A 144,179-nucleotide genomic window follows, 5' to 3' on the forward strand; every position below is an offset into this window, starting at 1 on the left:
TTTGGCCTCCATCTTTGACACCTTTCTTGAAAGTGTTAGCAGCCTTCTTGGCCTTTGTCTTGCACCTTCTACTGTTCTCCTTCTGCAGGTCCTCTGTGCCCCTAATCATTTGCCTAGTCTTTGTTTGCCTTCATCCCAGACAAAATTTATCTTTTTTGAACCCAAAGAATGAGAAATGTCCCTAGTGGTACAGGTGAATTCTTAACAGGGCTTTGCACAATGTTGCCTTTCCCATGAAAGGGCTTATAGCACTTCAGATTGCATTTTTTAGGAGGTGTTTAGAAATTTGCTGGTGTCTAGTTTGAGGGCTTAGCTGTCGTATTATTACTTTTGATCTCAAATGCAACACTTTATTGATTTTTGCTTAATTTCATGTTGTTGACAGATCAATAAAGTGCTTGGATCCCAATTTTCTTTAAGTTGCATGGACTGAGCAGGTTTTCCCTGTAACATTCAGGAAAAACAAGTAACTGACGCAGTTGTGTAGTCAATTTAAAAAACCTCAGCTCAATATCACTCAAGGAAAGGGTGCTGTATAGAGGGTAGAGATTGAGAGCTTGACAACAAAACACCCCAGCAAGTTTGTTCACATCCCTGAAATGCAGAAGGAATGGTGGTCTCTCTCCCATGAGGGTTATTTTTGAGTGGTCTATCAGGGGAAAAAGGAAAGCCACTGAGTTTGTTATTGGAGCTGTTGCTGGAAGCCAAAGAAGACAGCCTCATCTGGGTTCCTATCTGAAATGAGGAAATGTTTGTGTCTTTCTGTGCAAACTGTCATTTTAAGCAGAAAACCCCTTTATTCACACTGAAAACAACAGCCAAAAATGCTACTGTCTCTGCCTACTCCTGGTACAAAACAAGCATAATCACCTCTTAGAAACAACCAGGAGAAAATAATACACACACAGAGCACACACATACCTGTATCTACGTCTATATCTATACCTATCTCCTGGGTTAGTGCAAACCAACCCTCACATCACAGCAGTACTGGTAAGTCCAGCGGAGGCATGTGCTGAGGACACCAGTCAGCATCAGCAGAGCTGCAGCCCGGGCAAGGGGAGACAAGCTGGAGGGAACTGCAGCAGCGATGCTCTGGCAAGAGCTGTTCATAAGCCAAGGCAGGAAACAGAAGATGCGAAGGAACATCTTGTTGCTGAATCATGCGATGCCCTGAGTTGGTACCGAAAAGGAAGGGTGGGCTCTAGAAGTAAAGGATCAAGAAATAGTGACCTCCCTAGCCGGGAGAAGAGCCAGGCCTTGGGAAAAGGAGGCAATGGATTGAAATCTCTTCTCTGTGTTAGAGAAACGCACTGCGTGCTCAATAAAGGGCAGTACTGATGAGCTTTGCTCTGCTGGGTGAAGGACTGGCGTCCTTCGGCACTGGCTGGCATGTCCGCCCATGGATCCCGATGTCAGCCCCATGCCAACGGCTCCTGGCTCTGTCATAGTTACCCATGAACTCACATCACACAAATGCCAAAAGCAGGGGCTTGCAGCGGTTTCTGGGGCATAGGCTAAGTTTCAGAGAGCTTTTCAGGCTGTAGGAGGGACCTCGTATGGAGGGCGAGACCGGAGTTAGACCTCACACCGAAGCGGTGAAAGTCGTACTCAATTTATTTACCCAAATAGCCCCAAGATATACAGAGCCAGATGGTCAGCACTCTATGCTTTACAATCTATCAGCTAATGGCACTTATCACGCCCCCGGGAGTGCTGTGATAGGTCTGCATTGTTAGTACACGTGTACAAACTAAATCTACTTTGTGGTTAGTGTATCCAGGCATTCAAACAGGAATGAAGCACTCGCTTGACTTCCTCCTTCTTGCCCTTCCAGGTGACCTCAAGGGCAGGATTACCACGGGGCAGTTTTCTGCTCTGAGACCCAGCCTGGATTGTCCAAACCCTGTAGGATCAGTGCATGACCCTGATCCCAAAAAAATCCTACCACATCAGGTATCTTCTGTTTTCCTGACCATGTAAACCACCTCGCTTAACATTCCTGCCAACACCTGTGTTGCACTGATGCCATGCACTGGTATATGCAGATAATGCATTAAATTACTACAAATCATCCCCTTTCTGAGTGTTATAATTCACTGGTTTTACCTGTCAAGCTGGTGAGAAGCTGGGATACAAATATTTCCTCCACCTATATTCTTCTGTCAAAAAACCTCTACAGCGAGACCTAAGCCGTAAGCTTTAAGCATGTAAACTCTGAAGTGTCACAGCACTGAAGGAAAATCACAAGTTTGTCAGCATTTAAATACATTATGAACAATCTCCTGTGATGTTACTTATTAGATACCTTCCTGCTTGAAGGAATTCTGCATGCAGTGGTTAAACCCAGTACTGATCAGAGAGAAACTAATTCCCCTACAAGAGAATGTGTCCTGTGAAGCATGTAAAAAGGATCAAACCAAGGAAAGCGAGCCTTGGAAGGTCTGAAGTTTCACCCTCAGTAAGCATGCAGGAAGGATAAACTCTTGTCTTGAATCTGCTGAGTGCAAAAAGCTGAGCTGTGACTTTCAGGAGAAGCGTGCTCCTGTGAGACTTCTCTTCCTTGTTCTCCTCCCTTCAGGTAGAAATATTGTAAGAAAAAAAATCACAAGTTAAGCCTGAAGAGCAGTGTTTCAGTATGAAAAATGCTCATGCAGAGCATCAATTTGCTTCAATATACACATTGTGTCTGTGAACAGTTGCCTCTATATACATCATCACAAAACACTAAACCACTGCAGAAAACAAACAAACAAACAAACAAACAAAAGGAATACATCTTTTACTATGCATCAATGAAGCTTATAGTTCTGCTTCATTAGGAATAGATTATCTGGTACCTAAAATAAAAATAGAAATAATAAGAAGCATAACCAAGGTTGTCTTTCAGTCTGCAAAAACTCCTACAAAGAAAGAGCTCTAACAAGTTAAACCAGTTCTGAATCTTGGATCTCAGGCCTCATAGAAACCTTCAGCCCAATGAAGAAGATAGAAAAAGAAAAGGCAGTATCTCAGTGAGTGATTTGCCACAATACACAGCAGAGGCATTAGGAGAAAGAGACCGTTTCTGACTGAAAACATTTCATCTAGAAATGACTGAGAAGGAGGAGAAAAAAATTACCACCGTCTTCTTTTCATTATAGATTCCCAGAGCAGATGTGCCTTTAGATGTGCAAACAAGTATTCTCAGTTCTGGAATTTAAAATACCTTAAAGTTGGGAACACGGTAGAGATTTGCTCATCTTCTACCCACTGACGTAATTCGTCTGCTCTGGATGGGCAGCAGTGCCCCACTTACCATCTTGTGATACTGTGTTTCATCTCCACATCCTTACCTTGAGATTAGAACGATTAGAAGTGGTCAGGCAGTTGGACTAGATGATAGGTCCCTCCTAACTCAACTCAACTCCTGTTCTAGTCTAGTCTAGTCTATTGTAATGCTGGAACTCACTCTGCGGCAAACCTGAGAAGCAATCATTCAGGTGACAGACAGGTGGCAGAGAAGAGCAAAATCAGAAGTCTTGAGAAGAGCTAGTCCTGTGTCATTCTTGGCAATGCAGCCAGCAAGAGTGCTTGATAGGATTAACACTGGCCTATGGCCATAAAACTAGCAGCAGATTAACGAAAGGTTATTGTATTTGTGCAGCATTCTTAGACTGCCTTTTTACTCAATATATGGATCTGGCACTGCCTGTCTTCCACATGCAGAGGTTGGTTTTCTTTGTGAAGAACAATGTGATCTCTGCAATAAAGAGAACATTTTACCTTCCAGCAAATGTTCACAGCACAAGAAGCAGTAGAGCACTGGAGTATCATCTGCCACTGATAGATTCTTTCAGGTACCTTTGCATTTGGAAGCACATGTGATTTCTTTTCTCAGTTATACAACCATTCATGATAGATAGACTGATTTACTAGCAATGACAGACAATCCTGAAACCCAAATTTTCCACTCAACAGAAATGCTGTAGAAATTGGTAGCCTCTTTGCAGTACGTTCAAATACTGGACACACCCATATATCCCTTTCCCAAACACTTGGTTTTATATTTCCTGTATCTTAGTGTGCATCCCGCAAAAAGGGAACAGTAAGGCCAAAACCACACCTGCTGCCTCTCACTAGTTCAAGCAACAGAGGTTCTCAGAGCTAGGGAGCAAACTGCGCTCAGCTCAAAAGCAGGAACAAAGCCTTAAAATGGGGAACCCTCACTTACAAGCTTAGCCAAACACTCCTCACTAAAACACTGGGGAAAATGGGTCTGCCAGAAAAAGTAAGAGATGTTCAATACAGCCATGCAACCATTACCAAATACAAGTATTAGCAGTGCAATACAGTATCATACAGGAACATCTGGGCATTACTAGCTGTAACTGTTTTGCTCCCTTAAATCTGTGCTGTCAAAGTGGCCAATAGTTGACAGACTTGATGCTGCTCATTAGGACCAGCAAACCAGTACAGAAGTAGCTGATACCACTTAAGCAGTTGATCTGTTTTGCTTTGAGACTCTCTATCTGACATTAGGCATGGAAATTGAAAGACATAAGAGGAGAACATTTTGTGGTTCTGGAGAAGTAAAGCATATGAATAATAAAGATTACAGCCAGTCTGTATTCCTTATGTCAGCCTTTGTAACGCTGTTTTCTCTTAGCACTCATGACAATCCTTGCTGCTTTTGGCAAATACATTAGCTGGAAAACAAACAAACAAACAAGCAAAAAAAAAAAAAGACAGCTGTACCTTAGTAATCTCAAACTATTAGCAAATTCGAACCTACAGGCATGAGGTCCCACCTCCCAGCTGAAAGGCATAATAGCTCCCCACTCTTTTTCACTTCTTCAAAGCACAGTAAAGCTCATGCTAGTACAACTAAAGGCTAATGCTATGTGGGAAGAGCACTATCCTGTTAAGTGATGCAAATTTATAGATCCCCTTAGAGAAAGAAAAAAATGAAGACAATGCTCTCACTCTCATAGAAAAGAAAACAGAACTTAGTTTCTAGTACTTGTAGACAAACTTTCCTTTCAGGTCAAATGAAATGCTTTGTGTCAAGCCAACAAGATTTAGGAGGGGAAGGGGAACAGGAAGGGGAAGGAAAGGACACAGAGAGTTCTTTCAGCTGGAAAAAAACCAGTGAAAATTTGCATCTGCCATGATCTGTAATAATTTCTATAAAATTATCCACACAGACCTTCTCCTGGAAAAGAAAATTACTAGTAAGAATTTAATCAAAATTGGTCAAGGCCAGATTCAAATACAAAACCCTTGGAGGGCCTAGAGAGAATAAGGCTTCTGAGAAGCAGTTTGGTTAGGTAAAGGATAAAACTTTGTCCTATTTCACAGGGAATAGAGGATAGTTTTCACTGGCTTCTAGTGGTAAGTTTGATGACATTAGATATAAAAGAAAGCTTAGAAATACCATTTTATGGACAAAACCAGGAGGAAAACATTTTAAGCTGCTTCCTAGGGGTAGAAGAATATCACTGTGATAATTCAGTTTACAAGAATGTACGAGATACATTGAAAATCTCTTCTGGTATATGCTTTTGATACACAAAGACTGAAAGTTGGCCTCTGAATGTCCCAAATATTTGGAAAGAGTATCTGCCATTGGGACTTGAAGATGTATGACTGAGTACCCAGTATTCTAGCTATGAAGGAAAATCAAAACCCCATGCATTAAGGGGTCCTTATCCACTGTGTAAATGAAGAGTATCCAGAAAACTCTGTGCCTCTTTACCAGGCTGCAAGATGAATTTCAAACACATTGTTCTGGCTCGTAGCAAGAAAAATCTTTACTCAAGCATGCACCCAACATATATCACACAACCTCACTAGAAGTTTGTCTGATCACCTTTTGCTGAACCTCATTATTTTCATTCAGCCATTCTCACGCTTTGGAATAGATTTATGTGTGTGAGAGGTACACAACATATATACAGTCATTACAGTTTAAATCCGTTGTAATCATGCACAGCTTGCTTCCCAGGACAAAAAAATTCAGAGCTGACGCTACCTCTCAGATATAGCCATACTTTGTAAAAATGTTACCTGTAAAATTTTGGCTTTCAGGTTCCAAAAATAGATTTAAGAGTAAATCTAATAGCATTTGGCTCTGTTAAATTTCTGAGGAACCTTCATCAGTTCTCAAGCAAGGACAGTGAGGAAGGTGTACTGCGTTCACCACAACAGGTTGGAATCAAGTGCAAAACAGGCTTCCAGACATCCACTTTTCCTCATGGCAGATTCAGGTGTGTGAGACAGAGTTGCTGGTGCTGCCTGCTCCTGAACAGAACTAAAATCACTTTTGGACTATGGGAATTCTTTATTTAGCTGTCTGAGTATTTCAGTTATACCACTGACAGGGTCTCTCACAGTCAGGTGTGTGATAACTTCCACCCTGGTGCTCAGGGAGTTCCTTTCCACAAAGAAGGGAAATACTGTAACGTGCTGGCATCAAATCTGATGAAAACCCCTAGGCTTAAAGCAGATGCTAGCAGGCCCACCTTCACAACATCAAATCCCTAACTCTATCAGTCTGTATCTATCCAGCATGCTGTTGCAGAAAAACAAAACAAACCAAACCCTCTGAGTTTAGGAAATGCTACTCAAACTTTTTTTTGTGTGTCTACTAGGACATTGATCAGGCTCAGGAGGAGAACTGCAGTCCCCTGTCCACCAGCACTGCCAAATGTGATGGGAATGCTCTGGTCGCACATCTCCAACTCACATGCACAGCAAAGTCTGTGCCACCAGCTTAGCGCTAAGCCTGCTCTCAAGTGACTTTTTCAGACTGGTAGCTTGCTAAATCTCTTCCTTCCCTCCTCCACCTAGCTTGTATATCCCGATAACCTCTTTCAAATTTAGAAGATCCCATTTAACAAATTCATTTTAGTTCCTCAAGCCCTCCCCTCAGAGTACCATTTTCCCAGATCTTTCAAAGCACAAGATTATTAGTTAAAGCTGTACCTATCTGGTGATTTTCTGTATCCAGATGTATTCTGAAGGCCAAGTTATCCATCAATAACTTATTTTTACAGCTCTATTATATTATTGTCCCAAACAAATCATATTAATGTTTTCTTAGTCCCCACAGCATCTGAAGAATCTTCCTGGAAGAAAGTAAATAGCGGTCTCCCTTTATCACTTTCACTGACTGGTTGCATACTTATAAATAAGAAGCATTGGACTAAGTAACCTGGATATAAATAACATTATTTAATGTTCTTATACCTTTAAGGAGTCAAATGCATAAATCAGACTTTTACTTCAAATACAAATTTGTTAAACACATTGAGGATTGAAAACATTTGGTAGTTACATTTTGTAATATAACTTTAAAACTCTGCTGTAATTCAACTCAATGTATTGGTTAGTGAAAAGCACATTGATCAGTGTAAGCAGAACTCCTGTACTTTAACAGAAGTTGTAGTACAGAATTTTGTATCTAGAATAGTTTTGGAAGAGGTCTTTGAGTGAGATTTTAAGAAGTCATTCTCATTTTATGAGCCTGCTGAGTGTTACTGATGGAGTTCAAAAAACTAAGTACCGTACTGCTCATCAGTAAGTATGAATAGACCTGGTTATCTCTGTAGCATAGACTTTACACTAACTTTTAGGACAGAGACAAGTCTAGCAGTGACCTCTCTGCTGTTATCTGGCTTCTCATCATATATTCTTTATGAACAGTAATAACAATCTCGGCATCTCAGAGAACTTGGCATCCAGGTTAGCTACTGTCATACCAGAATTTTATCTAGTTCTTCAAAACTATTATTTACAAGTTGGAGTCTAATACAGTGGTGTGGTTTTGGTTTGATGCTTTTTGGGTTTTTATTTCTTTTGGGTCAGTATCATAATCAAAGAAATATTTATTTATATTCAAGATGGCTGTAGTTTATGTAAGACATCATCATGTGGTGCATTTGACCTCATTCATTACTTCTGCATATTTTACAGAGTCAGTAAATTCCAAAAATCAGATTTGTCATGTTTCATGTTGTCTGCTTAAACACTTTTGCAATATTGACTCACTTTTTCACTCTTTTTTTTTTTTTTTTTGCTTTGCCAGCCTGAGTCACTGGTGCACTGGCAGCATAACAGAACTACAGAACTCATATTTGATAAGAATGTGGCAAAAAAATCTGGTTATCTACCCTTAGCCCATCCTCCTGGCTGTACTGAGAGGGTGATATTATTACTGTTTTCAGACAATCACTGTAGATATAACTAGCAGGGAAAGTATCCCATCCCATCCATCCAGTCTCCTGACAGTAGTAATAAACTAGCAGCCACTGCTAGTGTAGCTCTGTGTCTTTGAATGACTCAGGCTTTTCCTCTTTGCCAAGGGAGCATCCATAGCAAACACTGTAATGATAATTTTCTTGCTTGATGTGTGCTGATTCATTGCTGATGCAACAAGTGCGAAACCTGCAAGTTCCTTTCAAAACAGACCCCTCTCAGCAGCACTACAAACTCACTTCAATAAAAATTGAGTGGATTTCTCTCATGAAGTCTGTGCTTGAAATTTTGGCTGCTTCAATCTCTAGAAGCTTCTCTCCTTTCATGCAAAGTACACCAATTCCATTGGACAATTTAAAATGCATTAGCCACCCTGCTACGAGTAATTTGGTAATATTTATTTTGGCATTCAATCCCCTTTTCTCTCTGTGACCACTTATCCTGATACTGGAATATTTCCAATGGATGTATGAATGAGCCATGTTACGCACCATGTCTAAATTGTCTTGTGAGGATTTTTTTATGGCCTACCGTTTCAGAGTGCCACCCAAGCTACCACCATCGTCAATAAAATCAAAGCACTGTGCCTTGTCTCTTTAAAGTGTAAGCCAATCATAAAGCAACCCTAGGGGAAAAAAAAAAAACCACCAAAACAACTTCAAAAACCGTCAGATCTCAAGCTTGCACTGAAGTTAATCACAAAAGCAAAGCCAAAAAAAAAAAAAAATTGTAGTGCAAGATGGTGCTAATTCGGACCTTCCTTCTCCATATATTTTCTCCTCTTCCTGTCACTTCTCTTCCACTTCCCTTGCTTATCCATGGCTCTATTGTCCCCTCACTTCAGGACTTCAAAACAATGATGGCTTTACATGTGTGTAAATACAACTGTTGTAAAATATGGCATTAAAACTTACTTTCCAAAACTGAAAAATCAGTCCTTATTTTTTATGATCAGTCCACCCTCTTTTGGATTTTGTTCCTGCCTCCCAGACTATTCGGTTTGCCCTCACTCTCCCCAGTCTTTAACACACCATGCAGAACTGGCCACGCTGATGCAACATCCAGCATATTGAACACAAGCTCTCCTCTACTACAACTCATGTACATTAGCAAGCCAGAAATTTAGTCATACCTAGGAACAGTATTTACAAAGTATGTCTACATGGGCAAAATTAATATAAGCGTTGTGATGCCACCCAGCTGACTGAGACAGTATCCCTGCTACACACTAAACCAGTTCCTCAGACAGTGCTTCTTGGGTGCTTAACCAGCGCTGTTTCATTAAAAGAGCTGTGTCCACTTCAGCAGGCTGTGCTGTAGTAATGCATTACTATATACAGGGAAATAATTTTTCAAGCACTTAAGTGACTAAGGGCCATTAGCTCTGACAAAGTCAATTTTCAAAATAGTGTACATCAAGGTGCAAGTGAAGCATTTTGCAGAGCAAAGAAATCTTGTGTTTCTTCCCATTGCTTCCCTGTTTCTCTTTCCTATGAAGCTACTGCATTTTCTGGAACTCTTTATACTAGTGTAAAGGATAAGAAATTTTTATGACCTCATCTGAGTTGTTTTAAATGTCTTCTGGTATAATTCGGATCAGAACCTGAGTTCATCTCAACTGGGAAAATCAGCATGGCTTGTGGGAGTACAGTACAGAGAACCTCAACACAGCAGAGTACCAATGATATGCAAACCTTGTTCTCTTCCTTTGCAGCACAGCTCCAGCAATATAATTCCACAGTCCTCATGAATAAATAGGAGAGGGCTCACTCCAAAACACTACTTTTCTGAAACCTGTCTTACTTTTGGTATGATTCTGTATCACTGATTTCATGCTGTTACAAAGAAAAATTAACTGCTTCACTTGTAATCCACATAAAAGTGATGCAAATACGCTAGGAAGTTTATATTTTATCATAGACTAGGTATTTTTGCTTAAATCTGTTCACAGATTGCAAGCAGGTTCATATAACTACTTATCCCTGAATCAGTCAGACCAAATACTTTCACACATCTTCCAACCAGCTCACAGCTGAACAACAAAACTCCCATTTTTTTCAATTTCTACTCCATTCTTCTCTCTGCAGCGTTGTTTTCCACGTCGTTTTATTAATCTGAAATTCACAATTAGTGAAGGATTTCCAACAATGTTCTTAAGACAGCAGCACTTTTATTGCCGTCTAAGTTTTTTAGTGCAACGTTCACCTCGAAGTAATGACTGTTGATGCGAGTGCCTGAGGAGAGGGAGAGGGAGAGCAGAGGGAGGGGAGAGGGAGAGCAGAGGCAGAGGGAGAGCAGAGGCAGAGGGAGAGCAGAGGGAGAGCAGAGGGAGAGCCTCCCCGCGTGGTTGAAGGCTCGCCGGGCAAGGCCGAGCTGTGAGGGCGCAGCCGGGCCCTGCGCTCGGGCTCCAGGCGGAGTGCGGGCCCGCTCAGCTCGCCCAGGACACGCCACAAGCCCACCCCTCTCCTAAAACACAAAAGCGCCTGCTTAGCTATGGACGGAGAAAAGTCTTATCGCGTCTAAATGGCGTCATCCTCAAACACACCCGGCAGCTCTTCAGGCGCTGGCACGAACTCGGGAGGTGGGGGGGGGGGGGTGTCGGAGCGACGGCCCCTCGGGCCGGGCAGGGGCCCAGCGGCCGAGGAGATGGCGGCCGGCCGCCGGCGGGCAGGGCCAAGCCCCCCGGCCCCGCCGATCCCCGCCGTAGCCGCGGCCGCGCCGCGCCCCGACCTGCCCCGGCTGCTCTCCCGGGGGGTCACGGCCAGCAGCGCGGGGGGCGGGGAGAGAGGCCCCCGCCACCTCTCCCCTTCCCCCTCCGCGCGCTTCAGGGGAGGGAGCGGGCGGCACCTCCCGCCGCTGGCACCCCCGGACACCCCCCCCCCCCCCCCCCCCGCGCCGTGGGCCGGGCCGGAGCGGGGCGGGCGGCGAGGGGCGGTACCACCGCGCTCCGCGGGCCGCGCGGGGGGGAGGCAGCGGCGGCAGATCCGGGCCCGGCGGAGGCGGAAGGGGCGGGCGGACGTGGCCTGACTCTGCGGGACGCGCGATGCTGGTGAGTGCGGGGAGGCCGCGGTGTGTGTCGCAGCGAGGCCCGGCGCGGCGCGGGAGGAGGCGGCGGCGGCGGCCCCGCGGGGCTGGGGCCGGTGCGGGCCTGGCGGAGCGGCGCCCGGCACTGAGTCACGCCGCGGGAAGCGGGAGCGGGGGAAGGGAGGCCGGGCCCGGCCCGCCCGCCTTTCTTGTGTCGGGCGCGCACCGGAGCGAGGGGGGCGGCGGGAGCTGCTGGCCGGGCCCCTCGTAGAGCCGCGGGCCGAGAGGCCGCTAACTGCGCACCCCGGCCGCCTCGCCCTCCCGGGGGCGCGGAAGCCCGGCCCCGCCGGATCTGTCCGCCGGCCGGCCTGTCCGATCCCTTCCGCCTCCCTGCTCTCCCCTGCGGCCGCCGCGCTGGCTGCCCGCGCCTCTCCCCCCCCGCCCCGCGGGCTCTCGGACCTCGGGCCCGTCCCCCGACCTGCCTCCCTCCTCCAGCCATCACAGGCCCTGTCCGTCCCAGGCCTCTGCCCTCTTCTCCCCGTCAGCTTTTTTTTTTCCCCGTAGCCTCACTGGGCACTGTTTCCGTGTGTTCACCTGCCTTCTGTCCTGCCCGCCCTTCTCTATGCTGCTTCCTTTCACCCTTGTGTATCGCGGCTATCCCCGAGGCCCTAGTGACACTCAAGTCCACCGAGGAGCTGTTTGGTCGTACCCAGAGAAATTCCCCTGCGTCCCAGGTATCCTCGTGGCTGCTGGGGGATATGCCCCGCAGCTCCTCCTCGTCACCTTCTCCAGGTTTCTCTCACTGCCAAGGACTGTGCACCAGCCTTCCCCTTGTTGCCACCTACTGTTGTGGCCTTACCAGAGAAGGTGCCCTCTCTAACCTTTTATCTGTCTGTTTGTTTGTGCATTTATTGCCTGCTTCCAGATGACTAGTCCTGCAGCTCTTTGTCATTGCAAATAATCATCTTATTTGTTTCCCAGTAACTTCACCACTGAAAGCTAACTGTGTCCTTACGGGGATCCTTTTTCCACCTTTCTTGTTTCCTCTTCAAGTTATACTCCATCATCCCCCTATTACCTTTACCCTTTACAGCTTTCTTCCACCCAGTAACTGTTTCCTTCACCATGTTTTTTTGCCCTTCTGATTTTATTTTTCTGTCATTGAAACCTTCCTTGAGATCTCACCTAATACTCTTTCCTTTCCACATACTCCTTTCCTTTGTAGACTCCAATGCTGTCTCCCCCACTTTGTATTTGAATTTTCCAGCTGTGCCTTTGAGGAGATGGGAATTTAACCCTAGACTATCTGTATACTTGTTAGTCAGCACTAAGAGGACACAGATCACTTGCTTGTTTTACCTTATTTTGTTTTCATTTGTTTTGTTACTGACTTCCTCAACAACCTTTCCCCCAGTATATGTGTTCATATATAATCATATACCTCCCCTCTAATACACACTCATGCCATGATGCTAGTCTGGGAAAAAGAAGTCTGTCTTGGAAATCCTTTCGGCAGGACTAGGAGGAATGGTCTGTGGGGACCAGAAACACCTAGTGGCTATGTAACTTAAATTAGGTCGAATACTGTTTGTAATACCATATTGTGAATTGGTACTTAGTTAATATGGAGTGTGTTTAGGATGCATCCTCTCTGGGGAGGTAGTGGGATAATTCATAGGTACCATGGTATGTAGTTTTTACTCCAGAGATGCTCACGGTGAACTGCTGTAAGGTGTATTGATGGTTAGACGTCTGTGTTGCATCGATACTTTGTGTCTCTGCTGGTGACTCTACTTGGAAAGAAGTCTTTTCCCTCTGCTATGCAACTTATCTTGTTTCTCACTATTTGTTGCCCAACTTCTTATTTTACATCTGTCTTAGTTGCTTTGGTTCTTAAGACTGGCTACATTTCACAGTCATACCATCATCATATATTTGAGGTGCAATTGAAACACTGGACATAGTTGTCCCATGGAGGCATGTGGAGCACATTGGGTCTCTGGAGTAATTTATACACCTAACGCTAGAATCCAGGTTCGGTGCCTACCATTAACAGCTTCTTATTTTCTCAGCTGAGTACACGCAGATGCTAGTAACTTGACAGCAGTTCAGAGCAGCTGAGCTAGGCTTCTGATCTGAATTACCCCTCTGGAAGAAACTTTACATTGCCTATCCAGGCATCATATAGAAAACTGTTCCTTAGTTTAGGAATTAGGCATATGCACCCCACTCCTTGGCTGACAAAATAGTTGTGCTGGTTTAACTAAATGATTCTTCCACCTTAGTCCTTTTTACACTGGTTTGAACTTGCCTTATAACATGGGCCTGTTACTTAGACTGTCGGCATGAGAAAATTGCATTGCTTTAAATAATTTAAATTAGTTTAAGCTAAATTGATGCACACCCTTATTTGGATACTGATTTGGGGGTGGCTTTTTTGAATTTAGCTCAATATTAGACTTGGTGCAAGGTCTTACATTCTAGCTGTATTGTTATGAAAACAGTACTGAGTCCTTTGAGAAAGTTATCTCAGATGTTCAGCTTAAAACAGTGTTTTCTTACAATTTATATGTTAAGATGTCAGAGTACTGCTTTTTATCTGTTGCATTTCTCAAGTAGTGCTTAGTTTTGCATAGTCACAATTATTTCAGTAGGGCCCAGCTTAATAATGAGTCACATCTTGAGTGTCAGTGGTTGCATGAATTGGGTATACCTAGAGTCTTCTGTCTTGGCACTAAAGTTGTTTGTTTGTTTGTTTGTTTGTTTTAAAAATCCTAGTGGAGGAAACAGCTTTAAAGTTGTCCCACTTGCACTTATACCTCTCAACATCAAAAATTTGTATCATGAATGTGAAGTGAAGAGGTTGTCCTAGTAAAAGGCTGTCAGTGTGTCACACGTAGAGACCGATGTCACATGTAACTACACTTTTCAACCAGGATTTTCTCATTTGCCGAGGGCGGAATCAGGTTAAAGTGTAAGGTGACGGGATCAGTGCTGCTGTTCAACAGCATGGTTATGCTGTTGTACTTGATGTGCTGTCCAACAAGGTCTGTTTGCGGGCATCAGGAGGGAAACAGGGTGAGTGTCCCCCTTGGATGGGCATGTCAGGAGGAGGTGTGGAGGCGGTCCCAGCAGCCTGCAGGTTGATAGAGTCTTCCTGCTGCACAGAGCTGGAAGAAAGAAGCGTGGGAAATTTGGTCATGGAAGTTCTGCATGTGCTTTAGGAGTGCATGAGCTTGCTTTAAATGGACTACTTAGGTGCTAGCATTGGGGTTTTTCGCAAGAGTAAACTAATAGAAACTTCTTAATTACCATATTTTTCAAGATAATCTCCATGTAAAGAAGTGGTTGTTGGAACCAATTTTTAGAGGCCTAGGTAAAAGTTGTACCCTATACAGCATGCAAACTTAAACTACTTTTTTTTTTTTTTTTTTAATTTGTCAGAGACCACTGAGTTTCCCTTACTTGTTAAAGGCGAATTTTCAGTAAGGAAAAGGCAAGAAAACATAATGGTTGTAAAATTATAGAGAGCTGTTGAGCCTGTCTGCATAAATAACTTGCTATTTTATTATAAGACTTGTAGGTTTTTCAGTGGAAGAACACCCACAGATTCACTATAGATGTTTCTACAATATGGCAGTTCAGACCTGTTACAAACGTGACTTGGTAATAACATTGTCCTGAGCTGACATGTCCTGCTGTAGTGTTGTAACTTGTAGTCTTAACGTAACTACAGAGATGGAACATTGTCAGATTTAAACACTCTTCAGTTATCCAACATGAGGTTAAATCAGGCAACGGTTGCAGTACAGCTGCTGGGAAAAGCACTGGTTTACGAAACAATGTATCCTCCAGTAGCTAATTTTCTCACAGTTTTCTTTTTACCCACAGAATCTTTTTTACCCACAGAATATCTGGATGCCACAGAAGTGAACTGCTTCATGTTGCTAACTCACCTCTTCTTATAATGATACAGGTCAAAATAAATTATATATATATATATTTTTTTTTTGAATAAGGCAAACATTTATTACATTCCACTTCATTTAATGTAACATTTTGCAAATCCCTCTTCACCTGTGAGCCCTGAAAAAAAATGAATGAAGGCGACTGTGAAAATAGGAAAATATGAATTCCATTTTGCACTTCAAGAAACTGGTATAGAGTTGTATGTAAATTTTTGCCAGAGTTGGGATCTTTTGTAGTTTATCCTCAAAATTGCCCTGCCTTCTTTGCCAGTTGTATCCTGGACGTATAAAAAGAAGCATGACCAGAAGATGGAGGGACGTGATTCTCACCCTCTGTTCTGCTCTCATGAGACCCCCCCTTGCAGTGCTGTGTCCAGATGTGGGGCCCCCAGCACAAGACAGGTGTGGACCTGCTCAAGCAGGTCCAGAGGAGGCCACAAAAATGATCAGAGGACTGGAACAACCTCTCCTATGACGAAAGGCTGGGAGACTTGAGGTTGTTCAGCCTGGAAAAGAGAAAGCTTCGAGGAGACCTTATTGCAGCCTTTCAAAATATGAAGGGAGCTTATAAAAAAGATGGTGAGAGACTTTTTATCAGGGCATGTGGTGACAGTACAAGGGGCAAAGGTTTCAAACTGAAAGAGGGTAGATTTAGGTTGTACTTAAGGAAGACATTCTTCCCTGTGCAGGGGGGTGAGGCGCTGGCCCAGGGTGCCCAGAGCAGCTGTGGGTGCCCCCTCCCTGGAAGGGTTCAAGGCCAGGTTGGACGGGGCTGGGAGCCCCCTGGGCTGGGGGAAGGGGGCCCTGCCCGGGGCAGGGGGTGGGACTGGGGGGGCTGTAAGGTCCCTTCCAACCCAAACCAGTCTGTGATTCTTGAATAAACAGTATAACTTTGTTGTGATGTTCTTCTGAAAACTCAGGAAAAAAAGTTATCTCCTTTTCTTCCCCTTTTGATTGTTCCGGTTTTGGAGTCAGAAAGTTCACTGCTATAGCTTGGTCTAGCAGATATGAAGCATTGCTTGACATCAGTAATAAGAGTAAAGGATCAAATGCATTTTATCTGAGGTCTTTGTATGCACTAGAGTTGAATATCAGTTCAATACTATTGATTTCTGGTTTTCTTTAAACAGACATATGTGAAGGTGATATAAAATGCTGCCTGTCTTTGGATTTAAATAGATTTTCTCTAGTTAATGTTGCTGTATGTCTAAGCTTGGAGTTACTAAGAAGGAGAAAGGAAAACTTTATTCACATGTAAATGAAGAGGATCGTGATGATTGAAAGTTTTTGCAATGTGGACAACTTCTCACTCTGCTCTGGTACTGTACTGATCTTTTGAAGACAAGCACATCTCCTCTCCCATTTTCCTGGAGATACCTGGTGGTTTTGCTCTGCAACCCAGATGTATTAGATTCATTAATATACAAGATGGTCAAAAGTTAATTTTGTTAATTTAAAGCAGGGAGCTACAAGAGTTTGGATTATTAGGAATGCAATTTCAGCCATAGCTGAATTTAGGAACTTGTTTGTATTTTTAATTTGCTTCTGATGTAACTTGGCTTTTTGTTGCTCTGTGTGTTTAAGGTTGGACAATATCTTAATGTGGATTCGAGTTCAGAAGTAAGGCTGCTGGTGTGACCTTAGTTCACCCTATTTTGCTCTGTAATTTAAACTTAATTTCATATGTAAATTTGCAAGCTCCTCTGGTCTCAGCAGTGGAGACTGTCACCTGGAAGTTTTCTATAAAGTTGGGAGGACTGAAATGAGGGGAAAAAAGAGGGTTATAGGAAATCATTCTTGTTTTGTTAGCTGTTAGGCGTTGCATCTTGCTTTTCATGGTAATAATGTCATCTGCTTGCTTCTGGGTAGGCAAAGAAGAAACTTTTCACTGTACAATTGAAAACTTTTTTTTTTTAAATTTCTGCATTTTCTTAAGGAAAGAGACTGTTCTTGTACCATGCTTTTTTCAGAGATAACTTTGGAAAAGTTTTGTTGTCTCCAAAAGTGTGCCTTTGCTAGAGTGCCATCAGTAATAGTAGTATAAAATCAAAATGTATAAGCTTAAGTAATTAAATTGATTTTGTTAGGTTCTAATGCAGGCTTAGCTTTAAAACTTAATGGTGCAAGCTAAATCAGCAAGAAGCAGGATTTAAGTGTGGATGTTAGGGATGTGTGTTAAATTAACTTTTACAAAATCAAGTTAAACTGTTTCACTTCTCTACCAGGCACACCTCTTGCAGTCATTAGAGGTCAAAATTGATTAAAAAATTGCTGAAAATTTTACTGAATTTCTGTGGAACTTTTTGTGAGGTATAAATAGATAAATAATAGATTTCATAGTTGAGCCAGAAAAATCATGTGTGAATCCCTTTCTAGACTTTCTCAATAAAGTTCTCATTTTTTTTTTTTTTTTTTTTTTTTTTTTTTTGCTGGCTGTGAAAGTAGGTGTGCCTTGTCAATATTAGGCATCTGGAATGAAAATTATAGGAGTTGTACTGTTCATCACTAACAGTGTTTGCAGCATTATACTAGGAATCTCGATCACTAGCAGATACATCTGTGCACTTAATGTAGGCCTGATTTAAAAAAAAAAAAAAGAAAAAAAAAAAGATAGAGGGGGCAGCTTTTTCAGGATATTGATTTTATCACACACAGGAATTGAATGTGTGTAACTGGAGCAGTCCTTGACTTGTAGAATGGTTTTAATATATGATAGTTGCAATCCTTGTCACTTCTGAATGAAACATTCGCGTGGAGGTGAATATAGGAGGAAGCTCTTCAGTATTTCAGCCATGCTCTTGTGGTATATTTGAACATCTGAAAATGTCAGACTGTTTGCAAGATGAATAGGTGTGACCATAATGTTTATTTATAAATAGAAGTGGAAAACTGCATTGCCTTGATCAGTTGAGCTCTTGCAAAAGTAACAAGATGGAAGATGCTGTAAAGTTATCAAGCCGTTGGGAAGAGATTCCAGTCAGAATTGTTTTGCTAGTTAACATTAACACTTTAAAAAGTTACTGATAAGAATCACCACCTTCCAAGAGCATGAGAAAACTTTGTCTGAAAACATTATTACAGGTGAAAATTACTGTTTGTGTCTAACAGGTCAGCCAGTATGAAAGTGTAGGTTGTGGTGCACTAAGTGCTGTTATAAGGGAGGGGGGGTTGTGTTGGAGCTCAGAGGCTTGTCCTGCGCGTTCTGATGGAGATCGTGCTGTGTCTGAAGTGGACTGTAAGATCATACCAAGATTTTCTTGGTGGAGATCAGTAGGACCATGGTGTTTTAGCTTATTAAGTTGGATTTAGTTAAAGTTTTAATGTCTGGTAAGAGCTTTTTAAGAAAGCAGTTATGTGTAAGAATTGTGCTTGCAGGATCATTAAGGTCTCTAAACTGGCCCAGGGAGTTTCAGAGTTTCCAGAGTCTTATGTGTGTGTTCTTGCTAAATTGCATTCAGTATGACTCCCCACTGCCACTGCCTTTTTTTTTTTTTTTTTTTTTTTTTTTCTTTCTAATAAAATAAGGTGTATTGTTCTGTCTTCTACTTGGCATGTTGGGTATCTAACATCATGTTTTTATAGCTTGTCCTTCCTCATTTTTCTTTCCTGTATCTTCCTGGCTGATTCGAGAAATGCATCTTCATTCATGCTGTCCTTCAAGGCTTATGCGTATTTGGTTTTTGTTGTTGGTTGTTTTTTGGTTTGTTTCTTGGGTTTGTTTTTGTTTGTTTGTTTGTTGGCTTGGGTTTTTTTTTGTTGTTACTTGTTTTTGTTGTTGTTGTTTTTTAATGCAAGCTGTATTTATATATGATTTAAGCCAGATAGAGAGTGGGAATACTCAAGGCCATTTGTCTTGTGTAAAACTTTCTTCCTCCTCTTCAATGCACTCTTTTCATAGTCTGCAGCCTTCCTTTTTTTCCAAGCTGAGCATAATCAGTGGTTTAAGAATCTGTGAAGCCTATTAGTGCAGGCTCAGTTAAAAAACACTGTAGGGTCTGCATCCTGTTTGTACCATGGGAAAACCTGAGACCTCAAGTTAGACAGGACATTTCAGTTTAGGAGTAGTCTACAAACTTTGTACATAAAGATTACTTGAACAGCAAAAAAATGAACTCTCTGAAAGATGGCCAGGCAAAACCTGAAAAGTTTCACCTGTTTAATGGTGTTAAGGGGTATAGTCCCTTACATTATTTGCAAAGTTGATGTTGATGCAGTAAGACCACCATGAAATTTTTCTTGTTTGCAGGATTGTTGACTAAAGTTTACTTGAGCTGCAAGTGCAGACAGGAAAGTTTGCTTGTATAGATACATCGGCAAACCTTGTCTAGTCTAGGCCAAGCCTCTCTTTATTAGGCAGCAAGTATATGTTTGGGGTTTTTTTTTAACTTGTTTTTTATTAGCCATTGCATTCCTGTAGTGAGATCTCTGTCAGAAGTTGCAGAAATGGTTTGCTCAAGGAAGACAAGGGTAAGGCTGAAATCAGGAAGTAAAGGAAGAATGTTAAAGAACTAATAAAAGAATAGGCAGAAGTGAAAAAGTGGCACATTCAAACTTGCTTGGTGCTCTTCTGAGGAAGTAGTTTATGTTTTGGAAAAAATCCTTGTAATCAGGCATCCAAATTAAAACCATGTCAGTTAGAAAGGCTTTTAGTGAATGTGATCATGCATAATTTAAGTAAATAAGAAAAGTGTAAAAACTGTAATTCCAAGTTATATTCTGTTTAAATTTGGAAATAAAGGTAAATTTAAGCATCTTTCTAACAGTGAGGAACACATCCAGGCTTTTTATTTTTCCAGCTGGCAACTGTATCACTGACACAGAGAGTCATATAGGGGTGTATTCCTTACAGTGTTTTAGATATCATTGATCAGAGCTGTAACACATAGAGGAGGGGGTGTGGGAGGAACACCGAAACCCTGAATGAAGACTTGTCAGGGAGGTGAAGTAGGAACTGGAACTGCTCAAACTTTACACTGCGTTTATACAACTTTGTATTAAACTGCTGGCAAATTAAGCACACTTACTTTAAACTACGAGGTTTGGGGTTTTTTTTGTCTGTTTGTGGGGTTTTTTAGCATGCTGATCAGAATGTTTTTACCGCCCAAAGGCAACTTTTCCAAGGGAGGAGTGTATGCATCTGCCTTTTTCTTGTAAGGAGATGAACAGAATTTCACTCTCTTGAAAATAAAATGAGCTAAAGCTTTTCACACTACATGTAAATAATACAGAGGAGCTGAAGGTTTTAAGTTAAACATGATTTGTCCCTTACATATCTTTGATAACGTAAAGGGAGAAAATATTCTAATAGTTCTCTTCTGGTACCGATAAGATTTCTGGAATAACCATTTTTTACAATAGTTGTGGTTTCATTTTACTGGGGCAGAGTGGAAATGTCTGCTATAGGCAGTTTCTCCAGATGTTGATTAATTACATATTTGTAGCATGTAAAGTGCTAAGGACATTACGCTTACTCCTAGTCTTGCTTTAAGGATCGGGTCACTTTACATGCATAAACTGTCTGCCTAGTTTATAGTCTGTGTATTCAGTGATCTAAAATACTTCTGGACAGAAATGTCAGTGCTGTAAAATGTTGCATGCAGGACTGTGGCTCAACCAAGCTATGTTACATTATAGTTTTGAGCTCATAATGGTAACCTCAGTTGAAGTCAAATAAACACAAAATAATTAATTTGCAGGTACATGAATATAAAAAGTGTCTTTGAAATCTTAAGTTGTGAGTGCAAGTGATTACAGGGACAAAATAGAATTATTTCTCTTGTCTCTTTCCACTCCATCAGACATAACTGTGTGCTAGAATGGAGGTTGTGTCCTTTAGGATTCAAGAAGCCTTTTTTAACCTGGAAAAAAATTTCCAATAAATAGCTTATAAATTGTAAAGGAAAAGAAGTAAAGGGTGAAAGCAAGGAGAATTTTTAAATGTCTCCCCACCCTGCCCCAGTGCTTATATCTGATTAATCATGTAGATTGTATCTTACAGGCTAACCAGCAGTGGAGGGAGGTATATTGTTCTCAGCTCTGTACTTTGCATTGACATGCCTTTTCAAAAGGTGTGTGTTTAGATGATTTCAAGGAGAATACTAAGCGTGGTTTGTAGGGTGGATCATTGGCAGTGTCCTATCTGCAAAACTGTCCATATTTGGTAAGAGAGGATATATGAATAATAAATTGACTTATTTGATTATGAGAGGGGTTTGGTCTATTTTTTGATGTGTTTTGTATCAAGCCTAACACTGAAAACAATAGATATGCCTTTGGATGCTTATTGTAAGACAGAAACTTGCCAAATGTTTTGATAATACTTTAGGGTCACATCAACTATAGTGATTTTGAAATTTATGTGAGCTGGAGTATGAACCAGCATCCGGTATCTTACATGGTTTTTAAAATAGTATAAGAACAAGCAAACAGCTTGTGTTAGAACAAAGATAGTGTTTAATATGCTTCTGTTTTAGTTTTTTGAGAATACTTTTTGTGTGCTTGTGTCATATGGCATTGGTTCAATCAGCATTGCATATCTTGGGTAAATAACCTTAATAGTTGCCTTGGCTTGGTGCAGAGGTAGCTGATATTTTGCTTATAGTGGCCATTTAAGTTAACATGGTCGCTGCACCAATTTTGCCAAAAGATGTCAAACCGCAGCCAGTGTCCAAATAACCTTGTGCCATATTTTTATTACTGGGAAACTTGCATTCAGTTTTAGAAAATGGATTTGAGGCAGCGTACAGATGTGAAATTCTGACTTTTAATACACACCTGTAAACTTTGGAAACTTTGTAACACTAAAGGTCTTTGAACTTATTTTTAATTACATTTGTTCCACCACAGTTTATTAGTGAAACTTGCTTCTCTTCCCTAATGTGTTTGATTTTAGTATGATTAAATCTGGTTACTTTTAGTTCATGGTATTAGGCATGACAAGAATGTTCTCCTCATGTTTGAAATTAGATAAGGGATAAAATACTTGGAAATTACTAAGTCTAGGTCTTGTGCTCCTCTACTATATCTTTTAAAACAATGCTATTTGGGCTCTTGTGTCAGCTGGAAAACCTTGCTCTGGACCTGTGAGTTCTTACTAGGCCAAGAAGCTGACAATTTCATATTCTATCAGTAATTATTGAAGAAAGCAATCTTGAAATCTGTAGTTTAAAAATAAGTGGTTGTAGAAGAGCAATGGGTGATGCATAGGCCTTGGAGCTGTGAAGCTGAAAGTTATATTGTATTAGGACATAAAAATGAGGTGATTGCTCCAGCAGATGGCTTAAGATGCTATAAATCTGGTGGGTTTTGTTATGTTTAATAGCTAAAAGTAGGGTTAACTTTTGGATTTTCTTATAGGCCTCATTTGGCATACACATCGTTTTATTCAGACGGGATATCTAAAAGAAATACCTTTTATTATTAGATGATCACTAGAAACAAACCCACTGTTTTCCAATGCAATATATTTCCTTGCGTATGAGGCGTGTCATGTTGTGTCCCCCTCCCAGTAATGAAAATAGCATTTTCCTCTGTCCTTCAAGGCTGTTGTTCTAAAGTTGTGGCAGAAATATTACCTCCTTTTGACAACTGGCACGGGCAGAAATGACAGTTTTGTTTGACAGTGTTTTAATTGCAGTGCTTGAATGCAGGGTTGAAAGTTGGGGTTGAACACTGAATCAAATAGTGTATTTATCAGCTGGAAACCGCAGGGGTAATTTTTTTTCGTGTAAATACAGCTGGTCCTGAAGATACAGTGAAGTCTGGGTTCTCTGGTCTAGAGCTACAGAGAGGATCTTGCAGCTCGATCCTGTCCCTGGAGGAGATCAGCGGCAGGTTTGATCTGTTTGGGAGGGAGAGCGTGGTCACGGTCCATTTAAGACCCACTTAGCCTGTCAGCAGCACTTTGGAAGGTGAGAGATCTCACTGACGTCAGTGTTACGACTTAATGCCGAGGTTTTCATTCACCTGAAGCAGTTCATGGTTCCTGGGAGGGCACCTTGCTCTTGGCAGTTGTGCATAGTCCGGGCACTGAGAAACAGTAGGCTTCTAAACTCTCCTTTCTCCCTCATTATAAGGTTAGCAGCCAGGATGATGGGTAAAGAAGTGCAGTGTAACTACTGTGGACCAGATCTGACCTTTCAGAATTGTTTGCCTAGGAGGGATTTTCTGCATGTGAATCACAGAAATAATTTTGAAAACTACACTTAACAGTTTTCACATGAAATAAAATTTTATATTTTCACTCTGTGCTTGTGTATAACAACTGTGCTGAGTAACAAAGCCTTGTTTTACCCCTCCTCTCTGTATACATGTAGCACCATAGCTTAGTTTAAGTACAAATGGTTGCTTTCATGAATATGCTGTTGTAGTTAAAGTATTCTTATGTAGTGAAACTTTACTCCTGTTAAGGTAATATGTTAGTAATTGTCTTTCTATTTTTCTGTGCATGAATAAATCTTCAAAAAAGTTACTAGTAGTTTACAACATTATTCATCTATGCTTTATTTCCCAAGTGTGATAACTAGTAACTGACTGGAAGAAGTAAATTATTTGAGTCCAAGAAATTAGTGACATGATGCTATTCTGTATTCATGTCTTTAATGGCAAAATTCAAATTGGAAGCCAGCCAAGTGAAGTGATGTTGTCAAACACAGTGGAATTTATTGCTTATAAAGAATATTTCTATTTAGTGGACTGCATGAGAAAATAAAAATCAAAATTAAGTTCTTTCTCAGGGCACTGTTTTTAATGGCTACATCCTGACTTAAGTACAGAGGGTTACTTTAGGGGGAGGGTAGGGAAAATTGGTACAGTGTGGATGAGTAACAACTTGAGTTGAAAAGATTCCGGGAAAAGGTGGTATTTGTAGATGCACCCGGGTACATAAAAACTAGGAGATGCTTAATTAGAGAAGAAAGTTAAATATTTCCACAGTCACAGAGGGGGAAACTCCGCATCGCAGCACAGCTGAACTGGGAGGGTGGCTGCCTCCTCCTGGCACCTGGAGAGGCGGCTGAGTAAGAGCCCCCGGCTGACCCCCCTCTCCGGGCTGCTTTTGTTACACACTGTTATACAGCAGTGTTTTGTATCAGTTATGCCAAAATATTTTTACTAAAATGCACTCATTCAAGTCTGCTTGCTTTTTGCAGATCAATAAGTGAGTAATGGTCAGTTACCTCTCTACGCATACTAGAGTTGTAGATTTGTAACCGTGTCTTCTCTTGCTTCTGTGGAGAGATCAAATAGTACCTGAAGTAAGGAACCAAAAAGTTTATTTTCTCCTGGATCGCAAGCATTTAATTAATTTTCTTGCTTTGTATTGCAATACTGATTGAGGGTCATAGTCCAAGATCGTGGGTGTGTAACGTGCACAGAGTGTTTCCCACAGCAGAGGCAAATGGCCACTCATGGACCTTTGTTCTTTTTGGCTTTCCTTGCTTGGTTGTGAAAGTCCGTCATTGTTAGTACTGCAGCAGGTTCAATTTACAGCAATTAAAAGACAAACAAGGTATGATGTGTATTACACTTCAGCATGATGATGCATTATTCCAATGCATCTTTAATAACCTCTTTGCTGTAATTATAGAAACAGAATGTCAAGGTTGAATTTTAAGTGTATGTTTTATATACATTGACTGAATTCTTATTTTTCCACCTAATCTTCTAAGTAATTGTTGCTCATGTAAATAGAAAAATTAGCAATAGAAGCAGTTCATGTCTGATTGAAACAAGACAGTTCTCATTGCTCAAATTAATGTAATGCAAATACTTCTTTTTTTTTTTTTTTTTATTTAGAGCTTGAGATTTAAATGCTTACGAGTGATGGATAGTAAAGGACTATGAGGACTAATTCCCCTGTTACTGCAGTAAGACAGTCATTGACTAAAAAAACTGAAGAAATGTCTCAATCTTGGCTGGTCTTTTTAGGGTCAAGAAGAAAAGGCGGAAGAGAAGTCCTACAGATAAGTGGGCAGCTATCAGGCAGGCTATAACAGAACACTTAAATATTAAAACAAGGAAACCTGGAGTGGACTATGCAGTAACCTGGAAGTGTCTGTGAGAAAGCACCTATGGTGTACTGTAGATCCATAAAAAATATCTTTATTTTCTGCTGGCCTATGCTATCCTTGAAATTATGGAAGGGTTCATATGAGCCTTGTCCAACAGGTTCCTTTAGAGGACAGGTTTATCATAAAGCTGTAGTGTTGTCTATAGGAGCATGACAAAAAGTCATCATGTTTGACTGTGCTTTGAGTATTTAAGTGAATGGGCTCTAGGATGGTTTGGCTTGGAAGGGACATTTAAAGATACCCAGTCCAACCCCCCTGCCCCGGGCAGGGCCCCCTTCCCCCAGCCCAGGGGGCTCCCAGCCCCGTCCAACCTGGCCTTGAACCCTTCCAGGGAGGGGGCACCCACAGCTGCTCTGGGCACCCTGGGCCAGCGCCTCACCCCCCGCACAGGGAAAGATTTCTTCCAAATATCTACTCTAAATCTACCCTCTTTCAATTTAAAACCATTGACCCTTGTCCCGTCACTACAGTCCCTGCTAAAAAGTCTTTCTTCATCTTTCTTATAAGACCCCTTTATATATAGACAGGCTGCAGTAAGTCAGTCCTGACTTATTACAACTCTGTTAGTTGTGGGTTAATTTTTTAAATAGTGTTACCTCCTTTGTCATTTTTGGGTATCTTCTTAATTTTGCTGCTGCGATGGAGGAGACCTGTTGAAATTGCAAAATATTTTTAAGGACTTGTATAAAAATGGATCTTCTTTGTTTGATATTCTCAGTAATCCTTTCCAGGTAACTGTTTTCCTACTCTGTCATTTCACAAGGCTGATGAATGGATAACCATCTTTTCACTGCCTCCCAAACCTTTGCGCGCTCCAGCACTCATGGGAGTAGTGCATTTTCTTAGTTTCTTATTCTTTTATTCACAATTCATGCAATCTTTATTTTGTGTGCTCCATTAGTTGTTCGTTCTTCCCACCATTATTGGATGCATATTATCTTGTTGGTAAGATGACATTGAAGAAAGTGGTGTTTATTTAGCAAATAAATTAATGTAAGCATGCATTTACCAGATAGGAAAATTCTCTGTTCCCAAAATACCTTGGACTTTCAGGTTACCTGGAATAGAATTTTAAGTCTGGGAGAATTATTGGTAACTGAAGAAAAACAGTTATTTTTACTATTTTCTGGTTAATCTTGAATATCCATCAGGATGCTTGGTAAACAGTGAGTTACCACGGAACCCTGAGCTGTTTGGAAATACCAGAGTTTTGCTGTTGTATAGGGAGGAAACACTTCATAGTAGGATAGTGTGGGCTGCTCAGAGATATTTTCACTGTTGTTTTCTTACTAGCATTAAGGTTTTGTTGTCAGCAGCATTGATGTAAGTACCTACAGGCTTTGGACAGATCTGGGCACTAACAGTCACATTTTGTAGTGGATTGCTGAATTGCAAAATTATGTTCCTTGGTTCTGGTATTTAAGATGTCATCATGGATTTCTCATCTGCCTAAATGAAAATTTTTCCGTGAAATTATTAATTTTGTATCCTTTTCTTCAGTGTGAATGAATTTGAACTGTCATATAATGTGTATATTTTCTTTTCCTTTTGAAGATTATCTTCCTGGGAAGCATTACTCTTTGTATGTAAAGAATATATCACTGGATTGCTGCAACTGAGTTTATAATGCTCCTTGACTTGTGATTCTGATGGAGGAATAACCAGATCTCAGCCTGCTGCACTGGAAGACTTTAAAGGAAATACAAGATGTCATCGAACAGGAGTCAGAACCCTCATGGACTTAAACAGATCGGTCTTGACCAGATATGGGATGACCTAAGAGCTGGAATTCAACAGGTTTACACCAGACAAAGTATGGCAAAATCCAGATACATGGAACTCTACACGTATCCTAATACTTGTCAGTTAGTACTTTCACTGTTAGTAGATTTGAGATAGCTTTTTGCTTTTCTAAGCTCAAAATTGCTTGATAACTACTTGACTTTGTGGCTTTTAAGCATGTATTTTTATTTTGAAGATCAGCCTTTTCTATTTAATCTTACTGGCAAATAAGCAGGAACATTCTGTTGTCTGGAAAACTGTCTTCATAATTATGGCTACTTCTGAATTTCAGGTTTGATTACTATTACCTTTGACAGAGCAGATGTTTAAAGTGATTTTATTAATAGGTCTACTTTTGAGTTCACAATACACCAAAAGAAAACAGAAATTCTTTTTCCTTTATATGTCAGTCTCTGGCATTGTGATATAGGTCTTATTGGTAATAATGTCAGGTTATCTGGAAAATTTTTCCCTTGTCAACCTCAGAGTAGTACTTTACTCTTGAGTTGGTTTTACAATTTTCCAGCTGGAGTGAGAATGTACCCATCAGCTTGCATCAGAGAGCTACTGAAATTTTCCAGCATCTCCCAATTCTGGGAGTTGTAAGATGCTAAAAGGGCGTTGTACTCATCCTTGTACGTGTGTGCTGAAGTACTATTTGGGAGATTGTAGGAAACTTGTTTTTGTCAGGTAGTGTGTAAAGATCTTTTATAACTAATTTGAAGGAGAGATGTGCCTCTTGCTGTGTTACAGCTTCATTGTTTGACTTCAGGACTTTGTCTGGAAAGTGAGAAATCCTTCTTTTATGTTACACCTATAAAGTGGCATGTAAATGTATTTGGTGAGGAACCACCTCTGGTTTGCATCTGTTGTTCCGTGTTCACTGATGTAACCTTGTATTGCTCAGTAGAGTAAGAACTGCTTAAGAAGTTGGTGGTACATCAAAGTGTGTAGACATATGATAGAAGAAATGATGACTGAATGACAGTTTCCTCTTTAAGTAGTTCTGCTATTTTTCTTTATCAATTTTTAGAGGCTTTTTAAAATAAAGGTTATTATGCTGATACATAAATTATTGTCGAAAGCTGTTGCTAGCCCTGATTTGGAATTGCATATCAAATTTTACACTGTGTTATTTTTTTTGAAAGGACAGAGCTTTTATAGAAGAAAGAGGAGCTTCAAGGCTATAAAGCAATTAATCCTATAGTTCTGTGGACTTTCTAGGGAGACAGAAAAATTTGTTTTCTCAGAGTTGATGTGTAATCTTATCTGTGCCTGCAGAATCAGTGCTCCTGGGGTGAGGGGTGGGGATGGGGGTGGGAAGAGCCCTGAGTGGTCTGCTGAATGTTTCTAGGATACTTCTTTAATAGCGATGGGAAGATGAAGTAACATTTGGTTTAGGGTCAGAACTTTTCCTTAGACTCAAAATTACTGATTTCTTGCAGCGCTAGATACGGCATTGTTCTTGACTGAACGAAACAAGTCTGAAAAAGTTGAATGTCTGATAGAAATCTGACATGTGCTAGAACCTCTGAGAGAATATTTGCTTCTGAGTGCCTTCTATATATTCCTGTATGTGAGATCTGTCAAGCAGGGCAGCTAAAGACTAAGTACTTATAATAATGGTAAGGTTAAAACACTTGCTTTTTTCCTCTCTTGATGTTCTCAGAGATTCTGGGAATGAAGCTGTAAAAGGGATATGTTTTCTAATAACCACTCATTTACTTCTTGTTGCTGCATCCAAAACTAAGGATGGTTTTTGTTACTTTCATATGTGAATTAATTTAGTGGATAATTTTGGTGGTTGACTTTCATTTGTGGGTTAATTTAGTAGTCTGATAACACAGAATACTTGACACTAGTTGAGCTAAGAGTTTTTAATCTACTATGAAGTTAACAATGCACTTTCCATCCTATACCAAGTGCACATGTTCAAAAGTTGTGCTTAAAAGATTACTCCCCTTTCAGATGCAATATCTGTAACTTCCGTCTAGTAGATTGACGGACTTTTATTTTGGGAAGCTCGGCTTATCAAACAGCTTGGTTTGGAAAGGAGAACAGATGCAGATGAATTTCAGCTGTAATAGGGCTGATCTTCAGACCAACTTACAAGGATGCTGGGTGTGCCAGCAGTTTGGAAAACTTGCTCAGTGGACAGTTGGACAGTTTAGTCACTTCCTCATCCTCTTTTGTCCTTTTTTGCCCACATTTTTTTTTTTTTTTTGTCAAGGTATTGCTCCTGAAGTAGATTCTATTTCATCCCTCTAAGAGGAGGAGAACCATGCATATAAGCAAACCTGCCTGTAGTCCTGTATCAAATTTGCAATCAAGATTGATTGGAGATGTGGAAGTTTTTGTTGTGCCTTGATCAGGTGAATCTGGGAAAGAATTGGAAGAGTTTTATGCAATTTGGTGAAAATTGGTGAAAATAGTTTGGACCTCCAACCTACCTCCACTCATTTTTCTTTATTCAGAGTGTCTCTTTTTGTGAGACACCAGGTTCAGTCTCTTGAATAAAGGCCAGAGCTTGTACTTAGGTGTTTTTTGTCCTTCATTCCAGCGGGAGAGGAAAGAGGTTGATTATCAGGTGTTTTCTAGAGCCAAGAATACTGGAGAGATGAACCAAGAAATCTTGTTTCTGAATGGTAGTTATCAAGATCCCTATTCCTACTTTTTCTAATTTAGATTCATTTTTGCTTCTGATTGTAGACTGTATTTTTTTGTCAGATGATCACTAGCTGTTTTTCAGTACTGCATATACTTTGTGATTCCTTTTGCCCTGCCAGCTATGCCAGAGCACCTAGCCAGAAGAGCAGTCCTTTATGGAAGTTGTGATATTTTTATTTAGCACTCCTTACATGATTATGAAGATCAATATACTGACATACTTGAATTACTTTCTGAGGTATGTTCTTTGTGTTTCCTGTTGAGAATGTACAACTTCTGTATAGAAACAGAATTCCTTTAGAATGGTGGTTGCTGTGGAAGATGAGACTGATTTTGTTTGCTGGGGGCTTTTTTGTTGTTGTTGGTGTGTGTTTTTTTGTTTTGTTGTGTTGGGCTTTTTTCCACATGTGTGAGATTCTTGAAAATTATATTCTTTATCTGGATGTCTTTCTATCCCTCACCCAGATATTAAGTAACTTCTATTACTGGAGAGCCTAGTAGCTCCTGCAATAGCCTGTCACAAGATGTTAGTTACTGTATTGCAAGCTAGCGTAGAATTACATGCCAAGAATTAACTTCATGCAGAAAACAGAAATAGTCAATAAGATTAACTAGATTTCTGGGAATGGTAGACCTAGCAGCATTACTAATGTTGTGAGGGAAGGACCTTTTTATCCTGTTTTTCCTTTAATGGCAATTAGATTGGAGGTTCTTAGCCACAGGACTAGATTGTAAAAGTCAACGTTAGAGCAGTAATAAAGTCACTGAGGAGTCACTCCTGGAACTTGGGAGGACAGCAGCAAGTTTTGGTACACTGCAGCTGAGAGAGTGGTTCACTCAAATAATTCTCTCTACTTTATGCAAAAGGAAAAAAGTTCAAGCCGCTGTTCTGCAACAACAACAAAGATGTTGCAGTTAGTCAAGGAGTACTGAAATTGTAGTATCAATGTACACGGACTATCTCTCCATGGTATTTAGTCTATTTGGAGGAAACTGCCAGTTAGTCTGTCCGAGAGAAAACTGTGCTTGCGTGTAACAAGTTGCAGGCTTCTGTTTGAACTGTTGGTGGAAGGCCTGTCACTTTGTTTACTAGAATTACTCTTACTCAACTTATTCATAATTATATTGATATAAGTCACTTGTCTTTATGGCCACCTCTTCTTAAACTCCATTTGGCAGTGATAAAATATTCGTACATCTTGTGCTAGTTTTCTTTTTTTTGGCAGAAGTTGATGCCTGTTTTTCAAACTGATCATATGGTGAGTCTGCAAGTTATTTTCTCAGGCCTCATGGTGTGAGAGGATGAATTGGGATGTACATACATTTGGATTTAAATTCTTCAGTAGAGAGAATGAAAAGATTTTGTTACTCTTCTTGTTTTATGTATCTTAAGCAGATTCTCTGGCGAGGTACTAGACTATAACTTTCCTGCACTATATTAAACTAGCATAATTTCATAGTGGCTTACACAAAAAAGCTGTATAACTTCCTGAAATTCTTATTTTCTTCCTCTATCAGGTTTTCAATTTTCAGATGTGATTGTTGAATGGAAAGCTTAGTAGTGGGATTTTACTTCATATGTGTGTACTTTTTATTTGAAATGTCAAAATTACTTTTTTTGGCATAAACTCATGCTTTCACTGTCTTGAGTAACAAAACATAATCTGAGAAGTATTTTTAAGGAATTTTTATAGACAGTGTAGTTAATTTTTGCTCATACGGAACAGAGGAACCTTTTTGTCCAGTTTTAATATTTAAAGAAAATTCAATTGGGAAAAATAAGACTGTTTAAAGATTCTAAGTACCATTAATTTATAACAAATAAGGTTTTTATCTACATGAAGATATCTTAAAATCTTTTAATTGATAAGATGAAGAGTATACAGTTCTATGGAAGGTGTGGTTGTTTTACTGAAAAGTGTATCTGCAATGTCCAAAATGGCTTTCAAAGTCTTTCTAATGTGTCTGTAAAAGTCATACTGTTGATTTCAACAGTGCCTATAATACATTTGAGTAGTTGTGTTTGGCATAGTTATCATATATCTCTTATGTGAAACTTTGAAGTAAAATTGGCTGAATTTACTATGACTTAAAATTTGCTCATCTAACACCTGTTTATTGGATTTTACAAATGCATTTCTTATATTATTGTTCCATTATTAGCCACAGTAATTCTTTTCAAAAGTAATTGCTTTTAAGGAAAGGCTAGGCTGTTCTGTCACATCTCATTATTTTATGAAAAATATTTTCTTTGTTTATGGATTTGCTTATCATGATTCAATTTTGTTAACTTATTTTAATGAAGTGGTAGTTACTGATTATCCATTGGACCAAATGTAAGTAATTACACATCACAAAAGGTTACTGTAATCTGTTTTATAAGCTTTTTTTTTTCCCCTGAGATATTAGCAAGTGGTAAAGGAAAAAACTGTGTTCAACATTAAATAATTAAGTGTAGTATGCTTACATTTTAAAAATAATAGATGACTCAGGATAATCTGTCCATAAAATATAATGTATAAATACTTGTAATATTTTTTTGCTTGTGGATAGATTCAGCACCAGTGGTACATGTTGCCCAAACAAAACCACGAAGCCCTTTTCTTGGCATCCCTTTGCCAAGGTCTTTCTTTTGTAGTTGCTTCTATTGCAATCCTTGTCCTAGTGGCTTTCACTGGAATTCCAGTATTTTAGTAGGATTTTAGATCAGCAGATGTATATTAAAACTGTGAGAATCTTTTTATTTTCTGATCACATGAATCTGTTGTTACCAGGCAGCATGGTATGTTGTTGTTTTGTTGTTTTTTCCTGAACAGATTATTATGCTGCTTCTGTACAGAAAAGATTCTATGGTGCTAGGGCATGCACTTTTTAAACCTCAAACTGTTCCATTTTCTCTTGAGGTTCTCTCCCTCTAAGCCACCCTTTCACTTCAATGTCAGGTTGCTTAAGGTCACTCTGGTTACATCAAAGCAGCCTTTGCTGCCTCCTAGTATTGATCCTGCTTATATTCAATATGATATTTCATAGCATTTCTCATGTGCCAATTAGTGCTCGTGTGGAATGCGAAGGTAGAAGTAAATGTATTTGCTTACATGTGTGGAGGGTACATAATCTACCTTTCCCCACACGGAAAAGTGTGTACAATTGTATGATTTCATGTATATTTATAAAAATTGCTGCTTCATTTTGAAAGAAGTGCAGACTATGTTTATATTAGTCCAGTCGGTTCCTTTTATTATGTTCCTCTCCACAGTGGTCACTTGCTGTTCTACTTGCTTTTTATAGTAAGCAAGAATATTCTGTACAAACCCAACTTCTGTCAATGCAAAGAACTTTAAACTTAAAAGCAACCTCAGTTACAGTGTTTTTTATACCTCCTGGAATAAAGATGATATGCTTTGTATATACACTGGGCTTTGAAAATTCAGGTTTTCCTTGTAACTCAGTGTTTCTCTGTGATTCTTTTGAGTTTATGCCATGAAGAGGTACACAAGAAGTTACTGATTAGTCTTCAGATGACTTTTGCTGGAAGTTTCTCCAATCTCAGACTTGTAGAAACGTGTCTGAGCTCAGTTATGCCTGGATTTTCATAGCAGCTGCATGACTGATGCTGTAATAGCCCCTTCAGTCTTTGCCACAGTCCTTCCTTGACTAAAATGGGGGTGGTTTAACAGAGCAGTTGTATCTAATCTAAAGATTTAAGTGTATAATTGATCTGAGAATAAAGTGTATCGGAATACAAATGGAGAGTGTGTGGGGTTGGAGGCAGGGTCTTTGTTTGTTTTCCTTTGAACTGCTTTGCCGTGGGGTGGGGGGGTAGCCCTTCCTTCCTGGATGATGAACTGAACATGCTTAAAATAGGCTCTTGCTGATACCTCCCTGAAAAGAATGAAGGTTTCTGTGTTCTTTGTTTGTTTTGTTTTACTGCTGCTCCTCACAAAGCTGAAGTGGGTATTTAAAGAATTTGTTCTGAAAAGTGATTGCTTTTTGGCAACCTCATAATTTCAAAAACTTGTGCAAAATTCCTTCGTCTGTTTGGCTTATGAAACATTAAAGTCACGTAGGCATGTCCACTTCTCTTAGCAGCTTGACTTATGAACGAGGTGGTTTTGTGATGTTCGCACAACCTAATCTTCTGGACACACATGAGTTGAAATGGCTTTAATAATTCTACAGAAAATATATAAAGCTGTTCTCTAGTAAATATAGTAAGCCATATTGTTTGTATTAGAATTGGTTTTACAAGAACACAAAACTTCTATAACCTTTCCTAGCAGTCTTCCTATCAGTATTTTCAATAACTTTCTATATATTGTTCTTGCATGCGGTTGGTATAATCTAGGAAGGTACAAATTTTTGACAGAAGTGGAAGTAATCTCAAGTTGTTCCCGTAGGCCAGCTGTTGAAGTGACAGAGTACTCATCACAGAGTTAATTACTGCTTAAGATCTGTGAAATAGCAAATTTCTGCCTAAACCTGATCTTTATAATAAAGACTGTAGAAGTAATGAGAGAGAAATTCTGGTTAGAGTTGTTCAGCTTTTGTTGTTGTTTTGTCTTTTCAGAACCTTTGTTATCATTTCTCTCTGCCCTATAGTTTTGTGCTACATTGAATTAATTCTGCTTCCCTTTCAGTTCCTTTTAATTTTACATATCTGTTCCTCAAGCAGACTTTATCCCAGTTATGTCAATTTTTCATAGCAAAATGGAAAAACTGTGGGGACCCAGTTGTGCTGCTGAAAGAGGAATCGGTTTTACCACAGCAGAACTATTTTATTTGTGAAAACCTGCAAAACTGAGTAATTTGCACCCATCAGTGTAAAATCTTGAGTCTTACCCTGTTGTGTGTTGAATTACAAAACTGATATTTGTCTCGCATAAGTTCTGTTTGCAGTTGCTTCTGGAGGAAAAAAATGCTGTATGTAGTATTTTGTTACTTTTCTGGGTCAGAGGGTTGATTAGAGGTGACCATGGCATACTCAAGCTTGTGTTTTGATGACATACTTGCCCAAAAAATACAGGCACTACGACTGAAACAGCCTGTTTCACTTCCCTTTTGTGGACACAAAAGTTCAGATCTGCTTAGGGAAGGACCTGGGAGCAGGGACAATGGTTAGTTGTAGTGGGAGTCATTTGCCCAGTCCAAATCACTGGTTGCCTGCATAAACTCCAGTGCTACTGGAAAAGCAGGTGGCAAGTAAGCCCTTCAGGTGAGTTGAGTGTCAGGGTCATTTCCTTCAGTGCAAATGATCTACAAGGCCAGAAATTCATTATGGCATGGCAGCATGGGAATTTTATTTTTTCCCTTCCCACTGCCCAGCTTTAGAAACTGAGTCAAGGTTGTCAAAAGTATTGAAAATTGTATTGAAGACAAAGATGGTAAAATCAGTTTGTCTTTGGCTGCTTCTTGTATCCCATTTTGAAGTTTCACTGAAGTTCTGAAAAAGATTTTTCATCTTAAGCATTACAATGCTGATTCAATTTATAAACTTCCTGGTCATCTTCTACCTCAAATTTTAATTTAGATAAGTAAATGTAATTTCTCCTTCAGTGTAATGAAGGTGTAGAATTTAAAGGAGATTCATCTGTTCCTCCTCTAGGTGGTTTGTCTGTTTGCTGGGCCATATCTGAAGTTCAGCAGCCAGAAATTTGGGAAACAGTGCAGCTTCACTGCAGTGCAAACTATTCTATTGATGAATTAACTTCTTTGTTTGTTGTAGTATGCAAATTTCTATGCAGAATCGTGCAAGCACCCTCAGAAATGTTTTCCAATAGCTGTTAGGATACGTATATGGCTTCCAGCATACGAAGCAGTTGAGGGGATCAGTTTGCCTTCTGCAACCAAGAATTCTTTTCATAGCGTTCCCCTTGTGATTCTCAGATGGGCTGTCATGTACTTCGTTGTAAGTAGCACAAGTCTGATTTTGTTTTGGATATGTCAGTCTTTCTGTCAGTGGTTGGCTTTAGCAGATGGTGGACACAGGTTGTAAACAGAGTGTGAGAGAGCATTCTTTTACGTGTAATATGTCAAAGAGATGTTTACATTTGCAGGCTGCCTTCTGCAACCTAAATTCAGTTTGACTTATATAGAACTACTAAACTAGAGCATTTCAAAAGCGCTGGCTTGGACACTTTGGCTAGCAAGACTTAAGCCAGAATAACAAGTAGATATGGGCATTACTGGTATATTTTTACTCCAGCTCTGAGTTGATTAGTATCAGGCATGGACAGAAAGTTTCAGTCTTTCTCAGTGTTTACTTTAGTAGGAATCCTGGTTTTAATAGCAAAATGTATGGGGTTAGAAAAAGGCTTATATCCTCTAACCTTGGTATTTTATTTTTCTGAAGGCTGTTGTGATTATTCTTGGAGAATAACAGAATATTTTCAGCAGGCAGTATTCATAAAAACTGCAAGAATTACCCATCATCTGGACAATCCTCATATTTTTAGGCTTGCTCAAAGCCACTTGGGATAGGAGAGTTAGGGGAAGGAGGAGGCAAGACTGGCAACTGGATATTTATGAATCAGCCCTAATTCCCTGTATTGTGGTGGAGAGACTTTCCATACACAATTCAGAGGACCTTATATTAACTATTTAAAAGTTAAACTGTGAGGTAAGCCCTGCTTTTCCTGTTTGTGAAAAGAAAGTAATTTGTATATCTAGAGACAAATTGTTAGGCTGTGTGGAGTTTGTCACCTGACCAGGGAAATCTGAAATTGAAGCGTAGGTGGTAAAAGTAGTAACAGTGTCAGGGAAGTTGAACAAACGAATGACTAGGAGATGGAAAAAATCATGAATGTCCAGGAAATAAGTGGCTGATAAAAGTTCATTTGCTAAAGCACAAATTGAAGTTTTTATATTATTGGTTGATATTGTGAGAAATCAAAGTATTTGACACCTGGATGAGGTAACAGGTAGGAAATAAATATGTGTTGTATGTTTTCAAAAAGGGTTAATCTTAGACAAAGAGCATTACTCTTTTGGACAGGATGTGATGACTTTCTGAACAAGTACATGAGTATAGACTGTGAGCAGGTGTTCCTTTTTTGACACGAAGACCGTGAGCCTTGTTCCTGGTGGTGCACAGGACACTCTGATCCTTAAACCCAGTTTAAGTATAAGATTTGTCGGTTAAGCTTTTTTTTAAAAGTAATTGCAAGGGAGTTAACTGGATATTTTAAGAGATTTTTCTGCTTGAGCTTTGCTATTTAAATACTAGAAGCAACTCTGTTCATAATGGCTGTAATGCACCATATATTTGGGGTTTACAATTCCCTTGGTACTTAATTGTGCTGATGCCTTCCATTATATTGTACTGGTCTTTCTGAAGGGAAAGATAAACAGCAAATCTCAGCAACATTTTAATTTCCTAATATGTGGCATACTGTGGAGGAAGCCTGTCTAGTGGTTAAAGCTTGGCCCATTATTTAAAACACAAGTTAAAACCGAATTAGACGTTCTGGATTGCTTAATACAGAGTTCTCTAACAAGGGATGTGATTCAAAGCCTTGCTCTCGGACTGTCCATAGAAGCATGAGTGCTCAGTAGTTTTGTCCCTGTTGGCTAACTGTTTTCCAGGTGAGTCATTAGGGTAATTTTTGTTGTCAGATCTGAGTCCTCATCAAGTTGGATTTGAGTGCTACCAAGCTAGTTTATTTTCCTTGTTTGTGGAGTGCAGTTTATTTCAGGATGCTTTCTTATTTGAAGTGTTTTGAGCAATGTGACTTCCAGTTACTACTTTGGAAGAAGTCTGACTATCTGAGTGTTTTAGGTAAGAAAACAGAATGTTTTCTTGAAACGTTATGTTAACAGATAAGCAAATCTTCCAGGCTGTATTAGTATGAGAGGAAAAATTATTGCTACCACATACTTAAATGTTGGGATTATCCTTGTAGGCTAAAATTGGGTTTTGGTGAATCTCATCTCATTGTGTACATCTAAGTATGTGTGTCTCACCATTACTGCTTTCTAGGTTTGTCTCCTGTCCAATGCTAAATAGCCAAATCTGATATAAAGGACTGTGTTTGAAAGATGACAAAAATACTGTCCTCCATCTGTTCAACTACTGAATGTTGCTTGAGGCTAGTGTTGAAATTTCTTCCAGTTCAAATGAAAGTTTATGTATTTGTAGATGGCCAATATAATACATCATATAAATTCCATTTAAACCTTGAAAATAATCTTATCAACAAATTCCACTGCTTTGTTTTCTTGGTGGTCCTATTAAGTAAGCATTAGGTAAATTTAATGTTGGTGTCAGTTTTTGCAGTGCACTTAGCAGTCTGACACATTTCTGCTGCAGATAATTCTGCTGAAAATTACTTCATTTTCTTAACTTTGGTTTGATTTTATGTGGGCTAATGCATCTTGTAATGTATTATGAGTGAGTCACAGTCATATAAAAATAGTTTATTGAAATTAATATATTGGGTTTCATTGTATTTTTAATATCTCATGCTGACACATACGTATTCCTTAACTTTCCTGCCAGTCATGTTTATAACTACTGTACTAGTGTACACCAGTCTAATCAAGCACGTGGAGCTGGAGTACCTCCTTCTAAATCGAAAAAGGGCCAGACACCTGGAGGTGCTCAGTTTGTTGGCTTGGAATTGTACAAACGGCTAAAAGAATTTCTGAAGAACTACTTGACAAATCTCCTTAAGGTAAGATGGGATATTAGATCAATCTGCATTTGTAGTAGTAAAACAGCCTGGTTGAAAAAAGCTTGTATCAACAAACCTAGAGGTATACGCAGCCACTGGACGTAAATGGAATGATCTTGAAATTTGCTTTTGTCTCCATTAGCCATTAGAATGTTTTGTAGGCTTTCCCTCAGGCTTAGATCAGTCACTAAGTGTACTTGGGGGCTACTTTTCCTCTTCAAGCCAAAACAGCATTTCTGTATTTTATAGAAGTAGTGTTACATGCCATCTTAAGCTGTCCTGGATCTTGAACAAGAATAGTTAGACTTACTACTAACTGTTTAGTTAGAAAGTATTAGTCTAGCATATTAGCAATGCTGAAAAGCTGGTTGCCTGTAATCCGATGGTAGCCATTAATCTAATTTAATAAATAAACTACTAATAGTTGGGCTGCTATGTAAGAGAATAGTTCCTAGTTATTGTTGAAAAGGAACCATGCTTTTAACTTTTAGGATTTTAGTTCTGAGCAATAATAAAAGAATTCTTGGTGTCTTATCAGGTCTATTGTGTAATTAGTTTATGAAGCTGTGTAAAGGTGTCTGAGGTCATGTCCAGAATGCACTCCTGGTTTTATTCCCTTGTCCATTCAAGCTGTAGGGGTCCAATTTGGAAAGATAATTGAACTTCCATATGTTACAACTTTACCTTCTTTTTTTCTGTAACAAGAACAAATATGATGCCATACCCATTTCCAAGATTACAGGGTTCCATTTACTACCTGACAGGGTCCTCGAGAAGACCCCATCCACGCTCACTTGTTTCAGCTGCCCAAGTAGCAGCGGTGGGAGCGGGTGGAATATTTTAGGGAGATTGTCATGTCGAATGCATTACTGTTGCACTGGCATCTATCACCTAGCACGCTCATTGGTGTTGCTGTCTGTTTCTCATGTGGTGCCCTCTTGCTCTCTCCCACAGGAGGAACAGGAGCTTTGTCTATGCTGTACATTTTTTTACCTACGTGTTAATTTCTATATCCCATAGTGGCCTTGTGCTTTCCTAATATGTAAGCAAATGTAGCTTGGTGTACATTTATTTGCATGGTGTAAATTTATTGCATGGTCAATTTGTACAGCTTTCTGTATCTTGGTTGTACCTTGAAGTTTCCCAACAGTACTGGCAAACTGTTGTTATTTCAGGATGGTGAAGATTTGATGGATGAGAGTGTGCTGAAATTCTATACTCAGCAGTGGGAAGATTATAGGTTTTCAAGCAAAGTATTGAATGGGATATGTGCCTACCTCAATCGACATTGGGTTCGTCGTGAGTGCGATGAAGGTCGTAAAGGAATATATGAAATTTATTCAGTAAGTAGCTTTTTGAAGTGAGAGATTTATCCATTCCATCTGTCATGTTTGCATTATCATCCTGCTGATTGCTCCTTGAAACTTGTAGGAAGTTCAAAGAAGTTTTGAAGAAGTGGGCAAAGTGGAAATGTCCCCTCTTTCCATACTCCCCCCCCAGTATATTTGTAAAAATTCCATGGGTCTAAACCAACAAGATGTTCAGTCTGCCTTGTATGTATTGGAACTACCAGTATTAGACTGTCAAGGGTTGTCTGTTTCTGAGTATTTGCTGCTTATACTGTTACCTTTGTGCATCAGTGCGGCCTTGTCATTCCACTTAAAATTCAGTCAAGTGTTTCAAATATAGAATGGAGAATTAAATTGCATTTTTTTTTCTGTTGATTTCAATACATCTCTACAAATTTTTTAACATCCAAGCTGCTAAATTTCAGTCAACATTTGGTTTGTAATGTAAGTTATTTTGATACAGTTCTGAAATGTTGATATGTGATCTTGATAATTTTTTTGTAATGTAAAGTAGTATAAACAAGGGAGGAACATAGCAGAAGTTCTGTGCGTCGGTTAACTAAAAGTACTTTTTTTTTTTTTTTAATAAAGGATAATTATTGTCCTTGCTGGTGAAGCATTAGGAAAGTGATGTGTTATTTAACCGCTTCACGAAAATAACTTTGGATGTGGTAGAAAAACAGATTGTATTCTTACTTCCCTCTCTCTTAACTTCACTAGCCTAATGATAAGGGACTGTCAACCTGAAAATTGCCAACAGAAAAAGCTATATGTTGGCAAAGTAACTTGCAAGGTTTTCTAGTTTTTAGAGTTGGCAGTGGGTTGCTGTTAGAAAAGGGGACATCTTAAGTAGACTTAGTAATAAAGCAAGTGGAAGTTTTATTGTGAAACAGTCTTATTGCATGAGAAATGCGTACTAAAATATAAAAATCTAAAAAGTTCTGATTATTTAGTGTACTATATCAGCTTTCCTTAAGCAAAGTTATCATGCATGTATATGGATACATATATTTAAAAAATACTTCTTTTACTTCATCTTTCATCTCCCTTCCTTTGCTTCTAGCTTGCCTTGGTGACCTGGAGAGACTGCTTATTCAGGCCGTTAAATAAGCAGGTATATAAATGTTATAATGTTATTTCATAGGGTTAATTTTATACGTTGTTAATAACTGTTCTAAGGAGCATATAGAGGGGGAGGGGACAGACCCAGAAATAAAAGGGAGCCTTCTGCTTCTCCTTTGTGGTGCTGAAAAATAAATATTGGGGGGGAATGGGCCTTTCTTCATATGGTTGAACCTTGACACTGAGACTGTTCTGTTATGTCCTTGATGAGATAACCCTTCTTTTTTTTTTTTTTAAAAAAAAAAAAAAAAAAAAGCTATGGAAGCTTGTCTTAAATGAAGTAACAACTTAAGCTGTTTCCAAGCCAGGCAGGAGGACAGGCTGACGGTCATGTTTTAAGGTTTGAGAGTCAAGATTGTGTGAGAGCAGATAGTGACAGGCCTGGGATTTTGCTCTCTTCTAATGTTACTGTGATTCTTTAAATTTACACTGATGCCTGGGAGATTGAACTCAACCAAATATTTTTAATTAGTGAATCAGCACAATATAAAACAATACATTCTGTCACAACAAAATATTATATTTATGTGTGTTGATTTCATTCCTATTTACCCGTACTTCATGATGAGAAGACTGTATTATGTTATGAAAATATTAGCTAGATTTCAGTTTAGAGGAACAGTAGCTGAAATACATTATTTATCAGCATAAGCCAATAGCTTTCTTTCTGTAAAGTCCAGGTGGTTCATTCAGCTCTTACTGCAAAGGTTTCTTGCATTTCAGGTATAAAACAAACAGAAATTTGGTTTAAAAGGTGCTTTTTGAAATTAAAAATAAAAATTAAAAAAAGATCAATCACTTTCTTACCTTTTTATAGATTACCACTCATCGGACTGTAATTACATTGTAGAACTTAACATCACATACTCTGTGACATCTGTAGGAATTTCATATGTTCAGGGGTCCTTACGTTTTGTTCTCAAGGGGCTTGACTTGCCTTGAATATAGGAATATGCTCCTGGTGAAACGCTGTGCTTGACTTACTTTTTATTCTGTGTTTTCTGAGGTAACGAATGCTGTGTTGAAATTGATTGAAAAGGAAAGAAATGGTGAAACTATCAATACAAGGCTGATCAGTGGAGTTGTACAATCTTACGGTAAATGAGATTTAAAGTTTCATTACTCTCTTAAAAATAAATAAATATATATCCCCTTTCAGCGCCCAGAAGTAGCATCCCACGTCCTTGGCTATCCAGTCAGGATTTTTACAGTAAAATAAACACTGTTATATATTCTTTATGTTTGTAGAGACACTTGACACAGTTACAGTTGACTATACCATATTTGTAAAGCTTGAAAGCACAACTGATACACAAGAGTGTTCATTGTTTACAAATTAGTTATTTAGGAGCTAAATCTGGAAGGGGGGAATCATAGTAGTTATACAAAGTGGAGTGGGATTGTTTTTTCCCATTTACACGAAGTTGAGAGTTTTGCCATGCACATTAATAACCAGTTTCATTAATAAAAAAACATATATGCATATAATCTGGAACTCTAAGAGGAAGAACGGGGAGGGAAATTTGAAGTAGCTTTTGAGATAGGATTTGGAAAACTTCACTATCATCCATTTAGTAATGTATCAAAAAGTGAAGTTTATGTGAATAATGTTTTGACTGCTGATTTTTAAAATGAAAAACAAATGTATACTTCTAAAAGCTTTGAAATGCATTGCTAATACTGTCCCAATTGATTACCTTCATGTAAGTTAGAAAGAGGGTACCTGTTTATTTTCAAAAGGCCACTTCAAAAAAAGACAATTTTGTCATTACTTGCTCTTTTTTTTTTTCTGTAGTGGAGCTGGGTCTGAATGAAGATGATGCATTTGCAAAAGGACCTACACTAACTGTCTATAAAGAATCCTTTGAATCTCAGTTTCTTGCTGACACAGAGAGATTTTATACACGAGAAAGTACTGAATTCTTACAACAGAACCCAGTCACAGAGTACATGAAGAAGGTAAGTTATTAAATAAGCTTTGTGATTATTTCTGGATACAGATATTTTTAGAGGTAAAGTAATATAAATTCTTGCCTTTTATTACCAGTTTCTTAAAATCATGATTATGTTACAGAAACAATTAGATGGGGTTTTATCTGTGGTGGTTTGCTTCTATGTTTATCTAGTCTGAATTTTGTATCTTTAATAAATACAATAAAAGTTTGGAACTTAATGGGCAAAATGGAAGAAAATGTTAAAGTAAATTCAGATTTTTTTTACTTAGACATGACAAGGCAGTTTTGTAAACTTCTGAATTATTTTTTTCAGTTTGGGTATTGTAATCTTGCATGCCACTTAAATGCCTGGAACAGAGTAGTACTCTCCATGATTATTACTCAAGTATCGGTAGAATTACTCAAGTATTGTTATAAATTGATTATTACTCAAGTATTGCTAATGACACACACTAAATGAGACTGATGTGGAAAGCTACAAGTTGTCCAGCAGTCACACGGCATACTAGTGGTAAGAAGGTCATAAAAGTCATCTACTGGAATTATGAACTACAAACAAAGTAATTTGTTATCAATATGCTTACTTGACTTTCTTTCTGAAGCACTGTGCATTGAGTTCTAATTGGGGATAAATAACGTTGTAAAATAAAAACAAAGAGAAACCTGTTGGAGTACCTTAATGCACACCAGCACAACATCAGTTTTACCATGATATAGTAGAATTCTGGTTGTTTCTTGTAGAATACTCAATGAAATTGTAATGAGAACGAGGATATGTGTATGTAGTTATACAGGCAGATTTACTGAGTTTAGAAGGATTGTGAATTTCTCTTCTCAAGCCGGAACTGATGAGTAAAGCTGGTATGGCCTGATGTGCTGTAGCGAAAAGGTCAGTATTTCTGAATACTGTCCCTTGAAATAGTCTGAAATTGAATTTTTGATCATTGACCAAAGATGCTGTTGTGTGAACTAATTATTTTTCCCTTGTTTCTGAAATTTGACTTTAAAAAAACCATGGGATTTATAAGAATACAAAAAGTTAAAAATATAAGCAAATTTGAAGTCAGAGTGAATGCTAATTTTCATAAAGGAGCTCAAGGTGTGAGTTGACTGTTATCATTAGACCTGCACCTTTAATGTTATTTTGAGAAGCAGCGTTAGAAGTGACAGAATTTCCTGAACTACAGAAATACAGAATTGTTTAAATGTAAGCTAAGTAGTCCTACTAGTCTGATTTCAGTTTCAAGCGTACTCCAGAAAGATTTGCTGCTATTTGTTGTCATTAAGGAAGTCCATTGTTATTTCTTACTGGTAAGAAACTGGCAAATACTCTGAAACATAAGCTTATATCCCTTCCCAAACTGTAGATTTTGTTTCCCATATTTTGACCTGTACTGGTTTAACCCTAGGAAACAGTTGTCCGGGGCCATATCACAAGAGCTAAGTGCAAAATTATACAGAAATGAGTGAAGTTAAAAGTGGCAGAGATTGTTTAAAGCTGTCTGTGTATGATGCAGTGTATTTGCACTGAAATTGTTCTGTTGTTGTTGTTGTCCATAATACAATCTTTCATGCTTAGTTGATACTCTAAGATACTGGGAAAATATGTTAATTAATTTTCTTCTCTTAGTGACATTATTAATTTAAATAATTCGAACTGATAGTAATAAAGTGCATATATCCCCTTAATAATGTGCTGCAGTTACAGATGGCTTGTAAAGTGAATCTTTAACACTTTTCAAAACAAAATAAAGGTAATTGTTATATAAACAGCTTTAGTTTTACATTTTGGTGTAAGTACTATTCCTCAAGCGACATTTAGAATTTTGGCTTGCCGGGAAGATACGTGTATGTAGCATTTCATACACCAAATTAAATGCTAGTATAATTTAAATGATTGCAGATTATTGAGAAGCCTTTCTGTGTAAGACCGTACATTCAAATAAATGTGTCATGGGCATACTGTTAAACTGTAGTTTTCTGCCATTTAGTTTTGTGGAGGCAAGAAATATATTCATGTTTGTCTTAAAACTACCTCTGTATCTGGAGAGCTTGATGATGCTAAAACTGCCATCATATCATGTTAGCAGCTTTCTCTTTTTCTGACAGCAGATTTTCATTTGTAAACTTCTTATTCAGAAGAAACAGGAAAACGATCTTGGTGTGATTCTCCCCCATTTAAACATGTTATGGTTTATGCTCAGAGGGCAACTGAGCACCACACAGCCACTCACTTCCCCCTTCCCCTCCAGTGCTGGGAAGGAGAAAATAAGCCAGATTTGGGATTCGAGATAGGACAGGGAGGGGCAGATCACCCATTATGGTCATGGGCAAAAGGCAGACTCTTTAGGGGAAGAAAAAAAGAACATACATTTATTACAGGCACTAACAACAGCACTTAACAGACAGTGAGAAGCATTGCCACATCTTGAAACCATCAACCCCCAACCCTCCCTTCTTCCCGGGCTCAGGTCTTCTCTCGATATCTCTACCTCCTTCCCCTAGCAGTACAGGGGGCAGGGAATGGGGGTGCAGTGCTGCTGCTTTTTCCATATTTGGGTGGGGGGAGCTTCTGGAACTTTCCCCCTGCTCCATCGTGGTCCCCCTCTCACAGGAGACAGTCCTCCACAAACTTTCTCCGACTTGAATTCCTCCCACGGGCCGCAGTGTTCCCCACACTGCTCCGTCATGGGTCACTAACTTCCTCCGACTGGATTCTCTCCCACGGCTGCAGCCCTTCCCGAGCTGCTCCGGCGTGGGACTCCCCCGCATGCTGCAATCCTCCCAGCGCTGAATTACAGCAGCGGGGCTGCCTTTTCCCATGAGACCCCGGCCTTCTTCGGGCACAGAACCTTGATTATTCCGAGCAGGAGCCACAGGCCATAAATCAATGTCTGCTCCACCATAGATCTCCATGGGTGGCAGAGGGGGCTGCCCTGCCGTCTCCCCACAGGATACAGGGGGGTCTCTGCTCCGGCACACCTCCCCCCTCCTTTCTTCCTCCATCCCTCCACTGACCTTGGTGTTCACGCAGCTGCAGCAACTCCTCCTCACCAGTCCCACTGCCCGTCACCACGTCCCTTCTTAAATACGTTATCGCAGAGGCGCAGCTGATGGGCTCAGTTTTGGTGGTCAGCTCTGGGTGGGTCCAACTTGGAGCTGGGGGAGCTTTGAGAAGCTTCTCACAGAGGCCACCACTGTAGCCCCCTCCCCTGCTACCAAAAAGACGCCACCACTCACTCAAACCCAGGGCAAAACATTATATATTATTATCAACGTAAACATCGATTCCATATGTGTATTACGATTTCTAGAAAAATAACTGCTTAAGTAGGTGGACCATAACATCACATTAGTAAGAGGTTTGATTGTTGTCATTTTCTAGGTGAATTTACTGAATAGTCATCTGTTTTGTGCTGTTGGATTTCTGTTCTGCCTTCCATACAGGTTTCATGTCTATCATTCTGTTCCCTAGGCTGAAGCTCGCCTTCTTGAGGAACAGCGTAGAGTTCAGGTATATCTCCATGAGAGCACACAAGATGAGTTAGCACGAAAATGTGAGCAAGTACTTATTGAAAAACACCTGGAGATATTTCATACAGAGTTTCAGAATTTGTTGGATGCTGACAAAAATGAAGGTAAGGAGATTCAAACATTGGTTTTAAGCTTAGAGTTCCTCCCTGATGATGTGAGAATAATGCAAATTCTGGTGAAAGCTAAACATGATTTATTCAGGAATTAGATTAAGAGAGAAGACATACACTAAACTGATTGACAAGCAGGTTTTGATTAAATCGGGATGGCTGAGTATTGCCTCAAGAAGCCTATTCCAATCCCAAATATTAAAGTAAAACAGAACTACCTTAGATTTCTCTTAAGGTGGCTGGAAGAGCTTCAAGACCGCTTGAGCCATTCTTCTAGCAGGAGCTGAAGCTTGCATGGGAGAGGTGTGAGATGAAAAACAGACCAGTAGTCTTACCAGCCACGGATCTTTCTGAGCCAGCAGTGAGAATTTTAAAATCCAAGTTGTCTAGATGTATATATAGGAAATGTTAAAAGAGGAATAGAAGCAGATAAGGAGCTTCTAAAACATATAAAATATGCAAACGTACAGAGGACAAGGGAAGGAGGGAAATTATTAATTGATGAGATAATTTTACCTGTGAAAATGAGTCTTAAGTGCCACTAATAGCTGAACTGTATACCTTGATGGAGAACACACAGAATAAGGACTTCTTCAGCGGTTCTTCTAAAATAAGATTATCAAAGAGGCTGGGTATCATTGAGGAATTGTCAGTTGTATTGGGTTTTTTGAGTTTCTTCAGGTGTTAATGCTTAACACAAAATAACAGTCAAAACTAGGGCCAAATAGTTCCTGTGCATTGTGCAGATAAAGACAAATGGTGTTTCTGATTTTTCCAGTTGGGGGATTAATTAAATCTATATAGGAAGTCCAGGTAAGGCTCTGTAGCTGAAATACTGTTTTAAATGAAGTGACAGAATTTGAGATAACATGATTAAGTTACTATTAACGATACTGGTTTTTTGAGAGTTGTGAATTGCAACTATTACTCTGACTCTTGATATATCAACCTTAAAAGAGCAACTTGTTGATAACTAAGAGATGCTTCAAAATAGAAAAAGGCAATTCAGCATGGAAACAGAAGAAGTTCTGTACTAGTATTTAAGTCAGATGTTTATGTTTGTAAACAAATGTATTTACTCTGTAATTGGGAGAGATTTTGATACAGGTGGGTGTTGACTAGTAAAATGACTACAAATGTCTTCTGACAATAGTAATAGCACAAATAAGAACATGTTTCTGGACTCAGGAGGCTTTCCAAGGCTCTTTTTTCCCTTTACTTTATCAGGCTTGTGGCCTATGTGAGCCTTTAATACAGTTACTTACCACAGAAATGCAATTCCGTAAGTTTGACAGGGTAAAAAATGAAAAGCACCACTTTGTGTCTTGGGCACCATCTTGCTATATGTCTTTGATTTTACTTTCACTTGAGTTATTTCTAAGATTAATTAGGCATTTTAAAATGCCTGATATGTCTCTTCTTGTTCAAACCACTTTCTTTTTTTCTTATCAGGCTTCACTTGTGCAGATTACAGTAGTTCCCTGGCCCTTTTAAAGTTTGATGAAATCTCAAGATTAGAAACATTTATTTTGCAAGATTCTTTGAGAATTCATTCTTCAGTCACTATAATTAGTTCACGCTCAAATTTGTAATGTACTGAAATAGCCTATTGTAGACTATCCTAAACTTACAATAAAATCTTGCTCTCGATTAAAATCTTTAGTGCTTTGCTCTTGAAAGTACCCTGGTTTTGAGCTCCTCCCATGTGAAGTATGTTAAGCATATTGTATTACAGGCCATTCCTGTTGGTGTTCTGTAACTTTGTAATTAAACTGCGCAACTAGTTATAAAGGTTGTGGGGCACATTGTCATGTGTTACCTATTCACATCAGTATGATACCTATGGGAAATAATCATGTCGATTGGAAGCAGGCTGTATTGATTTCGGTGGAGTTACTGTGTCAGTCTTCCTTGAGGCTTTGTAGCATCTCTTCCATATTTCACCAAATACAGACATCCTGAAAGACCAACCTGTGAACCCTTATTTGTGGGTAGTTCTATCAGCAGCTTCTTATATCTCTGCATGGCATTATTTTTCTGCCTTTTTTCTAAAATTTTGTAGGCAGAAAACCATCAGTCTTGCGTTGTTATAAAAGTTTAACATCCGGATGCAAATATGGTTTTCAGAGAGAAAAAATATTTGCTTTTCAAATCCAGAAGTTTAAGCTTGCTGAAGTTCAAAGAAATGGAAAGCATTATATTGAAAGGGGTCTGAATAGAGGTGTCATTGCCTCAGTGTTAAAGCCATCAAGTTCTGTGTGTTGTATTTCACAGGTAGTGATACAGCTGCTTTATGGCTCTGTTTTAATTTAATCTGATAATCCCCAAGTGGTAATAAATTGCTCATAAACCCTTAGAGAAGTCCTTACACTTTAGAAGAACTAGATGCAGCTGACAACCTTAAGATGGATTCAACAAGGTGAAATACCCTTTTAGTTTACAGTAACTAATTTGGTTATTTACTGTTCCACTCGAGTGCCTGTTCAAGTGAGGACAAGATTACAAGGGCAACTAGTGGCTTTGTGTACCTGGTTTATGGCCATATTAAAGTTTGCTTTGCCTTTTTTTTTTTTTTTTTCTTAATAGTTCTGCACTCAGTACAAAGCATCTCCTCTGTTGAAAATTAACAATAAAAACAAAACCCTCTTCAGTACTAGATTTTCCAAAATTACTAATTGATTTTGGAAGGTCTTGGCTGAAAACTGGTGAGATTTTCATATGAAGCTAATGACAGTCCTAATTTGTGGTAACATTTCAAAACTTCATCTAAATAAGAAGGTTTTAACTCTATTTGTAAATCGCTGCACCTATTTAAGTTTATGAAAACTAGAAATCAGAAGTAAATATATTTCTATAATTGAAGTAATTATTTTTTCCTTTTGAGATTTATGTATTATTGTGAAGGTAAAATATCTTAATATTTAAGAGGTTATTTTCTCTTTAACTAGTCTTAGCTTTCCAGGTTAGCACAAAGTTTTGCTACACTATATAATTTTTTGCTGTAGTTTTTTCTGGCTTTTTAAAGGAGCAATTGCACATACGTTTTTGTTGATGATGGCTGTTTAACTCCTATTGGCAACTTGTAAATGAGAATTTGGAGTCACAGCATAATACAAATGGGAGATGTTGGCTTTCTTGGTTTTGTGTTTTTTGGTTGTTTTGTTTTGTTTTTTTTTCAGACTTGGGACGCATGTATAACCTTGTATCTCGAATCCAGGATGGCCTTGGAGAGCTGAAAAAACTTCTGGAAACTCACATTCATAATCAGGGTCTAGCTGCCATTGAGAAATGTGGAGAAGCTGCTCTAAATGCAAGTATCTCATCAAAATAAGCCTGTGTGTGATTGCTGCCAGGTTTTACATTAGAGGAGGGTGGATGCTTCCTGATGTAATTTCCAGTTTGCTGATGTTTTCCTCTCACTGATTTAATTTGTGAGGATTAGGCAATTCTCAAATGTTGACAGTAGGTTTAGAACAATAGTCACATCACTGTTACTGCCCTTTGGGCTCTGTGTTGTGGGTTGTTTTTTGGTGGGAGTAGGGTGGGAGATGTTCCTTCTGAGTTTTTGCACTTTGTCAGATGTCATGCTGCTTGGAAAGCTGGCTATGCAAATACAGCATCCTACACTTACAAATACACCTGAAAGTCCACTGTTTCACGAAGCATTATCTCCAGTGGACTGTATTCTAGACTTCTGACTTGGACAGGACTGTGTGAAGAAAGTTTCTGTTGGTTTTAATTTTTTGGTGAATGGCTTTATTCTATTTGGAAAAGCATGAGAAATGGAAAAGAGGAAGAGATAACTAAAATGGTTGGTCACAATATAAGGAGCAGGTCAGGTCTTTTGCAACACTGGTCATTTAGCCATATAATTGGTTTTCTTGATTTTATCCCATAATTGTAATTTCATACTTAATTATTTATTGATTAGTGTTGAATCTCAGCAATATGAAGTTGCTTAAACCCTTTGCTAGCCTTTTTATCCATAGATAATATGACATTTTTTAGGAAAGCAAACTAACAAACAAAAAAAATAGAATGAAACTTTGCACAAAGCAAGATTAGGATAGAATATAGATTCTGATAAATTTTATTTAAAATGGGATTTAGCTTTGATTTTTGACAGAGTTCATTTTAACCTGTTGTTGGCCTCAAATATTCTTGAAATAGCTTCACACTAGTAATCATTAAAACAGTAATCTGTAATGGCTGCATGGAGAACAGTAAAAACTTTATTTTTTAGCACAGATTAAAATGTTTTACATGAGTGTAGTGTCTGTTCACTTCTGTATTTTTAAGTGCATAGATTTTTAGCAGTGTTGATCTTACATGAATCATGAAGGAAGTTCAGGAATCTTCAGCTTCATTTGTAGATGTCACCTTAAAGTTTGAAGTCAGATGTGCTCCATGGTTGACACATACTCCCTAGTGATCATCACTCTTGAGTTTCTTTGTACTTAGGCCTTGAAGAATTTCCTGGAAAAATGAAAGCTCTTTCTCCAGGAATTAGTTCATCTTTGAGAGAGAGGAAGCCTGAGATTTGTATGCATTAATTCTTTTGACTCCAACCGTTAACAAAACTCTTCCTGAGCATGACACTTTTTCTGGCTTCTTCATCTTTCTCATTCATTCCTTTTCTTTTTCCACACATTTGTTCTTCACTTTCATAACACTGTTTCTGGCTGTCTCCCTTGGGAACCATCTTGCCTCTTATCCCAATATCCCTCCCACCACTGTGTCACTATTCATCATTGCCTTGCTAGCCCTCTATCGCACTTAGGTAGGATTGAACCTGAGTGAACAGATAATCAGCTGAGCAATTGTTTCTCAGTTTTTCTGTAGTTAGTGGAGAGAAATAGTCATACCAGCTTGACTCATCTGACCTATTTTAGATTTTTACTGCAGAATGAGCTGTGCTCTAGACTCCATTAACTGTATTAACAAGACTGCTCTTTAGTCAGATTACTGCTTTTTATGCCTTCTGGGTTGATTTTTCTGGAGTCCTTGTAATCAGTAGATGCCTTTCTGAATGTCCTTCAAGTCCACTTGAATTTTTTTGTCTGGGAGTTTCTCAATAATCTCAGTTCTTTATTTTAAGCATGGCATTAGATCAGTGGTCTACATAGTCTACGTCTGTCTCTAGTGGCAGCAGGAAATGTTTTTCAGGATCTGATACAACCCCTGCCCATCTTTTTCCATTTGTTACCAGCGTCCAGAGCTCTTAATGGTAGGAATGTTACAGGAGTACCTCCATGCCCAGTCCTTTTAGTTTTTATTTATGGACCTGTTGTCCATGAGTTTGTGTAATCTGTTCTTGAACCTGCTGATATTATCTGCTTCCAACAACCTCCTGTGGCAGCAAGTTCCAGACGTCTGCTACCTTATATGTAAAGATGTTCTTTATTTTATCTGTGTTAAACTTGTTTCTTATCACTTTTATCAAGTGTCCAATAGTTATAAAATGTGGCTTTTAGTGTGCTTTTCAGTCATCCTCCTGATTTTGTCAATCTTGGTCATGAGCCATTTCAAACTTCTCATCTCCAGATTGAAGACTTCTAGCCTTTTCTGTCTGTTGTGTAGTAGCTGCCCTGTCTGCCTGGCATTTTAGTTGCCCTTCACTGTTCCTACTCAGACTCCACTCCATCTTTATTGAGATGCAGAGATCAGGAATTGCATATAGGACCCAGTCTGTGAGTGCCATAAGCTTGATGTTTCTTGGGCATTTGGCTGCCACGAGGTATTGAATGGGAAATTTTCAAGAACTTTCAACAATGTCTGAGGTCTCTGTACTAAGTTGTACATAGTGGGGATACACCTGTTACATTCTTTCTACAGAGCTTTATTTTGAGGGTTTCTTCAATAGCAACGGCCATTTTATTATTATCCAGCTCTCAGATCTGATTCAAATTAAGATTATGCCTTTGAAAATGTCCTTGGGAATGCTTGCAATAGCTGAGTAAGCAGTTTTGTCTCCTTTTGTACTATATAATGTAGTACATTCTGCACTCTGGTTACTGTAAATGAAAGCTTATGCTAATGTAAGTCAGTCCTGGACATAGGACCTAACTAGTCTGGATACTATTGTACCTTTAAAAGATTTCTAATACTTTGTAGTCTTTCCCCATAAAAATTTACTTAGGCCAGTGAGTAGCTCCTTTTTGGAGGAGGCAGAAAGCAGAAAGTTAACAGGTTTCAAAAAACAATCTCTCTTTATTTTGCAGGATCCAAAAATGTATGTACAGACAGTGTTGGATGTCCATAAGAAATACAATGCTTTAGTCATGTCTGCATTCAACAATGATGCTGGCTTTGTGGCTGCACTAGACAAAGTAAGTATGTGTAGTGTCATACAGTGAACATTTTTTTTCCTATTCAGTGTTTTGTCTCCCAAAATTTCACTATCTTTTGTGATTTATAGGCTTGTGGTCGATTTATAAATAATAATGCAGTAACAAAAATGGCTCAATCATCCAGTAAATCCCCAGAGCTACTGGCACGATACTGTGACTCTTTACTAAAGAAAAGGTACGTCTTCAAAGACAAATTATTATTTTAGGTTGGCTTTTGTTTTAAAAGGTTTTAGCATATGAAGTCTTATATTGTGTCTCTAGAAACAGAACTTTACATTTCAAGAAGAATTAATTATACAAAATTCTGAATATGAAAATTACTATAGGGCTTTTCCTAAAGTATATATGGAGTTTACTTTTCTTTTTTAAAGAAGGGGGGAAATAATAAAATACCTAAGACCTTTCTTTCCTTATAGGAAACTAAGTTTTAGTTTTTCAATAAAACAAGGTGTTTTGGGGAGGGGATGGTGTCCCCAAAATTTGTGTTCTGTTAAATGTTGTAAAGAAGAGGCAGACATTCCCTTTCTCTATTAAAACTCTTGCCTTTCTCTGTATCTTCTTCTATCTGGGCAGAAATTGAGGACAAAAACTGCTTTCTAACCTCCTGTGGTTCATAATTTAATGAAGGTATTTGGATTCAAATGATTCAGCAGATCATACACTGACTTGGTATCAGTTCAGTTCATACTGGATTGATGTCAGTTTTGTCACTGGCAACTTTTCTAGCTGCTTTGGGGAAGGAAAAAAAAACCACCACCAAACGATCCAAAACCAGAAGAACTTGCTCACTTTTCCCTTCCATCCCCTTCTTCCTTCAGCAAAGGATTTATTTTTCCCTTTATAAATACTAGCTTTCTGCAGGGTAGATTTGGGGTATGCCTGATGGACAAGCATGATATCGAGGAAAACAATGTGAGGCCACCTGAGCTCTCACCCAGTCAAGACCCAGCTCTATGAGCTGGTTTCTTTTCACTGTACTATCTAAGATAAGAAATTAAGATAACATTTAGCAGCAGAAAAAAAGCAGGGAGAGAGAGATGCATGTTTAAGCCCATAAATCCTGAGAAACATCAGGCTGCCAGAAAGTCCAGAGCAATTCATGGTCCAGGACTTCAACCTATTGTTTTACACTTGCACACTTCAGAATTGCTTACATGTGGAGTAGTGAAGAGAACTGTTCATTTCATTACAGTTTCCTCTCTAAAGAGTCTTTGATTCCAGAACTACTCAATCTGTGTTCTTTTATTTATGAAATTTCCATATATATCCATATGTTGTTTTAATTCAGCAGTTTTGGGATTCATTAAGAATACACTTCTTTAATTGCAGCTCGAAGAATCCAGAAGAAGCAGAATTGGAAGATACACTCAATCAAGTGGTAAGATGTCTATAAATAAAACTCTTTTCTGTGTAAGCTTTGACAAATTAGTAATACTCAATTGTCATACAAATCAGATGAGAGAAAACATTTTATTTTTTAGGTTTGATTTCATTACTAAGTGTTTCAGCTTTTCAGTAATAATCTTCGTCTCTGTGTGGCTTGTTGGTTGTATTTTTTTCTGTGTAAAAAAAAAAAAAAAAAAAAAAAAAGCCCTTTACAGCAGATTTAAAGTGGCTAAATGGAATTTATGCTTTTACTTCATTTTTATATGCACATATATATATAGTTTCTACAATATACTTATTTTTATGTAATTACATATACGCACATAGTTATTTATATGTAAGGCTGTACATGTGGAATATACAGTTAATGTGTTTAAAATAGTATCCACATTTAAAATAAACATGCACCACCATCTCCTTCTCCCCTCAAAAAAAAAAAAAAAAACAAAACAAAACAAATAAAAAAACCCTGGCCTTAATAAGTGCAAATGAAGTAGCTACTGTTATAGCTTTTTTCAAAACAAATGCATAAATACTTTTTTTTTCTTAAAAATTATCATTGCTTTTCCAGATGGTTGTCTTCAAGTACATTGAGGATAAAGATGTATTTCAAAAATTCTATGCTAAAATGCTGGCAAAGAGACTTGTACATCAGAACAGTGCTAGTGATGATGCTGAGGCAAGCATGATCTCTAAGCTAAAAGTGAGTATTCCATGACTGTGCCATGCCCTACCGTCTTGCAGGTCCTCAGGCTGCCTTGGGAAGCATTGCTGTATGTCCTTTCATTTCATTATTTTGTGTATTTTTCTATTGTACATAACCTCGGTTGTCGGGGTTGTGGGGTTTTTTTGTTCTTGGGTTTTTGTTGTTGTTGCTTGGTTGTTTTTTTTACCTCCTAGGAGCTCGTAGTGCATGTCTGTCAGCTGTAGTAAAGATGGAGTTAAGCTTAATTATTCTTATTCAGATGAATGGCATGGATATAATTATCCAAGGGAATGACTGCTGAAAGTTTGCTTAATTTCATTAACCCTTGTTCATTCAGGGTCAAGCAAAATATGATCTAATACTCTTTTAGGGGTCTGTTTCATTATATGTTTTGCTTCATTTTTAAACAAAATTTTCTTCAGTTTTTGATGACAGTTAAAGTGCATGTCTAGTTGAGATCAGTCCTCTAAGTAAGGGAAATATTGAACTTTGTACATCTTAAGAAAATAGGCTCTGATACTCTGTTCTTCTCATTCAAAAATGTGTCTTGCTGACATATCTGTGCTTTTAAAATACAGCAAGCTTGTGGTTTTGAGTATACCTCCAAGCTGCAGCGGATGTTCCAAGATATTGGTGTAAGCAAGGACTTGAATGAGCAGTTTAAAAAGCACCTGACCAATTCAGAACCATTAGATTGTAAGTAACACATTTGCCTAAGTTACTGTTGAGTAATTTAGCTTCCTCTTATTTCTACAGAGCAAACTATGTGAAGGAAATATTTGGTTTAGACATCATGCCCTCGCAGAAGTTAGAGTTAGTATTATTTTGACCAAGACAGCTAGGATTTTTAAATTAGTCCTTTAGGTCTGTACTTTGTCTCCTAATAGCGCTTTATATCTTCTGTTATGGGTAGCCTCCTCCTGATTTTGCAGCTCATGTTTAGGTATGTAACTAAATTAAGTTGAATCCTGTCTCTGGTGGCTTGTTTGGTTTTTGGGTTTTGTGGTTTTTTTGTTTTTTTGAATGGAAAGATGCTTTTCTTTAAACAGTTGATTTTGAGCACAACATGGCTTAAGTTCATACTTGTGTAAAAGCATTAAGAAAGGATGTTGTGTTTTAGGTTGTTAGACAGCCCTATCACTTTTTTACAAAGAAATATTTTTTTCATCGAAGCACATTGAAACAAATCCTTTAAGGAATTGTTAATTATTTGTTGGAGTACATTTAGAGTTGTGTGTTATCAGGCTTCAATTTCACTTAGTTTTTGTATTATTCTTACCGACTTGCCCAAAACGCCTTACAAGTATAAATGTTAAATGTTTATTCTTGCAGTTGTGTACTATGATGAGTTTTGGTTTTACATAAAAATGAACACGTACAGTTTTTACACTTGCATGTTAAAAGAGAAGTCCATTGTGGGGATAGAAACAGGGTAATAACCTCTAGAAATGAGAGGAAATTGAGTGACTGTCACAGTAACTTTAAAGCTCTCCAACTGCAGCGACTTCTTACATGACTTCCTTTTGTTTATGTTCTAAATAAAAAAAAAAAAAAAAAAAGAGATATAGCTTAATGACTTTTCACCACGTTAGTTTGAGCAAAAGGCAGAACCATTTCTTGTTAGCATTAGAAGTGGGACTGCATGTCTGAAGGGGGGGTGGGAGCAAGGAGGGTAACACAGCTCAGCCTCTTCACCTCTCTTCCAGTGGATTTCAGCATCCAGGTGCTGAGTTCTGGGTCGTGGCCATTCCAGCAGTCCTGCACGTTTGCTCTGCCATCCGAGGTGAGCCAGGCGTGCCCTCGGCACGTGCAAGGGGCGCGCGGGAAATTTGGTTTACAAGGCTGGTGTCTCCTCCTGTGGTGGTGTGTGTCAGAGAGGACTGGAAGTGTCCCTGGTGTTTGCTGATTTGGCTGGAGGATATTTGGAACAAGATAAGTGAGTAGTAAGGTAGTGGAAGGGAACTGTGTGAAATACGTAACTGCTTTCTCATGTGGAAAGACCTTGGTTAGTGAATCTTTCTTCAAAACATTCCACAGTAACTAAAGCAAATCTTCATTAGTGTATTTTTCTGTGTATACTTTCATTCAAGAAAATTTTTCTTGCTGTTGCTTCAGCTTTGTCTGGTAAAATCTTTAGCTATTGTAACCATTAGTTTTCTGTTGAGTGCTTATCCAGAATAGACAAGACGTGAACACTTAACATGAGAAATAAGTTTAACTGCTGTTACCTGGAGGATGAAGGTGCTTAAAAGAAATCACCTTTCTAGCTTTGCTTAATGTATCATAAAAGGAAGAATGGAACTGAAATGCTTGGTTAGTTTTGGATTGTTAATGACACTTTAAGAGGGAAACTCGTAACAACGGGAAATTTTTATCCAGTCTGAAGAATTTGAATACTCTGGATTTCCATTTGTCATTCAGACAACCTGGCAGTCAAGGGGGATCTGATTCGATTCTCCTTTGTTGGTTTCAGAGCATGTTCTAATAATGGTACATGAAGGTAAACAGTATTCTTTATTTATCTATTGTTGTTGTTTTTATACAGTTAGAACGGAGCTATCAGAGATTTACTGCATTTTATGCCAGTCGCCATAGTGGAAGGAAATTAACGTGGTTGTATCAGCTGTCCAAAGGGGAATTGGTTACCAACTGTTTCAAAAATAGATACACGTTACAGGTAAGGATAGCATCCTGCCAGCTGAAACACTTGGTGGTGCAGAGGACTGGGTGCAGCTGATCATTTCAGAAACATGCGTTCAGGCTCTGCTCCGCTGCTCTTATGTGCTCTGGGTGACCTGCTTAGCCTCTTTACTTGTCATGTAGAGATCATTGCTTTTCGTTACTTTAAAAGACAATTCTGCAGATAAATGTATTTAAAATGGTAAAGTGTGTAGATGTTGAAGCAGTGAAGTTCATGTGAATACCTGTGCCTGCACACAAACTAATTTTAATAGGTAATACCATGAATTGAAGTGTATTTGATTTGTATGTCAAAATTTTAATTAACAGTATGTAGTGAGGTATTACAATTAGGTATTTTAAATCATTCCTTAGTTGGTGGTGAGGAGGTGTGCGTTCATATTTATACACACACATACACGTTTAGCTGCTACGATGCTCACATGTATTCATTAGCTTTATTCCAGTGAAAAATACCAGTCTTTAAATAAAGCAAAGCACAGATGCAAGACCTGATGGCTGCAGATCTGTGTACTACTGAAGTGAACATAGATGTTAGCCCTCCCCAGATGGTTGTTGGTGTTATGATTAATAGAACCTTTATCGTATGTTTAGTTACTGTACTGATATTTAAGATCTATGTTTAAAAGAAAATTGACTTAGAAAAGGGAATACATTACTTGTGGTTTAAGCAGTTGTTGAACTGGGTTCTGAGACCTCTTTGTGTAAGATCTCATGCTTTTCATGCTTTTCTGTCTGCTTTCTCTCTTAAAGTAGACAGAGGAGGGGAGTTCACAAGAGTGAGAAGAAACAAGATAATCTCAGACTTTGAACTTGTCATATGTTAACATATGTTAACCCTGTGGTGATAGACATGAATAAGCCACTGAGAGCTGCCTTGTTTATCAATCTGGTTTCATTATTCTGCTGGAGTTGGGAGGGTTGTGAGGATGAATTCACTAGTCTGTGTTGGTTTTAATGAAGACTGAACAGGTAGGAGTCAGGGAGTGACAAAAGAAAATAATTTAAAATTATATTAGCAAGTTGAAAGATAAGGCTTTGACACCATAACAGAAGATTTGATAAAGTGTCTGCAGCTAGTTAAATGATCATAATCTTCAGGTTTATGTTTAGATAATGCTGGAACGTAGAGTTCTCGCTGTGTAAGTAACAAACATCAGATTTTTCTGTATTGTGTAATGATTAGCACTAGCTGGCTATTCTCTGTTGTCCACTTATTCCAGTATATGTGTTTAACTGGTGAATTTCAGTCTATTCAAAATCAGAAAGTATGTTTGCCCATTCTCATTTCCTGATTTCCACCCTCTCCCCTTCATTCTCTCTCTTTTTTTTTTTTTTTTTTTTTTTCGGATTTGTTAGGCATCCACATTCCAGATGGCGATTTTACTGCAGTACAACACAGAAGATGCCTATACCGTGCAGCAGCTGACAGACAGTACTCAAATAAAAATGGTAGTGACTTCGCACATTTTACCACTCTCATGTAAACAAGTCTTTTGGTCTTCAGGGCTCTTCCTGCTATCATAAGAAAATGGGATTAGACATGCTCGAAGCCAGAGTTCGTTTCTGTCCTGAAGGAGCCCAATGTGCTCTGTTCTTGGTCAGCTTACTTTCCTGTAATCATAACTGCCTAATCTTCTGATGAGTGTTAGTGTTATATACTCCTGTCCATGATGGGAGTGAGTTGTCTGGCTTCCTTCTGGGCTCTGGTAGTAAGTTTTCAGTGTTTCACTACATACATTTTTATTATTAAAAGACAACATTCTAGGAAATTCAGCATTTTCCCTGAATGACTGATCTGTGCATCTGTTTTTCTTTACATCTCAAGGCTTGCATACACGAACATAGTAAAATCTGCAGTTTCACTGGTTCACTCTTTCTTGTGGAAAAGGTTCCCTCCTTTTCTTTCCGAGTAGACTTTATGGCCCACAGTTTATTTGGCAGCTCTGTCCTTTGCTAGTAGGTTTGAATCGAGTCTGTTGGGACTTCTGGAAAGTTAGACAATTCCTAGGCAGTAAGATCTTTCATTTTAGAAACGTGTATCTAGAAAGTTACTGCTGCTGATGGTTTACAGCAAAGACAGAAGTCTTACGGGCTCGCCATTTATTATAGATGCTTGTTTGCAGAGAGAGAGATTGAAATTTAGGTAAAACAAGTATTTGGCCCAAATTATGGTTGGACCAAAATAAAACTCTTCTACAGCTGAAAATTATCTGCCTGAAACACCGATGATTTCCACTGTGGTACAGTAGCAGCTCTGTGAGCCCACGCAGAACACAGACAGTAGTGTCGCCACCTGGGTCACGGGCCAGCAACAGTAACCAGAACAGACCCCTGGTGTAAGCAGGAAAAGGCAAATACATTAATCAGAAAGCAGAGTGCTTGCTTTCTGAGGTTTACGCTTGCCATGGTATCTGTATTTACGTGGTTTGGGAAAAATTATTTCTTATACTTATAAATCTGCTTGCAGAATAGCTCCTAAAACAGCAACTGGAAAGAGCTGTTGTTTGGAATTACTTTCTAAAGAATTTGATGTTGACCAACCACAAAGTGTCCTAACACCCAAAAAGGGCCTTATTACATTTTATTTCTGTGAACTACATTTTTACTGCTTTTTTTTTTTTTAATACTAATTTTTTAGTGTTCTGCACTCACTAGTTCTTAGTCTAAATATGTCTTTTCTTGTTAAAATATTTTAAGTTTAAGAAAGGTGGTGTCTGTGTGCACTGATAATATTTTCTGTAATTTTGTAGGATATCTTGGCACAAGTTCTACAGATACTGTTGAAATCAAAATTGCTTGTAAGTATCCTTGCTTTTTTATGACCTGCTTAACATTCAAAATGTATCAATGAATATTCATTTGTTTAATTTTTCTTGCAGGTATTGGAAGATGAAAATGCCAATGTTGATGAGGTGGAGTTAAAACCAGATACCTTAATAAAACTGTATCTTGGTTATAAAAAGTAAGGAAAAACTTGAGCATACATCACTTGTGTATAATGGGTAGCATCCATTTTCTATGCTTACAAAATTGGGTAAAAACTAAGAGACCCGGGATGAAAGCTCCAATGTTCAAGTGCCAATTCAAGCAGAGATACGTTATGTACCAGCTTTAAAGGAGAGGGGTGGTTGGTAGGGGTGTAAGATTTCAGATGTCCAACTTGGACTTGTCTGTCAAGGCCTGGACATATTTTTATATGTACTTTTTGTTCCGTGATTCTTGTCTAATTTATTTCTGATAAGAAACTATGCTGGTTTTTACCAAGGTGCGTGACTTGCATGCACTCAGCAAAATACATTATAATTTCTAAGGTTACAGTAGTGAACAGTGACAAGCAAAGGTCAAAGTCTTAAATATTCATCCAGTAGAGATAACATGAGAAGATCAGCAGGCTCAGTTTAGAACTTCAGAGCGTACAGTGATTTGAAAACTTAATAAACGTGATTTTCAGTAGTTTTTATTACCTACTTTAACCAGTGTCACTTTCACTGTTTGTATATTTTAAGTTGTTCACAGTACCCTGGCGACCCTTTATCGTGCTTACCAGAGCAGAGACGTAAACACACATAAATTCAGTGTGGAACTCAGTACTTCCTGAAGATAAGATCTTAAGAGAAAGAAACATTTTAAAACCTTTCCTTGTACCTCACTTTTTATCTGCTTTCTTCCCTCCTTGACCAGTAATGAAAAGGCCTGAGAATTCATGGTCAGTGCAATGATGGCAGCAGCCCAGTGGTTCCCAGTTTACGATGCACAAGACTCTGCCAAGCAAATGGCAGGTGCCCCCCCCGCCCCCAGCACGGCCTGGGGCTGTGGTGCCGCACAGCTGGCTGCAGAGCACAGCTGGCTGCAGAGCACAGCTGGCTGCAGAGCACAGCTGGCTGCAGAGCCGCACCTCTGGCCGTGGGCTCCTCCCGGCACAACCAGGGGCGCCAGGGAGAGCGAGAGTCAGCATTCAGTTTCACCAAACCAAAGGATTTCTTCACGTTATGGTCAGAATCCAGGCTGTAAATCAGAAAGCTGATTCTCTTTCCACTGACTTCCCTTGTCCTGTTCGCTGACTGGAAGCTTCTTACTAAACATAGAAATGTTTCGAGTACAGTGTAGTTGTATAGCACTAGTTTGACCTAACAGATCACTGGGTTGGGTTCAAGAAGTCATGAAATTCATGAACAACCACCAAAAACGTATTCTTTTTTTTTTGGTTGGTTGTGGTTTTTTTGGTTAATTTTTTAAAACTTCAGTAAGATTGTCTAAAACTTTTGGAAGTGCCAAAGTCTCCTTTTGTTGTAAAGTAATCGTGGTAGTGTGGCTTTTATTTTGGAGTTGGGTTTTGGGTTTTTTTGTTTGGTTGGTTTTTAAACAGGCTAACTGTTTTATTCTGTTTTTCTTTACAGCAAAAAATTGAGAGTAAACATCAATGTGCCAATGAAGACTGAACAGAAGCAGGAGCAAGAAACTACACACAAAAATATAGAGGAAGATAGAAAACTACTGATTCAGGTGACTTGCATTGCAGAATGCTGCCATGCTATGAACTTAGAATTACAGCTTTGTCATCCTTTAATGAAGCTTCCTCTGGTGGAGCTAAAAATGTATTTACAGTGCTCTTATAAAGGCGATTGGAGTCTGTAATAGAAAATTTAGAAAGGCGTGACAGGACACAGTTCTTCACGTTTGTTCTACCATCATGTTGATGAGAGTTTGGGTTCCAAGGATGCACACACTCACCGTACCTCGTGTCCTGGGTGAAAACTAGTAACACCTAGTGTTTTTCTATCAGTTCATTTGGGATCCACTTGAGAAGCAAAGGGGCAGAAGGAGGAAATCCAAATGTACTACTAAGAGCCTGTCACAGTAAGGTTAAATGTATGAAGACAGCTTTCTGTTATAGAAGTAGCTTCATGTTGCCCTTAGTACCAGTTGGCACTATTGTCATGACTGGCCATAAGCAGAGAAGTTCTTAAAATTCATGGTCAAAACCACTTCTGATGACTGTATGCTATGTAGAATCTGAGTTTTTTAAGTCTGCATGAGTAGCTGACATTCCGTAGGCATGCTTCTCCCCATCGGGTGCTCAGGTTTGCTCTGATGATGGTTCTGTGCTAGCAGATGGGGTCTGCTAGGGAAGTAAAATGGCTTTATCCAGAAGGACAAGTAGTTTGCTCCTAAGCACACCTTTCTGGCTTTGCTGTGCAGGCTGCTATTGTGAGAATCATGAAAATGAGGAAGGTTCTAAAACACCAGCAACTGCTTGGAGAAGTGCTAACACAGCTGTCCTCAAGGTTCAAGCCACGAGTTCCAGTGATTAAGGTATGCAAGAACCACATCTCTGAACCTGTATTGCAGGAGGTGAGGAGGATATATGTAGACAAAATACATGTTTCTGAATTAAAGAGGGAGCTAAGAGGATGTGATGGGTAAGGACAAATTTTTGGAGTTACAAGGAGGAAATATTTTAAGCAGAAATAATGTATTTCTCCTATGGTAATAGGCATGTTTCATATTGCTGGCAGGGGTAAAATAGTAGCTTGATTGCCTCTTCCCACATCAGTGCCAGTTTACAGCAGCCCCTGCTCCATGTTTACATCTCATTCCTGCTCTCCCAGCTGTGGGAGCACCGCCTCTTGTGGGCTGGCTCAAGAGAACAGTTTCCTGATCTCTTCTAGAATAAAGATATTGGGGAGGGGGGCATCGTATTTAATTACGGTTTCATCATCAGTTTGTTTGGTCCCACCAACGGCTCCTACATCCACAGCCAAGGGGACGATAGCTAGGTGGGGCGAAAAACAGGCAGCGAGAGCCGCTGAGAGAGGCAGTGCCACAGGAGATGCCCCCGGTCGAGACGGGAAATAGGCAGCTGGGGCTGTTATCTTTAGTAACATTACAGTAAGCACTCTGCATCTCAGCTCAGCTCTTTAACTGGCGTCTTACTATGCAGTTGCTCAGCATACTGCTGGTCAGTTGACCTCCCAGTCACTGCCCTGGAATGGCACCAAGCGAGCAGAATTCAGTTTGGTGGATTTAGCGAGGTCCTCTGGGTGGATGCGGTCAGGAACGGGAGAGCAAATTGCCGTGGTCTGTGCCCTTTGCCTACTCCCATGTTCTACTTAGCCCGAAACTCAGTGGCCAAAATCAAAGTTTGTAGGGACCACCGAGGAGGCTCCTCTGCCAGTGCCCCACCGCTGATGTTTGTTTCTCCCCCAGAAATGCATCGACATTCTGATTGAGAAGGAGTACTTGGAACGCGTGGATGGTGAGAAGGACACCTACAGTTACTTGGCTTAATATTTTTATTAGCAATTATTTGACTGTGTGACACTCGGCAGATAGGTATGTGATGGAAAGAATGAAAGCAACCGAACTTCATAGCAGCCACCCTGCTGCCATTTGGACCTCCCTTTTTAATAACTGAGATCAGGACTCCCATCAGCCAGTCTCAGATTTACATCAGAACTGCTCAGGATTGATACATTTCAAGTATGTAAATATGGACACCAATGCCATTTAACCTAATTTAAGAACAGAAAGGAATCGAACCCTTCTCCTTTAAGGGTTGCATGCTACTGCATTTAAATCAATACATTGGCTATATGATAAACAGCTGCCATCACAGGCAGCACTTATAAATGTTGGCAGCACTTTGAGAGCGAGTCTGAATGGACCCATGTGTAATCTGCTATGAAAAACCATTTGTATAGTGTGTTTCATTTTTTAATGTGTGATAAATAAAAAAAAAAAAATTAAAAGATTTCTGTACAAGTTGCATTTGGTTTTATTGTTTTAAGTTTCATGACTTATCTTTCTAAATGTAAATAAAAGGTATAATGGTTATGAAAGCTATAGAAACTCATTTTCTTTTTCTCCTGTTCCCTGATGATTTAGCAGATTTTGTTCTCTGAAGAAATTAATTGTCATCTCTCATCAAATGTGCATGCTACCTCTTTAAGAGGAAACGGCTGCACCTTGAAAAGTTGTGATGCTTTCACAGGTACGCAGAATTAAAAATACTTCAAAAATATGTGGCAATAGTCGGTCGCTTGAAGTTGGAGCTGTTTTTAATACTGTTCAGTGTGCTGTAAGTGCATGACAGTTGCCTAAATGCTACCCTGAATAAATAAGGTTTAGGCTGTCAAATTATTTGACTAGAAGAGAAAATTGTGTTCCTAAAGAATAATTCCCCTTAACTGCAACCTGTGATGGGAAAAAAAATATTTTTGAGTGTTACTACACCTATATTGATTGATTAGGCCTTATTGCATTCTTCTTGTAACGTTTTGTGTTCGTTATATACATATAAAATGAGTATTAGCTTTCCATGTTACAAGCACAGTTCTACCATCCTCACGGGTCTCAGTTTTAGTAATTTATATTTTCTAGTCTTGATGGTGAAAAGAACCGAACTAACTTCTGCAGCCAAACCCTCTTCCCCTTAGAATCTGTGACTTGTTCTGGCATGAAAAAAAGGGGAGATAGGTTTTGTGTTGATACTGATTCTCTGAGGGAAACTAATTTTTCGTTGTTACAATTGAGCTGTGACCTACAAATGTGTCTGGGTGGGTTTGTTTTTTTTTTTTTTATTTAAAAAAGGAAGGAAGAATATTAGATGTGATCCAAACTGGTTTGGAAAATGGAAGTCTCATCCCCACTTGAGATTTTACATGCTTTCTATTCCTATTCTGAAAGAACTTTAATCGCACTAAAGACTGCCAGCATAGGTAACAGAACCACCTTGCTATTCAGTTTTCAAATTGCTTTTCTGAAATTTAGAAGAATGGAGCTTGCAATGCTTTGGGGGCTTTTTTTTTTTTTTTTTTATGATGCTCTTTCATGTTTTGTTTTTGTGAACCCTTCTTGCAGAAAGTTTGGTGCTTGTAGATTTTTGGAGCCGGATGTACCCGTGGCAGGGTGACAGAAGCAGGCTGAACGATGGTCAGAGGGGGAAGGCCAGAAATAACTAACAAACATGCTGTCCCAGCCCAGCCGCCCTCCAGCACTGGTTAACACGGCCTTGCTTTGTATACTTTGTGTGCTGTCTAGTGCAGAGCTCTATTTTTAAAACCCATCTGCTGTCAATCCAGCTTCAGGCAAGAGCCATGCTGTACCCAAGCAGGGAGAAAATAAGTTTTGATTTTTGGACTTTTTTTTTTTTCCTCGTTAGTAAGATGAAGGGTATGAATTCTTAGTTCCTACTCAGGCTACCACCAGCTGGCTGCCTTACTCGAGCGTGGAGGCAGGCACTGCTGCTTTAGCACTTGCTGAACAGGGCCAGGGAGCTGGAGCCTCCTCACTGCAGAAGGGGCATCACTGACAGGATTTCTTGACATCAGTTTTGCAATAGTGTGTCCCTGCGCCTGCTCTCCCCCCCTGAGCTGTTTTCACTGGAGCATTGTGTTCTTCCCAGCAGAAAGCTGCAGAGTTCACACTCAGCTGGCAAATCGGAAATAAACATGTGGTAGCCCTGTACAAGACCCAAACAGACAGTGAACAGCAGTCTAAACAGTTTTGGATAAAAACATATATATAAAAAACTTGTAGTAAGAGATGGTAACTGTACCAATAAGCAAACCTGTGATTGCTTACAGTTAAACAAGAGATGCAGAAGAGAAATGTATGTGTTAGTACTGTTGCATTCAGTATTTACTTTGTTGTTGCATTGAAGCTGCGGTTGCAGGTTCCAGTTTACTGGAATCCCACTGCTGCTTCCCTGATCAAAAGATGCAGGTGTTGTCCTCAGCAGCGGTATCACCGTACTGAGTGGGGAGATTCCTGGCACCTGCTTAGGCAGCTGGGTTGCCATTAAGCTAATGGGCAGGTAGACACCAACCTTGTCACCACAGCTGTGTCTTAGAAATAGGGCTTGTCCCAGACATCACAACTAGCCTGGGTTTTCTGGGGGGGGCAGGGACACCCTTTCCTCCCCCTCCTCAAATGCAGCTGCTGCTAACGGACAGAGCCCTTGTTAGGTTTAAGGACTGATGAGACTTAACAAAAGTAGAGAAATACTTTTAAAACCAAGAGGTTAGCTGTAAGAGCAAGCGTAGGAGTTTCTAAGCTGCAGCCATCACCTTCAGGCCAAGGGTACGTGAAAACTGAAAGACCTTTTACTGAGGGGCTAGAGGCTGAAGTCCCAGTCAGCTTGACTGATGTCACCTATGCTGTTTACGTCTTCACATTAATCTTAAATGTGGCCTGAAATAACAGCAGACAAAGTACACAGCTGCCTTCGCGCAAGTTGAAAGTGTTCACATTGCTTCCTCAACTGGCTGACACAAAATTCCAACTCGGTTCTACTAAAAATGAAGAAGTTCAAGTATCCTTTATTCAAGGTTGAAAAATGTACCACACCACATTATTGCAAAAGTTCATAGGTACAAAACACTTTGCAGCTGGTGAGAAGGCAATAAAAAGTTGGGGTTTTTTAATTTGTTACTATAAATTACTGTTACAGTACTTTGCAAATACAGAATTTCAAATTGCATCATTTTTATTTCTCTAAAATTGCCCACAGTACTAGAAATTCCTGAAGATAAGGCAGCTGTTTGTTTAAAAGAAGAGGTAGCTGGTGTCAAGGGATTTCCATTTCTCTTTCAATGCCCACATACTTAAGGGCATCAGCTTGGCTATATCTGAAATTAAAATAAAAAAATTAAAACCTAGTAACACTGAACCTTTCAGCTTCATTGTTTTGATATAACAGCACAGCACCACAGCCTGGAATACTCTCATACTTAGATTTCCTATAGCTTCCTCACCAGCTGGGGCCTTTATTCCTTGTGCGAATTTGCAGATGCAGAACAGTGCTGACCACACAAGAAACTGCCTTTCGAGGAGTTTGACCAAGAGAAAACAAAACACAAGAAGTGTGGAATTTTATGCCTTGAATCTCACAGTGCTAAAGTTCATTTTATCCAGACAAAAGCAGGTGCATTTCTCAGAGCTGACTTACACGGTATCGTCACCGGACAGCTTAGTTTTCTTCAAGTGAGATGATTTCAGAGGAAAGCATGAGCACAGTCTTAGCAAGCACTTCTCTGTAATAACACAAGAATAATTCTTGCCCATTTCTGAATTGATGGGAGAGACAACCCCCTACTGGTACCTAGGGCACCCCACCAGATGAAGTGTAATACGCAGGGTCTGCCTGGAAAAGGTGTGCAGGTCTGTCCCCATTTGTCACCAAACTTTTCTCTAGACAAGCTGCTGTTCTGAGTCTGCAAGGCTCTTAACCAGCTGCTTTGCTCAAGTCAGTCTTACGATGGTACCTGGCTTAAAAAGAAACACGGGAGCTGCTGCTCAGCTGCTCGGGCCTGAGGTGGTGAGGAGGCAGGCGCAGTGATTCACTGCAAGCTGGGCAGAAATACTGAAAGCTCGTCTGGTCTGTGACAGGAAGAAACTACAAAATCCATCTACCAACCTGTAGTCAAAGAAGAGCTCTTCACCAGTCTGAATGGCTCTTTTAGCAAATATTCCTATTCTGTGATCACCGTTAACCATCATAACTGTTTAAAAGAAATTTAAACTTATGTTAACACAAATACTGACAAAATATGTATTTTAAATAAACATCACACAACATTTAATACACCACTAAAAGCAAGTAAATTTAAAACTTACCTTTTGCATAGCAGTTGGGATTTACTGAATGGTTTGCAAATCTAATTTTGTTGCCCTTGCGTGTTGCATCCACCACAAAATCTAAGGGGGGAAAAACAACAACAAAACCCACAAATGATGGACAGGTCACCTACAAATTAATTTTGGTGTTTGATACCTAACATGCTGGTATTTTAGCAGCTGGAAAAGATAGCTGCTCAGCTTCCCACGATGAAGAGCTGGCACATCATCCTACAATAGCTTTATTGTTCTGCAAGACACAAAATAGTCCAGCTGCCCCACACTGTGCTATTTATCTCCTGCCACAGCAGCACTACCTCAGCTTCTCATCTGAAAAGCTTCTCTACCTTTATTCTACATGGACAAGCTTCGTAAATATGCTAAGTCAACACTGACATGAAGCAGTTTTTCCTCCTTTCAAATACTTTCTGGACACAGTGCAGTCTGTATTTTCCTCTACAAGTGGCAGTAGCCACAGGCCACATATCTGTGTGTGGCTTTTTTCCCTCCTCAACACAAAATTACCATCGTAACTTACTGCTAATTTAAGCCACAGTAAAATTATTTCAGACAATACCTAGCAGGCCTTTTAATTTCTTTAGGCCACTTACTGCTTGCATGTAATTTTACTGCATGAAATTCTACTCATCTTACATAGTCGGCTTGTGTAATAATTATCTTGTTGGCTTGTGTATAACTGGCGTAGCAACTATCTCACTGACTAGCATTTAGGGGAAAAAGGGAAAAAAACAAAACCAAAACAAAACACAAAACACCCCCCCAACCAACCAGAACACTAGCTATCAATATGAGGAATCCACACGTTGCTAGTAAAAGATGTGCAGAAAAAAAAACATTCCTCGATACCCACTCCCTGCAAAAGAAGAGGGCTGAACAAAATGGTGAGCATATTTTATTTATGCTGCAAGGGTTATGACTAGTACATACATACCATTATTCAAGTTAAACAGAAAGCTGCACATGTATTTGTCATATACTTTTCCTCTTCTGTCTGCCTCATCCTGAGAAATAATCTGAAAGAGACAGCACTTGTAAAAGAGACCACCACTTCCCTTTTGTAACCGTAACAGCTTAATGTCAAAAAATCCCAGACATTCTGAAAGAAAGGTGGGGGTTTTATTCTCTGGGACTGAAAACATTCCCAAACATGAAGTACTGCTTTCAGCAAGCATTCTGTGCTTATCAAACAGCCATGATTTGCACTTAGCATAAGTAAGTTCTTTCAGAGCAAAAGGAAAGCAAGAATTGCTTCTCATCTCAAAATCAAGACTGCATACCTGATGCAGGGTTTTATTACTATAGAATATAATTTAGTGAAAGCACCTACTGAATTTTAGTACTGTACTAAATGATTTTGCACAAAATTCCAGGCACGTCTGAATTGAAATTACATCTAAGATTAAAATGACATTCTAGCCTCTCATTCTCACAAGAACCTATTTCAAATTTTTGGTGGTATTTCAACCACCTAGCTCCTGGGTTTGGAGCCCCAGGCAGCAGTAACTGAACACTTAGTCAGTCACTTCACTGTCTAAACATGATACCAAGTTAGACAATCTCTTGGCCCTCAGCCACCACACAACTTCACCAATTAAGCTCATGCATAACCAGTGTTCTCCATCCTTACCTCACCACAGTATTCAGATATGAATTCGTTCTTCTGTACAGGATCTTTGATGAAAATTCCCCAGCCTGCCACATCTGAAGGTGCCAATAGCAAGTGCTGTGGGAGAAAAAAAAAAAAAAAAAAAGAAACAAAAAACCCCACGAAAACCAAAACCAAAAAAAAAAAAAAACCCACCATAAAAGAAGTTTAGACATGCTTGGCTTGGATTTGGTTTTTGCTTTGGGTTTTTGTTTGTTTGTTGTGTTTTTAATGGTATCACTTAATGAAACATATGTTAGGACTCCAGGACAGAAGACAAACATGGATCCTTCTAATTATCAAATTCACACTAAAATTACAGTTTGTGGATCAAAAGTTGTATGTGAAAGAAAAAACACATGAAGTACTTGAAAACCAAGAAAAACTTTAGTTTAACCTTGAAATGAGGGTGTTACATAAAAACATATGCACTAAGGACTTTGAAGTAGCAAGGTCTCCAGACAGGAAGCCCACTGCTGATTAGCTCAGTATTTGACTGAACTGTTTCATGAGAAGATGTTCCGGAGCAGAAATAAACCTTGGTTGGTTTGTTTATTTATTTAACAGAGCTCAATGGGCTAAGTAGACTGTATACAAGTTTGTGTGTTAGAATCACCAACTGAAGAAAAAACAGCCAGTATCTCTGTCTTGAGCCAAACTTCCTTATGCTGATTTGGGAGAAGACTGACAAGCTCTCATGTTAAAACAGCAGCCTCTTTACAAATTACAAGTGAAGCCTGATTGGGGAAAAGGAGATATTCTACTGCAGCATTACACAGAAAGTACTAATTGGTACATGACAAAACGTACACACAGCTTAACAGCAGCACATAAGCAAGCTAATGTGACAGCTACCCCCCCCTTTTGTTGGGTTTTTGGTTGGTTGGTTGGTTTCTTTTTTGGTTTTCCTGTTTGCCAGCATGAAGGCAAAGAAATTCCATTCTCTGGCGTGAAAATATAAAAACGCCTCAAAATCAAGGCAATAGGCATGTAGTTGTATAATTATCTACATACTTTTTTGGATCCTCTCTGAATGCTGCAGTTCTTGCAAGAAACATTTTTGCTGTCCCAGTGGTCAGCTGCTCCACATGTTAAGCAGAGGTCAGGATCGCATTCGCGTACAGCTAGGTAACATGGACACTGCTTAGTGTTGCATTGTGCTTTACAACGACATCCAGGAAACCTGTTTTGGCCTACAAAGGAATATATGGAAAGCAAAAAGAGCAAGTATGGAAAAAGTACACTGTAACATTAATACAGTGCAGATTATAGCATATATCAGAATATTAAAAAAAACCCATAGCCATTGATATCTGTCTGTATCAGACATTTGGAGGTACTGTAAATTCTTCCTTTCCCTGAATTTCCTGTAGTCTTCCTCACTTTTGAAGACTGTTTCTGACTTCATTCAATGGCTAATTAAGAGGGCCAAATTAAACCAAACGTGCTCTCGTCTCACACAATTTGACAAAATCTGCTGCTCCTGCAAACTCTGTCTGCAGTATGGACAGACTGCTAGTACAGAGTTAGATGTTGGGGCAGTGAAAGAAATTAACAGATAGCTTTTAAATGTTTTACTTACATTCTGAGCTGCACTGACAAAACTTCTCACAGAAGTTTTGAGCAATTACGCATGGGCATGAGCTATCACAAGGCTGACGTGGGTGATCACATGGCTGATAGTTGTAAACATGATTCGATGACCCATCTGAATAAAAATAGCAACATTTTATAAAGTTGAACGGTGCAAACGATATGCAGTTCCCATCAGTCTTAAATGACAAAAAGGGAATTTCCTTTAAACTAAGAAAACCCAAAATATGAACCAAAAAACCCCCAAACATATGACAAGTGAGGTTAAAAAAACCAAAAGGACACCAAACCAGAACTGTAACATTAGTTAGGTGTTTGTCACCATTAACTGCCTGCTTCCTAATGCACTTCATTTTTCCTGTTGCTCAGCTGCTTCGACTATTCAGAACTAAAAACTTTGCTGTGGAAAACTGAAAAATGAAACTACAATGGTATAATATCCTGTGTTCTAGAGTAACACCAATGCTACTCAGCAAAGTAAATTTGCTCAAATACCCAAAGTAATTTTTACTCTGGAGCAATAGCCAACTTTCAAACAGATACACAGGCAAAAAAATACCTGGTCATTATACCACTGTGCTTTCCCAAGTCAATTTTCCAATACAGACAACACTAACTTATAGGCAAGGAGGGACTATTGGGACAGGTCTAGAGCTTTACCTATAGAGCAGCTAGGAGAATTTGGTGCTATATAAATTATATTTGCTGTTAATATCCTGAGCTTGTGTTGGTCTTGCATGTATTTGTAAAAATGCTCAAGCTAGCAATCAGCAACCAAAAAGGAGACACACACAAACTGACCAATTATTTATGTTGCTCGAAGTCCCAACCACTCTCAAGAAATTTTCAGATAACTATTTCTAAAATAAGCTGCTTAAAAAAAAAGGAAAAAAAAAAAAATTGAAAGCCACTTTTTACCGCAGCTCCCATTGTTAATACCATTTTTATCTGTATTTCAACGAGGCCATACTGAAAAGATTGTAAATTCAGCCTCTTTCCCTTTTTATTGAATTATACAGAGCTCTTCCAGTTAGGTAAACCAAACAGTATCTTTTGTCCCTACAACATCAGTAATGAGAGCTTTTTTCCTTTTTGTTCCCCCTCTAATCTCTAGCTCCCCATGGAATGTATATAATGGCCTAACATTAAAAAACCCCAAAACCCCCAAAAAAACGAAACAAAAAAAGCAATAGTAGGATCTTAAAAGTTCAGGACATAAATTGAATGGAAAGATGCTAACCCTTTTTCAGCTGTATCTTTCTGCAATGAGCAGCCCACAACCTGCAAAAACACAAAACACAAGATGGTTGACAGGAACTCCTCCTGCAGTGGGCTGGGAAAAGCAGCTGCATCTTGCACCCACTCTTGTCTTAAAATGGGAAAGTTTCTGGTAACATGAACATCTGCTAACTACACGCAAGCTGGGAATGGCTGCAGCAAGACCAGTCTGTCCCAGTCTCTTGGAGCTCCCCATCAGTGCTCTGCAGGCTGCTCCCCACCTCCCCGCACCATTCCTCTGGCCCCAGGGTTGTCCAGATGAGCAGCCCCCACCCAGCCCAGGCTAGAGAGATCCTTCAGTTGAGATGGCCTGGAAGGAAAACCTGCAAAGAGGAGGCTGCTGAGGCTGCTTCTAGCAGGCAGAGGCAGCAGCAGAAGGAAGGACACGGAACTGCAGGTGTGAAGGGACGGGTCTGAAGAGGAGAGCGAAGGTCTGTCGGCTGTTTGCTCCGCAGGACTTGGCCCCAGCACCAGCTGGGCATCTCCTACAGCCCACGGCCAGCTGCGACCCTCCACCTGCTCAGTGCCAAGTACGTGGCAACAGATCACGTCTGCCTGGCACAGCCACACCGCTCATGCGACCTCAGTATTTCTTCTGGCTGGACAGGCTTTTCCCCAGTTTGTTCTGACGGGTGGGACTGTGATAAGCCTTTTCCCTTTTACTTCAAACTCTATATACCTTTCTCTTACATTCTGAGAGTTTCCCTTCACTGTCCTCTTTCTCCATTAGCCCAATTAAGCACTCCCTTTGCAAGAAGTGGTGTTTCTGTTGCTGGAGGCAGGCGGGGTTTAATAATATGCTTTTGGCTATGATAACATAACTCGCTGCACTTTAAAGTTCTTGCAAGCTAAAACTGGACCTATTTTGCATCCATTTCAGATTGCAAGCTCTTTGGGAAGGAAATGTCTCCTATTTCATGAATAGCTGCGTCAGACACAATCTAGCAAAGGCGCCTGTCTGGACCTTAGGTACCAAAAGGAAAACCAGACTTAAAATTCAGTAGCCTTAAAATTAAAGGTGAAATCAACGGGTTTAGTTTTACTTCAATTCTATGTATTTTATTTGGCACTTAAATTTCAGTGTACATAATAAAATACTTAGATTAAGGTTTTTCAAAGTTTATACTTCTTGGACGTTCTTAGTATGTCATACAGCAACGTTAAGAGAATATGGGAGAAGCCTCATTCCTTGGCCAAATAATACACTGCTAGCTGCATCTAGCTACCTCACTTTCTATGCAGATTTACTTAGCAGTCCAAAATATTCATGAACATATGCACTAAAAAATCTCCAGGATAGAACACTTAGAAAGCTATTCTGCCTTTCAGTGAATGAAACACTTAGCAGTTTGCATTCTGAAATAAATCTCCCCTGCAATAACTACTTAAACAGGACTTTTTTAGCTGCTACTTCTTTCCTAAAAACAAGGTATCAATTTCCACCTTAACTGAGTGGTGTGCTGGCCCCACCACCACACACAGCAGCTTTAGGTAAGGATGATTCTGTATGCAATTGCCCTTTCAAAGAAAGCTTTACCATTAGACTTAACGTTAAGTGCTTGACAGCCAACTTTCTCACAAGCATTTGAAGGAACCCACACACGTTAGACACCCACTGTGGCAGACTTGTCCATGTAACTGAGGTTAAGGGGAGGGAACAAACTCAAGGATGTTATACAGCATTACAGAGCACTGTATTAAATAGATGACTACTATGAGTGACTCACTCTAGAAAAAAAGGCACCATTGACACCATCAACAAAGCATTAATACTAATAACCCCTCAAAACCGATAGAAAATTAAATGTGGCATCACAATAGCAAAGGCATAAGCTTAGCCACTTAACAGAGATTGGTGTCACAGGAGGAAGACAGTCTAGCAATAAAGGAGCTGGAGACATACAGTGTGAGCATGAACTGTGAGGAATAACAGAGGAAAACACGAAGCAGCTGCCAACACTGACCAATTCGACAGGAGGTTTGATTAGCACAAATAGTACATGCATTGGCTTCTAACTTTCAAGAACTGCCAGAAAGCACCCCAAGTTCCCCTGATTAGTGCACAAAGCTGAAGCCTGAAAGAGTACCATGCTCAAGGTGGACTAATTTATCTATCTGCCCTAAAATCTGCTATCTCAAACAGAAACATAAGGCAAGATCTAGTCCCGTGCACCAGGCAGCAAAGGCAAGGAAAAGACCGAAAGTTGAGAAAGCACTCAAGACTCAAAGCTTCATAAACAAAAGCAAATTGGAAACTCCATGGCATATTTCCAAGCAAGCAGGTGGATTCATGCATCTGGTTGCTGACAGCTGCAGGATATCCAGATTAGAAAACAAGTGTTTCCAGAGGCATTGTGACAGAAGCTGTCAAAAATATTGTTGTTCTCTGCTAACAACCGACTAGATCTTGCCTGTGTTTTTAGGAGGCACTGGTATCAGCTAATCAGGCAGTAGAAATGCTTTCTCTGAAGCTACAGTCACATTTCTTTCTCTGCACAGAGATACTCTGCTACCAGAAATAGCACTGAAAATTCAAAATACATGCCAACTATGTCAATATTTTCTTTTCTGGCATCACTCAAAGACTTCTTTTCAGTCTCCTAAATCATATCTTATCCACTCTAAGACTTGGCCTACCAACTAGGTGGTACATGACAGTATCTGTGCCGATGCCTCAGCTACAGGTTTTGCCCAATAACAGCGAGGGATGTGATATGAAAAAAAGCTCTGCAGACACCCAAGTCAATGAAGAAGGAGCAGGGGAGATGTGCCAGAGTAGAGACCTCCCTGCAGCCTGTGGTGAGAGGGCAGGCTGTGCCCTGCACCCACGGAGGTCACCGGTGGAGCAGATGCCACCTGCAGCCCACGGAGGACCCCACACCGGAGCAGGGGGATGTGCCCAGAGAAGGCCGGGACTCTCAGGGAAGCCCACGCTGGGGCAGTTCATCTCTGGCACCCTGTGGAAGGGACACACACACTGGAGCAGTTTGGGAAGAGCTGCAGCCCTTTGGAAGGACTCACACAGGAGAAGTTCATGGAGGACTCCCATGGGAGGAACCCCATCCTGAAGCAGGGGAAGAATGTGAGGAGTCCTCCCACTGAGGAGGAAGAAGTGGCAGAGATAACAGGTGCTGGACTGACCACAACCCCCATTCCCCATCCCCCTGCTCTGCTGGTGGGGAGAAGGGACAGAAATTGGGAGCAAAACTGAGCCCAGGAAGAAGGGGAGGGTGGGGGGAAGGTGTTTTTAAGATGTCATCTCATTTCTCACTGTCCTACTCTGTTAAATTACTGGCGGTGGTGACAGTGTTCAAATTAAATTGACATTTTTTTCCCAAGTCAAGTCTGTCTTTTGCCTGTGACCATAATCGGTGAATGAGTTCTCCCTGTCCTTGTCTTGACCTCCAAAGCCTTTTGTTATATTTTCTCCTCCCCATCCCACGGAGGGGGAGGAGTGAGTGGCCACATGGTGCTCAGTTGCCCACTGGGCCTAAACTGCCACAGACATCTTTAGAGAATGCTTGGATTACAGTTAGCATGTAGGTAAACTAAAAGGTTTTCCTTCTTTAAAAGGCTACTGCACATAGAAGAATGGACACAGATTGATTGCCACATAGTCTGTGAAATCAAAAAATAAAAAATCTCATTCCTTCAATAAGAATTAAAATAATTAAAACGCATTTCAAAACTAAATTGCTAGCATAGAAGTTTTTGTCCTGGCAGCTAATATGCACAAAATAACGTCGAGAGACCCCACACAATAGTATGTGGTTTTATTTATTTGGAAGAAAGACCCAAACCAAAAAAGTCTCTACACTCCTCCAAAACAATGTCAACCTGGTAACCATGGAATACATTTCAGTTTCAAAATACACTCAAGCCTTTCAGCTGCTCTTTTCAAATAGATGTAGTGGCACCATCTTTATAGCAATTTGGGCGAATCTGAAAGCAAGCTAATTCCCAACTCCATATTCCAAACTTGCACCATGGCTAATAACTGCAAGATTTAAACACCCAAGCCCACCAAATTCCCAAAAACTTGAAAAGTGTGCCAAAAGCACTAGATCCATAGTTTTTGCTGAGAACAGAATCTCTTCCAGATGCTCACTTAACCTTCCCCTAGCTCTCATCAGCTGCCTCTCTGCTACAAAGCAAAAACACTTTACCCCACGTCAACAATATCTCTGAGCCAGTGTCAGGAGTTTCACTAAGTCTGGATATAATAAATATACTTAGACAAGCTAAGACAGAAGCAAGAATTGACAAGAGAAGAACTGGAAGAACAAACATGGGAGAAAAAAAGGAAAGTTAAAGGGAGAAATAGAAAACTTTATGGAAAAAAGTGTACTTATTGCTTGCAAAAAGAAAAGTTCTTTCTAATTTTCAGTCAGCTTTTCATCTCCTGCGTTCTTATGCCTGGGAATGAAAATAATCAAAGCCAAGTCGCATTTTTCAAACCTGGGGATTCTCAAAGAAAAATGCCTTTCTTACTGACAGCCAGCCACCAAGTTTACAATTTCAACAGAAATTGTTTCAGATTATCTTTGGGGCTTCAGCAAAATGCTTGATTTTAGTCTTCCTTGCGGCTTCATTTCAAATAATAACTTGTTAACCTGGTTCTTTAGTTGAAGTTCTAGCTGAAAATGAAACTGGGATGCTAAAAAGGACTAGCATCTCAAAGGAAAAAAAGGCAATCCTACTAGTTTGCTACAACATTCTTGCTTACTAATTATCTGAATCTTAATGGAAAATACTTCATTATAAAAAACCCATGAGTTTTCATTTGCAAAATACCATATAATCCTAACTGAATCCTATTAGATTGCTTGTAAATTTAATATTTATTGCTGAAAACAAAATTATACCACAATACCATGAATGTTATAACAAGCTGTGTAAAGTATTTCTAATCTAAACTTAGTTTGGCTACTTGCAGCAATACACCTACAAGAATCTGCTAAGAAGAATCTGTCTGTTGGAGGCTAAAAAGAAGGGTGAGGGAAAGAGAAGTGTAAGGTTACACTTCCACTTATACCACCAATGCAGTAAGACTTTTGTATGATACCAAAACACCATTTTGTTTTTGGAAGCAAAAGGAAAAGATCTGCATGACACTTAGTCCAAAATACTTTTTGTTCTGATCCCCTGTTCTCCATTTTATTGTTATGCTAAGGTTATTTAGTAACAGATTTACCTGTGTTTCCTTTTCTTCTTTCTGGGAGGAGTATCAACATCTTCAGCAGGGACTGGAGCAATAATACTAGATTCCTTTACTCTAAACTCATACACCTAACAAGAGATACCATAACACATCCACGATAAATCTCTCACTAGTAGAAAATTGCTCATTTTCTAAGTTAGTATGATTTTCTACAACCATCAACTTACAGGTTATATCCACTCAGCCTCTTTTCAATACACTTAAAGTTGATTATTTTTGTCATTTAAGAACAGTCTAATTTAAACCTCCTGGAAATTTAATTTAAAAACAGTTTTAAAACTAACTTTTACATATTTGTGGCACGAATTCTTGATCATAGCATTCTTGGGAAAACCAAGAAAATGAATTAACTTTCTCTGTTAGTAGTCAATACTACTATTTCTATACTTCAGTTTTAAAAGTAAAATGCTATCATCCTTATTAAGTAGCTTCCCTTCTTACCTGCCTGCATGTTTTGGTCCCAATTAGTCTGGCAATTGCACAGAAGTTGTCATAGTAGGTACCAATAAGAACTCTAAACATTGAGGCTTCTGCACCACTCCATTCTACATTCTCCGGAGGCTCAATATTTGGCTTCATCTTTATTGGTGTTTGACACCTAGAATTTGCTTCTGTAATAAATAATTGAAAGTGTGGATCAACATAAGGCTATGTTTCAGGAATTTTACACAGCCCTTAAAAATGCTGAATTATTAACTGTAGTTAAAAATATCCCAGGTTTTTGTTGTTGTTTCCTAATTTAAGTGCCACAACAAAACAGCACTTTTCACATACCTTTTAAAGAAGTTAAAAATTGTGTAATTTCAGTAACTACTGTTACCTAATCACAACTCTATACATAAATTGGGACAATCTGGAAATTTTCTTACAGGGTTCTATTTGATTAAACTCATATTATTACACACTCTTTTCACCCAGTTCCATGAATTCCAAATACATGTTTTCTAGGATAGCATGGCTCAACTTTTTTTTTTTTTTTTTTTAATCCTCTCAAGCACTGCAGCTAATTGAATAAAGCAGCATTGACTGCCTTACCAGAGGAACTGGATGTTTCATCTTTCTTTTCTTCTTCTTCTTTATCGTTGTTTTCTCCTCCAGTTTCAGTTCCAGCTTCTCTATCACTATCTGTGTCTTTTGATTCCAGTACATTTATTGTCGGTGTGCTGGGTCTGCTGGTGTTGTTTGGAAGTCTTCCCCTTCGGCGGCCACCTGGGCGCTTTGGTGGTGTCTTTATACGCTCAGCAGTCAAGGCAGCTGCAAACTCCTTTGCACCTTCCTAAACACAAAACATTATAATTTTCAGCAAACAAATTAAAAAGTAATTTTACCTGTGGTCAGGCACTGGGGGAGAACATGTTCTACCTGCATACTGTATAACTTTGCATCATTCTACAAATCAATCATGAGCACACAAATTCCAGTTAAATGTACTCTAACCATGAACATAAATATTTTTGATGCGATCATGAATAAAAAAAATAAAAATCTATGTTTACAAAGTACTTATGTCAATATTTCAGTTCCACTTTCATTTTTCCTGCTACGTGAAAAATATTCCAGTAAAATAATCCAGTATAATCCAGTAGTAAATTTCTGTTTTCCTAGATGACAGAAAAAAATTGAGAATTTCCCACAGAGAATACCCTCCAAAATATAAGAACTCCTCTTGCGCATGGCACTTGAACTATCTGCGTTCTTCATGGTTTTTAAATGCAATCACTGATCATTTTTTTTCTAGTGGAAAAGGGTATGACAACGAGTAGCAAGTTTTTAGATTGGAAAATCACATGGTTTCACATACTAAAAAATTTAGAGAAAGTACGAGAGAAATTTGAAATTATATTACTAAGGTTTCCACCTTATTAATTTCCATTCTGTTGTTTCTTAAGAGCACTAATACTGGATGGAATCCACCTTTAGCAAACTAAAAAAACTTTATAATTTTTAGTTGTGATATAACTTATGAGAGGGCTAAATCTATAAGACCCAGTTCTTTGACTAGATTGGACACAATAGCAGCAACACATTTTTACGAGGTAATAATCTTTCTTCCCTACAAATATGTCAAACTACATTTAACAGAGCTAAAAATTATTCCTACTTAAAACTTTCATTTGATAATTGGAAATTCACTCTTTTCTTTCACATGAACTGAAGATAACTGCAAGTGGCCCAGAAGTATATTCACTATCATAGATCCAGCATGTTCTTAAACTAAGTGTAGCTTGCTATACTGCAGCTAGCACTAGCACTTAGTGAATTTTAACATATGAAATTATCTTACCAGATGTTGATAACAGTGCGGTCCACAAGGCTTATTATCTAATGCTGTTTCTGTATTCTTTCGTTTATAAGTATTAGGAGTTGCATGGAATGCTGTTGAATCAAAATACCACATTTGTAAGTTTTAATATTAAAACCACATTAAAAATCCAGCCTCAAAGAGTATCCAAAACACAAGGTTTACCAAGACTTTACTAAAATCAAAATAAAAATAACAAATGTGAAAAACACAAAACAAACCCCATCTAGTGACATTTGACTTATCACTTAAATAGCTAGAGAGGCAGCACATGGGTAAATTTCACATATGCCCGTTTACCTCAGTGAAGACAATCATTTGTTTCGTGTATCAAGGAAGATTTGCTGTATCCCTCTTCCCAACAAACAGAACAGCCTTACTTCTGTTACCTTGTTAAACAGAGTTCTTCAGGGCTTCTCCTACTAATGCTTCTCCTAGCAATCTACAAAATTCAGGTATTCAACTTCTGTCTTGTCAAAAAAATCCAACTCCACACACTTTGGAAAGGTAATGGACCCACCTTTCATTTTTGTTAGTGAGAAGGACACATAAGCATTTTTACTCTATTAGTTTATCAGCACTCCAATTAGCTGACATGTGACGAGTTCAGTTCCTATATCCCAGCTGCAGGGTAGAACCAAGCTAGCATTGCACAGTCGCTATGGGTGAGCACAACCGCAGTTAAGTCTGCGACTTGCTGAGGAGTGTCTGCTCATGCGGGCGACAGACTCTGGTTAAGTTGCAGAACGGTGACTCAGAACGGAGCAGGGCTGGGTATGTTACAGATGTGTCTTGGTTTGGGCTGAAATAGAGTTAATATTCCTTTTCAGGGACTAGATGAGTGCTGTGTTTTGGATTTAGCTTTGGGTTTGGTGTCAGAAGAATGCTGATAGCACACTGGTGTTTCAGCTGCTGCCGAGACTTCAAGGACTCTCTGACTCCCCATGTCCTGCCCGTGCGCAAGAAACAGGGAGGGAGCACAGACAGAGCACGGGACCCAAACTGGCCAGTGAAATATTCCATAGCATGGCACGTCATGCTCACTGTACAGAGGAGGGGTGGCTGGGAAGGATCTCTCTCTCTCTCTCTCTCTCTCTCTCTCACTCCAGGATTGCGACTGTGGGATCTTGGTATCTCGGGGTCGCTGGCCGGGAACGGGCTGGGGGTTGCTCAGCGGGTGGGGAGCAATTACGCTGTACATCGCCTGTTGATATATTTATTTTTGTTTTCCCCCTATCATTGCTATTGTTCTCGTTTTATTGCCATTATTAAACTGTTCCTATCTCAGCCTGCGAGTCTCCCTTCACCCCTCTAATCCCTCCCCCATTCCCAGGTGGGGAGGGGGACGGGAGGGTGATTAGCTGAGGGGGTTGGCTGCTGACCAGGCTCAAACCACGACAAGATGCAACATGAGCACCTTTATAATGGGATGGCAGAGTTTCCTACCCATTCACTTTGCCACAGCTCACCTCCACCAGCTCTCCCCCTGCAATCCCTGCCTCCCGGCAGGATGTTTTCAGAGATGCTGACTTTCCCAATTTTGCTGGAAGTCTAGGGAGTTCTTCTGTATTCCTTATTTAACTGAAGCCTGGAAAACCTGCAGCTAGACTCTCATCAGAACTCATATGTCTACGTTCCCAAATTATATTAGGAGCTTTTTGAAATATCACCCTTAGTTTTCAGCAATTGTATTTAAAAAAAAAAAAAATCCTCCATGCTCAAGGAATTAATTTTTTTGTTTATATAGACAGACAGGTATCAATAAATACTTTGTCCCCCCTAAATGTGCTAGCAGTGGCATACACAACTACAAGGAACAAAAATGGAGAATGCACTCAATGAAAAAAAAAAAAAAAAAAAACAACACACACACAAAAAAAAAACAAAACAAAACAAACACAAAAACACAACACAAAACCCCACAAACTACTCAGTGCTGTCTGCTTCCTAACGCTCCATTAAGACCTACAGAAGACACTCATCTGGAAATGCACAATTGCCAAGCACTGTAAAAGCATTTATGCTGCAGTTTTACCACAGCTGCAATTAGCCAACTGTAACTTACAGTGAAGTTTTTCAACACTCAGTGAACAAAAAGTGCTAATGTTCAAACTGAGAGAAAAAATCCCTCCCCTCTTACCCATATTTATCAGTAAGGGCTGTTCCATACCAACACCACACACATCCTTCCCCTTCAGTAAGCCACCACCACAGGCTTTCCTACACCTCTTATTTCTACATTGTGCATGAGGCTTCTCCTTATAATAGCCCACCATGCCTTCAAGACTGAACATTTTAAATGAAGTTCCTTCCCCATTAAAGAATGTGGGCAGAGCTCACATGTGTCTTCACAAAGTTTTTAAAAGCAAATTTCATTTCAGTGATCTGGTTTGCAGTGTAGCTCCACAAAGCACTTGTTTTGGCACCAGTGGGGAAGGTGACCATTGGTGGTGAGCACTTCTTAAGAGAGCTTCTCTGATGAAACCACTTCATCTTGTAACCATCACTTCATGCTCCCCTCCCATAGGGGAAGGTGTGCTGGAAATCAAGTCATAAATTCTATAATCTTATGCCCGTATTAATGACAGCTGCACATGGGAACCCCAAGGAAGCAATGTATTCTTCCAAGGCTTTCTTAAAAAGGTATAAACAATATAAAAGTATCACTAATTAAATATAGCATCACTTTCTCCAGCGAAACATATTACATTTTATAAATCTGGAAACACAAGAGAGCTTCAATTTTAAACACATGGACATATAGATATGTAAAAATTATTTACAAGCAAATATAATAATGTAGTTTAATGCATACTGTTGCTACTAGCATTCTTTCTTCCCCCATGTTCCAGTTAAAAGCTTTTACACGGTATGTCACTTCGCATGTTTCACATATCCTTGAAGAGTTCATACATGCTGTAGGTAAAATAGGTTAAATAACAAAGAAACCTTGCAATTGAATGCCAAGTCACTCCAGCTTTTTCCAGCGTTTAAGAAACAATGGGAACTCCACCCACCCAAAAGTAGAGGGGAGAAAACCCACATTTTTCAACACTGCATCTTTAAATTTCCACAGGATACCATTTCATTCATTGATGTTTTGGTGGTTTTTTTTTCCCCACATAAATATTTTACCCTCACTCCATACTACAAGGAAAATAATTTTGCAACAATGCAAAAGAACAGTAAAATATTTGCAAGCCATGATCCATATTGGACTGCTGCAATGTGCAGAAATCAAAACTATTCTTCTTACATGTCACTTGCAGATGCAAACATTTCTCTCACAAGTTCATTTGTTCCAGGTCCTAAAATGAGTGTTTATTTTTTTAAAAAATGTTTTTCTTTAGACAAGGAAGAAATATTTAGTTTGTAATTCAGTGAACAAATTAACATTTGACTATTTAAACCAGGAAGACCTGAAAAATACGCTATATCTGATACTTAGTATTAGAATCATATCTTATGTTCCACTGTTTCAAAAAGACCAAACATAGTATAGTACTGATAACTATAGTCAAGAATCTACCACCACTGTTGCGAAGTATTTCTTGGGGAGGGTTGTAACAAATAAGTGACCCATGACAAGAATAAAACCATACAGCTGTATTATGAATCTTGCAAATATCAGTGGTAATTTTTCAAAAATCAAAGATGACTTTGCAGGATTTCCTAAATAACTAAACTCCATATTTCACCAATAATTTCCTTAAGAAAATCATTCTAAAACTGCTTCATTGAGCATGTTTTTTGTCTTTGAGATTTATTACCTGTCTCATCCCCCAATGGGCTCAATTATCACATTTTTCATAATGTGAAAGTACACAGGCAACAGTTTAGCCTGAAATGTACATCTGCTTCACAGTCAAGCTACTTGGGAAATTCTCCCTACCTGATCTTTTTCCTTCTTCTAAATTCTTTGTTAGTCCAGACATTTAGGCATAATTCCTTGCTGTCAGCAAATGAAGTCGGTACACAAGTTTTTTCAGTAATGTCATCACCTGCACATAAAGGGATTGCCAGGTTGTCAAGGGGACTTGACATGTTAAAAATCTAATGATAACTTTTCCAATATTTAACTCAACTGTTCTAGAACAAAGATTTGAAATTCCATAAAAGAAGGGTAATCTTAACAAAAATGGAATCCAAAAGGGGGAATTGCAAAAAATCAATACCACACCTAATAGCATTCCTGTACTTTTTTATTTCTCTATGCCTTCTCCAGATATTTGTGCCTTTCAAAGTACAAATCTGATCACTGTAGCCCACCACGTTACCAAAGTAATTCATCAAAAAAGTCACCTGCAGAAGCCAGGACATCATCCTGTAATGCTTAGCAATTGCAAGTAGTACAACAGAAGGGCAAGTGATTAGGGTGCTAGTAGAATTGTTACCAACTTTTTTAATTAGTTAAATTGCTAAGGTGTTGCAGAGACACTCAAAATTGTTAGTGTAGCACCAATAACCAGAGTAGTCTTTTTCTGATGAGTTACTTATTCCCAGCAATGATCTGGTGGATTTTGATCAACAGTCTTAAAATTTCACAGAAAGTGAAGAGGTCATACAGCTTGACCCTCTCAGTTTTTAACAGGTAAATTCCTAGCTCTAGACAGACACACAGACAGACACACAGACAGGAAACAATCCTATTTCTTTGGTGTTGCTACAGACAAAAGCAGAAGGAAGCAATGCATCCAAAGCTGTGACCGGTAGTTGTAGACGTGGGACTCGGGTATGTCTTCAGGGAATGGTGACTGAAGCATTAGTTTACTACATTCAGTGTCCAGTATGAAGGCTACATAATGAATGTATAAATCAAGCTTCAAGAGATCTCTTTGCTATGATCAAGTATCAAATATATTCCTATCGGTGACAATGCATGTAATGCATAAGCTGTCATGAAGAATATTATCGCAACAGGTAATTTCACACTCCATCTTGACACAGAGCTACATCCTGAATGTCTCCACAGTGGAAGTGTTATTCCTCCTTCTTTCTGCTATGGCCCTGAAAACCTCAAGAGATAACTTAAAGTTTGGGCCTTTTTAAGTACAAGGCATGGTTTGAAATGAAGCCTTGGACATACATCACTTTGGAAAGAATATCGAATTGTTTAAAGGACTTGTCAAAAATCACCAGCAATGAGAACTTAGGCAATTTAAGTATTTAGCATAAACACTTTGTCTTCCATCTGAAGGTGATGAACACAGAGAACAGGGGCACAATGCTTTCGACTTAAAGGACTGAGGTCCCTCAGTCAATCAGTAACGTGACACTGGATTTTGTTTTAGCTGAATCTGGCACTTAAGAACATGTCAAAATGAACAACACTATGCACCTGTCCTTCACAGCACTAAAAGAAAAGAAGCCTCACAGAGTTGGTGCCTCAAAACTGTGGACTGGTAATGCCAGGCTCCCCAGAGTAGTAGGTACCAAAATGTGGTCTATGAATCCTTTCAGTTCTACTTCTAATAATCTGCAAAAATAACTACAAAAGGCAAATCTATATAAACTACAGAAGTAATCAATTATGTGTGTATTTTAGAGGAACCCATACCTTCACTGGAAAAATCCTATGGGTTTATAAAATTAGTGAGGAAATGGCCTAAAACCACTGCTGCAGAAGCACCTAAAATCTTCTGGAGTGCTACAGGAAAAAGCTTGTTCTCACTATGTCTGGACAATGCTTTCTTGTTGACTTAAAAACCAAAATTCTTCTGAAGAAGTAAAACTAGACTGGCACTCAGTCTCCCTGCTAGACTATTGAGAGTGTCAAGAACTTGTAAAACCACTGCCAGACAAATGGATTTGCCAAGAGGTAGCATGCAGCTTCCACCTCCCTGTCCTACAGAGTAAGGCTGTACCCAGAACTTCTTGGAATGAGTCATCCAGGCAACTAAGATACTTTTAAACAAAACCTACAGCTTCTCAGAACACACTGTGTTGAAGCTGGCTGGAGAAGGCAGCAGCTATAACTCCCGAAACTTACTGTTCTTAAACATTATTCAGAAGTAAGAGCTTCTTTCTTTGTATTTTCAAGCAAGGCCTGCCAACAGAACGCAGGGAGAAAGTGAAACCAACAGACTTAACTCCAAAAGCCACAAATACTAGAAAAACCAGGAACGGGAAAAGTTTCCCCTGTCCCCACCATCTGAGAACAACTCCAGTTCCTCCTCAAACTGAAAGGCAACTAAGGGATACTAAAAAGCAGCAGCACTGTGTAAAGCCTTCAGTGTGAAGTACAAATACAGGCAGATTGCATGTGTGCTGGATGGGGAGCTGCTGACAAAGCACAAAGATTTCCAAATGAACAGGCATGCACACTCACAGTGGAACATGCACATGAACAGTTTAAGTAAAAAGAGAAAATTAATTTGAAATAGAGGGCATCACAGTATTCCACTACAAGTCGAAATCACTTCATATTTGACTGTTTGGTTCCCCTTTACATTTGACTTCGTTCTCAGAGAAAGAATAGTCTCAAGTAGCACTTCAGAATCTCTCTTATTCTTCACATTTTGCAAATGGGAACTAACAGCACTGCTAACTCTCCTGTTAAATCCTTCCCTCAAAAGAACGAAGCAACATGAAAGCAATTCAGTGAAAACGACATCACAATTTCTAAAACTCAGCTGAAACAATTATTCTTCAAATCACCAGGTACAAGTGAAATGGCTAGAAATTAACCTGAGAGAAAAAAAGATAAAACTGTTCATGGATATTCATTCTCCCTGCTGGAAAATTAAGCAAGTCTGATGAATAACCAGGTATTTTTATGGAGAAATATATTCCATTCTCCATGCACAAACCGAGAAAGTGTAACACAGAAACAACAGTAGAAAACACAGTTTTCTTGAAGACTATAAAAAGAGAAGTAACATTACAGGTTGGTCCAAGCCAGGAATTCTATACAAACTCTTAAATGCAAAAAGATAACAAACAACCCCAAACACGTGCATTCAGTTTTTGGAGCTATAGTTTTCCCTGAAAAATGATGTCAACATGGGCAAGTTGTTTTCGTAAACTTTAGCGATATTACTGCTTTTATTTTTTCTTCTCTTTCCTTCCTTCTGTATTGTATCTTATGGCACTTCTCAGTTTCCTGACTTGCAAAAAATAAGATATACAAGTGCACTATAATTATACTTACGATGCAAGAAGCAATCATATTTAAAACAGCGTCTACAGAAGAGTGTGTGAAAAGAGTGCAGGCTTTGCTCCCTCTGGACAGATTTAGCATTTGGTCCATCTATGTTTGGTGTGCATTCAGGAGGAAGAGCTCCAGGAAGCTGCTGCTCAGTGAGTTCTTTGTATCTTAAAATAAAGAAATAAAAGTTATTTATCCAGTATAATTACAAAAAAATATTTTTTTATTCCAGTATCACTCTGCATTTCCAGTGACAAATTTAGAAAAAATTAAGAAATATGTGCCAGCCAGAAAGGTCAATCTGTCAGTGACATGACATGTTATTCATTCCATACTCATTAATACAAATATAAAATTGGCTAGGAAAGAATGCATTTATTTTTTGGACTGTCATCTCCTCGCATATATTACTCACTAACTCCACAAAGGAGACTTTCATTTTTTAAACAGCAGCTTTTATTTTACCACTTCAAAAAAATAACAGAGATTATTAAACACATGCAAACACCCTTTTCAGTAGTTTGAAAGGAAGGCTAATAAACACCTCTGTATTGACTCGGTGGGAGGAGCCAATTCCCTTCATGTATCACTTGTAGAAGTTACACAACTGCCACAGAACCTAGCTGCAAGGGACCACTCCTAATCAACAAACATTTAATGAAGTCAAGAAATCTTTTTTTCATAAAGCAACACAGTAACATATCCCAAGGAATACTTTCTTACTTCTCTTTCAATTCTTCTGCTGTACCCTTGTCTGGGAACATTGAGGAAATGGCTTCAAATATCTTGTCAGAAGGAAATCTCCGAGGTGGATGGCTTTCTTTCTCTGTCAAAGCAAAAAATTTGGAAAACAAAAAAAATATATTCCTCATCTTCCGCTACTTCAAGGAGGTATTCATAGAAAGGGGGACTCTTCCAAAATCCTTATTAAAAAAAAAAAAAAGCAAAGGGTTTTCATTTCTAAATTACAGATAAACTGCATTAAGTGATCTTTCCTGCTGAGAGAACTCTACTAGTGAAATATGGAGAAACCATTATTTCACCAGCAGATGGAGATGGCAATTCAGAACGCTGCGCACTTTAGAATACTGATGTTTTATTTCTGAGAAGTACCAAAGCATTTATTAGACAGATACGTGACTGGTTTTTGCTGCATTTGACTGTCTCGGTATACAAGTGAACAAAAATTGGCAAAAGTGCCTTTCGTACTATTCTCTGTACATCCCAAATTAAATGGCAAAGGAAATGATGAAGAAAACGATGCTACTTTAGACCTGAAAACTATCAAGTAGAAGGGTTTGAAAAAATTTATTGAGTGATTAAAGAAAAGGGTTTTTTGGTTTTAATTTTTAAAGTCTGCAGACAGACATACCCATCCTGTTACCTTCCCGATCTTTTTGCTTGTCATCTCTTTCATCAGGATTGTCATCTCCATCATCATCATCTTCATCATCACTATATTGACCAAGTGCATTGACCAGCTCAACGAATATTTCATCATTGATAAATCCACATTCTGAAATTCAGCAAAATTGGGAGTGAACAGAAAAGTACAAGGTTCATATGAAATATTTTTGTTCCTCCCTACACCTGAATTAAATGATGTCAATTGCTGTAATTTAGGAAAAACAATTTTTCCCTCTTCGTTTCAATGTATGAACTGAGAAGTTAAAAATACTCAGTATTTATTTCTTAGACTGACAACTGGGAAGGGGAGAAGCAAACTTGTTGAATTTTTTTTTCCCTGACTGTGCTTCATACCAGTAGACATAAATAAACCTCTCTTCCTTGGAAGATAAATTACTTACTAGCTAGACTATTTAAGACATTTTATGCCAGAATCCCAATTCCAACATGACTGGATTAAGCCAGGTGGAAATGCATACCAACAGTCTATGAATCTATCCTTGGACAGCTAGGCAATCTCCAGAGAGATTTTTGGTTGGTAGCTCATAGCATCCACTTCCCCCCATAGGCCCCACTGGCAAGGTGATAAGATACAATGCTGCATATATCTGTTTATTAGCTTATATTCTGCTGTGAAATTCACAGGGCAGCACAGATAGACAGTAAGGCTTTTCTTCAGAGAGGAAAATCGTAGTTAGTGTTGACAGAGACTATTATTTTTCAAAAAAATAACCATAAACTGTGGGGCAACTGTAGTGCTTATCACCATCCTTTTGAACCTGGACTGGGGTTGGACATCAGACTATAACTTGAAGGAAAGTAATCGTTTTATTCCTATGTAGACAATGAAAACAGGCAGGTACTTCGTTTGGATGTTTGAAACTGAATTCTTAATATACACACACAAGTTAGTATGAATTTCTCTCTCAAAATTGCAATTACAGAGCTAGTTTACAATTCTGACTCCTCCATGAGAATGCCTCTGGATTACAGATTCCCACAGCATTTACATTCAATTACAGTCACACAAGAATACTAGTTATTAGGAGACTAAAAAAACATCTTTCTACTTCCAATACATAGTTTTGAAGGACCCATAATAACAGTAATTGCTGTCATAAACTTGGGACTCAAGACAGTGAAAAAAGATTAATTTTAAAGCTAGACTCATTTCATAATGAAATAAATCAATAATAGAAAACATTTACTACTAATGTCACTATTTTGACAAAAACAGTTTTCTGACAATGATGGCAGCAATCGCTGTATCTGTAAAAATATCCAAAGGCAAAACCCCATGAAACATTTCATATTCCTCAAGTAGTATAAAGGCACCAGCTGTCCTGAGGACATTAACAAGACTGGATATGACTGAGTAGCATTTGTTATCAAATTGCAGGCTTAAACCTTTGAGTGGCACACGATGTAGTCAAAAACGTAGTTTTCTCTTTCTCAGTCACTCCCGCATTAACAGGAATCTAACCAACTTTAAGAAACAATTCCCCATTTGGGTGGAGGGGGTTGTGTGGGTAATGTTTCTGTGAAGGGAGAAGCCTAGTAGTCAGAGAAACCTTTACAACAGTAAAGTTCAGGCTTGTATAAGACAGTTATGAGTGGGCACACAGAGCAAGTGAAAGGTTACTACTTCACTGAGACTTTAGCAAACTAACAGATAGATGACATTGCATGTAGTCCAGCTCCCACACAGAACAAGACGTAAACTATACTTGTGAATACATATACATCGTGTACCAACAGAAGGATACCATTTTGCTCTGTAAGCTGACTTACAGAAAGGAGGCTTTTAAGTAGCTAATAATTTCCTTAAAGGAAAAAAAGCCCCGAACCGGTAAGAGGTTATTCTATTGAATCGCATTCACAAGCGCTGTCTTTATCAGAGTTTTGCATACTTCTCCTGCCACTTTCTGCTAGGCAGGACACATGTACGGACTTTACATTATTATATTCCAAAGCTCTGAGCATAAAATTGAAGGCCAAGAACGTCTCCAAGTTGCACCTAGGTATTATAACTCACTGAATGGTCTAGAGAAAAAGTTAATGTATTTAATTTCTCTGTACTACTACTTTAACAATTTGTACCCTTATTATGAAAATGTAAAACAATATATTTAAATAAGGAAGTTTGTTATACCCAGTGTTTACACAGTGTAGGGATTCTAGAGATACTATTGTAACAATCAAGCATCAGGCCTTAACAAGCAACACTGACAAAAATTATTTATGTAGGAAGAAGCGATTAGTATACCTGAGAGTTTGGGCTCACCTCTGTCTCCATGCACTTTCCCATCATAGTTCTTGATCAGTTCTTCAATAAAGGTACCATCCTGGTCAAGCACTTCATCTCCCATATATGGAATGTTATGTAAAACAGTTTCATCCTCTACCTAGTAACAACAGTTATAATCAAACAACTTTAAATTGATTTTTCAGTTGACCATTTCTGCATTGCTATTTTCACATTCTACAAGTGTCTAGCTATCACAGTTAACTAACTGGCTTCACTACTTTAGCACATTTACCGTTAACTAGATAAATAAAACAAAACCCTCATCTTTGTTCAACAATTTTTTGCTGTAGTGGTGACTGGCTCAAGAGAGTGACACTAGTTCCTAACATTAAGGTTAGCAGCATATTTCCACAAAGCTTCTACTATTGAACCACAGTAAGCTACCTAGCTTTGGGAAGCTTGCATTTGGTAAGTTCATTTTCCCTTCCCTGGTTCTCTTCCACAGTAATGTGCAATGGAAACTACCCCTTCATTGCTTCGCCAGAGATAAGAAAATATGATACATAAAGACTCCAAATTCAGGTTGTCTAAACAGCAGGCACAGAAACATGCTTCACAATTTAATCTGAACTCCACTGTCATTATTTTTTTTTGTATACACATAGACTAAATGCATTAATACTCCCATTTTATCAGTAGAATTTACAGACACTGATACTCAGCTGTATCTTCCAATAGTACATAAGAATCTTCTAAAGTTAAGAAAATAAATGTAAACTTTCCAGCTGGTCATGTTTGTGCAGCAGTGCAAAATATCCAAACACCAATAAATCAAAAGCAAGTAGAAAAACATGCGGAAGAAATCAGTACATGTACTGATAAAGCTCGTTATTTAAGTCACTTCACTATGATTATTGTAATAACAATCAGTCAGCAAAGGTGATCATATATCAAATGATGTGACAAAGATTTGTAATAAGGTAAGCTTTTCAAATAAGTCAAATACTTACATCAGAAATCTAACTTTACGGCTTCTGCAATATAGTGAAGCTAATCAAAAGAAAAGGCTATACTCAGCTGATACGTAAGAATCACCATTATGTGAGGAGATTATTTCATGATTCTCTTTATTGCATAAGAATTACGATTCTGCTACAGGTACATTGGTCAATTGTCTTATATAAAGACATTTGTTTCCCTCAGATAACAGTTCCCATTACACTAATCATACGCTTTCAAATAAATCTACATTTGTTAAATACCATACTAGACAATTGGTCACCTGAATTAAATAAAATTAGGGTCTCTTTACAGTAAGGTTTTAGAGATACTTAGGTTATTGAGGACAGAGGTTTAGTTTACAATCAAAGTTACTTTGGGGGGGGATGGAAGCCTATTTCTGATTATTAATACCTTATTACCAATACCAAAAAGATATAGAAGGTAACTTGCAATAGATTTTTGCTGGTTTATTTCTAAAATTAACCCCTCCCTTTCCTCCCTACATTTCTCCTCCCAGCACTTTTTTAAACTTACCATAAAATTCTGTTGAAGGGGAGACCAAGAATACATTATAGGCACAGAAGCAACAGCATTGAGAGTCTTCAGTGGGATGACTTGCTTTGGAAAATCTATGTCACTGGTAACAGAGCACTGAAATAAGGGGTTGAAGTTACACTTACATAGCAGCATAAGAAACAAAAAGAAAAAAAAAAAACACAAAAAACACAGAACACTACAATGTACAAAATTCAAAGTGTTTGTTAAAATTAGCCTTATCAGCCTTTGAAACACACATCAGATTTTTAGGGCATAATAAGAATAAATTTAACAGAAAAAAGACACAAGACTTATTTCTATGTCAATACTTTCGCTAATAGATCATGGTGGGTTTTGACACTTAATAATAAGTGGTTGTGATAGTATTTTATTCAGACTATTCAACCTACAATACAAATTATGCTTGGTAGCTCAGATTTAGTACCTGTTGCTGCTACACTGATGTTAGAGTATTTACTCAAGCCATCAGAGAGGCAACTGAATTTCCCTGGCTTCAGATCCATACACTGCAGAAATCATGTCTTGTTAAAAAAAAAAAAACAAAAAAAAAAAACAAACAAACAAACAAAAAAATTACTCTAACGTCGGCAAGACATCTTATGGAAATAAATCCTCCATGTGTCTTTTTAATTCCTGCCCTGTTTCCCCATTATTGTCTGTTTCTCTTTATCCTATCCTCAAGACTTTGTTTATGATCACTGCTTACAACAGAAAAATGAAAATTAACTCTTAATACGCAACTGTGGACATATCAATGAGTTTTTCAGCTACAGGACTTTTTTTTTTTTCTGAGATTCAGAGGTTTATGTAGCCTTCAAAAGATAAATAGGCCATAGAAATGCAGAAAACTTCTAGGTTATTCTTGCATCAATTCAAGTTAACAGACAGAGATCAACTTTTCTCAAGTACTTGGACAGCAATATGAACAACTCTGGAAAAAAAAGTTACAAACAAACAAAAGCAGACAGGAACATACAAAGCTAGGGAAAGTACAATAGAGGATTTGGAGGTAGGTAAAACAAAGTTTAGAACAGCTATCATAGCTACCTGAAAGGAAAAAAGGAAGTGGAGACAAAAGATCTTTCTCCTTTCCAGAAGGGAAAGATGAACAGAGCTTCACATTTCTAAAGAAATACACAAAGTAATGTAACAAACAGTATACAGAGACAGTAGCCTGGCAGAATGACACAATCCAGATTTATTTCTTTCCTTTTTAATCTGCAGCAAATGAAGTTAAATTTCTGCTGTGTATATCAATACTCAAGATACTATCCTATGCTAGCACTTTACTCCCATTTCAGGTTAGTGTTTCTTTTTGTAGCTAGTAGCCATCTAGAATATTTTTCACGTATTTTTCTTTAAAAATACAAAAGTAAAAAATAATTGCTTTTATCTTTGGAACTAGAAGTCTCAGGCTGACAAATGAACTATGTCAAAATGACTCAAAGTATTTGGTACTAAGTTTCAGCTATGTTGCCCTGTTTTGCTATGGAACTCAACATTTATTAGGCTAGAACAGGACATGTTACAGTCTCTGGCTGATGTTAACTGGACTAGCCATTGGAGAAAACCTGTCACCAGCGATCCACTGCAGTCTTCACCAACCAGATGAAGGCTCGCACAAAACCTTCCCAACATGTCACTAAGCTTCTAGCCAGTGTCCTATGCAACTCTGAAGAAATTTAGCATATTAAGAAAAAAAGATTTTAAAGTAATCATTTAAAACCCCCACCATTACTTTGTCTCACTTCTTTCACTATGAATTATGGCAATCTGAAATCATGCATTAGAGTTCTGATTCATGAGACAGACTGGATTTGAATGCAGTAATTACTGTGCTCTATCAATTCAGGCAGGAAATTAACATAAAAGAATAGTGAATCAAGCTAAAAGAAAAAGAAGAAAAAAAAAAAAGAGGAATGGTGAGGAATGATCTTTTACTAAGGAAAAAAAGGAGTGAGAACTGGATGTGTACCTGAAACAGTTACTATCAGAAGTTCTGATCCTACAGTGCCATATGAGAGAGATAGAGCTGCACAAGAGTAATTGCATATTCAATCACATTTGAAAGAAAACACTCAGGCAGGCAGAAGTCCTTGCCTGTTTGCATTTGATCATGCATGTACACAAATACACCTCTGTGACAAACTGAAATTTTATCCCAGTTCCCCACTGAAATTTGGGGAAGATGAAAATCTGACAAATTTCCTTGAAGATTAAGTGTTTTGTTTTGGGCTTTTTTAAACTAGTCACAGTAAAATCTTTTCATTCTCATCCTACTAAAAAGAGTTAACTTTTCAGATTATTAGACATGAAACATCTTCAAACTGGCTTAGTGTGGAGAAGTGCCTAAAGAGCAACTGAGAAAGAAGATAAATTAACCTGGGATGAATACAGAAAGCTGGAGTAGACTTAAAGCACCTTTCAAGCTACCAACATGAAAGCCAGTTTAGGCGCTCAAATTGCATCACAATCATGGAAGTGTTACCTCAAATGTAGCATCCAGTCTGCTTGTGCAACACAAGGGTGTATCAACTCAACTAACTCCTTTTAGAACCTCTGTGGTTAAATGACTTTAATATAAACAAGACTCAAGTGGGTATGTTTGCAGCTTTCACGTGCTTTAACTCAGTAAGAACCAAAGTAACTACTCATTTGTACTACTGGGGGTCAACTCCAATAGGAACAAGATTAAACTCTCAATATCAGTAAGAGAAAACGGTTTGATTAAAGAATGCTGAGGTATGATCCAAGCAGTTATCAGAAATAAAAAAGTTTCACTTTTGTGTGTCATTCAAAGCTAGGTAGTCTTCTACATACTTATTGCTTTCCTAAAGTCATATGATCAAAGTAAATAATAAATAAATTCTTTAAGAGACCCGTATGAAAAATATTTAGCTGCCAAGTCATGTCATGCGGGGGAGGAAAAAAAAAAAAAAAAAAAAACAACCAAGAACATGCTAAAAACCTTGTAAGTGGAATTACCACAACACATGTTAACCAACCTCCCTGGTCCCGCGCAATGAGCTCACAGAAGTCATGATGTGAACAGGCTGTATCCTACGTTGTTTCCATTCTTGATTTAAGATTTCAGTTCTTTCCAGTATCTTCTGACGATTAGAATTAAACATACTCTAAAAAAATCAATCATAATTATAAATGTTAGAAATAAATCAGAGATGCTAAATTCACCTGCTAGCATCTTAAGGCATTAACATTTACTATAAAAATAAACAAAACCAGACAGGATAAAAAAAAATAGTCCCCAAAACTCTACTGTCCAAATTTTGTTCGAATGTCAGTGAGGCTCAATATAGCTCACTGTCCCTTTCTTCGACTCAAACCATGTTCTCATGTTTAGAGACTCAGAGGTTTAGCATTAAATTCTAAATAGAATTAGAAAGAATATGTGACTAAGGAAATTTGCCATACTTGCTTTGATATTTAGCATGCCCAATTCAATCACATATATCATAGCTTTTTATAAGATCACAGAGTTAAGACAAGTTTTCAGTAGGCTAACAAAGTATTTAATGAAATTGTTATTGCAGATGTTAACTGCATGGCTAATCATACTTCAGAAGAAAATCAATTTTTGTATGATTTTTTTAAGCAAGAGAACCAAAAGATTACATACTTTTACTTCATCTGCACGTCGGAACCTCTTGAGCTGCCTCAATCTCATATATTCTGATTTCACACGTTTTCGCCAACAAATTGGTCCCTTCTCAGATTTTTTTCCTGTTTGACCCATGATTATCCTACAAGAGATAACATAATGTTAGTGTGACCAAATTTGACATGCTGCTTACAAAGGAAGTTAGAGTGAAGTTACATAGGATAGAGACATTAATACCTTTTATATCCAATTCCTTTAATTCCTTTCAATCAGATACCTGTAATACCATCCGAAGCCAACATAAAAAGCACCCAACACAAAAGACAACCAAACAACAAACAAGCAAAGCATACTTAAGTGACAGACACCAGAAAACAGTAATTTTAATTACAAATCAGTGGGACCATTCACATTTGCTTTAAGCATCTCTAATAGCTTTATGCAGAAAAAGGTACGTAATGGATTTAAATGGGTGAAGCAGAACAAATCAAGATTCCCACTGAAAAATACAAACTGGTATCCTTGCAAACAGTCTTGTAAATTAACTTCTGGACAGCTATGCTCATGGCAGACAAATCTTCCCCTCTTCACAGGAGTGGTCCTCTTCAGTAAGATACCAACTCCTAGAATAGACTTCAGAGTTGATTTCAAGTGCAGAGACATAGCCCACGTAGAGTCCTCCTACCCAAACATTCAAGGGTCAAAAAGTTCTAGAAATTCAGGCAAAGAGTTTTCAAACAGCCAGAATAAGAGACCTTGCTCTTTTCTCAAGTATTCTACAAAAACCCAAACTGTCTAGCTGACTGCAAACAGGACGCTGATTCCACTTTTACTGATCACCCTCCTAGTAACTAGTGCTTCATTTTTGCTATAGGACTGTTGGCAATTAATTTGTATTTTTACATTATAATCCAAATGCATTGCTAGAATATGCTAATCTGCTCAGCATTTTTCAAAATCAAGGACCATATGCTGTGACTATGCTGGCAACGACTATTTTGACAGCATCCTGAAACAAAACCACTACATCGAAGACTGGCTTCCTCTCAAGAATTGCACTGTAACAACCTACAGTATTTCACTGAACAGCTCAAAATAGCATTCACAAGAGCCATCATGGACTGAAAGGCTGGAATGTCCACTTGCCAAAGGTTAATACATTCTCAAACAAGCATAATCTATTTGAGCAGAAACAATTCTAGCTCTTCTAATTATCAAGGTAAGTAAACAAGAACACAGGTGTCCTCTCCAGGCTGGAGCCAGATGCCCAGTGCTCCCTCCTCTGCCCTGCACCACAGCTCCCCTGACCATCCTGAGTACAGCTTTGCCACGTTATTGAAAACTCTTTGCTGCTGTAGGCAGAGCTCTATTTTCAGCAGCTTTGTATAGATTGTATCCGAGTTCTGTCAGACTTTATAATGACTGGGGGGTAATCAATACAGAACCTGTTTATTCTCAATACAACACCTTCATTTACACCGAACAAAAGGTAATAATCTAGGAGAGCCTGACACCTGTTTTTATGCAAGACATTAAATCATATTATGTAAGAAAAATTGTCGAATTTTTAGATATAGAATGAAAATGAACCAAACAACAAATGGCAGAATTGCCAACCCAAATCATGGGAAGTATCCTTTGAGGAAAAAAGGCAAAGCATACAAGTTGCACATAATGCCCGAAGCACTGACTAGACAGAAGGGAAGGACAGACAACCAGCAGTGGGAGGTGAATCTAGAGCAAAGTGTCAGAGCTGCTCTGTTTCCGTGCCTCAAGGCAGCAAGCAGAATCCACCTGTATCTCATCTGCCACACCACCAGTGGTTACAAGATTAAAAAACAGAATAATTTTTAAAAATAATCCTGGACCATTCGTGTTAGAGCACAGTGAAGACAATCAGTTATTCCAAGTGCACTAAGATACTGATTAGAGAACTGCATGTCTCAAGCCTACTGTTGGCCCACTTGCACTAGTATGTGGAAGGAAAACCTTTCCCAAATCACTTTCTTGCACCATTTCTGCTGTTCGCATTCGTAAGTACTCCAAGCTGTAACAAACTACACAGTTTTCACTTTGTTAAATGAGAAAAAAGCCTATACATTTTCATTAAATGATGTTGTATGGGAATTGCAGCTAGGATTGCAGACCAGAAAAGCTAGTCAATTTTAAGATCAATTTGTCAGAACTAGTCAACTTTTCATATAAAGTTTCAGAATATTCCCTACGGTAGCACAAGTGGCACAAGCTAAATCCCATCTGTCTAAGAATAGTCAAGCCTGTCTTAACGAGACAGCATAATGCTAAAATTTCCATTTAACAAATAAAAACATGATACTGGATTGTCTTAGTGCAATGGTCTGATTCTGAGAGTCCTCAGGCCATGTCCCTCTTTCTCTGTCCCCATTTCCCCTTCTGAATCCTACTAGCTGTTTCTATTGTTTTAAAATCTTTTTCTTTCCATTCTTTCATCCTCTTCATACAAAGGGCCTAAAAAAAACATCTGCTGAAGATCCCAGTCTTAAAAACTTTTATCCAAAAGAAAGCAACTATGTAGCAGTCAACTCATTTATGGGCAGATTATCTCCTCTCCACAATAGATACCAGAAAGCAAACACAACTCTAAAGAAGTTACACTATTTCTAGAGAAACCCCATCTCCCAAAGCACAGTGTGACTTCCATGCAGAACCTGAGCTAACCTTGCCAGACCTTACCTGGCATCACACTAAGGAGGGGAACCTTGCCATAACTCCCTGCACCCTCTTTCCAGAAGAGGGGGACACTGGCAAGTGGGGTGAAAGAGCCCAAGCGATCCTAGTGCCAGCCTGGTGCAGCCACAGCCAGACGCACTGTCTCGTTCCAGACTGGGCACTCACCCCGATGCCACGGCGAGCAAGGCGGTACGCGTGCCACACGTCAGTGCAAAGGCTGAATGCCCTGGGTCCAAGGCTGCACCGAGCCCAGCCAGCCCTCCCGGAGCACCGCACCGCAGAACTGACTCCACAGACTCCGCTGCGCACAGACACCGGAGCGCTGCTACGCCCTGCTCCCCACCTCTCATACCAGCCATATTTTTCCATTACTTATAATATTAAAGCCACCTAATTCCCTGAGCTGTATGTAGCGTGTACCCCAGTGCGTGGGTAGAACTGGACATTAACTATACGAACGAAAGGACCAATGTAATTCCAAACAGACCACCATCAAATACAAGAAAAATAACAAAACCAATGCCTCTTTTTGACCAATAAGGAGTTTGAACTATTGTGTTAGTAATGAGAATTACTGAACTCACCTAAACAGTGATTTTGAAAAAAACCCTACAAGAAAATAAAAACAAATACATAGCTATTCTTTTCAGTTTCTACTCATGCATGGCTGTAAATGAAAAACAACAAAAAGTGGCAGTGTCCTAGAGCATATACATTTGCGTTTTAAATACTCTGTTGAGCATTTCATAATGATGTACAAGATGCACATTCTTGACAGTAAACTTTAAAGAAACTTCATGCCTACCAGCTTAAATCAGCCAATACTTACTTTCAGCGTTCAAAGTGTGTACAATACATCTAGGATTCAGAACAAGAGACAAAGAAGTGTAGAAAAATTTAATCTCAAATTGCTCCTGTTTTGCCTACAGAACATAGAAATAGCCTTATTTAAAGACAACATCCTATTTTTTCAATCATTTTGGCAATATCCATCAGTGACAGTTAAGCACACAGATAATTGTCTAAATTAGGCAGTGTATTCAAGCAGTTACACTGCTGTCAAAGACTATATTTAAGCTCCTCTGGCTACTGTACCAAATTTCAGGGGAAAAAAATATCAATGAAAATTTTCAATCAGGAAAGCATGGGAGAACAAATAAGGGGGTCTGCCCTTTTAAACAAATTATATTAGTTTGTAATTCTCCTTAATATAACAAAATATTTTAAACTGTAACAATATTACATTATCTTCCCTCTGCTCAAAATTTTTGGAGATATTTATGAATTAAAACATACCGTGTACAGTATTAATTCACAAAAAAAGAACTGAGAAGTTATCTACACTCAAAAGATTATTCATATACTTTAAATATATGCATACACTGATACAATACTGTACTTAAGAGCACTCCTAACCAACAGATTCAATGCAGAGTAGGGGAAGGGAAGGATGGGGGAGAATATAAAACCCAACAGAGAAACTGCATATGCAACCTGATGCAAACTGAACAATAAAATAAGTCATCATGATTTTTGTTGCCTAGTAATGAAGGAATAAAATAATTCAGATGGGGCAGGGGAGGGTAGGGGGGAAGTACTACTTCTACTTTCTATAGACAAATGCATTGTCTATAAAAACAAATTCGCACTTGCTTCTCAGAACCACGAGCTCTAAAGGAATGTATTTAACTGCACGACCCTGCTCAATGAGCTACACCACACTGCTTCTCGACCTCTTCTACCTCAAAATTAGCATGCCCACAGCCCTGCAAACAGGTACGTACTTCAGTAAAGTTCTCTGGACTGGATGCACTGACACAAAGTACGCATCTGAGCTGGCTTTACAAACTGTCACTTCAGGTACAATAAACTCATTAATTTAGCTACAATACTACACAATGAAGGTACTCACCCAAGTAATTTCCTCAGCAGCGGTGCAACCTTACAATCATCCCACACTTCCCAACACTTTATTCTTACCCCAGTACTGCCCACTGAGCCACAGCCACTCTTCTCGAAGGGATGCATGCTAAACTGGATTAAATCAACCAGTCACAAATAATAGTTCATTTTGTGATTGATTGTTCTCTGAAAAACAGATCAGTTCGATGATCCCATCCATAGCTGTGGCTTCCTGTGCACAACTAGAAAGCAGGAAGCATTTGTCAGGAACTCAGACCAACACCAGGGAAAAACTAGTGCAGGCAATTACACCACAAACAGGCACTGGTTTTATACACCAGTTTGCTCTGGAGCAGCAGGCATACCACTTCAACTGTAAACTGTTATCAGATCTAAACAGCATACAGGTCTCTCAGCCTAAGCGTAGGCAATCTGACTAACAGAGAAATTATTATATATTAAACTCTATCTGAAGTCATCACTGAACTTCAGGCATCTACAAAACCTAGGGTTTAGGGTTTGGGTTTTTTTAAAAAAGACAACAAAAACAAAAAACTACACCCCACCACACCCAGTGCTTTTCTTCAAACTACAAAAAATTTTTGCTCCAGCAGCAGAATTTAGGACATCTTTCATGTTCAACTCAAAAAGCAGAATTTTAGCAACAGAAGGGATTAACAACATTCTTCAATAAGCCTGCAAAAAATTCAATACTTGCTAGGGAAAAAAAAATAAAGATAACACATTTCAAGTATCAAAAATCAATGCATTAAACTTAGACCTAAAGTTGTTAACTTTCCAAAACCACCTCATAAAAAAACCTCAAATGATCTTTTATGTTACAGGATTTTACAGTGCACAATACAACCAAATGATTGTTCAACTGCAGCTAAGTATTTTTCAGCTATGTTAAATTAAACTATTACTTAGAAAATCTTGGAAATTTAGTTTACTTCATGCACGCTAAATGTAAAACAAAACAATGTTCTCTGTGAACCAATCCTAAGCCTTTCCAGAGTAAGCAGTTTCCAATAGACTCTTATTACAATTACCAAGCACCTGAAAATAGACTATCAGTAAAACACATATAGCGAGACTTAAAAAGAAATTACTATTAAAAGTTAATAAAAAATTAATGCTGTAATCTGTCAGATCTGTCTCCCTCATTTATACAAAATTTTATTAACAGCACAGAGAGATGCATGAAAAAACTATGGTCAAGGAACAATATTACTCTCTTGGGCTAAGTAAGAAAAATTGTTCACTGCTGTGATTTCGGATTATGCAAACTGTGGGGGCAGGTAGGAGAATGACACTCCCAGCACCTCAGAAGGGCTTTTTACCTGTGCTATCAGCAGACACATAAATAAAAAATATGCACAGAAGTTTTGTAGTTCCTTACTACTGTACTTTTCGGATTTTCTAAGCAAAACAAAATACTGTTTTCTTTCAAGCTTACCTAGGTGAAATAGCACATTCTCATTTCCATGGGAAGAAAAATATTCCCAAGGCCACTGTCAGCTTTGGTATTTCAGATAGCAAACCAGACAACTAACAAAAATCTCTAGCTCTGAAATATAAGAGAGGAAAGATTAACACAGTTTATTAGTAATGCTTCACTACAAAAACAACTACAGCACATTTACCCTTTTACAGAATTAGTCACAGAGAAATAGATGAGAGCAAACTGTAGTGTGTTTTTTACTATTCTATATCCTAGAAATGTGGTATTTTAAGTTTACAGTGCAGTTCAAACTATTTTTAATCAAGAAATACGAAAAAATACTTATCTGCACTTTAAAAGTGTACATCTTGTTATTATTCCATATGCTGAAGTTCTGTATTGTTAAAAGGACACTTCAATTTAGAGAGAGAACTTACATCAAATGCTACCATCAGTTCAACTACCTTCCTCAAATACTATCTGGTGTCAGTTTTACCTGGAAAAGACATCATCTGTCTACTCTATCAGTTGTCCCCGGCCACTCATTTCCACCTCTGCTCAGCCTTCTCTACTGTGAGAGCTTAAGTGCTTATGATTCTGTTAAACAAACTAGGTCAGAGAAAAAAAAAAAAAAAAAAAAACAAACCTGTCTGAACAGCCCAGAAAACAAACACACTCAGTTTTTAAATACAATTTTTCAACAAAATCAGCTCCACGAGCTGGTTTGTTCAGCAGCTACATGAATTCTTGAATCAACACAAGCGAAGGTGGGGCAACACTGGGGCAGGAACAAGAGGAAAAGAACTGAAATTGGAGAAGACAGAAGTTTAGGCTTCAGAGGTGTTTGTCAAGCCATGCCATCTCTCTGTCACTCAGTTTTACCAGTACAGAAAAATTATACTAAACAACCAAAACCAGGAAACATTTACTAAGCCATCCATGCCTGCTGTGCCACTCTTTGGGCAGACAGATGCCAACAGGCTTATAAAGGCCGACAAATATCTAATCTCTGTTAGGTTCTGTTTGGCAGTTCATGAAATGACCTAAACAGGTAACTCCAAACAGTTCATCTGTCCTTCCTCACTCTGACAGGCTTCAGTAGTTGTGGATGATGTAGGTTAATAAAATACTCACGATCAACTCTAACAAGATTTCACGTTCTGCAAGAAGGTTCTCAATTACTCAAGAGATGGAAATTGTTATACTAGCTATTGCCAAAGACAAAACTATTAATTTTAACAAATTTGATGGAAGGAAGAGAACCATCAACGGCCTCAGATATGCCAATGCCAAAACCCCAAGCTGAGGAGTAATGTCTGTGTGTGAAAGCAAATGTCCAAGTATCAGAATACTTCCTCTTCCTCCCCCTCAAGTTAGGAGAAAAACCCTGGCTTGCAAGTAGAATTAAAAGCCAGTGTTTCAATTGCAGCGTGGGTAACAACCACATCGAAGACACATTAGTGTCAGCCCTAACACCAATACAGACTGACAGTGGGTGTAGGCTTTCCAGGTAATACAACAGCACCAAAAGCAGACAGTCTGATGCTATAAATAGGCATGCTTTTATTATGAGCAGTCTCATCACAATTTATTGTGATATAGCAGTCTCATCCTATTACTGTGATACAGTCGGTTAATCACAATTACTATTAGCAACAGTAACATACATTTCAGTTTGTGGAATCCCTTCAAAATTGCAGTCTGGCACTACAATATTGTGGGGATTTTTACGTACCAACAACTTAAAATTTTTGCATCCACTGGAAGAGTTGTCAAACTCCAGGCCAGGGCACTCTCTCCTCCCTGACACAATCAGTGGTTACTAGTGTATTAACAGTTACTTAACAGAATTGAACTTTGAAGAACAACATTTCAACTTAACCAAAAATAAGCAGCACATTCACTTACCCATTTGCTTTTGGAAGCTGATGACTAATACATCCTAATGTACTTCTCAGCTAGGATTTGGAATGGAAATGGTATCTTAAAATGGCATGTTTCTTCTGTTCATTGTCTGTCTACACTACTTCAGCATCTCAGAATTCACATGGCAAGTATGACACATTTAATTGAGGTGATCAGTTACATCAAACTAGATCTTTTCTGCACTCAAAAGAAGCAGAGTTTCCTAACTGGACCAAAATTGCACATGCTGCCCTGATAAGCACTCTAATTGTCATGGAAAAAGAGGAACCATGCAACCAGGGTCAAGGGAAAGGAGCAAAGCCTCTCCCTGACAGTGTCAGCAGTTAGAACATATCATCCACTTGTCTTGGACTACAATACTTCCATACCATGTAAAGCATACTATTCCAACTGTGCAATTTTTTTTTTTCTTTACAAGACTTTGCACAATCAAAGCAGTTAATGTGGCAAACTACTTGAAAGCTACTCGCACAGAAGTAGCCTGTTTCCTGCTATCTCTTGATCAACTGAAGATTGCTCTGAAAAGATGTAGTGAGTGGCAAAACAACAGCAGCAATCTTGTATACGTTGTTGTAACTTGTGTACATTAGTTGCCAGTGCAAGACAAACATAGAAGATGTCTGTAACAAATGAAAAGCCAGTGTAGGTTCGTTCAATTCAGTTCTGCCTCATACACCCTGCCAGTCATTCACAACAACTGCATATATTCAAGTCAATGGTGAACAAGGGTTATTTTCCATTTGCTATTATTAGCACAAGCCTGAAGCTTCAAGGCATGTTCTATTTATTCTTAACAAAATTATTTAAGAACACTGCATGTAGGCTCCCAAACTCCTTAAACAGACTCTTTAAAACATGTGTCATGTTTTCTGGGCATTCTCAAAATTGGACAAGTCACTTCAAGAATTTCAACCAATGCGTAAAGGAATTATTTCCCTGAATAGCATGCTTTCTTACACAAATCAGAGCTAAACCCAGATAATCACAGAAGTTGAGCACTATTCTAGCCCTTTTACTAAGACACACTAATCTATGCTAAATGAAAGTACAAGAGGCAACAGACAAGGCTCAGCAAGGGATTTCATTTCAATATAGGGAGAAAATTCTTCACAGTGAGTGCAGTCCAGTACAGGAATGCATAAGCAGAGAGGTGCTAGAATCTCCATGCTTGAAAACTTATTAAAAGTGGTCTAGAAAAGGCAACTTCAGTGTTGGCCTTGCCTGAGCAGGAGACTGGATCGGATGACCTGTAGATGTACCTGCCAACCTAAACTATTCCACAAGTCAATACAATTCTGAACTGGGCCCGCCATCTCAAAACTGAGGACCATGCTATTTTTAAGACTGATGCTATGGAGTTTGCTTGCCTTTTAAATTCCAGTTTAATACTTCAGAATATTAAAACAATCGCTACTGAATCCTAAATTTTTTGGTATTTCAACCAGCTATGGGTACAATTTGGAAAATAACACCACTATTATGGGAACAATAATTTGTGAATTAAAATGCTTAAGAGCTTAATCACACTGAACTCTTCAGTTTGGTGCATAATCAACAATTGTTCTAATCAGTAGAAACATTTGTTCTGTTAGTTTCCTGTAACAACTCCATCAGCTAGTTAGTTCACACACTCCTTCCCACTACTATTCCGTGTGCTTGTTCATTTGAAAGAGGCCTTCTCTGCTTAACGGTACAGCTGGAGTCTTCAGTTCTTAGAAATCATCATTTAAAAAGACAGATTGGAAAGCTCTTAACTAATTAAGAATGTAGTCTAACTAGTGCTGCTACATATTCTTCATAAACTTACCATTATGTTTAAAATAAAAAAAAATCTAATTTGAGAAAAGCCCTTTGTTTTCTTCTTATCCAAATAGGGTTCTGCTTCTCTTATAGCCCAACCTTTGTGCCTTTCAAGTGTCACTCTTTTCAGACCTTTTACTCTGTCATTTAAGGGACTACATCCTTACCTTGCACTTCTTGTACTTAAGATTGGGAGCCTGATCTCTGCCCTGGAACATTAAATGGTTGGTTGGGTTTTGTTGTTTTGTTGGGATTTTTTGGGTTTGGTTTGTTGTGAGGTTGTTGTTGTTTTTGTTTGTTGTTTTTTTTTTTTTTTTCCAGACAAATTTCACTTTTTCTTATTTTTAAATAAACTTAAACATGTTCTAGAAGATATCAGTAAGCAAATCAGGCAGTACACGTGTTCACAATAAGCAACTACTCTATGACCCACAACTGGAAAGATGTGCCTCCTCTTCAATTATTTCTTCCCAAGCACAATGGTTTTTGGTCCTTGTTACTATCGCAACAACTCCTTAAGTTAATAGCTCTCAATTAATAGTTGAGGATAGTCAAGATTACCAAGATGCTTTTCTGTATCTTTTGAGTAAGAATTCCAGCTTCTTTCAAAAGAGGCTTAAAAAAAAAAAAATCACCATTATGTGGCAAATTCATAATTGATCATCACATGTTACCTTGACCAAGATGTCAATCAAACAACTGTACACATCCTTTTGTCTTACAGCTGTATGAACAGCTGTCAGCGAACTGAGAGTACAGTTTCATGACATACTTAACCAAATCAAACTAATTATTTGTAGTAGTACTACTACCAAATTAACTTATTAACTGTAATCACTATATTTTTTATTTTCAGTATTATTCCCCAAACTAGTTGGAATGGCTACTAAATTATGGTAACATAGGCAATACCTTTTATCTGAGCTAAAATTTTCTCTAAATGCTTGATTTTTAGCTTTCCTATGATGACAAGGCTGATACATCCTTTTGCATATATCCTCTACACCAACTTCTGATGCAAACGTCACACATAAAGCAAATGTGACATGGCTTACAGATCACTAAGTTATGTATGTTTTCTGCAACAGATTCATGAAGGACTGCAAGTGCTCTGGCATTATTTAAAGCTGCAGCGTGAACTCACATTTTATAAAAAAAAAAAAAAATCAGGAAAGTAATGAAAAACAAAAACAATTACTAACAGAAACACCAGTTAGGGCTGCAGACACTGGTGTATCAACAGGTAGCAGCAGATATCTACCCAAGCAGATCTCTACCCATGCCACCACAGCTAACTACAATTCAGAAGGCCCACTGCCACACCTGTTCTCTGCTCCGGTAACATAACTGCATACACTACTTTAAAGTAGCTACAATCCTGCACTGTACCCCTAGATGTTGCTAGGGAATGCTGGTATCTTAGATATGAGGAATCCTTCAGTCAAATTTCCAGATTTAGTAGGAGTTCTTGTCTTCCCTCCCCATCCTTAACTCCTGAATTCTGCTTGACTTGATCACAACATCTACCTTCCTTCATCAATTACTGTTTCTAGTCTGTTTTTAACAGTTAAACAAATCCCTTCATACACAGCTTCTCATTACTGCCCAAATATACCAGACAAAAACCATATGGAGGACCAGGCAGCTTTGACTTTCAAGCATCACCCCTACTTTCTGCTGGCATTGTCACAAAAAAGGATCACTTTTATCCACCACTTGTTCCTGCACCTGTGCTACCATTTCCTTCCCGACAGCGTGAGCATTTTTGCAGCCAGACACTGACAGAAGTGAGCAAGTCCACTGGCTGAAAATAACTTGCTAATTTTGACTGAAGAAAAGTGAACATCCAGCCAGCCACTATGTCCCTACCTATAGATGTTGTGAACTATGGCCTTAGACATTCAATTTTCAGCTCCTTGTGAGAGTATTACATGCCTAAGCCAGATCAATTTCTGGATGTGCTCTAGTCATACTGAAACCCTTATCACTTATTATTTGAAGTGATCGCCTCACATAGGAAATCAGAGCAGTTCAGTTACTGACACACAAGACAGGAGGGGAAAAAAGTCAACTCTAGGGCCCACAGAACTCACATTTTCTTCAATCATGCTCCCCATCTCATTTAAAATAATAATAATCATAATAATAATAATAATAATAGCCTCACACAGTATTTTATTTATTGCTTTCTTCCCCTAACAGTTCATTCACGTAGATAGCTTAACACTATGTTGCTTGAATATTCTTTTTCAGGAGTTTCTACCACCATTACAAACTGACCAGGCAGATATCAAAAACTCCAACTCTTTACCACGGACAAGGAGGAAAGAATGGGAAGAATGAAGAGTCAGGCAGCTCTTGGATATTAAAGAGAAGGAAATGTTCCTTCACTACCTTTTCCTTCCTGGAAAAACATGAGGAATCTTAATTTATCTTCTTGATATTTTTACATTATAATTTTTTCTTTTTCCAGGTTAGAAAACTACCAAAGCAATGCAACTACCAGGTATTCAACATCCCTTACCCTATCTGCCAGCGTGTTAAAATCTTTGCAACTCAGAGGTTATAAATAACTGAGATGTCCAAGAAGTACTTAAGAAAATAGAACCAAAATCGTCTGTGGTTCTTAATATCTAAAAAAAAAAAAAAAAAAAAAATCTGCTTCAATAATTTAAATAATAAAAATGAAGGAAAAAAAGGCCAGAACTCACCTGATCTTGACAAAATCCCCCAATTGTTCTAAAAATTTTTGGCACTAACTACAGGTTGATTAAACATGAAGTACCTGAGTAAGATCCAACAACAGAACTGTTCTAGAAAACGAGCTTATTTCAGATCTTCTACCAGCCATAAAGAAGGAAGGCATCAGTTTGATGACTTTTTCCTGACAGTGTACTGCCTTTGGATTTACTCTGACATTATCTCATTTTGTGGGAGTCCTTCATTTAGAACATTTACTTGTCAAGAAATAATGGCATGGGTACTTCTCAGAGTTTCATTCTCTTCAGTAGACAAAAATAAAAAAGTTATGTCTGTTAATAAAAAAAAATAAGATTTTAATACAAATAATTAGATTTCCAATACATTTCCTTAAACAATATACAAACAGAACAAACCAAAAAGTAATGTAGTATACTTTGTTTTCAGTTTACCCTTAAAAGAAGAAGATAAATCCTTACTAGAGTGTTCAGTCTGCATATGCAAGCCTGCAACTTCCAAAGGTATTCTTCCCTTCAAAATCTAAAGTTATTTCTCTGTATCTCTACAGCTTCAGGATTTAGAAAAACAAAACCAGACATGAAATAATTACTGAATACCATGTCAGGAGTAAGAGTTACCATTTCAAAGAAAAATTTTCTAAATATTGGTTTCTTGCAAACCATTTCAACATTTGATACTTTTAGAAAAATACTGCTTTAGAAATAAAAATAACAAGTTCAAGTACTCATCCACTTGGGTGGGGGAAGGGGGAAAGGGAGAATGGGGAGATCATAACCAAGCATTTTATATTAAAGATCAAACTCAAACTGGCACTAACTGAAATCAACTGACACCTCACTTCAGCTTGGCCAACGACAGCTTTTGGATATCTGCATGTATAAATACTTTCATCTATATTCGCATGAGTGATAAGATTATTTGGATCAAAAAAAACAAATAACATTTTAATTATTTGAACAGCATCAAAAAGTTTCAAGCCCAATTTTGATCATGCTTTTTGCAAGTCACCATTAAAGCCATCCAACATTTCTTACACAAGACCAAGTCTGGCTATTTGTCAGGAGAAATTAAAGTTTTATGCATAAAACCTGTACTTCGCCTTTGAGTTGTTCAAATGTGTATCTCCAAATTTCTCTCTTCACACTCATTCACAGATGCCGAGAGGAGTTAAATGAATCCCACATACATTCCAAATAACCTCTGTTGACTAACACCTCCATCTCTTAAAATTTAGCTTTTTGATATCCTGGATAAATCTGGCAGAAAAATCGACACTTGCTGGGAACACTTAAGGCATGTCTCCACAAGCAAAGTAACGTAGGGTGTGCACTGACTATTCCACCCAAACTTGTTTATGGACACACCTTTTTTATTCTAAAAACTCTAAAATAGCCACAGGTTCTTCAGCTCAATCCACGCACACAGAAACAACCCACACTCCATACTGGAAAAACCCTGCCACACAACAAATAAGTGGTTCAGTAGCTACTCCATACTTCTTTCCCTGCATAGGCAAATAGCACTTCCACATATGCAGAATTTATTGTATATCTGGCAAATTTTGGAGCTGAACTGGTATTTGCCAGCTGTCTGAAAAATTCCAAAATGAGTTGCAAATGATGAAAGCAACCATAAGAGTTATTTACATAACTCTAAAGTCCTCAAAATGACTGGGTCTAATGTATGGCATCCCTATTCTATAAGGTATATGGGGATTAATCCGTCAGCACATTAGATTAAACGTTGCTTATAAAGGGAAAAAAACAGAGGTACTACCTTTCCAGAAGCTTGATTTAATAGAGGAAAATTAATGAGAAACAGTTTATCTTAAAAACAAAACAAAAAAAAAAACCAAGCCAAAACAAACAAACAAAACAACAAAGAACCCAAAAAAACTCCACCATCCTCCAGTGGAAACAAAAATCAGCTCCCTTAGGCTGTGGAAGAGAACAAATAGTAAAGCTTTAGGACCAATTATTGTCCCACAGTTTCAAAGCAGTAACAGATTTAACACCAGTAATGATTTAACTATTTTAAAAATAAAATGGCATATGTCAATCTCTTCTTCCAACAGTTAAACAGTAGATTTAACATTGCAGTAAACACATTAGTAATAAATACTCACTAGAAAGATGGCACAAACTAATAGACATATAGCTAGAAGGACTTATCACAAATGACAGATTATATGCTGTTCCAGGTTATAAATTGTATCATTAAAAAGAGACAATAACTTAATGAGTTTGATACGTTTACCATGGTATAGTTTCACAGGTAAATCAAGCATCTGTAACGTACATCTGCCTGATTTCTGATAGAAGCAGCAAACTGAATTGCATCTCTAGAATTTTTATCTTACTTAGTAAAAAATTAAATCAGACAACTACACACCAAAAATATAAAGCTTATCAGATTCACTCCCATTAAGAAACATAGAAAGGAAACCAGCTCATGTTAAAAAAAAAATAAATTATTATATACAAGTCATAAGATTTTAATTTCCTTCCTTTCAAATACTTTGATTCTTTAAATTATATCTGATGGCTTTGGGATTTAAACTGAACATGCAGGCTGTGAAAAAGAGAATGGATGGCAGGAAAAACTGAACCAACCACATAAAAGGCAGAATGGGAAGGAGCCAGATACAACAAAAACTGACAAGGAAATAGGCCTGGTTCTAGATTTGAAAATAAGTTAAAAGTATAAAGAAATCACACCCTCCTGCAAAGATTTATTTCAGTTCACATCTTAGAAAGCCTAGGATGTGGACTGCAATTTGTACTATTTTGCTTGCATGATTACACATACAACACCATTTAAGCAGGCACCAAAAAAAGAAAACTAATAGCAAATTCTGAAGTTCTTCTGCAATTGTGTATCAAGGAAGTCTTTATTTGCACACAGTAAAGCATCAGTTTTATCTCATTTGTTAATGAAATCAAATCTATCCAAATTAGAAGCTTTGGAAGGACTACATCACATTTTCAACAAATTACACTCACATCATTACATTGTTATTTTTATTCACAGCATTCAGAACATGCTCAGTATCTATCTAGATTTCCAAATGGCCTTCTCACCTTAAAAGTACTACTGATTTTACCATTAGAAAAGGAAGCATAGTATGCATTATAAGTCATTCCAAGACAATAGTTTTTTTCACAAATTGAGCAGAGGCACTATTATTGGAAAAACCTACATCCAAACTTCAGCCAGGTAACCAAAACATTCCTAAAATATGGGCATGACCCACATTAATCTGGGGGGCGTTTGTTTGTTTACAATTTTTTTTGGACAGAACAGGGACATTAACAGACATCCTCTTCTCTCCCAATATTTTTTTAGATGACAACAATTTACAAGTGTGTGGTTAAGTAATAAGTTAAATATTTAAGAATTACTTCCTTCTTTACTATTTTTAAAAGCAGCTTAATTTGTCAATGTTATATGCAAACTGCACTTTTCACTCTTCCTGAGTTGCCTCTACCCAAGTTTACTAGAGCTACACTTTTTAATTCAGAATATATATTCCAACTATAACACTGGAGGTAGTTTTCTCACTTTGACCAAGGATCCAGACACCTCAGGTCCACAGCCTGACACCTCTCAGTGGAAATCCAGGCGCCCAACCAGAAACAGCCAGTAACAAACTACTTACTACTATCAGTTACAAAAAACAGCATTGTCACTACCACGTTTTAGAGGGCTTCTTGGAGATCAACAGAACCTACTCTCTCCTCCAACAAATTTCACTCTTTGGTTTCACCTCATCCATAAATAGACATACACTGCATCATCCCCAAATCTTTAACTGATCTCTGTGAGAGCAGATAGAATGCCTATTTAATAATTCTGTACATTGTCTTCCCTTTAATCTTTAGGTCAACAAAACTCTTGGGCATATACTCAGAGGTAAAACCAAATTCAAGCACACTGCTAACTTGTAACCAACGTTTTTATCCTTCCCCTGTGAAATACCTCTCCCTGTTTTGCATCCATTTTATTCAAAGTTTTTCTTTGTCTCACCTTCCTTCCTCCCAGACATAGCAGTTTAACTGATAAACTTCAGTTAAGCAATGTCAGTACTGGAGTAATTCATCCATTTCAAGACTGACTTAGCCACTCTAGAACAGTTGTACTAGTCATATACATAGATGCTAGATGTATAGATACATTTATAGATACAGACAGCATAGATGCTGTCTTCAGTCAGACACCATCTGAGCCCAGCACTGCTCTCCATGGACCTTGCATGAATAGAAAGTTGGTAGCAGTTTTAACATTAGAATAAGCCTTTCGTTATGTCCTGCAGCTTCTGTTAACATGGGTCTTGTTCGCTAATGTAAGTATTATTCAGACACCTCATCAAGTCATTAACAACTGTATTTACAGTACATAGTCCATTTAATCCACTTTTTTTAAAATCTGGTAAACTCAATTTTTTTGGATAGGCAATTCTGTAAAAATTATCTGCTTGACTCAGTATAGCTTAGCAAAGGCCAGGTCCTGTTCCTGAGATTTCCAGCATCCCTGCTCGGGAAAACTTTATTTCCCCTTAAGTTTCACAGACACCTCTCCTCAAGTCAGATATGCATCTATAAGCACTAACTGTAGAATCACAGAACTTTCAGATTACAGCCAACATTAAAGTTTCCCACAGCACTTTTGCTCAAATACAATGTAAAGTAAATATTTATTAAATATGCCTTGTCAGTATTGCAGCCATTTTAAAAAAATAACTCTCACCATTCAATAACATGAATATAGTACCATCATCTTAAATTGTTCAGCATTCTATCTGTGAACATATCAAATTGTATACATGATATATGGAGCTAAAGAAATCTTGCAAATGGTAACAAAACCAGATTTTTTTTTACTAATTTCGAAAGGAATTTTAGAGTACACCAACTTTTCTGGAAACATTGTTGGAGTGCACTAGATGCTAGATGTAACTTATTCCAACATAAACTGCTTTACAGAATATGGCAGTTTGCTTCAATAATGCACTACAAAAATTCCCTTCTCACTAAACCAGAGTTTCTTTGCAGGTAAGCATAAGTGCAGGAATATATTTACATTTCACCTATGGATGTTGCAATGTTACAGAACAAACACAAACCCATCTGAATATGTATCTTCAACAAAAACACCGTATTTCAGCTTGTTGGCAATTCTAGCAAGAGAGGAAAAAAAATAGAGCAGGGAAAAAAAAAAAAAAAACCACACACCACAACAAATTGAGCTTGATTTCAAATCTGTCCTACGTTTACACGCTACCACTTTAGCTCATTTTAAACTGAGAAAAGACATTTTATGACCTTGTGATGATGCAGGTTTTCAGGGTCTGTCACTTTTCAGGCTGAAATTACATATTTAAAAAAACTCTGACTTTTTTTTTACCCCCAATTTTTGTCCTAAATTAAAATCTTAAATTTTTCCAGAGTTCACGACAAAAACAGCTGTTGGCATCTCATGGAACATTTTAGTGTCATAGATTTCTCCACAGGTAGTTTAACGTTAATTGTTACCTTCATTCCTCATGGAGACAGAGGGGGGAAAAAAAAAAAAAAAAAAAAAAAAAAATTATTTTCCCTCTTTTTTTTTTTTTTTGATAAATGAAACTCCACAACAAGAAGTGTAACATTTTTGATGTAACGATCTTAAAGCCAGTACTTGATAAAGCACTAACTCTTGAAGTTAAAAACATTCGACACGTCCCACAAAACTTTTGGTTGGTATCTCCTAAAATACTGGAAGCATGCTTTCTGAAAGATTCTGCAGATGTTAAATATTCACATCTTAATAATCTAAAGTGAGAGTAGTTATAGTACACTACGTACAAGTAATTCTCACCCCTCTGAAGATGCTTTACTGTTACCACAAATAAACATTCCCCAGACACAATGAATGACCTTTTGATTTTTATAAATCACAGTAAGAATCTGAGCATGCCAACCCCTAACAAAAGATGAACCTATCTATGATGTAATCCCAATTTAGAAGTGAAGATTACACTAAAAATGCTGGTAAAACTCTTAATTGAAATCTGTATTAGTAAGAACCAAACTCACAATAGCTGAAACTACAGTTGCTAGACTTAATCAAAGACAAACCTATCCTCCAACAATTAAACAACCTGTTCAAACTGTTACATGTTCCTTATTACAGGGAGTGAGAATCTGAACTTCCAGCTCTGTAGCTAAAAGAAAAAAAAACTTTTATCGAGCTCTAGTAAAATAAGGATAGTGCTTTGAAAGTTAGAAATAAGTATCTTGAGTAATGTGTAAGTTTACGATCCTATTCCTACTGCATCTGTGCACAGACTGATTTTCTTTTGTCTGCTAACAATTTCTGAATCACCACGCATAACACCCGTTAACGTCAAATATGTACACGTGATGCCACAACACACCGATTTCTTCACCTTTACCCAACCATACATTCGTCGCCCAGGGACAGCTCTGCCCAGTACCCTCCTTCACACCTCTCCCCATACCCTCGTTTCAGAGAGTGCTCTGTATACCCCTGCTTGGCGACATTAGAGCCGAGGAAAAAAAAAAAAAAGAAAAGAAAAAAACCACAGGATTTCCAGCTCCCTACGAACTTTCTCGCGGCGCTCTGGATCGCACCATGCCCTTAATGACTGGGAAGTTCGCCGGAGCCACCCCCTCTCCCCCTCAGGCTCCTTCCCTGACCCAGGAACCTGCGAGGCCAGAGGCGGGCGGGCGGCGAGCCCCCAGACCGGCGCCGGTCTCCCCGCCAGGCGGGTGCGGACAGGCCCCCGCCCCGCCCCCCCAGCGCCAGTTCCCGGGTGGGCCGAGCACACTCGAGACCGGAGCGGTCCCGTCCGAGCCCCCACGGGAGCCCGCCTCGGCGCGGGGGGGGTGGGACAGCTTCCCACCGCTCTCCTCACGGGTTTCTGGGCCGGGCGCTCCGGGACCTCGCCCGGCGTGCGTTCAGGCACACGCACCCCCCTACACCCGCCACCCAGCCCTGCCCGAAACGCCCGCCGCCCCACGCAGCCGGCAGCGACGGGGAGGAGGGGAAGGAAACCGCCGGCTCTTCCCGGTCCTCCCTCTCCTCCCCCGCCCGCCGCCTCCCCCCCCCCCCCCCCCCCCCGCCCGCTCGGGGGGAGGGACGAGGAGCTCGCCCCCAGCCCGGGGCTGAGCTCCGCCAGACGCGGAGCGGAACGGGAGCCGTCGGCCGGGATGGACGGAGCCAACTTAGACAAAGGGCACTTCAGACTCCATGTCTTCCCCCCCCCCCGCCTCCCCGGTTGTCAGGGCCGGCAGCCCGCGTATCGCGTCCCCTCCCCTCCCCCCGCGCGGGAAGGGGCCGGGAAGCGGCGGCCGCTCCCCGGGAGCCGTCGCCCGGCGGCTGCCCCCTCCTCCCTTTCCCCCCCCCGCTTCTTCCCCCCCCACCACCGCCAAGGCGGCCGGTTATAAAGAGCCGTTCCCGGTGCCAACGCCCCGGGCCCGCGAGGTGCCGCTCACTCGCTCACTCACCCGCCCGCCCGCCCGCCCCGGCCTCACGCCGCCGCCAGCTCCGCGCCGCTCTCCCGCCCGCCCTCAGCCTCCCGGCGGCCGGATTCACCCTCCCGGACCGAGCGCCAAACGCGGCGGCCCAATCGGCGTCGCGCTCATTGGCGAGCGCTGAGCACCGCCCCCATTGGATGGACGCGGACGGGGGCGCCTCCGGCACCAATCAGGCGCGGGGGGGGGCGGGGAGAAGGGCGGGACCTCTCGCCCCACGTGCGGAGGGGGAGGGTGAGGGGGGGTGAACTCTTTGTTCTCGCGCTGGCCGCGGGGGACTGGAGGCGGGGGTCGGCGCTTCCCTCCCCAGCCCCTCCGCGACATGGCGGCCCCCGCGCTGGAAACCCTCCGGCCGCCTTCACGCCGGAGGGAGGGGGAAGGAGGGAGGTGAGGGGATCGGTGGGCGCGGGGCGGGGCCGCGCCGCTCGGCGCTGCCGAGTTTGAATCAGTTCGAAAGTGGGAGCCGTTAACAGCCCCAACGGTCCCGCCGCTGCGCGCGCCGGAGGGCGGGGGGGGGGGGGGGGTGGGGTGCGCAGGCCTGTGGGGGGTTCGCCGGCTCTGGGCCGGGCTGAGGGCAGACGGGCTGCGCCTCACGCCGCTCCCCGCCGCCCCTGCGGATGTCGCATGCCTGACTCACTTCCCAGAGCTGCGTGAGGCGCCCGCGTCCTTTGACCTTTACTTACCCAAATGTTACTGGTATCGGCCTTTTTATTTTGTGTGTGGTTTGGGTTTGGGGGTTTTTTTTGAGCGTTATACCGTTCCCCTTGGCTTTCTCCGCCGAGCTGCACCCCGAGTGGTTTCCCCACTGTGAAAGCCCTGCCCTACCCTGCCGTGGCAGTGGTAATAAATCACAGCAGCAGCAAGGTGTCCACATCTGGCTTGGATCATGTTGCTTGTTATGTGCTGTCTCCAGGCTCTGAGGTTGCTATCAGTTTTCCCTCATTTCTAGTCTGTGAGACATGCTCATCAATCTTGTTGCCCAGGTTGTGTTTAAACCTTGAGGATTGTGCTCCTTTAGTCCACTGATATCTCGCTCTTTGGTCACTCCAACCGTTTTTCATCTTCAGCGGTGAAAAGTAAAATTGTGCAGATAAGTTTCCTAACGGGGACTTTGGCCTTCCCTTGTAAGTGTATCCCTTTCCTGCGCATCCTGCCTTGAGCGCTGCTTCAGAGGCGCAGGGGAGCACGAGCCGCACCCTTGCTTCAACAGCTTGTTCCTGTCATCCTTCCTGACCAAATAATCAGCTCCCCTCTCCTTTGCAAATACCTTGGTCCGTCTTCAGGGTTGAAGTTCCGCAAGCAGGCAGCAGCCACCGTCATGAGGTCCGGAGTGATAGAAGTCTCTTGCAGGGGAAATTAATCACAAGTGCAACCTCGTTCCCAAATCGTGCAGTTGGCTTACATGTCAAATGAGGCTCAGTGTTATTCTACCTAAATGTGGTGTGCTTGTGTGCTTTTATAGGCTCTTTCTATATGTAAGTACTTAATATTTCCAAACTTCATCACATATTAGACTTGCAACGAGATCTTAAGAGTGGGCATTCCTACACCGTATGTTCTTTATTTACCTCATGGCCTTGAAAAGGGGTTTCTACTAGTAGCTTATTTTCATTTTAAATCTCTGGGGGTTTGTGAGTTAAGAGCAAAAAATGCGCCACAGAAATTATTTCCTCTTACAGTTTACATGTCATACCATGTTAGACTGCCATACCCTTCCTCTCATTCCAGTGGAGTGGCTGAAACTGGAAGATTACATTAAAATTACCACATTTGCAAAATAGCTGAATTTCCAGAAATTACTAATATTTGAATCTATTCTGCCCCAAAATGGCTGCCACCACCAAAATGGCTACCCAGTCCCTTCACAACTTAGAGTTTGTAATTTGATTGTTAGAATTGTACTTCATGGGATCTGGTTTTAGTCAGCAAGTATAAATAATCATGGCTGAATGAGCACAGGACAACGTAATATAAGAGGTACAATCAGCCACAAGGTGGAAAAATCTGTGTTGTACAGCCTACCCTGTGAACTAGACCTCAGCACAGATTGCTTCATTTTTCTCTGTGGCACAGGAGATTATTCATCTGTTATACCTGAAACTAATGCTTACTAGAAAATTAAACGTGTTTTGAACAGTTGCTCTTTCTCCTTTGTGTTGTAGCAGAACAACCTGTCCACCAAGGCTCCATTCTAGGCTCTTAAAGCAATGAGCTCCTCAGCAAGGAACTCCATTAGGTGCCAAATTTCTGATCAGTCATACAAGCTGTCTCAAACAACAAGGAGAATTTTAGCAGCTGCTTTTTTCCGCACACAGCGGTTTAATGTAGCAACGAGCTTCATACAGACTTTCTGTTTTCACAGAGTAAACCACCAAAGTGGTTTTCTGTTTCTGCTGTCTTTTCGTGATGACAGAACACCGATTTGAACAACTATGTGCCTTCTGCAGAGGCATTCTGACCAGATCTATAGGCAAAAGTAGTACAAAAATTTTTTAAAATATTTAAAATCTGGTATTTTGAGGAGTCGTTCTGAAAGGAGTGAATTCTGATGGCAGACTGGAATAGTGATTTTGAGAAAAGTAGCTAATGTTGAAGAAATATATATGTATTACATGACAATGAAAATAAAATCAGACTCGGGAGGAAAAAAGTACCAGATTTGTTTTAGACCCTTCTGGAGTTGTTGAAAGCTTTTGCCTTTTTTTATCGCTAACGCATTGTAGAATAGCTTTTTCCATGTTCCCAACACATGAAAGAAACATGTATGTTCATGTTGTATGTACGACTAAAATGGTAGAGTAAGGATTTGTCAGTGCTAGATCACTAACATCAATTAGACATAAAAATAATTGTTTAACAGCATCACAGGATATTCCTAACTCTGCTTACATTGGTGTGGACATATGTGCCTCTCTTCACCCTTTAAAGAAATGGCCTTTGAATACGGAAAAAGAGAGGTCCAGTGCTACAAAGCAAAATTGATAGTTAGGTGTTTTCTTTTAAAGATTTTTGACATCTCAGATGAAGTGGTATTTCCAAAGCACAGATTATTCTTTATGCGTTATCCTGATGATTTCCTTTCAGTCAGAATCACAGAGTGTTTCTTCCATCTGGCTGGGGGAACCAAGCAAGACCAGTCAGGGAACTGCCTTAGCCTGAAATAACCACAGGTGTTGGCCCATCTTCGCTAAGGAGAAGCAGAGCTAGGCTGCCCCCACCCTTGGCAGCCCTGAGCAGGCATGACAGTAGCTGCATCTGTAATTCTTGTAGATAAGCTTGTGACTTGCTGATCGCATTGTTGCTTTCCTTTGTGCTTCAAGATCGCACCGTAAGGAAGCTGTGTGCAGCTTTTGGGTGGGTCTCCTCTGTGGCGCAGTCTGGTGGACTTCGTGTATTAGTTACGCAGCCTTGAAAGGTTTAGTCTAGTTGCTTGTGAGCTCAGTTGCCCCGTGGTGGAGAGAAGAAGGATGCACACTCTGTCCTTGTGATACCTACCACAAGCAAAGCCTGTAGTGCTGCAAATAATATTTCATCCAGCAAGCCACTTAGGAACATGGTCTTTGTTTCTTTGTTAGTTTTGGATTGGTTTGTTTGTTCTTTTGTTGTTTTGGTTTGGTTTTTTTTCAGTATTTTATTTTTTTAAAAAGAACATATTCCATTTCCATGTCTGTTTTTGTAGATGTAATTCCATACACTACTCATTCAGTTCATAATACTAATCTGTACTTTCCCTGATACCTTGGCTGGCTGTGTGGCTTGCATTCTGCATTTTAGTCCACGTGAATGTGGTAAGATTTTACAAAATGTTTACATACATAGAAACATATATACAGCCTAAAAGAATATGTCTGTAATAGAATTAAACTGTTACACGCTGCAGTGTTTGCACAGAAGTCAGCACATACCCTTTTAAGAGTTGGCCTCTTGTTACATTATTATAAAAAAAGCGGTTCTTTTGTGTTAACTTTTTTTAAAAATGACTGTTTTGTAACTAGACATTTCAAGATCAACTATGTTTAAAGATGTTTTTCCATTAATATCTGAATGGTACTTATGGGCCGGTTTCTCTAAAACAAATGCAACTGTATGTCCTCTTCCACCAAACCTTTCTGACCTCTTTTTTTTTTCTTCCCCATTTGCCATATGCTTCTCTGTAGAATTGAATTTAATAATCAGATAATCAGCCAACATAATTTTGGACGTAGTGGCCATTAGGCTAGATGAGGAGAGCAAGGAGCCAAGTCACGGCAAGGCATAGCACGGACCTGATGTTTTTCAACCCTGCCAGGTCTCCTGCTGGGCCCCCAGCACCCTGCCCTGCCCTGCGCTGCTTCTCACCCCGGTGCCAGCTGGTGCTGCAGGCCCAGCCCTTGCGGTGCTGCCTCGGCCCCGGGCCGGCGGGCTGAGGAGGGCCAGCGGCGCAGACCCACAGCTGAAGGGGCTCTGAAGGAGGTGCCACGCTCAGAGGGTCCCTGCTAGAAGTTGCTCCTTCCCTGTCGTGTGACCAGCGGGCACCATCTGACTTGATGCGCTTGCCAGAAGACCTGGTGCCTGGGTACTTGCACTTCTGAAGAGGTACCCGGGCAGGTGTTTGCAGTCAGGGTGCAAAGCGTGCACAGCGGCGAGGGTAGGTGTGCTGTCTGACGCCATGAAAAATAAACAGACCACACGCATGAAAAAAGGTGTAAACAGTAAGTATGTTGCTAAACATAACCAGGATTTGATGAAGTGCTGTTACAGGAAGATGCCCACATTTCTGTGCCATTGAGGGGCTCTCTGTGTCTGATGCTGTGAATGGTAGCGCATGCAGCTGGTTCTTAGCTCTGTAAAAGTATCCGTGCCCATCCCTCCCCCAGCGAGTGACAGAAAGCTACCTGGCCTTTCACTGAATGTTTGCCTCATGTATCGTGATAAAGGTATGTAACATGTTTTATACTAAGTGCTTTCAGCATGCTGGGCCGCCTCAGCCCTACCATACTGAGTTTAAGGAGATTTTGTTGAGGGAAGGAGATGCAGGATAAATAAAGGTGAAAGCAAGAGTGATGCGAACAATTAACTCAAACTATGGCTCTGTATCAAATACAGGATATTATCTTTTTGGCTAAAGAGAAATGTTGCCGGAAGGAAAACTCTGGTGGTGTTTTTATACAATAACGGAAGCAATGTAGGTGATTTTCTATTAACTTTTTTTAACACGCAGAGATAAAGCTTATTGCATGTGATCACCCATTTCAGTTTGTGAAGGGGATTAATTGACTTCCCCTGGCTTCGATTAGAAATTAATTTTACTTTAAAAATTTCCTGTAAGTAATGGTTTTACTTTAAAGAATCTACTTTTCTTTATTTTGTGGAACCTGCTTAAGTTGTGTAACAAAAATACTTTCCCATCCTTGTCTGCTTTTTTGCCCTTTTATTTTTTTTCTTTACCTGACCTGCATTTACTGTTACATTCAAACCACTTAAAGGTCTAAATGGTATCCTGTAACAAAACTGCCACGAAAGCATATGCTTGAGAACTTAAATTTGAGAACCCCATCCCCATTTCCAAGTGTATTTGACAGTGTAGCTGTATGATACTGCTGAGTGTGCCACTCACAGGGGAGGATTTTGCTGCAGATTTAAAGGTTCAAGTGGGCATTCGTGAGTGTTGATGGATGGTCTCCCCTTGGGCCAAATCCAAGATTTGCTTGAATATTCTGTTGCTGAGGTGTCACAGTTCTTCAGTGGCAGTGGCTAAGTGACCCTAGCTGATGGACAGAGTTCACTGACTCAATTCAAACATTCTTGTTCGGCTGAAGAAGGTACTTCTTCAGACAGCAAAGTGCAATACACATGTAGTGATGAATCAGGCTGTTTGAAAAAGTAAATGCAGCTGTGAAATATCTTTCTGTTTATCATTTCACCTCTCAGAATATTACTTCCAAATGTAGCTAACCTTCCACCTGTGTGTGAAATTTGCCATGCATAGGTCTCCATTTTTAGCATCATTTACCCTTCCTCATTCTCTGATATTTATGGTATGCCTTACTTTCAGCTCTTCCTTTGCAAAGGTACTGTCCTGTTCTGTCCTAGAATTACCTAATCCTGACATCTAAAATAGTAGGAGGTATTTGAAGTTGCACTGACCCTACCTCCCTTTTTAAAAAATATAATAATGCATATCTGTATATACACATGACCTGACATTCTCAAGGTTAGTGAATTCATGAAGGTAAAAATGAAAATATGGTTTAGCAACACAAGCTTGATTAAACTGAAAAAAAATCACCGATCTTCTCACCTTTACAGGAGAAGACTAGGAATACCTACACTTTGAAAGTGGATTTGATAATCTGTTAAATCTTGCCAGGACTAGTAAATTCTATTGTCAAAAAAGTAAATTTAAGAAGATGTATGGTAAAGACTTTACAGTGAAGTAAAAATGTAATGATACACATCCACCCATTAAATAAACTCCATCTAATGCAAGTTATAAAAATAAGATGTTCTTCACAAAGGTTTATGGAGGTGTACAAAGTACAAAATATGTATCCTATTTGAATATCCTTCTGGGTTGTGTTAGTGTTTCTCATGATTCAGGAGCCTTTTCAAATGATAGTTTATTCCAGATTTCATCCCTTGGGTATGGGTTGCAGAAAGCTGCTGTCAAGTCCAGGAAGATATCAAGTTGCTGTCCCACTCCTCTTCCTTGTTTGCGTGTTTGTGGAGAGCCTTTAGTGAGTTGAGATGTTGGTCCCTACCAACAAAAGGCAAAGCCTTCCAGCACCCCTGCCTTTTTGTTTTCCAGACTTAGCCCTTGATGAAAACATTCACAAATAAATGCAAATTTTGAAAAAGGATTACCCAGATCCATCCAGTACATTATGTCAATGAGTTTACTTCCTATCTGTGAGGATTTCTAGTTATTTGGCAGTCTTTTTGCCAAATATGCAGTTCTTTATCAAATACATATCTCTCAAGATCAAAATGGTAAAAACAAAAATCACTCTACTGCTGGTTTGAGAAAGCTGTTACTGAGAAAATAATGTTCTATTTCTAAAATCAGAGGATGATAAGAGTTTTTTGTGCTTAATGACAGAAAAGGTCACCATTGCCGTGATTTATGTGCAGGTAGAAATACAGACAGACCTGTGCATGAAAGTCCATCACGCAGTGATGCAAGACTTTGTCATGAGATGGGTAGATGACATTACATTTTAGATGTCAGCTAAAAATGCCAGTCAGGTACATAATGGAAAGAATCACTGATTTGAATTTGTATCAAACTTGTATCATAGAATAAAAAAGATTGTCAGTTTAACAATTTTAAAATGTTACATATCACTTTCCTCTCTGAAGCCTTCATGGTGGATATGAAACATAAGAGAAGTTAAGGGAACTGGACTTTAGCCAGGAAAATTTTTAAATAAATGAGTGTCTGTGCAGACTGATGCTAAGAAATGCTTTATGAAGGATAGATTGCTAACAGCTACGTCAGTGTTAAAACCTTCTCTGTAATTTACATACAAAAGGCTACATTTTGCTCTCAATAATGCTTACTTAAATAAATATTATCAAGTGGAGAATCCCATCTTTGCTTTCAAAGCAAGTGAGGTAAAAAGGAGAAAAAGAGGAGGCTAGGCAAGGTCTATGCAGCACTAAATTTCTACTTAAGACTTTAAAATACTTCTAAGTCATGCTGATGGATTGTTTCATGAAGTTTAGTATCTGTCAGACTGAGGGTGTAATTCTGATTTTCTCAGTCTATGTGTGTCTCCAGTGAATTTTAGTTGGCATTGCTCACTGGGAAAGTGAGATGAAACTAAGGCTGCAAGTATGAAAGACTGAGTCAACCAAGTGAGTGAAACAGTGACTAACTAATTAAGTGAATGAGTGAGCACGGCATTGTTTGCTTTTGTGATCATTTCTTTGCATGAGTGAATGGCAGGGCTGTTACATGTGTGTGAATGACTGGGGTCAGGGTTGCTGAACAATCCATAATTTGTGTGGTCTTTACATCGTTTGATTAGTCTAATGAGCCAAGTGTTTGGAATATTAATACATGCAGACTAGAGCTAAACTCGTGATGTAGTTTGGAAACAAATTAAAAATATGAACGATAATGTGCCGAAGTCTGGTTTCAGTTCAATACATGTAACTGTGCATTGGGTAATCAGCTGTTCCATGGAAGGTTGCTTTCAGCCCACGGGTGTCAGGGAGCTGAATGGTACACTATTACTTCTTCCAGGATTATTCTTCAGTGACATGACCAAATCTGTAATTTATTGCAACTTAAATTGTGTAATATAAACTGAAGCATTATCTGACAATGAAATTATTTTCTGTCTTATTTCACTTTCATAAAGGAACAGATTTGGCTATTCCTATATCAACTATTTTGCTTCCAAACTAGTTAACAAGGCTAGCAACAATTTTGTCACCCTAAAAGCTTATTCCTTCAAACAACAGAAACAGAAGCAGAATAAAACCTTGTTCTATTATGTCAAACATATAAACCCTGTTCTGTTGTCACTTTTCATTTCAGAGCTGCATGCAGTTAAGAGGAGTCAACACTACGCTCCTAAAATCCAATCAAGTCATAGATGTGAAGTGTGGATATAAATAAATAAATAGTTTAGAACCTTTAAAACTTAGAGGTGTTTCATCCATATGGGATTTTTTTTTTCCTTGAAGACTCACTGGTCTTCATTACCCTGCCCTTTTTCTCAAAAAATAAAAGCAAAAAAAAACCCACCAGAAAGCCAAAAAAACACCCAACAAAAACAACAAACCAAAAATCCTTGTAACTTTCAGTAGTAGGAAAGGTTGAAGAGGATATATCAAGCATTAGTAGTTACCAGCATTTCAACAACACCGATGTCTTGACCTGAGCTGGAGAATGCTTCTAATTATTGTAAATTATTCTGAATTTGAAAGTTGAGGTTATGGGAAACATGTATATTACATAATTAATCCTACAGTTTTTCAGGCTTTTCTTGCATGTTGGCTGACTGTTCCAGTAGAAGATATTCCCTGATCCTAAGCCAAAATCTGCCCTCTTATCTGCACTGTACTGTCTCACAGTGTTTCAATAAATGGAGCAGCTGGCAGCATTTTTTCATATATCTTATGATCTGACAAGATTTTGCCATTCTTTAAAAAGCAGGAATCCTTTGCTTTTCATGTCCTTCGGGTCTGGGATGGCGGTCCTCCAGAGAAGGACATGATTTGGCAAACAAACCGTGATTTATCAAAATGCTGATGTTCTGCATATGTTGCCTTCTTTCCAAGTGTATTTGGTCCTGATTTGGATGCCTTAAACTGTGTGACTAGCTTTAAAGAGAGTAACAATTTGGGGATTTTTTTGTGGGTTTACCTAGCCAAAAGAGCTCTTCTGACATCATGAGCCAAATTAGTCACTGATGTATGGGCAAGCCCAATGCCAAAGGTAAAGCTTTGTGACTTTCTGACTGCTCTCATGGAAGTCACGTAGATATTGAGGGGCAGAATCATGACTGTGAGAAGTAACAGTAGAATTTTGCTTGCGCTAAAAGTAATTAAAAATTACTTTTATTGAGTTAGGCTAAAGCTATTATTAATACAACGATCCAGATTTTAAGAAAAGTAAAAGAATTTACTACTGGGAAAAGAAAAGGGGGGAATTGATCAGTATGTTCTAGTTATCTGTGTAGTGGTAAAAGTAGGATGGGATTCCATTCAGGTCTTGTGACAAAAGTGACCAAACCCAGAGATAAACAAAGACAAAAAATATTGAAAGGTTTCAAATGGGAAAATTGCTTTATAGAAAACTGAGAATTATCAGTTTGTGTTTTAAACTGATTGGTAAACAGCAAAAGTCTTCCAATCAGTCTCTTCAACCAAAACACCTGTTCCTATCTAAGGCTACTGTTAGCAGCCATTTTACAAAGAGCTGAAAATTGGCTGATGTTCTGCTGAGTTGCTGAGTCTTTGAGTACTAATTCCAAACAGTGCTACTGAATAGAGAAGGCTGAACAACGAGATGAATCAGAGGAGAGGCTTTGGAGGTTCTTTCAGTCTAGTCCTTTAGTTTAGGATTAATTGCTGGCAACTTGAGGTGGTGAGGAGTAGATGGTCCAGGATAAGGGAACAGTTGTGATTTACTCTTTGCTTTGTGTTTTATTGCAACTGCACTTCCATGTGCCTAATTCTCACATTTTCAAAATGAGGATAGGATTAATGAATGTTTATAAAGTGCTTCTGATGCCTACAGAAAAGGAGGCTTTAGCATCTCAGGATGTCGTGATTAGAGTGGAAAATTACCATAGGAAGTTGTTACTGACATTCATACTTGTGGAATTTTAAAATTCTTTTCAGAGTACATTCTGTATTGGAAGATTTGAATGCAACATTGAAATACAGTATCAGAAGATAAGTAGGAGTTAAATCATGTCATATTTGTTTTAGGTGGCCAAACAGGGGGAGGGAGAAACCTTGCCCACAGCTGGATCAACTTTTCAGATAAGAAAGGGCAATGTGCCATGTTAGTTACACCATACAGCAAGCAAACGCTTGTCTGCATGTAATTCCTGCAGATCTTCAAAAGGTCACAGTCTGGCTGTGGCTCGATGTCTACCACAGATCACGGAGCTGAACTGAAGAACATCCACCGCATGCAGCTACCAGACTGCAGTCCATTTCTTAAGATAGACTAACAGACAAAAATAAAATCTGGATAATTCATTTTGTATTTGATCTTCAGCCTTATAGTGGTGCCTGCACAAAAGCAGAACCTCATGAATACTTTTGAGCATGAAGTTGTTAAGGATAATGGAGTACCCTGTGGAGGTGCTGTACATTTCCACCTTCTTAGCCCGTGCCTCATGTAACTGATTCGGAATTCTCGTGTTTTCTCAGCATGTGGAAGTCAAATGCGCGTGTTTTGTGCATCACATACTCTCAGGGAGCCTCTTTTGCAGTGTCTCTCACAGGTCTGGAAGTTCACATGAGTGTGAAGATAGAGAGGATCAATAATAAAGAACTGCTGCCATTTGGCAGCTGCTCATTGGTGCACACTAAAAGTATCTACAACTATTTCACCAGATCTTTGCTGCCGTTTTCTGTGTATAGGCTCAAAGGACCAGAAAACTGCTAGAGAAGCTGCATCTTTAAAACCAGTTTGTACAGTGCTGCAGGAATGTCCAGCATGAATGGCTTCAGATTCACACTTCGAGTAAATTTTACACATTCTCAGATCTGTAGTGCAATTATTTATAGTATGTACAGTGTTTTCCTGAGAAACTGTATGAAGGCAGATAAAGAGAAACTTTATTAATCCTGAGATTCAAGCTGTATTCAGAGGACAGTGGCAGTTCAGCGGGCTCTCCTATACTGCATTGGGTGAGAAAGACGTATCCCTGTGTGCCTTATCCAGCATACAGAGGATACCACATCAAAAATCAAAGGCACCAAATCAGCTTCATTACACTGCATAAACAGAAGGCTTTGTGGTTTTATTTGCTCTCCTTTTTTTAAAAAAACCACCAAATTTAGGAAATTAAATGCAGAAAGAAATAAATGAAACCCTACATTCATACACACATACAGTTATCCTGTTAAAGTATAAGAAGTTGGGAAATGCAAAAGTTAATGTTTCTGTCAGCTCTGCTGCACTGAATGGAGGCAGTCTTTCTCATCCTGTTTTCCTTGTTACATTTATCCGGGTTTATGGCCTCTCTCAAACTGCAGAAGCTTCACAGTTTTTGAGAATAAGATACTGACATCTGGAACAAACCAACTGAACTGCCCACACTTGTTTGGAAAAATATAATTAGACCCTTGCATAATAATAAAATGCAACTTAGTAATAAAATTAACTGAATGCATTGATTGCTATACTTTTGCTGTTTAATGTGTACTGTAAAATAAACCCGATTTACATTGCGACCAAGTTAATCTTCCTGTAGAAGCTTAGTATTTGCATTTTGTGGTTGCTAACATCCTGCATTAGTGAATTGGAGAACAATTCTATGCTGTAGGTTTTTGTTTTGTTTTGGTTTGGTTTTTTTTTAATTATCTTCTACTTGTTAGCCCAAAGTGAACAACACCCGGAAAGTGACTAATCAAGAGAATATTGCCAGCACCTCTGTGCTGAAGGAGCTTTGAAATGTATACCCTTCTAAGGACTGCTGAAAGATCTGTGTTAATTAGCATGTTCTTCATGAAATAATGTGTGATCTTTGGCAAATTATTATCTAAACAGTTTTTCACACACAATAATACAATACAATAACACAATAAATGTTTGGGACTGAAATTAAGGGGTTACCAATCTTTCTGAAGCATTTTTGTAATGTGATTGATCACTAGTGTTGTACATTACTGAATATATGAAGAATTCGACTTGAACTGGTTTTGTCCAGTGTATATTAATAAAAAGATTATTTTGAGAGGGGGAGGGGGGCTGTTCCTGGGTTTGTTTAATTTTTTAAGGGAGGAAACATCTTGATTTACTATACACTATTATTCTGAATTTAATATTGGATGTTAAATTTGACTGAAAGTACCAATAGAATTAGCACGTACAGAAAACCCCCAATTACATTAGAAGGATAAACACTGCACTGCTGCCCCCAAAACCTGCTTACAGTCATGTCTTCTAGTTGAAGTCAAGTCTACCAAGAAACACATCATTTTGATCTGCTTAGTATAAACAGTCCTATATGTTAAAGCTGGATTTGCAACCTAATGTGCAAATAAACATGCCTTCAAAATGCAAATGTTTCAAATTAACAGCTAGTCCCAAACTTATGTAGGTTGGCAGTGGGTGCTGAGTAAGGAAAAATGCCGCTTGCAGAAGCAAGTGGAGACCTGGAGTAGCTGGTATTTGGACATTCAGTATTCATTGTCCATCACCAAAGGCAGTAAAAACATTGGGAGCCGTGACCATTTCCCATGGGATTAGAAATGTAAGAATTGGTACAACAGCACTTTATTTTCCATTTATGCATCATACTATAGTTTCTAAAGTTTTAGTCATCTGTATGTTTCAAAATATGATGTGGGTGTAAAGAATTAAATTCCTTTTTATAATGCATGTAAATTATGGAATACACCGATTTACCAACTACCATAAAATTTTCTGTTTCATTTCAGAAATCTGGCCCTTTTCTTTAATCTTGTCTTCCCTGAGGAAGAACATCTAGAATTCACATTTACTTAAAGAAAATAAAAACAAAGCCTATGCATGTGCTATGCATAGAATAGGAGAAGAGGGGAGCAGAAGAGGGCTTAGTCCAGGAAGAGGAGTTAGTCCCAGTTTTTGAATAGCTGAAATTTTGACAGTGATTTCATCATCTAGAGGCTGCTTTGGCATTAGGTTTGAAAAATTCTCAGACTTAGTCCCAGGACCATACAAAATGACTAGTATTTATACAATGCCAAATATCAGTGTAAAAGTGGATAGTTAGGTATAACTGAAAAATTATACGGGACCCTGTTGTGGCTTGTTTGTGAATATTTGCCACGTTAGATGTGCAATATGAAGATACTGTAGGCCTGCAAAAAGAAGTCTGGAGTTTTACAGGATTTTTTTCCATTTTTCTGTTACATTCAAAATCTGTTTGCCATAATGAGTTAAAGCCAGGTAGGACAGATAAACATCTGTTCGGCAAAATTTTGCTCAAGACAAAATGTGTTTGGTTGGCCTTATTTTTTCCCTTCCCACATGTAAAATAAGTACGTACATACTATTTTTTTTTTCCTAGTGCCGCAGTCTTTCAACAGAGGCTGCACAAAGACTTGCAATCACTTAATATGGAAATCTTACCTTCAGAAAAGCAGCTGTTGAACTGAGTATAGGTTTTGTGAAATGGTGGTGGTTGCACTGGGGCACTGTGAGGTCCCCACGAGTGCGTCTTCAAGCCAGATGAACGGGCCCCTGATCACACGGCTGTTGACTGATGCAGAGCCCGCACTTCTTCGGACGGTGCGTTTTCCGTGCGGGCTTTGCATCAGCCACGGTAAAATGGTACGGCGCCTCAAGGTCAGGGTAGCTCAGAGGGATAGAGTGCCTGCTCTGGCACTAAAGCCTGCCACGGCAAAGTTCTTCTTCCGAGGCCACAAACACATCTGAAACATGTGGGAGAGTTTATCCTGGGTCAGTGTTTCAAATTATGTGACCACTGTGGTTTTTATCCAGCATCAGTGTAAGTATAACATTCAAGTTTATATCATGAAATCACAGTCTGACTTTAAACTATTTAGCATTGCATGCGGCAGTGAGATGTGATCATACCTCATAAGCTGCCAGTGTCCTAATTTAGGAAATAATGTGTGCCAGAGGTCCAAAATGGATTAGATCAAAATGTGAACACTGCAAAGAACCAAAAATAATGCACGTTTTCTTTCCTTAATGTCAATAACATTTTCTGTAGGCATACATATCTTGTATTTTACCATTAATGGAAATAATTTTCAGCAATAAATGAAAGGGATGGCTTACTTCTAATTACAGAACTTTTTAAAAAAAAAAAAAAAAAAGCAAGCAGTACATTTGTAAATCAAGGATACCGAGACAAACTCTGGAAAGGACTGTACACCTGCCTTATTACTGGGAAGCAATAACAGATGCAGCAGTTTAGTTCAGCACCTTTCAAAATTCAACACACTGTTGGTATCTGCCTTGCTTCAATAAAACTTTAGTGCTGTGTAAATAGAGCAATCCTGATAATTTTCTGGATTGTTTCCAAATGCCTTATTTTTTGAAGGAGATCAGCCAGCTGAAATGTCAAAATTTGGAAACTAACAGACATACTATATACATTGTAAAACATTTGTCTTCCTTGATACTTCATAGGAATTTTTATATTGTAAGAATATGACACTTCATTTAATCCAAGTGCTTCAGGGGTTTATTGGCTAAGTGTTTTGTACTAGTACCTACACCTGGTTCACAGGTATAAACTCATTTAAGATTTTTGGATGGCACGCAATAGTGTCTTCCAATTTATGAAGAAGAGTATTCTTAGTAACATTTACCATTTGAAAATTTTGCTTTATATACTAATAATTTTAAGTGCTTTTAGACCGTTAGACCCATTTCCTGACATGCCTATCATACCTGTGCAAATCCCAGACACATGGTTTTGTACCAGGGAAAGAGCAGAGGGGAACAGCATCTGTCATTAAAGAGAAGTAAAAATTACAAATACCAGTCTGGTCTAAAACTTTGGAAGCTATGATTTTGTCAGATTACATGACGCTCTCATGGAGTACTTCATTCTAAAATTTTGTAAGGATGATAGATTCAGTTTTAGAATTACTGATACTTTTCACTAAGTTCTTATTTTGTTGAATTACTATCCTTTCTAATCATTGTATTTCAGCTACTTCTCCCTATTTTTTAATCTGCTTTGTTTTACTTAAGCTTTTTACCCATGCATAGATGAATCCACACATTAGCCTTTCTGTCTTGCCTGAGCATTCTTACAATCAGCTCTTGAGAACCACAGTTCAGGCCTAACAAGCAAATGAGATGCTTCGAAACTACAATTATGTGATTACATTATGGTCTGAACCAGCCAACAAGGAACCAACACCTATTATCTTGTTACCACATATTGTATGCACATCCAAAATATGCAATGAAATGTATAATAGACTGGAAAGGGTTGAAGATGTTTGGAATACAGCTGGTCAACCTTTCTGATATTTTACAAAGTGTATATACTGTAAGGGAAAATTACAGCAGCATTTGCTGTGCAGCTGATTAAAACCAATTATAGACAGTCAGGTTTTACTGAAAGATGAGTTATTTACCATTTTGATTTACTTTTTAAGTTGCAGAATCATGTTTGCCTTCACCTCTTATTGAAAGAACCAGCTGGTAGCTTACTCACATGCCCAGACTTTGGGCTCCAGATGCTGAGACCTGCTGTAAGTCTCTGTTAGTTCCAAACTGGTCAGGAGAGGAGAGGAAAGATGCAGATTTGTAGGGGATCAGGGAACAATATAAAAACTTGGATCTTAATGTTACAGAGAGGTTGTCTTTAGCAGAAGTTGTGATTTTGTACACCTGTATGTATCTATGAAGGTATATATAAAGCACAAATTATAATGTGTTAAAGTTATAGGTCCTTGCTCAGCAAAGTCTGTGAAGTATAGGCTTAAGTACTCTGCTGAACGGGTGCCACATTTGCTACAGCGTTCAAGTTTCCTGTGGATTGCAGCTGTCTGAAATAGCTCAGTTGCTGAAATGAGGCCTTTAAAAGGGATGTGCAGCACATATGCCTTAACCTGCAGGTAGGATTGTTCTACCAAAATGTAATTTCAAACCTTCTTCAGGTATTTCTGATGGAAGTACCAATATTTTTTGATACAATATGCAATATTATAAAGCAAATGCTATTTCTAATGTTCTTTTCCTTCACAGTTATGTAGATAGAAAGGGACATTTATCATAAGCTCTTACATGTTTGTTGTCAACCTCAGCCTACTGAACAGCCCCAAACTTTGGCAAATTCAGTGTCACGTAACTAGACCCCAAGTAAGAATTTTATGGAAAGGGAAATACAGAGGAAAGTTTACAGCTGAGAAATGTGTTATTGTAAGTGGAGACCAGAAGAAAGCGTGTTCATATGTGTCCATGGCTTCTGGTGTTTTGCCACTCACATCAGGACATACAGCCTGGTGTGGCTGAATTCTGATCAAGAGTTGATCTGCTATGTACTTCCCTGCTGGAAAAGTCTGTGTCTCCAAGTAAGTTATTGAAAACCTTATTTACCAATATACATTTACTAAGACAAAGCATGACTGAGTGGAACTGAAGATACTGCGGACACATCTAAATATTATTTAATATTTCTCTAGACTGAAAGATGTGCTTATGTACATATGCAAGACTGGGGACGATGTATTGTTTAACTGATGACGGAATCAGGTCAATTTTATGTAAAATTATTAAAACTGTGGCACAAATACACATATATTTTATTTTTATAGGTAATAGTTACACTAGCAGTCAAGTTTCTAATTTACTATGAATGCAAATAAATTTTAAATAAAGCCTATCTTTAACTGACAGAACAAAATTCTACTTACTTTCATTAGCAGGGAATTAATTCATTTAATAAATCAGAAGACTTTTCTGAGGTAAATGTGAAATTACCCCTAGTTTAGAGAGCCCACAAGTAGCTGAGACATCATTTCAGCTATGACGTGAAAAAGAAAGGCCACCTGAGGTAAATTTTGTCTAGTATAAATAGGCATTTAAGAACTAATTATGTATCTGAGGGTTTCCAGGGTTTCATTTTGTTGAAGCATTTTTAAGTGACTGTGGTGTTCCTCAAATACACCGAAGGGTTAAATGTTCTGCCTGCAGCGGGGCTTTCCCTGAAATGGAGCTGCCCGGGTGCCACAGGTAAGAACTGAGGACTCGAGAGAGAGGGAAGCAGGGGAAGGGAGGGATTTCTGTGCATCCCTGTTCCCCAGACAGGACGTCAGTGTGGGAGAGAAGGAGGAAATCGAAACATTTGAGTGTAAATGAGTGAAAACCAGCGAAAAGGGGGGGGGGGGGGGGGGGGGGGGGGGTGCACAGGACGGGGAGGGGAAGGCACTGAGCTGTCGAGTAGGTTGTAAATAGGTGAAAGGAGAAAGAGCTACGGACCCAGATGGAGTTGTAACATAAATTACAGGATCTAGTGCTTGTGATAACTCAGTGCTAGACCCGATGAGCTAGAAAATAACCTTTAAGACTTCTGTTCCATCAGCATCTTATGTTTTTTAGTTCTTAGGGATTACTTTGTGGGGTATAGCACTGATTTAATTTTCTCTCTTACTTTTGGTCTCATTTTCTTTAGTTGCTAACATGCCTGTATATACCAAACATCTCCTGCAAGGTGCTAATGGGTTTTATGAAGACCACCAGCTCATCTACCAGCCATAAAGAAAACAAGTACCAGCACTCTTTCACTATTACCTCCTATTCAAATCCACTTGTAAAAATACAAAGTCTGCATATCCTTTTTGTGTCTCACCGGTGCTCTGCGTCACTGGTGACACAACAGAGGAGGTGGATACGAGTCAGGAAGTTTTGGGTTTGTTCTTTGCCTTTCCAGCCCTACTGTGGTGTTTGGAGCAATTCACACTTTTTATTCCTCTTTGGTTTCTTTTTTGTTTGTTTGTTTTTTTTTTTTTATTTTTCTTTGTTTGTGATCATAAAATACTGATGATGTAGGCTTTTGTAAAACAATTCATAAACTTTGGATGACAGAATATCAGAGACCTAATCATTATTAGCTAGAAATTATTTTAATTTTCCAACATGATTTATAAATACCAAATATTCCCTACAAACCCCAAGGAAATATAATAAAATAATAATAATAGTAATAATAATAATAGTAATAATAATAATATCATCATGATGATGATGATGAAAATTCACAGCTCCTGCACTTAAATGTTTTTCCCACTTTTTACTGTTGTGTAATTTCAATAAATTTTTCTTATCAAAGTACAACTTAATTAGATGTCAGAATACAAATGCTTAGATTGGCTTAATGTAAGCTTCATTCTACTGCTTTATGCAGGAAAATCAAATAGTGTATTATACTATATTCCCTATGGATTAAGTAACATATTTAACATATACAATAAATTACTGCAAGTAATGCAATTATAATAATGACAATGGATTAGGTTGATAATGGTGTTATTTTCTGGTTTGAGTTCTGTTAGTGCAGGCAAAAACACGGTGTAAAAACACTGATTTGGAAGCAGGTTTCTAGTTAGAAAAATAGTACTTTCACAAAAAGCTGCAGTTAAAATGTTTGCACTTGTAATTAAAGTTATTTTTAGAATGCTGTATTTATAATAAATTGATATTTAGACAATAAAGGATTTTAAGTCTTTGTTTTCAGCATTTTAAAAAAATGTTATTTTACTACATGATGTATCTCTCCTTGCCCTGACTTTTATGTGCTTGTCCTGCTGACAAAACTAACTACTGTTAGCCCTACAGAGCTGCGCAGCTGATGGAGCGCCAGGTGGGTTTAACTGAGACTTGTGAATCCCTAATGAAATTATCATTTAAATTCTAAGTCGCTTCCTACCAGCAACAGTATGTGAAGCAGAGGAGTGCTCAGATCACTCTCAGGCTGAAGTAAGCAATGCCACCCACGTGGTGGCAGGGACAGGGGTAACGCAGGACACCATTTGGGCACTCCTGCTATGGTCTTCTTGGGGTGCGGTGAGCAGAACGCTATTTAAACGTGTGGCTCGAACACCACTTGGCACATACACAGCTGCTCTCAGTGGAGAGAGCATCCCGGGGTCAAGGAAATCCTAGCCAGCTTCCTTTTTGACTCAAAAAACCTCCAGTGATTGTCTTGACAGACATTAAGAAAATCCGCTTCCTGTGGAATCAGGGGACCTGTGAGCAGAGAGGATTCATGTTTATCCTAATGTGTTGTATGAGTAAATGCGATCATGTAAAAACCAACCCCCCTTCACACTCAAAACTATAGTTTTTATATATATATATTTACATATATATATATATAGTTCTTTGGGTAGCTTTCAATTAATATCTATTTATACATTCAAATGCTAATTATGAATGCCCACTGAAACTACTCACTTAACATCTTGATTTATATTCAGGATTAACCGTCACTTCTAATTAATATTCTGTGTAAGCCTGTATACATAGTATATGCCATGATTTAAAGTGAAACAGTTAAAACAGTAATAAAATAAGCAGACACGATTTCCATAAGACATATACCTTTTACACCCAGAAAACAAACTTGCAATCCAATGTGTTTTCAATTTTTTATTATCTTTTCCTGCTTCCGACAGAGTAGAAATAGATACTTTCACATGCAAGAATATATAACCCAAACATCATATTTATTTATTTGTTTGTTTGTTTATCCATTTATTTATTTTACTTCTGACATTTGTTGTTTCATTGTTTGGTTTTTTTTTTTTCATTGTCCTTTTGGTATTTTACTATTTTTAAAAGAATATATTCTCCCTCTTTCAGTCGCTGTTTCTTGTAATTATCCTTTCCAATATCTCTGCATTCATCTGCAGAGGAAACTGAGCACTGCATTATTTCTTACACACAGATTGACCCAAAGAACTGACTGCAATTCGGCTTATCACTGTCAGATCATTTCTGCTTTACCATATTCAAAGGAAAACCTAAATTTACCATTGTTTTTTAAAAACTCGAGAGTATTTAGATTATGAATTTGACTGAAATACCTCTCAGTGTAATTGTTCTGGGGTTTTGAGAAGGCATCATAAAAATAAAAAAAAAGCCATAAAAAGACACTAAAGTGACAGGGGTAGCTTGAAACTAAAATCCACAAAATACAGAAAGAACATTTTCTCTTAACACAGGAGTACCTAAACATTCCGCCAGCAGCAGATCATATTCTGTATGCCTCGTTGGCTGGGAAAATGGAAAGATTAAGTTTCATGTTAAGGACATATCCAAGATAATTGAGGTTATGCTAGTAATCTTCGTATCTTCTCTGTTTGTTTGATACACATAGTGTAGTAACGTCTCTCTTTTAAAGGCTAAAAAGCTGCTGTTGCAGTTACTGTGAGGCTTGTGGGTGATTTTACATAAGTGCTTAGATATTCATGTTGAATACAGCTTAGAACAAGACAGGTCTTTACATAATTTCAATTAGTTTATTTTACAGCCACTAATATTCTTTTACATCCATCACAATACTGACTGACAGAAAATAGAGTTTTGCTTTCTCTCTCAATGAGAATAACATTACAGTGTACTTCTTAAGCAAATAACCCCCAAAGAATAAAAGATGTCATATGAAGTAATGAGATGAAGTGTCAACAGTCTGGCCTCCACATTATTGTTATTATAGTCATTAATTTATTCATTCAATTTTCATTGACTGGTTTCTTCCAGAAATTGTTTTTCATGAGAGGTAGCACCAAGTATGTAGATACATAAAAAGTAAGAATCATTTTAAGAGCACCATCTCTTCACTCTGAAAAATAAAGTATCATACTCCACAATGGCCTGAAATATCAGTGATCTGATCGGATGCCAGTCAGACAGAGAAGATACCCGTTTTCTGTGTTGAAGTTTCTGGGTCAAAACAGTGAAACTAGACTACTTGGTTCATTTCTGTAAGGCAACGGTTACAATCTAACAGTGACATGAATTCTGCAAGACTTCCTAGATCAGCTTCTCTTTATCAAAATATTTTTGCTTAGTCTCAGTTCTAAGTATTGCACCTACTATAGTTACTGATCTGATGAAAATAGGCTCTATATTCATAAGTTTTATCTGCAGCATTGTTTCTGTTAGCATATCTTAGTTGTTATTATCATACAGTGATGATTTTTTTTTTTTTTTTTTTTTTTTGCAATGGAGTTGGCTGTGGCCAAAAAAGTCTAGATGTCATTTTAAAAAAAGAAGCAAAGCTTTCATTTACTGTTCATTTACTTTCTATTCATTTACTTTCCTGGTCACTGATAAAGCAGAGGGAAGCATTACTGCTCCTTTAAAAAAATACTTACCAAGAAAGACAGTAACTGATATTGTCTTCAGTTCTAGGTGTTAAAGAGCTTTGCCCAAACACTGGTTACTGATGGCATTCCTGAGAGAAGGAAGTCTAAGCAAACCCTGCACTTGGCCAGAAGATTGCTGAAGAGAGGCATGGAGAGAAAATGAACTCCTTATGGTGCTTTTTAATGAGACCTGTGATTAACAGTGAATCTCATCTGCCTTTTATTTTAAAGCTCATTTCTTGTCCTCAAGGTTAAAATCGAGGGTCAGATTTATTGGGGAGAAACAAGGAAGCTTCAGTACCCTCCGTTAGCTGCTGCCTGGAGCCAGCTCACAACAGTTTGTTTCCATCCTTAACATACATAAAATCATGGAACCAAAGAGGCCAGAAACCTAAAGTATATACAATTAATCCGCCTCCTTCCTAACTCCTAATCTCAAAACTATGCTCACTTGTTATTTGGAGACTGATTGGTGATGTCTGTGTTTCTGGGACTGCCCACAGGGACCTTTCTGTGGGGTGATTTCAGCCGTGGCTGCAGCTGAAAGCACGTGTCTCCATGTGCGCCAAGATCGCATTGCTTGTGTGTGATTTGCAGGAGTGTAAATTGCATGCACTCTAAAAGGCAGCTGTGGGGTGGCTGAAATCTGAGCATACATAGATCATAATTCATGATTCCTGACAACTCTTGTCCAACCACCCCACAGCTCATCACATCTGGCAATGCTGGCTCTCGTCACCCCCGCAGCCAAATCTCCAGGAAGGCCACAACCCCTTTGTCACAGGTCACAGCCCAACATATTAACACAGAGCATCGCCGATCTGGGGTTTGATTCGTATTTTGGCAGTGGCTGAAAGTCAGATGCAGCACCGTTCAGCTAATTCTCCCAAGCCTGTCTATAACATAAAGCTGGGTCTTGCACTGCTCCAGCACAAACCCCGCAGGCTGCGAATTGGAGCCTGGAGTTATTAATCTGGCAGAAAAGACAATGAGCAGGAGCATCGTGCAAGCTGGGAGCAGGAAAGTCTTGGGAGACCTCCCTTGTAAAGGTCTTCCAGGAAGCATCTAACGTAGGGATTTTTTACCCCTTCATTTTTAGTCAAATATTCTTGGGATGCTAAAAGTTATATCATCATCTCTTGAAACATATTAATAATGCTTAATGTTTTTCAGTAAGATGTGGCTTATTTTAGCTGAAAGTTTTTACAATTTTTGCAGGAAATATGTGATGAAATTCTGCAACTGATAGCACTCAGGAGACTTGTACTGCTCTATCATTTTCAAATAGGCATGAATCCATGTAACACTACTTTTTAAAAGCCATAAAACTGGATTTATCTGATTCACCCTTTAATTGATGTCATGGGTGCGTTGAAAATATGGCTAAAATGAGTCAAGATGACATGCATATTCCAAGTAGGTGTGTCTTAATATCAGCAACTATTTATTTTCAGGTTCTTTATTTATGCCGACAGCATCTCAGTGATGTTCTTTTGAACTTGTAAATGCATTCAGTTTTGAATCTCCCTGTCTGATTCTTGATTTAAGACACTTGCTGACAAATAGACTAAAGCGAGTTGAAATCCAGAAGAGTAAAATGGAGACATTTAGCAGCTCTAGGCCAACCAGTCGGTGTGAGGAAGGGTAAAGCCTGTGCTCAGGGTTATCCTGAGCTAAGCAAAGGATCATGTTTCCTTTGTACATTACTGCCACCTGCTGCATTTCACCAGCAGGCTCGTAGAGTGGGGGTTTTTTGCTTCATTACACGCGGAAGAGCTCAGAAAGCAGAACAATCCCCACAAAATCCATCTCTCCGCACCAGTTTCAAAAAGCCCAATATTATTTTTAATTCAGTAACTAAGCATACCCCTCTCTCAATAGTCGCTCAACTCAATCAATGTTTCGCAGCAGTTTACAACTCGGTCATTTGCTTATATTTCCCATCATGCACATTTGTTGCAATCCAAGAACTAGTTCTGCCATCTGAACCGCCAAAGAAATGTGGCAAGGGGACTGAGAGATTATTTACTGGTGCTCATGATACAAAGTATATCTTGTACATTCACGAGCTGCTTTCCTTGGATGCGCTAAAGAAATCATCCTAACTGTGGCGGCACAGTGTTTGAGAGGTTTATATAAAAGCCAAAGGAGCAATAACAGAGGCTGGTCCGATGGTAGTGGCTTCACAGAAATTATTACTGTTAGTTAAACTAACCTTTCTATATTCCTCCCCACTGCTAACCTTGACTGGCCTTTTTAATGCCTTTTAGGCACCTGATTTTCCTAACAGGTTGGCCACCTCCGTTAGTCTGTAGTGACAGTGACGCTCTATCTTCTCAGATAAACTCTTTGTGCTTTGAGTGTCAGTCCTCACTACCTAATGTAACTTTTACAGGAGATAGTTCAGTACATAGTGCATTTCCCTCTGAAACAAAAGCGAATAGTCGTTCTACGTATGCTGTAAGGAGTGAATTTCCAAATTTATAGGGGTTTTTGGCAGAAATAATAAAGCTATGATTCCAGGTACTTGAGCCATAACAGTTAACAAAAGAGACTACCTAAAAATAGAGACAATAAATCTATCTATCTGACCAAACTAAAATCCTAGTGATTAACCCCAGTTGTCTGATTCATACAATTTCCCAGGACATTTCAAAAAGCTCCTAAGCAATCGTACGTGTGCCAAACCACAGCCAGGTATCAGAGCAGAGACTCTGCACTCCAGTGGCAGGGGAGGCAAGACATCTCCTCCCGGCAGGTCTGGGCCCCTGACACTGCAGTGTGCAGCCAAGGCCCGCTGCAGTCAGTGCACCGCAGTGTTTTCTATAAGTGGGTAACAAAATAGTACCCTACGAAGACTTGTTTTTTCACCCTCCTCTGCCATTTGTTACCAGTAACTGTTTTTTCTTTTTCCCGTAATGCTTAGCCTTTTCGTAAGATTAGCTGACAGCCTCCTGGTAATTTGTTACTTCACCAATATTTTATGATCTCCTTAAAGTATAACTTTATGTTTCACTCTTTTGAATGCAAAAGGATAGTGATGATGGCTTTAGATAAAAGGCAACAGGAAAAAATAGTACTTACTCCTGAGTAAGATTTAGGTGGTCAGTAAATGCTACCTAATCTGCAGAGAATATAATAGAACCAGGGAAACAAAGACCTTTACTTTTAAGAAGCCAAGGAAAATTGGAAAGGAAATACTACAGTAGAAAAATGCAAGTTACACCCAGATGGGAGATGAGGAAAGGTGAAGAGTGTGAAGAACTTGCAGAAGCATTTCTCTCTAATAAGACCTACTAGTGTTCAGGAAAGTTGTTTTGTAGGGGAGGCCACACCTGCATGACTGATTTAAAGATGGATTTCTCAAGACCGAAGATTATTTGAAAAGGTGACTAGAAAAAAATTACATGACAGTTTAAAAAAAAAAAAAAATCCAGAAAATAAAAAATTCTCATCATTGAGAGCTGAACAGTAATTTAAGCCTTAGTCTTGAAGTGAACAGGATGCAGAAAGGAAAGATGTACCTACAGAATTCCAGGCTGAGCAATTTAACCATTAGGTCAAATATTTGTATGGTAATATCATGAGTGTCTAAAAAATTCCCTTTCCTTTGATGCAATTCTCTCTGAAATTGAGGGTAATGAGGATATGTGTCTGTTATAGGGGACAGACATTAGAGAGAGAAGAGACTGTTAAGTGCTACTGCCTATTTGGTGAAAAAGGTGATGATGGGCTGCATTCACTGGGACAAGACCCAAGTATTAAGCTTCAGCAAAAATCAGGGCAGTGCATATAAATTCCATCCATAAGGCGCAGTTAGCAAAAGTATTCTTGTCTAACAGAAATATTTGTAAATATGTGGCTTTCCCAATGTGTTCAATGATGACAAATTATCTACTTCGTCATCTCTGCCATGTGTTCTCTGGCTCTGTATCTCAGCTGCTGTGAAAAGGTCTGTCAGGGCAGGAGAATTGAAATGAAAATGGAGGGTTTTTTTACATTTTTGCCCTACAGAAGAGTTTCTAATGTTTGCCCTAAAAGCCATGCTTTAGATTTGTTTATAACACTTATCGTGATCCAATTTGTAAGGTAGATATACCTTCCTAGGATCAAACTGTCACAGCTGCTCTACATAATTTCTGAGACACACAAAAATACTACCAAAAAAGATGGCCCTTTCTTCATCTGGCTGATTTTCTGAAAGTCTCAGGACTCAGGTCTGTTCCTCTGGCCATGTTTCAGTCATATTGACAGTGGTGGTGATTTTACCAGTTGGACTTACAATTCCTCCTCATTCATACTCAGTGAGTTAATTACTTCACCTTGTTTGGTTTTATCTTGCTGGATATTTGGAGCAGCAGACAAGGAAGACAGACCAAGGGTAGGCATCCTTACCGATTCTCAGGTGTATCAGGTGAGCAGTCCATTGGCTGGGGTCACAGTCTGAGCAAGACTGAGCAAACCAAGAAGGGGATATTCTGCCTGCTGCTATAAGACTTCAAAGTGCAGCCATGTCAAAGGTAAAATCATACAAAAATTCAAATGATGTCTTCACAGTGACTTTTGATTATTTTGTAGGGGCCTACAAAACACTAACGCGGACAAGATGACCCAGTGGAAGCCAAAATGATTCATATGATTACTGTTTGATGAAAAAAACCGCATGTAACAAGGTAGGAAACCTAAGTGGTGGATAACTCGGTGGAAATACCTATTCTATCAACAGCAAGGAACAGCAAGCATGCAGATTAATCATTAGGACCTATAGAAAATGGAAATGAACACGTTTTATGGTGAACTATATGTTAAGTCCATTCCTCAGAAAGAACTTGGAATTCATCTGTGGTGTCTGAATAAAAACAAAGCAAAACAAAATATATAGGGAAAGTAAAAGGTTTGTGGAAAAGTTGGGCCTGTTTACAGAAAAGAGGAGGTTAATATATGGAGTTATGAGAGAAAGATGTGAAATTACAACCCAGAGGAAGTCAGTTTGGGACTCTACTTATTCATAAGATAAGAGGTGAGTTTTAACAGTAATGAAATATTGAAACAAGCCATATTTTACTTTGGGCATTGGTAATTTGTGCAAATTCTTGCCACGATATATCAGGGGTACAATACTGATGTGGCATTTATGTGGGTAATGATACTGCACAGAGGATTAAGCTAAGGAGGATCAGAAAGAATCCTTTTCTTGATTACAGGTTCTTGCATGCTTCTGTAGAAACTGGTCTCTTGTTTATTGATCTTGGTTATGAGCTATCATACCAGATAAATGTTCTCTCAGGAAAACTGCTTGTTTCTCAAAGTCTTTCATTCCTCAGACACATTGTGATTTTTTTTCCAGTGATTTTTAGTTTAAGAATTTTCTCTGTAGGACATTACATTGTTCTCCGGAAGCCAGGATGCTTCAGGGACCACCATGTAAAACTAGAGGAAACTCCCAGCTCAGCACAAAAAACTGTCAGTAAAACATGCTGAGTATATTTATTTAATTAATGTGGCTGTCCTCACAGCAATTGAGTGTCGGGTAGCATTTGCTAGGTAGCAGGGAAAATTGAACAGCAGCACATAAAGGAAAATTCTTTGCAGTTAGTTTGCTGGAACATATCCTATAGCTCAAAATGTTTTTGTCTTGTAATAGCGGTGCAAGACAGCAGAGATCACAGTTCTGAAATGCTTGGAAAGGTAATACACTTCACACACTACATTTCACTACATACATATTGCATTAAGGAGGATAGTGGTGCTGTTTTCTATAGCAAACTTTATCTGTACTAGAAAGTGCAAGTATTCTAACCAGCATCAATCTAAAATTGATGTTGTAAAACAGCCATGAGCCTATGCTACAAACACACGAGACGGTTTATGCTTGTTACTGAACTAAATTCCTTGAATACAAGCAAAGGAATATTAATGGCTCTACATTAGATGTTCTCACCAGTTTCTACATGAACTTTAAACTAACAGGTAAAGAGCAGAGATAGGAAAATGTTACTATTGTACCTGATAATCTAAAAGCTATGTTTCCAGGTATTCACTCAGCTGGAACACAAGTAATAAAATATGTTCTCACAGGCGAGAATCCAGCACTTTTAATGTAAAGGAATACTGTTTTTGAGGAGAGAAGACAACCACAAACACACGGGATTTTTGTACCAAAACCTGCTGTGGTTTGAACCCAAACTCAGAAGCAACTTAAATTTCTCATTCCAGTTTTAATGCAACTATTTTAGAAAAGGTTTACAATGCAAAGATATAAAGTCTAGAAGGAAAGTCTTCAGAATGAGAATCTCTGGCTGGAACTTGGATAACAGCCTACATTACTGTAAATGTAA

General features: G+C 38.9%; 2 protein-coding genes across 7 annotated transcripts; one reads left to right on the forward strand and one right to left on the reverse strand.

Moving 5' to 3' along the window:
* Positions 1-11,177: 11,177 nt before the first annotated feature.
* CUL1 (cullin 1) lies at positions 11,178-64,384 on the forward strand. Of its 2 annotated transcripts, none has more exons than XM_042806421.1 (22): positions 11,178-11,287; positions 26,855-27,147; positions 38,244-38,418; positions 39,594-39,761; positions 40,831-40,881; positions 41,896-41,986; positions 42,685-42,848; positions 46,320-46,482; positions 49,668-49,798; positions 52,710-52,817; positions 52,907-53,013; positions 54,168-54,216; positions 54,796-54,927; positions 55,509-55,626; positions 56,637-56,713; positions 57,476-57,607; positions 58,990-59,082; positions 60,384-60,431; positions 60,513-60,595; positions 62,031-62,136; positions 62,833-62,946; positions 63,841-64,384. In XM_042806421.1, the coding sequence occupies exons 2-22, from the start codon at positions 27,008-27,010 to the stop codon at positions 63,919-63,921; spliced, it is 2,331 nt and encodes a 776-aa protein (XP_042662355.1). In that variant the 5' UTR covers positions 11,178-11,287; positions 26,855-27,007; the 3' UTR covers positions 63,922-64,384. The 2 variants fall into 2 exon arrangements, with proteins under 2 accessions (XP_042662355.1, XP_032867894.1); XM_033012003.2 differs by lacking the exon at positions 11,178-11,287 and adding an exon at positions 15,219-15,238.
* A 2,549-nt stretch (positions 64,385-66,933) lies between these two features.
* On the reverse strand, positions 66,934-96,545 carry EZH2 (enhancer of zeste 2 polycomb repressive complex 2 subunit). Of its 5 annotated transcripts, none has more exons than XM_042806483.1 (20): positions 96,529-96,545; positions 96,310-96,433; positions 95,705-95,806; positions 92,649-92,765; positions 91,131-91,269; positions 88,830-88,973; positions 88,181-88,283; positions 87,461-87,624; positions 80,293-80,384; positions 79,044-79,284; positions 78,450-78,619; positions 77,982-78,076; positions 72,750-72,790; positions 71,499-71,624; positions 70,931-71,109; positions 69,899-69,994; positions 69,203-69,284; positions 68,251-68,331; positions 68,051-68,135; positions 66,934-67,262 (listed from the first exon to the last, which is right to left on the reverse strand). In XM_042806483.1, exons 2-20 carry the CDS (start codon positions 96,424-96,426, stop codon positions 67,202-67,204), a joined length of 2,235 nt encoding a protein of 744 aa, XP_042662417.1. In that variant the 5' UTR covers positions 96,427-96,433; positions 96,529-96,545; the 3' UTR covers positions 66,934-67,201. The 5 variants fall into 5 exon arrangements, with proteins under 5 accessions (XP_042662417.1, XP_042662415.1, XP_042662418.1 ...); XM_042806481.1 differs by having other exon boundaries at positions 88,842-88,973; positions 95,678-95,806; XM_042806484.1 differs by having other exon boundaries at positions 91,149-91,269; positions 96,529-96,544.
* Positions 96,546-144,179: the final 47,634 nt, after the last annotated feature.

This window comes from Tyto alba, unplaced genomic scaffold, assembly GCF_018691265.1.
Source record: "Tyto alba isolate M040663 unplaced genomic scaffold, T.alba_DEE_v4.0 Super-Scaffold_46, whole genome shotgun sequence".
Lineage (NCBI taxonomy): Eukaryota > Metazoa > Chordata > Aves > Strigiformes > Tytonidae > Tyto > Tyto alba.

Coding starts and splice junctions, on each gene's coding strand:
- CUL1 (XM_042806421.1), top strand. CDS start 27,008: ATGTCATCGAACAGGAGTCAGAACCCTCATGGACTTAAACAGATCGGT. Junction 54,928..55,508: donor GCATGATCTCTAAGCTAAAA/GTGAGTATTCCA, acceptor TTTAAAATACAG/CAAGCTTGTGGTTTTGAGTA. Junction 62,947..63,840: donor CACGAGTTCCAGTGATTAAG/GTATGCAAGAAC, acceptor TTTCTCCCCCAG/AAATGCATCGACATTCTGAT.
- EZH2 (XM_033012025.1), bottom strand. CDS start 96,426: ATGGGTCAAACAGGAAAAAAATCTGAGAAGGGACCAATTTGTTGGCGA. Junction 72,791..77,981: donor AAGAAGAAAAGGAAACACAG/GTAAATCTGTTA, acceptor GTGTTTTTGCAG/GTTGTGGGCTGCTCATTGCA. Junction 71,625..72,749: donor AAAGATACAGCTGAAAAAGG/GTTAGCATCTTT, acceptor ATTTTTATTCAG/ATGGGTCATCGAATCATGTT.